Source organism: Jaculus jaculus, chromosome 1 (genome assembly GCF_020740685.1).
Source record: "Jaculus jaculus isolate mJacJac1 chromosome 1, mJacJac1.mat.Y.cur, whole genome shotgun sequence".
Classification (NCBI taxonomy): domain Eukaryota; kingdom Metazoa; phylum Chordata; class Mammalia; order Rodentia; family Dipodidae; genus Jaculus; species Jaculus jaculus.
This window is the reverse complement of record NC_059102.1, coordinates 256,188,716-256,332,894: the sequence shown is the minus strand read 5'-3', so window position 1 is coordinate 256,332,894 and position 144,179 is coordinate 256,188,716.

Here is a 144,179-nt window from a genome sequence, read left to right as displayed (position 1 = left end):
GAGACTTTTTTTTTTGTTTTAACATGTAGTTGTTTTTGAAAATGGGCATTTGGTTAATGGGATAGAAATCTGCATTTCGGGCTGGAGAGATTGCCTAATCGTTAAGACATTTGTCTATGAAGCCAAAGGACCCAGGTTCTATTCTCCAGTACCCACAAAAGCTAGATGCACAAGGGGGCACATTCATCTGGAGTTCATTTTCAGTGGCTGGAAGCCGTAGAGTGCCCATTCTCTCTCTGTCTATCTCTCTTCTCTCTCTCTCTCTATTTGCAGATAAATAAATAAAATGAAATGAAAAAGAAATCTGCATCTCTAGAGAGCTGAATAAAAAGAGGCATGGGCATAATGTGTTGATGTAGTGCTTATTCATTGAAACTCAGTTTCAGTGAGTTACCCCAATAAAAACCTGTAGCATTAAAAAAAAAATTTGTAGCGTCATAGATTTTTTTTTAAATTGTATTCCTTCCTTTGATGTTTCACATATGTTCTGGATTATAACTTGATTCTATTCAATTGCTTTATATTTCTCTTTTTGTCATTTTCCATAGTGGAGGCTGACTCATTGTCTTCAATTCATGCATAACAGAAGCACTGATTTCCAGCAAACACTGTTTCTTTATGTACTACCACCCTTGTATAATAGAAAAGTCCACATATCTGGTTCTGGTCAAGGGCTTCTGAGTTAGCATGAAATAGGGCACTTCAATGGTTTTCCTTGCAGAAAAAGAAAATCTTCAAGATGGGGTCTGTTTCTTGAGTGACCTTGCTTAGGACATGAGGACGTATGATGCATAACTAAAACACACAAGCATCATGCTTAGAGTTCATTTTCTCCAGTAGCATGTAATAGATTATCTTTACTAATAAACAAGTTACAGGGCCTTAGAGTCATATAGTAAGCTATTCAAAAGTTTTAACTCAACTTTCTAAGCCTTTCAAAATAAAATTCTAGTTTACTAACTTTATTCCAGGTAGTTTATTCAGTTTTCTGCATTTGGCTCTGTTACTTAGTTTTACTTTACTTGAATTTTATTATTATTGGACTATTCTTTTGCTCACAATCTTTCTTTTTTATATTGAAGATCTCTATAATTTTTTATTTATTTTTAATATTTTTATATTTTAATATTATTTTATATTATATCTTCTTTTATATTACATATAATATATCTTTTGTATTATGTAATATACAATATATATTATATTTTTATTTTTAATAAACTTTTAATTTTAAACTAATTAATAGTTTTGTACTCAGTGAATACATTCAAGTTGGTACCACTGTAAGCCTCATTCATGTCCTACCCCTCCCCCTGGCCCCTCCTTGTTGAGGTATATGGGTCATGCATTGTGGAGTTAGCCCACAGTTATGGGTAGGATAAATGTCTGCGTATCATGACCCAATGAGTGGCTCTGACATTCTTTCTGTACCCTCTTCTGCAAAATTTCCCTGAGCCATGTTGGGTTCATTTTGGGTCTGCATCAGTGATGAGGTGTTGGGGGCCTCTGTGTCTCTGGATATCTAATTTGGTACCAGTTGATTTTTCTCTGTGTCAATCTCCTTCACTCTTGTGCTAGTACCAGATCCACCAAGAAAGCAGCAACATTGCTTGTTTTGCCAGTTATTCTTAGTTTCAGCTGGGGCCCTTTTGAGGTATGATGGAGTGGTTCTCTCCTTAGGATCTGCATCTATCTGAAAAAGAGAAGCAGATTCTCCAACGGAGAGTAAAGTTAGCACCAAACAAATGGAATAATCCTTATTATTATTTTTTAATAGAGAATTTAGTAGGCATAGGCCCTCTTGTAGCCCACAATTGGTGGTAGCTTGATAATGAAGAGCAGGTTCATGTTTGGATATGGTTCTGACTTGTTTCCAAGCTCCAGCTATGGGTCCCATTCCACTGAGAGCAATTGGTTTCAACACTGCATAGCTAAGATAGAACTAATGAGCAAATAATATGTGGTCTTCAAGCCACCAAAAATATTTAAAAATTGAGACCATTTCATTTGACAGGCTCTAATTAAAGAAAACCCGATTTTCTATCTTGAATATTCACCCTCTCATCTTATTTTACACATGTAAAATTACTCATAGTTGTATTTATTTATTCCTCACTTTGTTCTAAAAAAGATTTAAAGTCGCTTATGAGGCTATTTAAAACATATCAAAGCAACATAATTAAAAAATGGTGAGAAAGTGAAAAAATAGCATGACTAGGAATCTAAAATAGAACTGAAAACAGGGCAAAATATAAGTAAACTGTCATGAAAGTTTCATATACTTGTTATTGTTTTAAGATTTTCAGCAACCTCTGTTGAAGAAATTCAATCATTTATGACATTCATGATATTCAGCCCATCAAAACAAATGAACTGTTGAGGAAGAGATTCTGAGAAGAGTAGGGGTATTCTCTGGAGAGGTCGCAGGACAGACTATATAATATAATGAGCAACATTCTTCACAGTATCTTCACCATGCTTGCAGTAACTATGGTATGTTTCATAAAGCTGCTCCCTGTAGCATTTCCTGTTCAGACTGATGGCCTCACATTGAAATACAAGCCAGTTTAAGACACTATTATGCTAGTCTGTAGGGGATGCAAAAGTGGAAGAGCCATGCAACTGCCCATGTGCTGGTTCCTGACTTATTTGTTGGTTACATTGTAGGACATTCTGTATGATGTATTATTTCAATGCTCCTCACTAGAGTCATGATAAATGTTACTATAAATAATTTGGCTGAGTTTCTTTGCCCAAGAAATCAAGATCTACCTTACTTAACCAGTATCTTAATTCTTAAGTTACTTTCCTGCTTGTTGAAAAACATGCCAAGGCTATTGAAATTTAGTTAAAAAAAAAAAAAAAAACAGAGAACAAATGTGTTTGATGACAATAGGGGAAAGTTCATACTGCTATAAAGAAAAAAATGGCATGCTCTTAAAAACATAAGTATAAGGTAACACACATTTTTAAAAAAGAAATGTAAGGGCTGGAGAGATGGCTTAGCGGTTAAGCGCTTGCCTGTGAAGCCTAAGGACCCCGGTTCAAGGCTCGGTTCCCCAGGTCCCACGTTAGCCAGATGCACAAGGGGGCGCACGCGTCTGGAGTTCGTTTGCAGAGGCTGGAAGCCCTGGCGCGCCCATTCTCTCTCTTTCCCTCTATCTGTCTTTCTCTCTGTGTCTGTCGCTCTCTAATAAATAAATAAATAAAAATTAAAAAAAAAGAAATGTAAGCAAAATGCCTTTAAGTTTTATTTTTTGTTTATTATTTTATTTTTATTTATATTAATGTCTAGCTGTGGTCCTATGAAAGTTGGGATATGAAGTTTGAATGGGAGTTTTCCAATTTAGAAACAAAGCAACTGAGTTTCACTTCTAGCCTTGGAACTAGTTCATTAGTTGTATTGTTTCTCAGTTCTGTTATGTGATAATCTTGCCACTATTTAGACCCTCTGAACACCTTCTGACTATAATGTCAAGTTGATGCTGATAGTGGCATTACAAAAGATTTTCACCAGTCCCAGGCTTCCAATTGCATAATCAAGTGAAGGAATTAAATCATGGTATAAATGGCACTGTAAAGATATCAGTCTTGTTATTGAATTGTCTATCAATATTCCACAATGGCTACATTATGCACAGGAAGGGGCAGAGACACTTTCTCTGATGTGCCAATCAGACTTCCATGTTTAAACAAGGCTTTGCCATTCTTTACACATTTTCTTTCTGAAAAGTCATTCCATCCCTGTCAGGACTATCAGTGCTCAAAGATGATTTGAAATGAACAGCTTTACTGAACCACTGAAAGGTCGAACAAGACAACTTTGATGTCTATTTTCCAACATTAATTTGGCTGCTCAGAATAGCACCCCTTTCACAAGTGTCCCTTTGCAAAAAGTTATTATTGTGAGCTGAAGTTATCAGAGAAAAAGCCACACCTATCTTAAAGGTTCTATAAGGCTGATTAGAACCATATGACTATCAAGAGTTGGAATGTTTGCATATCTACAGCCAAACTATCTTTGAGTGACTTTAGTCTTCTTAATAGCCATTTGTTGCCCACCTCTGTGTCTGACTTAACACCCTTGAGACTAACACATGAAATAATTTGGGACATATTAACTTAACAGATTGCTAGCTGCCACCAATCTAAGAGTAAAATTGTTATCAGAAAGTTTCTTAGATAATTAGCAAAGATGTTCCTTATTTGCCACCTATCTTATGTTTCTACTAATATATTTGAAACATGGTTTAATTTATGAATTTCTTTAGTTCTGTGACTAGATAGACTTCATGAAACTGTTACCACATTGGAACATTTTATCTGGGGTAACCTGAATCCATATTCCTGGCTTTGGTTCCTCATATTTAATATCTCTTAGTCCCTTTGAGTTGCAAGCTGTCCTTTCTGTTGATATTTTCATACCTGGAAAATCACAAATTGAATTGAATATTTGCTTTTTAAATTTTTTTTATTTATTTATTGAGAGAGAGAGAGAAAGAAAGAGGCAGACAGAGAGAGATTAGGCATGCCAGGAACTTCAGCCATATCAAACAAACTCCAGAAGCATGAGCTACCTTGTGCATATGTCTTATATGGGTCCTGGAGAATTGAATCTGGGTCATTTGACTTTACAGGAAAGCACCTTAACCACTAAGCTGTCTCCCCAGCACTGAATATTTGTTTTCATTGATGTAATGAATTAATTGCATGATATTAATTATAAAGTGCATTATTGGAAAAGTTCCTAAAGAAAACAATCATTAAATGAAATATTTATTTTGTACTTGGCATGTCAATAATTATCTACTGCTAATCACAGCCACTAAATAGAGCAGAAATTCAGGTATGTCATAAGGAGTGAAAGACATATTTACTATCTTTGAGTATTAAAGTTATGCTGCTAATAAGTAGTAAAGGTAGGATTTCAATCCAGCAGTCCTGTCCAAAGCCCCCTACCCTTTAAGTGCTGTGGAGTGCCATTCATTTTATTTCTATCACAACCAACAGCTCACACATCTAAGATACCCAATCATCTTCAATTTCATTTCCATTTCTAATTTTAGGTATTTGTCTGCTTAGTAAAGGAGAGTTGACTATTAAAATTCTAATGATCAAGAAATGATAGTTATTAGATAAGGATATATTATAATGTCATTCTAAATTGTGTTTGCTACATTTTGATAATAGATAATGAATTGTAATCTTGCTAGGAAAGAATTCAATGCAACTCCTCATTTAATGAAATGGCCATTTCTCTGTGTGACATTTCATTACAATACCAGAACCAAGGACTTGAGAAATTTTTCCCCTCCTATTATTCAAGAAATATTACAAAATGCAGTTTCATTGTCATTAGGATGTACTTAAACTACCGGGTCTTACAAGATCTAATCTCAGGGATAATGTCTGCATTACAGAATCTGTGTCAGCCCAGTTCTTTCTCTTCCCTGTGAATAATCACAGAAAGCATAACTAAATGATATCTAAGGTAGCAATAAAGACTTTCCCTTTTTTCACAATTGCTTCTTTTCTGATGAGTCTCCAAATTCCAAAGCCAAACCATTACTTTGGAGAAATGAGAGAAGTACTCTGCCTCACATGATCAAACTTATCTCAACAGCATTGATTTCCTTCCTAGTAAAAGTACAGAGGATAGTAGACTTGAAAGATGCATTCATTTGAATCTCTGTCCAGTCAAAGCAGGTCAAAGTCTTTATCTCAAATACTCTTAGTTCAAGGAATACGAGTGATCATTGGAGGACAACATTTTATTAAGAGCCCTGTTTGTGCAGTGCATAACTATCTTTCAGGGACAGAAATTTAATTGTATATAATAAGCTCCTTTGAAGGTCAAAGGCCTATTGCATTAATTTATTTCCTGTAGTTTTGAAGAGGACCTATTTAGTTGTAGGCAGAAGGACAAAAAGGCTGCACAAATGCAGAACTTGGTAATTACCAGTACATCTACACCTCTGTGCTTAGATGTAAAAAAAAAAAAAAATTGCTGAAAAATTTATAGATGAGTGGCACAATTCACTTCTGACTAATCTCCAAGTGCAAAACTTGCCAAGTGAGCCAAACTATTCCACTGTGCACCAACCCCTCTCTTGATCATACTTCATATTTCTGTTAAGCTTGCCAAGTAGTTATTACAACATGGGAGTACTACAAATAAACACACTTTACTCTCTAAAATGAAAAATCCTAAACAGAGATTTTATTGTCTTTTATAGCTAGCAAGAAATCCTTATTTCATTTTTTAAATAAAGTACCATGAACCATAAATGCAGCAGAAAATATTTTAAAATTGTATCAAGATGCAAAATATTAAGCCTATTATCCATCATATCATATCAATCTATTGTCTTTCTACCTATCATTTATTAATCTATCTATCTCTCTAATCTATCTACCATCTATCAATCAATCAATCTATCATCTATTTATCTATTATCTATCTATCTATCTATCTATCTATCTATCTATCTATCATCTATCTTGCTAGCACCAACCTATCTCTATCATATATATTAAGTAAATCTCAAGTGGCATGGATATTTTATTATAGCAACTTTTAATGTATTTTGTGCACAACAAACACACACACACCAGCCTATTCAGGCATCAGACAAATCAGACTAAGATCATATGACTTGAAAATAACCACCATCATATTTTTTTCCAACAGATTTTTATTGAACTTTTACTGTGGGCCATGAACTCTACAAAACGTGGTGGGGGTTGAAGCAATATTTATGAACTGGATTCTGCTTCTATCTGAGAAGCATTCATAGTTCATATGTCTAAGCCATGATGTTGTAAGACAGAAATTCCCATCAATATTTAGAGAAGAGTTTGGGAAGAAATTTATAGAAAAGATATTACAAGAAAAATATTAAAGATCTGATGGAATAGGAAAGTTAGATAACTCACTTATTGGGTAAAATAAATTAGAAATGAACCAGCAGGAAGATAAATATGCCTTTAAGCCAGATAGGAACTCTGCTTGTAAGGTCACTCTTTGTATATGATTTTGAATGTTCACATGTAGTGTGGCTTACAGCTTTTGATCCTAATTTTGTTTACTATTTAGATTAGAATCTTAATCTCTTTTGAGAAGGGCAGTTAGCTGATAGCTTCTAGCTGTGGCACTTGCAGACTTCTTTCTACCAAGACCATATTCTGTGAGCAGGTCCCATCCAGAGCTGCACACATCAATACTGTAGTCTAGTTCTTTCTGCTGTTCAATGGTGAGCTCCTCTGGGCTATCCTGGTGCCAGTGTTCCCCAGGGAGTACACAAAATGTTCAGTGAGCTTATGTTAGCTTTCACTCACCTGAACAAACAAACTTAAGGGAAAATGGTTTATTTTTGGGAGGGAGTGAAAAGGCCTAAGTGAGGTAAGGGGAAGAGATTGAGTAAAGGAAAGGTAAAGGGAGGGCTAACAATAATCTAAGAAGATATAAATAAGTTATATGGAAACCTACTTTTTTGGACAATGGAACACACAGGAGCCATAGATTGATACTAGAAAATTTTCAGTGCCAGAGATAGGATGCCTTCCAGTGAGTTGTTGGCCAGGGAGTTCCTGGATGCCCCCAAAACATTGCAGGCCATTGCAAAGGCCCTTGGATTCCCACCAGTAATAGATGGTAAGACCCTATTTCTGAAGAATCCACATACTTGGGCTGCAAGGTCACTGAAAATGCCTGCTGGAGCTGAGCTGAAAGCCTCCATGTAGACCAGCTGACAGAAAGCTGGAAAAGCCACATTGCATGCAGTTCAATGGGAGAGAGAGAAATCACCAGTGAAGATACTCAGTAGTGGACACTGCAAGCTCACAGCCAGTTGACTGGCTCCATTGTTTGGGGGCCTGGTGAGGCAGTAGTATCATGGGAGGTCATGCTAGAGCAAAGCTGCTCACCTCATGGTGGTCAGGAAGGAGAAAAAGACAGGAAGAGTACAAATGCAAGATATACCTAGGAAAGTACACATCCATCCAATGGTACATTCCTCACCAGCCCTCCATGAAAGTTAATCCTTTCATGACGCAATCACCTTTTATTAGCACCACCCATTGGATGCCAAGCTTGCAACACCCAAGTCTCTGCTGGGAGACACTTCATGTCTAAACCCCAACAGAGCTACACTACCACCTGCCTGTTCTAGGTCTCTCCTTTTGTCTTTAAGAAACATCTACCCAGTGACTTTTCTGGTATCTGTTTTCTGGAAGACCCAAATTAACACTGTGACTATCATGTATTTAGTCCACAAAACATTTACTAAATAGGAATTCTCATAGCCACATTTTACTACATTTTATTGATGAAGGAACAGGCAGGGAGTTCAAGTAAGCTGTCCATTTCCACAAAGCTGGTGAACGTGATAATTGATAATTTTTTTCATTTTGAATAGAATATGTAAGGCTTTAAGTATATTTTGGTGCTTAAAGGAGCCTGCTGTGATGCATTTTGTACAGTGAGTTATTGATTTACTTGGAGTACAAATAGTACCTTTGTGATCTTTCTCTTCTCCTAATTTCTATGTTTGAGTTAGCAAAACATATTTTTGTTTGATTTTGATGATTTTATTTTTACAGAAGGGTCAGCATCCATCTTTCTTCAAGGGCTGCTTTTGGCTTGACTCCATGGATTCCTTTCAGTAGCATTCTAGCCCCCAAGTTAGAAGAAATGTATGTGGACTCAAGATAGTGCATTGGCTCTGCTGCCCCATCACTTCTGTTCTTAAGACACAGTCATTGTTTTACTTCTGCAGGCTCTTCAATCATGGCTCTTTAGCTTGACATTCAAAGCCTCTTCTAGCACCATTTCCAGTTCTACCTCTAACCTATGTTCCTACAATAGATTTTTGGTTATTCTGCAAAACACTTGTAACACCTGAGCATTTTAAATCTTTTGACCTAATGCATTCTTTCTTGCCCTATCAAATGAAGACTTTTTCATTGAAAATACTCTCTATCTAGACATTTTGAGCTGGGTGAATATAAGAAAAAAAAGGTCATATATCTGCTTTCAGGCCCTACTAAATGTCACTTCTATTTCTGAGACCTATATTGACTCAGTGAAATTGCTTTGATATTCCCACTACTAGTGGCATAGCCAAAGGCTTGGGCTTATACTAGGGGAGATACTTAAGAGCAGAGCTGAGTCTAATAAAGCACCTGACAAACAGCATAGTTGCTATTAAAATGTTGTTCACTGAAAAAAAGTCTACTTATGTCACTAGATTTTGAGTCACTAGGAAATTGCAAGTCTATCTTTTTTATCTTTGAATCATTCTCCCAAGAAGAATCTAGCACATAATGCTTGCTAAATAGATGAATAATCAGAATTTTGAAAACAAAATTAGATCTTGGTAAAAGTGGTTATCAGTTATCTAGACAGTGAAGTGTAACTTTGAGGATATATATAGGAGCATTATCATCATATTGTTTCAAAGAATCACACTTTCTTAGAGATTCTTAACCTTCAGTGGAGAAAAGTGGCATAAACTTTGAGTTGTCATGAATTGCCATTCTTCTTTAGTTGCTAGATGTTAATAGTGTTTCAAAAGTTTTATAGTCATGCTATTAATTGCCATTGAGTGAGGGAATTCACCCACAGTAGCTTCACTTCTTGGACATCTTTCAGTATATCTGCCCTTAGGGGCAAATGAATTCCCTGGAGAAGTCATTTGTAACTGCCAAATTCTCCAAGAACTGTTAAATTCTCCGAACAACATCGTTAGTGTAAACTTTTCACTAAATAATAATTTTTTTTGCCCACTAACAAACTAGACAATGCTGAATGGCATTACACCTTTATGTGTCTACATAGTGTGCTCAGCCTTTGGAAACATGTTTGGTGTAATATAATTTTCTTTTTAAAAATTTAAAATATCACCACACTATTTTTAAAAGAGAAATATTTATAATAGCTGGAAGTCATGCTTAAGATGATAACATTTTGGGATATGGCATGTTTGCAGTCAGATGTGAAATCAATGTACAACAGGTCAAGAAAAAGACTATTTCTCCTCTAGGCATTTCTAAAAAAGAGGGAAAAAAGACAACTGTATAGCCTCAATGTCTCCAATGACCTAAATTCTTCGGGCAGTTAATAGAAGATGAAAATTTAAAAAGAACATGAGAACGAAAAGTCTTTCATGATTCAGTGATGTTTCTTAGGGGAATAAGGCTATAGAAATGGAATATGAACTTCATTTGAAGCTTGCTGCTTCTAACCATTATGTCTCTCTTGCCTCTGCACATTAACTTGTAGTACAATGCAACATAAATGCAGTGACTTCCAAGGAGAAAAGTGACACATTCTTTTTTTTAAAAAGAGGGAAATTGGTAAATCCAGAGCTGTGAATATAAAACCAAAGCCCTCAGCAGATAAACTCCAACTCATTTATCACATCTCCTGCACTTTGTACACAGCGAGGCTCTAGAGCTCACGAAGTTGGCTTGACAATTCTAGTGATCTATGGGATCAGATGAATGCCTCTTTGAACTCCAAGGATCATAAGTCAGAAGAACAAACAGTATGGAATCTCTAAATCTGACACTTGGAAAAATATAGATAAAGCAAAATTAAACTATGATTGTGATGGTGGTAAAATATTGTTCATCAGAGATCACTAGAATTCGATGACATTATCAGCCTAGAGTGAGACCCTACTTCAAAAAAAACAAAGAAAAAAGAAAGAAAGAAAGAAAGAAAGAAAGAAAGAAAGAAAGAAAGAAAGAAAAGAAAAGAAATAGAGGAAACTTTACTGGAGTGGCAATGCTTTTCATATTTGAAGAGACATGAAGTTGACAGTATGACTTTGAGTTTGTTTGAACTTGATTTTATTTTATTTAATCATATTCTACATGTTTATAATCTTTCTTAGTTTTAGTTATTGGCAAGAATAGTGGACTTGGAAATACTTGATAGTTAAGAAATGTAGAAATTATAGTGATATTAAATAGAAATACACCATCACAAACTGGAGAGTTCAATATTTCCTCTCCAAAGCATTACAATGAATATATGGTTAGTTTATCATCTTTGTTCCACAACTAGAAAGAGAGGACTAGCTAGGTTTCTAAATCTTCAGCTAAAACAAAACAACTAAAAGGCTTCTTTTCATTGATAGTATATTAAGGCTCAGATAACAAATGCAAAATGTTGGAAAATGCACATACCAGGAAGATATTCCAGATGTTCCTGTGTCAATATCATAAATAGATATACAAGGTTATCTGTTAATATTATTTTCTTCAAAAGAAAAGTCAATGTGAACTACAAACTTTCTGAATGTTCATCAGAATATGATGTTTGCACTTTTTTTTAGAATAAATGAAATTCTTCATCTCTCTAAACAAGTATTTCCAAGTGTCATGTAGGAAAAATGATGGTTCAAGCTATTCATTCTGTGAATGAATACTTTAGAAGATTACAGAGAAATTCTTTAACAATATTAACCAGAAAGTTGGGTGTAGTGGCACATGCCTTCAATCTCAGCACTTGACAGACTGAAGTCGAAGAATTGCTGTGAGTTCAAGGCCAGCCTGAGACTAATTCCAGGTCATCCTGGGCTAGAGCAAGACCCTACCTCAAAAAAATTAGCCAATATAAAGACCATTTTTTAAAAACTCCATTAGTGTGTTTGATTTCTTGCCATCCTAAAATCTCATGGGCTGTAGCACTTATTGACATTGGCTAAATGGGATATTTTTAGATTTCTGGCTTCTTGGTGATGGCCAAAATCATGTCAGTACTCTCTGGGGAGTTTCATGCATGCCCATGCAAAGGGTGACCCTTGTTTAAATATACAAGATGGCACATTTTTGGAATAAAATGAATAAAATGTTCTGATATTTATTTGTCTCTGATAAACTATATGATTATGAGGAAGTGGTATTTTCTCCCTGAATAGTTTTATCAAGCAATACTCTTCATCTCTTTTTAAATCTAAAATGTAGTTGGTGAATTTAATGTCGAGTTGACTGTAAGAGAAGAATTATATCCAAAGAAATTGTGCTGATGAATTTTATAAGTTTAATTATTATCATTTTGACTATAATAGTAGTTGAAAGTTCTTGAAATAAAAGAGCATCTTACTGAGTAATTGTTCATTATATCATGACTTTAATGGACATCAAGGCCACAGACTTCATTTCATTGGTCACACAGGTGATGTTTCTCAGTTATTTCCCAGCATTACTTTAATGAAAATGATGGTCCTATTCCATTGCCCCACAGAGGACACAATTTAAAACTTGTGAGAGTTCCCTAAACTGAAAAGAAAGACCACTGAATTTGGGGTGCTAATCCTATTGCTTTTAAAAGCTTGTAAGAAATACCTAAAGTCATTGTACCCTACTTTTACCACTATAAAATAAAGTGATTGTGATAGATTTATTTCAACACCACTTTTCATAGCTAGTGGAACATACTGTATTTGTTCCCATGGTCAGCTGGGGAGGCTGTGGAGTGGCATAAACTTGTATTTCATCCCCTTATGCCCATTAGATCATTAACATCTAGGAAACTGTGTGGAGGAGTATTTGAGAACTCATTTTATCTTGAAGGACACTTGCTGTTATTTGTGATGGCTGTTAGTATAACAGTGATCATTTATCAGTTTGATGACTACTAGAATTTTTCCAACATGTCAAATGTATTATCATAATGAGGAAAATGGCTAATTCTCATTAAAGTATAGGGAAAGAACAAGGATATAGGAGAAGTCTAGGGACAATATCTGCCCTATTTTGTCATGGGATTCATTACATGTGTAAGTTATTGACTGTGAGCCAAACTACTGTACTATGCTGTATTCTTTTTTGTGAACACTGTACATAATATGCCTACTAAACAGTAATGAGATATCATTTCAACTATATCAAGCAGAAATCACAAATTAAGAGAAGTGAAGTACTGAAGTTCATAGATGTTAACTAATTTGCAAAATATAATTTATTGTTAATAACCATTCCATAATATGAACATGCAGCTGAGTCTTAAGACTATCATGGAATATACAGAAGTAATGTTCCATACTAATATTAAAATAAGGAAATTCAATTTCAGATAATATCTTGTCAAATACCTTAATTTTACCAAGACAGTTATATTGATTCAAAGATATTGAAGGTTTATCTGCCCAAGTCCAGCAAATATTAGTCTTGGAAATGGATAAGCATAGATATTAATCTTATAGTCTCCTCATAAGAGAATTATTTTTCTCTTGGAGATACATGATAATTTTCCTTTTCCCCTAAACATGGAAAGTCTTACCGTATCTAGATTTGCAGATTATTACATCTCAAAGGAAGGAGAAGTGTATTGATTGAACATCTCTTTTAAGTGAGGCTTAGTCACTTTTGCCCTATAATTCCCAAAAGTCATGAAACATCAGAGGCAGACAGGAAAGGAACAGTCAGAGGTGACACACTATCACAAGGGCAAGAGAAGACATTGGCTCAGATTTCTTACTGATTTGATTCAAAGGCTATTTAGGTAAAGCAAAGAGATAAAACACTTTAGAATTTAAAATCTTAACTTTAATTTCTAATTTTAAATTCTATTGTTACTTTATTTCATATCTAATTTTATAATGTTCATCACATTTTTCTTATTTTTCCCCAGATGGTAAGAATAATCTCTTTAAACTAGGTCATATACTGAGTCATTTAGGATATTGAGTTGTACATGTCATCATAGTTTGTAAACTTCTTTAATGTAGATTGGGGCATTTCAACCTTGCCATAGTTCCAACACAAAAAACAATACCAAGACCTAAACTTGCCTTGAATTTCTCTCCTTCTTAAATTAAGACCAATTATTAACAGAATAGTGATAACCTGTTGAACAAATAACTGAAAGTAGTATTATAAGCTTCATTTCATCCTAAAATATATATATTTTGGTAATTTTATTATTAGTTTTAAGATAAGCCAAGATCTATATAAAAATGTGTTTTATGGATTTATGGTAAGGAAGCTCAAATTATTTTTTTTATTCAAGCTAGAAATAAACATAGGAGGAAGTGATATTTATGTTTAAAGGATGATTGATTGATCATACTAATTTTGTTAGCTCTTAGTAAGGATTGAGGTAGTCTCATCAGATACTGAATCAAAGAAGGAGAGACAGAGAGCAAAGAGAAGGAAAGATATAGCTTTTCTAATCTGGACAAGAGGATTGAACTTCATTTTGTCAAAAAATTATTTTTGGTCTGAGTTCCTTACACAGTCATTGTGTGGACAGTTGTGGTGGTCTGGAGTGTGTAGGCCAGACCCATATCTAGGATGCTCCCACCTCCTTCTGAGTCTGAGTTGTTTGTATAGTCAATGTATGTGCAGGCACAGAGGTCTGGAGTGAGTAGGCCAGACCCATACTGGACTCCTCCCACTGCCCTGGTCTGAGTTCCTTGCCCAGTCAGTGTGTGGGAGGGTACGGCCATTTGGAGTGAGTAGGACAGACCCCTGTATCTGGGCTCCTCTCACCTCCCCAGTCTAGGCTCCCTGCACAGAAAGAAGTAGGCCAGATCCTTGTTCCATTATTCCTCCTAGTCCTCTGGTCTTGGTAGATCCCATTGTGCCTTGCTTGGGGAGGCCTGGCCCCTGTGTAAGCTTTGTGGAATCAGGCCTTTTACTCTGGTATCTTGATTGGCCACTAAGTACCATAATCTCTGCTCACCTGAGTCAGAGGGTGAATGGGCAAAAGAACACAAACTTACTTTCTCCTCACTAAAATAAAGAGGCTTCCTAAAATGTGTAGACAATAATGCAAAAAAGCCAATGAAAGTCAGAAAACTGTGAGACCTCCATCAAGGATGCCTAGTCCTACTATGGAAGCCGCTAATGAAATCATAGAGAAATAAACAGAAATTCATTCCCAAAATGAAAACACAACAACCAATGAGACCCTGATTAAAAAAAAAAATCACTGAACTTGAAGCAACCTGATAAAGAACCAACAATTGTATTGATGAAATTGAACAGAATCATCTCCTAGAGCACTCAGCCTTTGACAGTAGGCTTAACTTGATTGAAGAAAACATTAGAACCTTCCAAAGAGATATGGATAAATTGAAGGTAAGTCAAGAAATGGAAGACTACAACAACAGGTTGATTGAGCTTAATGAAGACTTGATCAAGGATGAACTACAAGAAGCATCAAGAAAATCAGAATTCGAATTGAAATCATACTTCAAAAAAGAGATGGACATGATACAAAAAACATGACAGAAAACAAAAATCAAATAGAATTTATAAAGACCTCTCTAGAACCACTCACCAACAAAGTTACTCATGTGGAAGACAGAACCTCTAACCTGGAATATAAGACAGAAGAAATTGATTTGGAGGCCAAAAACATTGCTAACTTAAAAAAAAATCAAGTGAACAGAATATAAGGGAACTGTGGGACACTCTAAAACAACCAAACATATAGATAGATCATGGGTATACCAGAAGGAGAGGAAAGCCAGTCCAGAGGCTGTTCTTGGGCTGGAGAGATTGCTTAGTGGTTAAGGTGCTTGCCTGCAAAGCCATAGGACCCAGGTTAGAGTCCCCAGGAGCTATGTAGGCCAGATGCACAAGGTGGTGCACACATCTGGAATTCATTTTTGCCAGGGAATATCTTAATACATGTTTCAGTCAACTGGCTATTATGACGTTTCAAAACTATCACTTATACTTTGCTTGACATATAGTATCAGTGTTATTTTTGGTGACATTTTAATGTATTTGTATTGACAGTTCTAATACAGAAACACACTATATAATTTAATCACAATCTCTTCCCGTTACCTTATTTAGTTCATCTCCCCCACCTCCATACCCTAGAACCACATTTAACTTTCCACATTTCTATTTCTATGTCTTGTATTATGGGGTCTCATGTTTTGTTTTGTTTTCCCCTCCTACATTATCTATGGTAAAACTTTTAAATTGTAGAACTTCTAAAGGTTCCAGGATTACTTTTAGGGGATTTTTATTAGTTTCAATATAAATAAAGTCAGATGAATCTACATGTCTCTTGTTTTCTATCTCTCTAAACTTGAAAACAATATGTCTGCAGATACTGTGAGGCACAAGTTATATTGTCAACCTACTGTTGCTATGTTAAAGACTCCCACTTCATACGTTACTGAGAGTCGATCACTGATTTAAAAGTTTTAATTTCTATAGTTAAGATTTATGACATAATATAGAGTATAAAGTTAACTTAACATACTAACATTTCTCCTTTGGAGGCAGTTTTATCCACTTCAAGATGTGTAGTATGGAGATACTTTCATATACAGGATAGCCTAATTTTGTTTGTTTAAATATGCCTAATATGCCCAAGATTGCAAATGCATTCAGCCAGTAATATTGCTGTCTGTATGTGGAAGACATGTTCCCATGGATTATGTGAAGATGTCAATAAGCTTACATTAAGCCACCTGCTTTGTAAGTGGATTGATTAATAAATAACTTATATTTCTATTGTCAAAAAAAGAAAAGAAATGTGTAACAACATGATAAAAACCATGCATGTGCTCCGGTAAATAACCCACTCCCCAACCTCATGCAAACAACCATAATTAAAGTTAATTGGACACATACATGTGTGTGTGTGTGTGTGTGTGTGTGTATGTGTGTGTGTGAATTGTCAAAATGAAAGAAATAAAAAAATGTACTGAAAAGAATAATGTGTTTTTAATAAAAATAAAATATTGCTTATTCATGGAAGGAAAGATATAAATACATAAATTATTAAAATATGAGATAATGACAATTCAAATTAAATCTTTATATTTCTCTAAATATAATTCCTATGAAACGGATGGACTAATGTAATAGTGTGAAGAATAAAGAGAGAAAATACATCAGAAAATATATTAAATTATATGAGACTAGAAAAGTGGCTCAGCAATTAAATGTATTTGCATGCAAATCTCAATAGCTCTGGTTTGATTCTGAGCACCCATATGTTGCAGTCAGGTTCACATTGCTGGCAGAAATCGCCTGACTAAGAGAAGCTTTTGGCAAAAAGAGGTTTATTTTGTTTACAGGCTCACGGGGAAGCTCCATGATGGCAGGGGGAAATGATGGCATGAGCAGAGGGTGGACATTAACCCCTGGCCAACATAAGGTAGACAACAGCAACAGGAGAGTGTGCCAAACACTGGCATGGGGAAACTGGCTATGACACCCATAAACCCGCCCCCAACAATACACTCCATCTAGGAAGCATTAATTCCCAAATCTCCATCAGATTGGAACCTAGCATTCAGATCACCTAAGTTCTGGGGGACACCTGAATCAAACCACCACATCACAGAAAGCAAGTCATAAAGAACTGGCACATGTTTCCAGTGTTCTTTTGCAGTATTAAGAGGCCTTGACACTCCAATACATACATTCTCATGTTCTTGCAAATAAACATATAAATAAAATTAATTATTTAAAAAATATATAAAATATCACTTTAAACAAGTAATTAAACAATATTTATTTGTACAAGAAGGAGCAAATAAATGATAAACACAGATGCAGATCTACAATGTAAGTATAAAATCTTGACTACTGATTAACGAGACTATGCAGCAATTATCTTTCTGTGATTGGGTAAGTTCACTGAGAATGATTTGTTCCAGGTTCAACCATTTTTTTTTCAAATTTCATTGTGTCATTTTTTTCTAACTGCTGTGTAGATTTACATTGTGTAGATATACCACATCTTAGGTATCCATTTTTCTAATGATGGACATCTGCGTTGATTTCAGCTCTTAGATATTATGAATTGAGCCACTATAAACATGGTTGAGCAAATCTGTCTGGACTGAGGTTTAAAGGTTTTAGGGTAGTTGCCCAGTAAGGGAATAACTGGGTCTTTTGTTAACTATAGTCAACTTTTTTAGGAGTCTCCATATTGCTTTCCAAAGTGGTTGTCACAGAAAGATAATTACCACATAGTATCACTCATCTACAGCACCTAACCTGAATCTACCCAAGGTGCTGACATACCCAGCAAGCATCTCAAGGACTGGACAATAGGGTGGGTGGAGAGGGAGGGGAGGAGGGCAAGGGAGGAGGTGAGGCACACAAATCTAGATCCAAATGGCAATGGTACATAAAATTCTACATCCTAAAAGACCAAATGGTTGAAACTTCACCAGGCCCATAGAGGGCACATCTGAGCCACAAGGCACTGGAGAGAGTATGATGAAGACTGACCTTAATATTCTACCATCTCTCTCTCTTTCTCTCTCTCTCTCTCTCTCTCTCTGTCTTTCTGGCTTCTAACTCTTTTATATTAGTTATCTTTTTCTTCCTTCTCTTAGTGGGCACTGACCTGTAACTCTCTCAGTACCAGCATGTGGCTATCATCTACAGTGAGCTTTTGATCAGAGAGACTTACAAGGTTTCCTAAAAGAAAGACAGCTTTCTGTCAGAGTACTTGATGACACACCAAAGGTGAGTGGTAAGACCCTACTGCTGAAGATGCCATAAAATAGAATAACATGGCTAGAAACTGGAAGAGAGTCAGTCCCCAGACAGTCAGTGTATCTAGTACCAGAAGGTGCTACATGGGCCACTGGGGAAAAATGATCAATGTCTGTCCAAGAAACTCATGCTCTAACCTACTTAGCAGCAAATAACCTGTCATGATGCTCACACAAGTGCAATAGTGGCACACAGCCATGGTGGAAATCAGTTGCTCTTGATTTGGCTAACTGATCAACTCCATGGAACGGGACCCATAGCTGGAGCTGGGAAACAAGTCAGAACCATATCCAAACATGAAGCTGCTCTTCATTATCAAGCTACCACCAATCATGGGCTACAAAAGGGCCTACTACTATTAAATTCCCTATAAAAAATAAGGGTTACCTCATTTGTCTGGTGCTAACTTTGCTCTCTGTTGGAAAATCTGCTTCTCTTTTTCAGATAGACACAGATCCTAAGGAGAGAACCACCCCATCATATCTCAAAAGGGCCCTAAGTGAAACTAAGAATAATTTGTGAAACAAGCAAGGGTGCTATTTTCTTGGTGAACCTGGTACCAGCACAAGGTGAAGGAGATCAACACAGAGAACAATCAACTCCTACCAAATCAGATATCCAGAGACACAGAGGCCCCCAACACTTTATCACTAAAGTAGATCCAAAACAAACCCAACATGGTTCATAGAAATTTTGCAGAAAAGGGGGTGGAAAGAATGTCAGAGCCACATGTTTGGTCATGATATGCAGAGACATTTCTCCTATCCATAACCATGGGCTAACTCTAGAATGCATGACCCACATACCTCAACAAGGAGAGACCAGAGGGAGTGGGTAGGACATGGATGAGCCTAACAATGGTACCAACTTGACTGTATTCACTGAGTACAAAACTATTTAAAAAAACAATAAATTAAAAAAAAAATCTTGGCTATTCAGACAACTGGTGCTGGGAGAATTTATATTCCTAAGGAAGATGGATGATAATGTCTTATCTCTAGAGTAGTTATACTGAAGTTCTTAGAATGAAAAACATTTTAAAATAGAACATACTTCTAAAGGTTTGATACAGATGTTTTGTGTGTATGTGTGTGTTTACTATGTGTGGTGTATATGCATGTGTGGGGAGGCCAGAAGAGGATGTTGGGTGTCTTCCTCTATCAGTGATCTTCCTTGACACAATGTCTGCTCCTAAACCTGAAGCCTGTGATCCCTTTGTCTCTTCTCACTGGCTAGCACTGTGATTACAATTTTTCATGGTAATAACAAGCTACTTTTATTTAGATAGGGTCTCATGTAACCTATGTTTGCCTGAAACTCACTATGTAGCTTAGGGTGACTTGGGCTTCAAATTCTGCTGCTTATACTTCCCCAATGCTAGGATTAAAGGCATGTAGTAATAGGCTAGGTTTATTCAATGCTAGGGATTGAGCTCAAGGCTTTGTGCATGATGGGCAAGTAGTCTACCTACTGAGTCTTGTATCCTTCCCCATACCCAGCTTTTTAAGTGATTGCTGAGCATGAAGTTCCAGTCCTCATGCTCTTATTCAGAGTTCCTATTTTATTAAGAGTGAAAAAAAGCACAAGACATTAAAGCCATATTGTTTATAGTCATATTTTTTACAATGACATGAAATGTCATTAAATCTGTCAAACAAATCTTAGATTTGCATGTATATATTCATGTATGTACTTATAAAGTCTGCTTTATAAGGCTTGACTCTACATGTAGCCCTGTCTCTATTCTACTTAAAATGGTGCTTCTGTGTGTTGCTGACTGAAGATAACTGAACAAAGTAGTCTCTTAGGGCTTCACAAGAGTAGTACACCATAGCTGTGAAAATTTTAAGCATAATATCCTATAATGTATAGTATTGTTATCAAATTATGACCTGAAAAGACATATGCTCTAATATTGATGCAGGCCATTACCTCACATGTACACGTATGGATATAAATGTAGTTATTTATGTAGAGGAATGTAAAGGTGAGTGATCAATTAGAGTGCATTGTATGGCTTAAAACCTTAAAATTCTGGCGACAAGAATCTTGCTTGAAGGGACTGCAGATTTAGATGGGGCCAGCCACCCATAGTTAATGGCAAGAGGACAGTTAAACAGCCATAAGTGCTATTAGACACCATGTTATTAGGAATAATCCCATAAAATACATGGGCAAAGTGTGAGGACAGAGGCAGATCAGAAAAGCAAAGGGCAAGTTAATATCACTTGGAGGAAACTTTCCTTAAATTCTCATTCTCCTCATTCTCTTAATGTAATCATCCTCTACATTTTGGTATTTCTATGATAACTATTCCCCAAAATATGAAGTTGTACACTGGATATTGTGACAAAAGTAAATTTAAGAGATATTATAATTCAGAAAACTTAGTTCTTATTTCAGATGAAATATAGAAATACTTGAGATGGAAAAGGCTGTCCATGATGGCAATTAGGCTCTGAGATGACAATGAAATCTAGGCATTACTACAGTGTGATTGAAAAATGAAGATGTAAAAAAAAAAACCCCAGGCTTATTAACACATAAGTTATAAGGGACCGTGCTAATATATTCTTAATCCCTTATTGTACACTGATCATTGAATATGATTCTTCACATATTAGGCACTGCCAAAAATTCTGAAATAAACACATGCATAAACTAGCTAATGTAAAATGCATTTTCTAAGTTGTGTCAGTAGGGTCATAGTGACACAGGCTGGTAAATATTAATCATGAATTAAAATAAGAGACAAGGAGTAACAATCCATTAACCACTTCTTATTTTGATTTCACTATTCAGATATTTCTAACTTTTTATAGGCATTTGGATTTTGTAAGCAAGAAAATTATGCTGATTTGTGTAGCTACCACTACAATTTTTCACTTGGATATGTTTTCCAAAGGAAAATCTATTTATTTTGCAAAATGAGATATTAGAAGTTCTTCATTAGTTGCCTATTTTTGATGTTTGTGGTGTGTGTGTGTGTGTGTGTGTGTGTGTGTGTGTGTGTGTGTAGAAGGATGTTAGATATCCTCCTCTATGTCTTCCTTCCTTGAAACAAGGCCTTTAACTGAATCTGGGATTCTCTATTTTTTCAGCTAGACTGGTTGACCAGCAAGCCCTACCTCTCCTCCTGTCTCTGTCCTGCTCAGTTTTGAGGTTACAGGTGTACATGGCCCCACTAAACATTTTTCGTGGATCCTAGCGACTGATTTCAGGTCTTCATGCTTTGTGCCAAATATACTGTTGTGCATTAAGCAGTCTTCCTAGCCCTTGTTAGTCAGTCTTGATTAAATGGTTTTCAGGAGGCTTACAATTTGATTAAGTATTGATTTGCAAAATATTTTCCCATAGAAATCTATTTTTCTTTTCCCTTAAATAGTTTTGTAGATAGAATAGTCTCCCTAGGATTTGATAACATGGTGATGATACCTTGCCAGTTGCTTCCCTCTGTTTTTTCTTAATTCCATTATATGAATTTTTTGTGACTTTTGTCTATAATAGATATACTTTGATGTTACTATTTAATACATTTTGTTTTTGAGATGACTGGACTCTTTCAATAGTCACTGGTCCAAATAATCAATATAAACACACACAAAAAACACCTAAAAACTTAGCAACACATGCAGTCATACCAATTTATTGCACATATAATCTCACTTATCCATATTGTCATCTCTGTAGACATAATTTGCCATTTTACAGGTGTTCACACTGAGGCTAAGGGACATTTGGTAAGCCATCAGAGCTAGCAAGTACTTAATTTAACGACAACCCATTCAGTTATCCCAGAGCACTTGTTTCTACTACTTTTGTTCTTCATATCATGTATCCAAGGAAATCTCAAATCGTTTTTGTTACTCAGTAGACCAAGAATGAATGAAAAAAATTAGATTGCCATCAAACTAGGACATAAGGCATTGTTTTCTGAAAAAAAAAAAAAAAAAACTGAGCAGAAGGTTTTCATGCCTTAGAATCCACTCCTGCGGTTTGTATTAGCCTCATGAAATCAGCAGAATAAGCCAGTGATGTTTACTCTTCATGTCATCTGTCCTAGAATCACTTAGGAGAAAAATCTCTGAGTGAGTGTGTGAGGGTATTCCAGATAGGATTAACAGAGGCAGGAACACTTTCTCTGAATGTGGAAAGGTCCAACTGTGGGCTGGAATACCAGATAGAATAAAGAAGGGATAGGAGCTTAATATCAGCATTCCCCTCCTTCTACTTCTTGGTCTGTTAAAATGTGAGCAAGCTGCCAGTGAAGTACCCAACACTGCCTTCTCCACCATGAAGGAGTGCATCTACCTAAATTAAGAGCCAAAATGAATTTTTACTCCCTTAATTTTCTTCTTGTCATCTATTTAGCGTCAACAATATGTTATCCTTGTCACCAAAGAGAGCTTTGGGCAACATGTCTTTTAGAGAATTATTTAACAGAATTTATGTCTGATGATTTAAAACTACTTACTCCTATATATATATTTTTTTAACAAACTGTTTTTCTAACCAGTTTAACTATTAAAGGAGAATGAGTTCAATGCTGGAGTTCAAATCTTAAATAACTCTGAAATACCCATACGTTGGAGGCTTTGAACCTAGAAAGTCAGTGTCCCTGGGTATGGTTGTTACAGAGAAAAAGGCTGAGGGCAGAGGATTGTGAGTTCAAGACTAGGTTCAGTTACATAGTGAGTCCAAGACCAGCCTAAGTAATGTAGCAAGACCCCATCTCCAAAGAAATCTTAAAAGTTTAAAAAGAGAGGAAAACAAAACAGAGAGGTTATGGGGCTATAGCTCCATGGTAGAGTATTTGCCTAGTATGTACAACTATGTACTCTATCCCTAGTACTATTAAAAACAAATAAGAAAAAAACAGGCCCTTAGAGGGAATACCTGAGCCACAAGACTCTGGAGAGGGTATGATGAAGACTGACCTTAATCTTCTAGAGCTTTTCTTTCTCTCTCTCTCTCTCTCTCTCTCTCTCTCTTTTCTCTCTAACTCTTTTATATGTTATCTTTTTCTTCCTTCTCTTAGTGGGCACTGACCTATAACTCCCAGTACCAGCATGTGGCTATCATCCACAATGAGTTTTTTATCAGAGAGACTTACAGGGTTTCCTAAAAGAAAGACAGACTTCTGTCAGAGTATTTGATGACCCACCAAAGGTTAGTAATAAGACCCTATTGCTGAAAATACCTTATGTGGTTGACATGTAAAATGGAATGGCATGGCTGGAACCTGGAAGAGAGTCAGTCCCCAGACAGTCAGCGAGTCTAGTGCCAGAAGGTGCTACATGGGCCACTGGGGAAAAATGATCAATATCTGTCCAAGCAACTCATGATCTAACCTACTTAGCAGCAAATAACCTGTTGTGATGCTCACACAAGTGCAATAGTGGTGCACAGCCATGGTGGGAAACCAACTGCTCTTGATTTGGCTAACTGATCCCCTCAGTGATACGGGACCCATACATAGCTGGAGCTGGGAAACAAGTCAGAACCCTATCCAAACATAAGCTCACTCTCCATTATCAAGCTACCACCAATCACAGGCTACAAGAAGGCCTACACCTATTAAATTCTCTATAAAAAAGTAAGGGTTATCTCATTTGTCCTGGTGTTAACTTACTCTCTGTTGGAGAATCTGCTTCTCTTTTTCAGATAGATGTAGATCCTAAGGAGAGAGGCACCCCATCATACCTCAAAAGGGCCCTGGCTGAAACCATGAAAAATTGGCGAAACAAGCAAGGGTGTTGTTTTCTTGGTGAACTGGGTACCAGCATGTTGGGCCCTGAAAGGCCTAGGCGTGAGGCCTAGTGAAACTTCCTGAGCCTAGCTAAAGTTTGGAGACCTGTCTGTGGCCAGCTATGACTTAGCAAGATGCCTAATGGCTTCTGGCCTGCTACCTCTGCGTGGCAATTGTAATTACCATTTCAATAGTTAAAGTTTACTATTGGCCCTTACCTCTTCCCCCATCCTAAAATCCCTGCCTTTATCCCCAACATGATATAGGCAACTGCTCAGAGTAATAAAGCAAGTTGTTTCTGCGAGTTCCTGCATTGAAAAGACTCCAGACTCAGTGTGTTTTTTCTCCGGTGGCCAGGAGAGGTTTCTGAGTCATCGACGTTCATCATCCCCTCAACCCCTAGGGAGGAAACAGCAGGCTTGGTTCTTCCCTTGGCACTACCTGACCAGGAAGGAGCCTGGCACCAGCACAAGGGTGAAGGAGATGCCCCAGAGAACAATCAACTCCTACCCAATCAGAGATCCAGAGACCCAAAGAACAATCAACTCCTACCAAATCAGAGATCCAGAGACCCAGAGGCCTCAAACACCTCATCACTGAATCAGACCAAAAATGAACCCAACATGGCTCAGGGAAATTTTGCGGAAGAGGGGGCCGAAAGAATGTCAGAGCCACAAGTTGGGTCATGATATGCAGAGACATTTATCTTACCCATAACAGTGGGCTAACTCCACAATGCATGACCTATATACCTTAACCAGGAGGGGCCAGGGGGAGGGGGTAGGTCATGGATGAGCCTAACAATGGTACCAAATTGACTGTATTAGCTGAGTACAAAACTAATTAAAAAAAAATAGAAAGCAAACTAAGGTGGCAGTATTTAGAGAGAGAGGGTGGAACCCTTAGGATGTGGACCTGATGGTAGACTTTAGCTCAAAAATTAGGACATAGTTTCAAAGGAGATAGTGGGACCTACCTCATCTGCTTGTTTTCCATGCCTTTTTGCACTGGACCTGAGATAGGCAGCTTTGCTCTGTTGTGTGCTTCCGAATAATGTTTTGCTACAAGCCCAAAGCCACAGAACACTGGTTTAGCATCTCTGAAACAATGAGCCAATATAAACCTCTTCTGTCTGCACATTGACTACCTGAGGTGTTTGCCACAGTAATGGAAAGCCATGTAACACAGGTGAGGATTCACCTAAGTGGCTCAAAAGAAAGAAATCCACACCTTTTTGACTTTTTGAGATCATGCCTTCAAAATGTGTTGGTTTGTATTCTGACTTGAGAAATAAAATACAGCCAGCACTTTGAAGTAGCTAATAGCCTCACAAGCAAACTCTTTCTATTACCGGTTAAATAACCAAAGGGTCACAGTATGTATGACATAGAATAGTTAAGTTTTGTTTCAGAATAACTTTCCAAATAAGTCAAAACTTTGGTGTCAAGGGCTGGAGTTTAGTAGTAGAGTGTCATGCTAGCATAAATAAAGTCTCAGGTTCTATCCCCAGTACTACAAAGAAAAATAAAAGTTTTCTGGGGCTGTAGCTCAGTAGTTGATTATCTGCCAGTACCCATAAGTTCTTTGGTTCAAACACATGCTTATAAAGGCTAGGGGTGTGTGTGTGTGTGTGTGTGCGCGCGCTTGGAGACAGAGGCAGAAGGATCCCAAGATCATGTTCATGCCAGGCTACATGGAAAGACTCTGTTTCAGATAAAACTACAAAAAAAGCATAACAACACAAAGAATAATTGCAAAAAAAAGTTTCAGAAAGGTTGCTTCAAATATCAATAATATCTTTTATGTGGTTAAAATTCTCATGCTCTATTATTTACAATAATGAACAGAGGGTATTTTTAACCACTGTGTGTACACTTCAATCTCAATGAAATTAAGAAACCCATAATGAGAGAGTCTTTGGAAATGATAACCATAACTTCTATAAGCAAATTATGTTGAATTATCTCAACATAAGAGCAGATGATGTTCATTGAGCACCTATTACTGGGTAGCTACCATGCCAAACTCTTAGTAAGCAGTGACCCATTCTATGTTCTCACCCCACACATAGAAAGATGCTGTACTTACTTCTTGTTGATGGGATAAAGCACTTGACCAAAAAACAGCTGAAGAGAGCAAAGGATTTATTTTGGTTTCCAGTCTCAAGGGGAAGCTTCATGAAGCAGGAGAAATCATGACATGAAATAAAGCTCTACAATCCGCCTTCCATAGCAAGTGGAAACAGCAACAAGAGAGTGAGCCCAACTCTGACAAAGGGGAGCTGGCTATAACACCGCTAGGCTGCAGAAGCACACCTCCTCTAGAATGCTTCCACATGCCAAATTATCACCAGGTGGGGACTAAACATTATCGAGGACATCTCATTGAAGCCTCCACAAAAGAGGTCTTGTAATTATCGCTGAAATAACTGGAGCTTAGAGAAATTAAGTGATTTTTTTTTTCTAGGTTGATAGATTTGAAACATAGAAAATAAATTATATTATTTTTTTTTTTAGTTTTTTGTTTTTTTGAGGTAGGGTCTCACTCTATCTAATCTGTAATTCACTATGTAGCCTCAGGGTGTCCATGAACTCTCCATAATCCTCCTACCTCTGCCTCTCGAGTGCTGGGATTAAAGGTGTGTGCTATGATGCCTAGCTTTATATTAGAATTTTTTAATCAGACAGCTTGGTTCTCAACAACTATGCTGTAATGCCCATGAATAAAAGTGATTTATAAGTAAACCATTAAAGGATTTTTTTTAAATCATGTAAATTAGTTCTCCATTCTTGTAGGTTTCATGTATTTATATTTTTTTCTTGTTATTTCCACTTATGTGGAAAAATATATTGGTACAAATAACTTTTGTAGTTTATTTCACTTAGACAAATTACAGTATTTATGATATCATACTACTTTGGAAGCCACAATTGTCATGCTTAAAATATTATCATATAAAGGAACAATTTAGTTGACCACTACCCCATATTTGAATTTACAGTGTATTGACAATTTGATATTTTCATAGTTGATGCTTTGCTTTCTATTATTACCTTACAACACACTATCAGAGAGGTGACTACTGGATCATGTTATATTTGTTTAATTTTTTAAATAATTAATTTATTAATTTATTTCAGAGAGAGAGGGAGAGAGAGAGAGGGAGGGAGGGAGAGAGAATGGGTGTGCCAGGGCTTCAGCCACTGAAGATGAGCTCCAGACACATGCACCATTTTGCACCTTGTGCATATGGCTTACATGGGTTCTGGGGAATCAAATCTGGGTCCTTTGGCTTTGCGGACAAGTGCCTTAACTGCCAAGCCATCTCTCCAACACTCTTGTTCTCCTTTTCTGTGTAGCTATGAAAAATGGACATTTGTATATGGATTACAGATACCCTTTATGATTTGTTTTTAATTTCTGTGGAATATTGATAATCTGTTTTAGGAATATTTGCTCTTGGGATAAAGCTGATGTGGTTGAAGAATTTATTTGGTTGGATGGGTCAGTGAAAAGGTTCTCTTTTCCTTCTCACTACTGTTTTTAATTTGCCACTGATAGTGAAGCCCTTCTGAACCTGTCTAATGGGAGCTAACTTTTTCTTTGCTAATATGCAGCAGAAACTATGTTTAGCTACAGGAACATCTTTAATAATTATCATCTGTCATGCTGAAGAATATGCAAATTAACAACATAAGGGAATGCTTGTGAAACATGATGCAGTTCTTTTATAAAACTCAGTAGAAGTTTACAACATCCCACACATTCAGATAAGGAAAATAACATCATGATAGTCATTTCTAAACAAACAAACAAAGCAGAAATAATTAAATAGACCAAAATTTACACAGGTAGTAATAGTAATTAACTGGAAGAATCCTTCAAAAGAATCTTAAAACTTCTGGTCTAGATGGCATCTGCCTAACCATGCCTCACCTCCTAGGGAAGGAAAGGCAAGACCTTTAGGGTCCATTGTTTTTTTGAGGGGTTTGCAGATTCTAGTAGATCTCCAGTGGGAGGGCACAGAGGAGCAAAGCAATGAATCTACTCATTCCCATGCTCTTGGGTAGCCCACCAACCCCCCAATTTCCTCAAGCTGTCCTAGACTTAGGCTCAGATGCAGGTTCCTCCTGCACAAACCACAGGCTAAGTGAACCCAGACCAGCAGGCCAGCATAGCTCCATGGGTGACTGCCATTCCACTTTCTGACCCCCCCCCCCCCGCAGATCCTGGACCCAGGCCAGCCATCTAGCATCCCCCCAGGCATTCCAGACATCACAGAGCTTCACATGTGAACAATGCCCCAGTTGCTACCCCCAACTCCCTTGCATGGACCCAGGCCAGTAGGGTACCATTCCCCCAGGGGATCTCCATGTGTGAAAGCCTTCCCACTTGCCACAGCCCCCACCCTCATGTGTGGACCCAGGTCAGCAGGATGGCATTCCCACAGAGGACCTCCACTCTCCTGATAGCTCTATATTGCCACCATGTCTTTCACAAGACCCAGAAGTCCCTTCCACGCCCTGGTACATGGTCCCAAGGGGCCCACTGTACCATCCTCTCACCCCTCAGCATCTCAGAAGTACCACAAATTCCCATCCTCCCTCCCCCATAGCCCAGCCCCAACACCAGTCTTTGTCCCATTCCCTTATCTCCTCCGCCACCTGACCAGACAGTTCCATACCCCAAACCATGGAAAAACAAGCTCCTTCATCAGGACCCCAGGCCCCTGCCAGAGCCTCACTGCTCCTTTTCTTTGAGCAGACAGAGCCCATTGCCATCAGAAGCCTAGTGGAAGTGAACATAAAAGGGAATACTCACTGAAGACACTCCAAGGGTAGACTATAGCTTTCTCCTAAATTAACTAAGATTTCTAATGTGAGGGGCAGATCACACTGCAAAAGGAATATCATGAAATATTAAATGCAAGTAAATCCAACAAGATTACCCAGTCACACAATAGATGTCTCTAATCAAAATATAGAAGAGACAATCAAAATATAGAAGAGACAATCAAAATATAGAAGAGACTCTAGGATTAAAACCCCCAAATGAAGATACAAGCTATGCAACCATGACCAACAAAATAGCAAAACTTTCAGAAAATCAAGAAAGGGCCAATAAAGGTACAAATGCTATCCTTGCTAGATTATACTGAATAGAAAAGAAACAGGAAGTGTTTCAAAGACAGTTAAGTGATCTGAAGGAGAGCAAATAAAAAAGAGGACCAAAACAACAAGCTGGCTAAATTCAATGAAGACATAAAGAAATGCAAGGATGAATTCTGAGAAGCAGTAAAAATGAGAAAATGATGTGAAAAGGGAACTCGATAGAGGGATGGAAACTATACATAAAAAAGCAGTAGAAAAGGTCAATGAAATTGAACAAGCCCCAATCTCTATAGAAGTTGTCAAGAACAGAGTCAGCCATATGGAGGATAGAAACTCAGAACTGAAAGACAAAACAGAAGAAACAGTTAGTGAGTCCAAGAGTTTCAATAAGTTCAAAAACTTTTGTGAACATAACATGAGGGAAGAAATTCAGACCAAAGATATAGAGAACTTATTTAACAAAATCCCAGCACTCGGGAGGCAGAGGTAGGAGGATTGCCGTGAGTTCGAGGCCACCCTGAGACTACATAGTGAATTCCAGGTCAGCCTGAGCCAGAGTGAGACCCTGCCTCAAAAAACAAAAACAAAAAACAAAAAATTATCGAAGAAAACTTTCCCATCCTCTCCAAAGAAAGTCCCATCAAGTTACAAGAAGCTAGTAGAATTCCAAGCAGACTGGACCAAAGAGAAATTCTCCAAGACATTTTACGATTAAGACTCTAAACATCAATACCAGCATGTATTATAATAAAAGCAGCCAGGGAGAAACAACACATTACATATAAAGGCAACCCATTCAGAATTACTTCAGACTTCTCAATGGAAAAGCTGAAAGCCAAAAGGGCCTGGAATGGAACACTGCAAAGTCTAAGAGCCTATGGCTTTCAACCCAAACTGCTCTACCCAGCAATAGGATACCTCATAATAGATGGTAAAAGAAAAACTTTCCACAATAAAACTCAGCTTTACAACTATGTACACATAAAGCCAAACCTTTAGAAAGTACTTCAGGGAATTCTTCATATAGAAGAATCAATTAACCAACTTCAAGTGCCTACAAGAAGCAGATCGCAATAACCAAACTCAGAGAAGGCACAAAAACACCCTACAAAGTCCAAGAAAACACTAAACCACACAAACCACTATAATATGGCAGGGATTAAATCAAACCTCACAGTAGTTACACTAAATATTAATGGCCTCAATTCACCATCAAGAGACATAAACTAACAGGATGGATCAGAAAATTAGACCCCTCAATCTGCTGTCTTCAATAAACCCACCTCACCCCTAAAGACAGACACCTCCTCAGGTTGAAAGGGTGGAAAAGATATCTCAAGCAAACAGAATTAAGAAACAAGCAGGCTTAGTTATACTAATATCAAATAAAATAGACTTTAAACCAAAAGTAATCAAAAGGACAAAGAAAGCCACTTCCTACATATCAAGAGGATATCACAATCATCAATCTTAATGTACCAAACACAGGTGCACCACAATTCATAAAACTAAATGTACTTGACAAAAAAACAGAAATAACCACCCAAACCATCACAGCTGGGGACTTCATACTCCACTCTCATCAATAAATAGATCATGAAAACAGAAAATAACAAGGAAAGTGAGAGATCTCAAAAAGACCATAGATCAATTAGACCTAACAGACATCTCCAGCAAATTCTACCCAAACCCCATAAACTGCACATTCTTCTCAGCAACCCATGGAATTTTCTCTAAAATAGATAACATACTGCGTCATAAAGCCTGCCTCCATATACTTAGGAAGATCAACATAATTTCCTGTATGATATCAGATCACAATGCTGTGTTGTGAGAAATGAACAACAAAATATGTGCCAGGAATCCCATTAGCTCCTGGGAATTGGACAACACACTTTTAAACAATAAATAGGTAGTGGACAAAATAAAAAATAAAATTTTGAAATTTCTAGGAATGAATGACAATGAGAACACATCATACCAAAATTTATGGGACCCAATGAAGGCGGTTATAAGCAGAAAATTCATAGCACTAAATGCCCTCATAAAAGACAAAGACAAAGAGATCCCAAATCCATAACCTAACCATCCACCTAAAAGCACTGGAAAAGCAAGAAGAATCCAACCCAAAAAGCTCCAGATGGAAAGAAAGAATTAAGATCCTAACCGCAATTAATGAATTGAAAATGAAGATAAGAAGAAAATTGATGAAACTAGGAGCTGGTTCTTTGAAAAGAGTCAACAAAATTGATAAACCCCTGGCCAATTTCATCAAGTGAAAAAAAGAAATGCTTCAAATTAACAAAATTAGAAATGAAAAAGAAGTGATCACAACAGACAAGTGAAATTGGGAGAATCATCAGGACTTATTTCAAAAACATCTACTCCACCAAACTGGATAATATGGAGGAAATGGATAAATTCCTGGACACATACCATCTACCAAAGCTAAACTCAGAGCAGATTAATCTCCTAAACAAACCAATCACACACATTGAGATTGAAAAGGTAAGCAAAAACCTTCCCCAAAAGAAGAGTCTAGGACAAGAAAGCTTCTCAGCTGAATTCTACCAAACCTTTATGGAAGAATTGAAACCAAATTTTCTCAAATTGTGCCACACAAAGGGAGAGCAGAGAAAGCTCCCCAACTCCTTCTATGAAGCTAGTAGCACCCTAATACCCAAACAGAGATGCCACAGGAATAGAAAACTATAGGCCTATTTCCTGGATGAACTTAAACACAAAATCCTTAACAAAATCCTTGCAAACCAAATTCAACTACAAATCAAAAGCATTATCCACTTTGAACAAGGAGGCTTCATCCCAGGAATGCTGGGGGTGGGGGGAGGGTGGTTCAACATATGGAAATCTGTCCATGTAATACACCACATAAATAAGCTTAAACACAAAATCCATATGATAATTTCTATAGATGCATAAAAGGCTTTTGACAAAATGCAACAACACTTCATGATCAAAACACTGGGGAGAATAGGCATGGGCAGTTTATATCTCAACATAATAAAGACTATATATAAAGCTCCTAAACTCAAAATAATACTTAATGGGGAGAGACTGAAGGAATTCCTACTGAGATCAGGAACAAGACAGGGGTGTCCACTCTTGCCTCTGCTCTTCAATATAGTAATGGAAGTACTACCTCAAGAAATAAGGCAGGAGAAAGAAATAAAAGGGATACAAATTGGATAGATGAAATAAAATTAAACTTATTTGCAGATGACATGAATCTATACATAAGAGACCTGAGAACCTAGATCTCAAAATTCTTAAAGGTGATTAACTCCTTCAGCAAAGTGGCAGAATAGAAAAGCAATGCACAAAAATCAGTAGCCTTTCCATATACAAAAGACAAAGATACAGAGAAAGAAATAAGTGACATTGTCCCATTATCAATAGCAACAACAAAATACCTTGGAATACCACTAACCAAGGATGTGAAAGACCTATACAATAAAAACATAAAAACACTCAAGAAAGAAACTGAGTAGGACTTGAGAAATTGGAAAGACCTCCCATGCTCCTGGATAGGCAGAATTAACATTATGAAAATGGCAAATTACCAAAGGCAATATACAGATTTAATGCAATACCAATAAAAAATCACATTTTTCTTCACAGAGATAGAAAAATGATTTCACAATTCTTATGGAATGGCAGTAGGCCTCAGATATCCAAGCATATCCTCAGCAAAAGAAAAATCTCTGGAGGCATCACCATACCTGATCTAAACCTATATTACAAAGCCATAGTAATAAAAACAACATGGTACTGACATAAAAACAGGATTATAGACCAGTAGAACAAAATAGAAGACTTGGACTTTGGGTCAAGTAACTACAGCTACTTTATATTTGACAAAGGTCCTAATTGGAGGCTGGAAAAAAGACAGTATCTTCAACAAATAGTGGTGGACAAACTGGATAACAATGTGCAGGAAAATGAAAATCGATCCACACATCTTGCCAGGCACAAAAATCAAGTCCGAATGATCAAAGACTTCAATATAAGACTAGAAACTTGGCTAATCCTGGAAGAAAAAAATAGAAGCAACTTTCCATGATATAGGAATGGGAAAAGACTTCCTGAACAAAACCCCAGTAACCCGGGAACTAAAAAATCATCCAGCCATTGGGATCTCATGATAGTGAGAAGTTTCTTCACAGACAAATATACAATAAGCAGAGCCAATAGATTACTCACAGAATGGGAGAAAACTTTTGTCAGCTATACAACGGACAGAGGCCTACTTTCTAGCATCTACAAAGAACTCAAAAACCTAAACAATAAAAAAATCAAACAACCACTTACAAAGTGGGGCACAGAACTGAATAGGGAGTTCTCAGAAGAAGAAATACCAATGGAAAACATACACTAATAAAAATTTTCATCATCCCTAATCATCAGGGAAATGCAAATTAAAATAACTATGAGGTTTTCTATCCTAGTAAGGATAGAAAACATTAAGAAATCAAATGAAAACAAATGCTGGTGAAGACGTGGAGAAATAGGAACACTCATTCACTGTTGGAGGGAATGGACACTATTTAAAGCAATATGGAGACTCCTAAAAAGGTTGACTGTAGAGTTACCAACAGACCTAGTTATTCCCTTACTATGCATTTACCCTACAAGCTCTATGCCTCAATTCAGAGAGATTTGTTCAACCACGTTTATAGCTGCTCAATTCATAATAGCTAAGAGCTGGAATCAACTCGTATGTCCATCATTAGACAAATGGAGAACCAAGATATGGTATATCTACATGATTGAATTTTATACAGCAGTAAGGAAAAAAAAAAAAACCACAATGAATTTTGAAGAAACATGGTTGAACCTGGAAAAGGTCATTCTCAGAAAACTCACCCAATCATAGAAAGTTAATTGTCACATGCTGTCACTCATCTATGGCTCCTAAACTGAATCTACCTGAGATGCTGATATGCCTAATAAGCATCTTGAGGACTGGGTAGGAGGGGAGGGTAAGGGTGAGGCTCAGGGCACAAAGCTGGACCCAAATATCAATGGCACCATAAAATTCTACATCCTAAAAGACAATAAATGTTTGAACCTTCATCAGGTCCTTAGAGGCAACACCTGAATCACAGGGCCCTGGAGACAATATGATGAAGACTAAACTTAATCTCCTCCCTCTTTCTCTCTCTCTCTCTGTATCTCCTTCTTCTCTCTTTCTCTTTTATATTACCAGTCTTTTTCTTCTTTCTTTTTCTTGGCACTGGCCTGTAACTCCTAGCACTAACATGCACTTAAAATCCCATTGATCAGAGAGACCTACAAGTTTTCCCAAAAGAAGACAGATTTCTGTCAGAGTACTTAATGACACACCAAAGGTTAGTGTTACAACCCTATTGCCAAAGACACCATATCAACATATGGGACAGAACATGGAGTGACATGCTGGAATCTGGAAGAGAGTCTGTCCCTAGACAGCTAGCTCATCTAGTGCCAGAAGGTGCGACATGAGTGACCAGGGTAAAATGACCAACATCTGTCCAAAAAACTCATTGTCTAAGCTACTCGGCAGCAAACAAACTGATGTGACGCTCATATAGGTGCTAGAGTGGCACATAGCCATGGAGGGTAACCGGCTGGTCTTGACTTGGCTCACATATCTGCTCAGTAGAACAGAACCCATTGCTGGTTCTGGGAAACATGTCAGAACCATATCCAAAAAAAAAAAAAAAAAAAAAAAAAAAATGAGCCTGCTCTCCATCATCAAACTGCCACCAATTGTGGGCTACAAGAAGACCTACACATATTAAATTCTCTCTAAATAATAACGGTTATCCCATTTATCTGGTGTTGACTTCACTCTCCAATGGAGAATTTGCTTCTCTTTTTCAGATGTACATAGATCCTAAGGAGACAGTCTGTCCATCACACCTCACCAAGGCCCCAGCTGAAACCATAGAGTAATTAGGGAAATTAGCAAGAGTGCTGCTGCCTTGGTGAAACTGGAACCAGACCAAAGTTGAAGGAGATAGACACAGAAAACACTCAGCTCCTACCGAACCAGATATCCAGAGACACAGAGGCTCCCAAGACCTCATCACTGAAGTAGACCTAAAATGAACGTAACACAGCTCAGGGAAATTCCTGAAAGAGGGGGCAGAAAGATTGTTAGAGCCACACATTAGAACATTATGCACATAGACATTGCCTCTTACTCATAACTGATGGCTAACCCCACAATGCATGATCCACACTCCCAGGCAAGGAGGGTCCCTGTGGAGGGAGGAGAACAGGGAGGAGGCTAATGATGGTACCAATGTGGCTGTATACACACTGTGTACATAACTAATAATAATTAAAAAAGAATATTAAATTCAAACTCATATTTTCTTGGAGCACTTTTTTCTAATTGCTGCTATAGGTAACAGTTTCACCCAGAAACTATGCTATATATGGAAACCTGGATATAAGAGAATTAATGCTTAGTCCCCAACACCTGACTTGGAGCTTCAATATAAATCGTCTGCCCATCCTTTCTTCCTGTGGAGGTCTTAGAGGTATATTCCACATGGTTCCTCAGAGGGAAACAATAAGGGACCCAAACCCCCTTGTTCATACTGGTGACTAGGTCTACTTTGGAATTTATTTCCCTTATATCAATTTCCCTCTTTAAATTTTTTGAAACTTGTTTCCTGGGATGCTTTCCAACATAAAATTACTTGCATTGAAAACCTTTGTTTCATTTGAAATTTGGAAAAATATGTACTAAACATGAAAACTTTGTGCATATATTTCAAGTGGATACAACACATCCACAGAAAAATCTTTAGATGAAAATTCCAAGACTTTGGAGAAATCAGAAATGTGTTCTGTGTAGGGGTGCTCATGGATTTTTGTTTTTAACATGTCTTCATTTTAAAACACAAGGATCTAAACCTTTTAGAACAAAGGGAATGGTTTTAATCTCCCTAGCCAATAGAAATTGACATCATCTATTTTTTTGTTTGCATTACTATATGGATTATACAAGCTTAATCTTGCTAATAAAGATGGTTAATACACATCATATGTACATGTTAAACTTGGCTTTATATTTGTGGTGCTGTGGTATACCATACCATACTGATTTGATTGACTCATTTTACTACTTCCGTACAAGGGGCATTATCTATAAGCGTCATCATTGAATTTAGCTTTTACATAATTTTATAAAAATAAAATAATAACAATCAAGCCACATTTCAGCTGGAAATTTGTTTTACGTTTTATCAGTCAGTGATGTGTGTCTTAGTCATTCTGTGAGTATACGCATAGGACTGGAAGGGAAACTTGCATTGATATTTATTTTCTGGCATTTACATTATTGTTAGTAAAGGTAGAAATGGTCTCAAGGTTTTCATATGTTGTTGCTGATCTGTACTTTTTACCACTTTGAATTACCTTAAATATTAAAATAGCAACTTATGGGCTAGAGAGATTGCTTAGCAATTAAGATGCTTGCCTGTGAAGCCTAAGTAGCCGGGTTCAATTCTCCAGTACCCATATAGGCTAGATGCACATGGTGGCACATGTGTCTTGAGTTCATTAGCAGTGGCTAGAGGCTGTGGTACACCTGTTCTCTCTCTCTTTCACTCTCATATATAAATAAAAATAAAATATAAAAGTATTTTTAAAATATAGCAATTATATCTAAAACATAGACCAAAGTTGTCTAAAGAGAAGAGAGGAAATTATAAAAAAAAAAAAGACAAGATTTGTGCTTTCAATAAAAGTTTTGTTTGTTTTTGTTTTGTTTTTCAAGGTAGGGTCTCACTCTGGCTCAGGCTGACCTGAAATTCACTCTGTAGTCTCAGGGTGGGCTCGAACTCTCAGCAATCCTCCTACCTCTGCCTCCCAAGTGCTGGGATTAAAGGAGTGCGCCACCACGCCCGGCTCAATAAAAGTTATATATATATATATATATATATATATATATATATATATATATATATATATATTGTGGAAGAAAGTATTTTACTATTTTGTTTAGCTGATGTTAGCCAAAGCATGTCCTGTAGCAAATAAAGATGACATTCTAGAGCCGTCTGGGTGTGCTGGAGGAAGGGATCCAAAGGATTGAGCAAATTGGAATGGCAGAGCTGGCTTCATCATTTTAGACCCACTGCAGGAGGCTTTGCAAGATTTACCTTTGCATGTCTGTGAGAAATAAATTTGGGAGTTGAGTCCCAGATTCACTGGAAAGCTCTGTGGTCATTCTTCTCTGTAGGTTGAAAGTACAGTGGGAATTGCTATCATTGAACTAGGATCCTTTACTGTATTGGGGATAATTAGATTCCTTGGTGGCAGGGGCCAGATGGCAGCACTTAATCACCAAAGACAAGGTGTGGTTACCACAAAGGACAGCAGAGTCAAAGCAATAATCAGGATAGTGTGACTGGCAGAGACCTATGGCATTGGCTAGTTTGTCACAATGTCCCTAGAAGAGAAATAGATGGGCATTCTCCTGAATTCTTGCTTGATCTGTATAAGCAGGGGAATGCCAGGTCACGTGAAGTAAAGTATAACTTGAATCACAAAGACAGTGTCATGATCCCCCAATCAATTCTGAGGCTGAGCCAGTTTATGAGCACAGAATCCTTTGAATGAAGGAAAGTCTGGGTCACTTTTAGGAAGGACCCAGCTACACTGCCAAATTTTTAATGGCTGCCAGCTCTAAACTGACACTATTTCCAGGAGACCCAAGGCCTCACTGTGGTATACCACTCAGTTAAGGCTTATGAAGGTTAGATGATCAATGAAATGTTACTTTATGTCTATGTCCCAGTGAGCTCAGTAGCACTCTTAATGGTGGCTGTTTCCTGAGTTCTGGATTGCAAAATTGGAATAGAGTACTCAACAGTTGGAATAATTCCCATGTACTAATGTTTTATCTTAACATGTGACTCTATCACATGATTTTGAAAATATAGGTCTCTCCCCCAAGCCAGTGCCAGGCTTAGTTACTGGCTCCAGCATGAAGCCCTCAGTGTCTGGAGGATGTTCATTTACTGCTCATTCTTGTATGCCTCAGCAAAAAAATCAGCAATTCTATGAATCTTTAATGGGATCACTGAATAAAACAGTGTATGCACAATTTTCTGTATAATGCCTGTAATAATGACTGCTTGCCAGCACCTTCTATCATCATTGTGAACATCATTATTCAAGAACAGCAGAGTTTCACATAGGAAGAAGAGAGACGAACTCCATTCATGAGAAACATTGTTTTGGTTTGAGCCTTTTTTTTTTATTTTTTACATTCTTGGGGACGAATGTTTATTATTTACCACAATATAATAGCTACTGTATATTCCAGCTCATACTGAGAGAAGAGTTAAAATGTAATCTCCTCTAAAGCTTGGCGTTCAAGTCACTCTTCGGCAAAAAAAAAAAAAAAAAAAAAAAGAGATTCAAGTAGTTCAGTTACATTTCTAAACACCCCATTTAGTACCAATCTTACCGAAAACTACACTTTTAAAATGTTTAAATTGTATTTTCACCCACTGGTGTGAAACACTCCCCTTTCACAAATGGACTATGCTGTAGTTGAGTTCATCAACCAATTTATTTCAATCTTGTGAGTTTAGCATTTTTAGAAGTGTTGAAAGCACGTGACCAGAGTAATCTCTAGGAAATTAATATGAAAACCATGATCTTCTTACCAGGTGTCCTCAGAGCATTTCTACAAGGCAGACATTTTTCAGGAAATGGCCCAAGATTTCAATAGTGTCATGATGTCTAATGAGGATGAGGAAGATAGCATCACTAATGAAGAGAAAATGAAATATGCAAAGAAAGGCCAGCCTGCTGTGTAGGTGATATGATAGACTGACAACTCGGAACAAAAGAGAGGAAGCGCACGCAGTAAGTAAACCACAGAATCACTTCCTAACACTACATTTTGACTGCTCTGAAATACAAGTGGTGGCATGCTTGCTTGTTTTATATAGAGGCGTACGTGGGAGGAAAGGCAAAAATTATGGCTTATAGAAGGCTTTAGCTATCTAGGGAAATTTCTGTGGCAAAGGCAGAAGAACTGAGTTGAGGAAATACAGAATTTATTGTCCCCTAACTTACACTTTCCCTTTGGAAAGGAACTCCAATAGCTAGAAACCGCTTCGTGGAATGGAAAAAAAAACCAGACAAGAATAGTGTGCCTCTTTGTTTTAGGACTTGGTTTTTATCTTTTTCATATTTCTTTTATTTTAAGAAGAAAAACCAGAGTGATACATTATTATTTTGTAATGTGGTTTATGAGTTTTTCCATTAAGAGGAAAGAAAGACATCCAGTGATCAATTCTGGGAATTAGTCCATAGAAGGAGAGGATTTACAACTGTGGCCACAGGTATTCTGGTAACTGTGTATCCTTATTTTCCTGCATGAAGTAGATGGACTCAGAGATCTGTTCACTTTGGTCATAGTGCTGCCCAGTTCAACAAAGTATATATTTTTCTTTCTAATCAGTAGTAACTTTGCTAAGTGACTCTGTATGCTCATGAGTATATCTTCCATGATATGAAAATTAGGTTACAATGAGAATATGTATATTCTCCCACACACATTTGATGAGTTTTGTTTTTCTATGTTTCTGTTTTAAAAATATAAGAAATGTAGACTATTACAGTGTTATTGATTTAAGAGATAGCATGGATACATAAAGTATTCAGAGTTTAAGCTGTGGCAAAATCCAGAACTTATTGCTGTTATGATTAAATTATATTACAATAAAGTAGAAGTGATAGAAGACAAATAAAATAAACCTGGATAGAATATGTAAAGTAAAAAGCTCCATCATAATTAACACAAATCAGGCTGGAGAGATGGCTTAGCGGTTAAGCGCTTGCCTGTGAAGCCTAAGGACCCCGGTTCGAGGCTGGAATCCCCAGGACCCGCATTAGCCAGATGCACAAGGGAGCACACGTATCTGGAGTTTGTTTGCAGTGGCTGGAGACCCTGGCACACCCATTCTCTCTCTCCCTCTCTCTATCTGCCTCTTTCTCTTGCTGTTTGTTACTCTCAAATAAGTAAATAAAAATAAATGAAAAGATATTTAAAAAAACCCAAAAAAACATAATTAACACAAATCATCATGACATACAGGAAAAGTAATCAGAATTTACTCAATGTGGACTTTTCTGCTGAAAGTTGTGTGTTCTTCTATTTTTAGTGATTTTCTATGAACAGCATACTGATTTTCAGTAATAAAGATAGAGATAATATTCTTTTGGACAAGGATATAATGAAGTCACATAAAACATGCTAAAAGCTGGAGAGATGGCTTGGTGGTTAAGGTGCTTGCCTGCAAAGCCAAAGGACCTCGGTTTGATTCCCCAGTACCCACATAAGCCAGATGCACAAGGTGGCACATGCATCTGAAGTTTGTTTGCAGTGGCTGGAAGCCCTGGCATTCCCATTATCTCTCTATCTCTCCCTCTCTTTCTCCCTGTCTTTCTACCTGTCTGCCTCTTGCTCTCTCTCAAATAAACAAAGATAAAATATTTAAAAAATCATGCTAAAGTAAAAATGCATTTTAAATAAGCATTGTTAAAGAGTTATGGATGCAAAAATGACTTAGACATGCATAACTAAAGGAATAGGAAGAGTGTGGGTTTCATATGAAAACATCTCAGTAACAGCAAACATTCACTATGGAATGGATTAAGAGCACTTGGCCACAATTCATTCTGATGGCCACTGGGGGAATCTGTGCATGCTTTTCTTTTACTTCATAGAGACCATCTCCTGAAACCTTGTTTTGCACTCTTTATTGAGATCCACCCTGATTATTTGTTAGCTTGAAGAAAAAAAAAAGCACCTTTTTTTCTTCTATTTTATATAGTGTTTTGTATGATGAACAAATGCCTTTGGATTGAATGGAAGAATATGCCCATGTACTTATACAATGACTTTCCATTTTCTTCATTAGTTTCATCTGCAGAATTAAGACTGGAACTTCTTTTTGCAAAATAATAAACAGCAAAAAAGTGGAATCTTCCTTTCCTTATGAAGATGGTTAGTGAGAATTTTCTTTTCTATCTACACAAATTTATTGGAGATTAGGGCAGCATCTTTTGTTACCATTTACCTCTTCATTTGCTCTTTCCTGACAGTGACTAATTCCCTTCTTGGCAGATCAGGAGCTGATAGTTGTCCAAGGATACATTATAGCAATACAAAATGAGTCTCATGCTCTTCTCAACATAAAATGATAAATCTAATTTTTTTTTTAAATAGGGAAGTAATCTGATTCCTTAAAGGTTTTCTCAATAATTGATCTATTTATATACCTAACAATGTTGTTTAGGTATCTATTCTTTGCCAAAAGAAACTGAAGGCAGTGGGGAGAGGAAACAGATTCCGATACTGTAGCACCTCAAAATTATCAGGGGAAGGAATATGTGATTTAGTGTCTCACCCAGATCAGACATATCTTAGTTCCAGACAAGTATATGAAGTCTTTCTTCAGAAGGTTGCAAATGTCTTTCCAAAGAATGAAGTCAAATTTGGTGGTGAAGGAGAGGATTTCAACAGTAGGAATAAGAGTGATGACCTAAGAAGCACCAAATAAATTAAAAAGAAGAGCAAGGAACAAATAGAAAACAGTGGAAGTTGAAACTGTATGGGAAGGTTTGTATCTCTTCAAGGGGGATCTTTAATATCAAGTTAATTAAATAGGAGCATATTCACTAGACATTGGGAAACTATCAATGCTTTTCAAGCTAACAGTAAGAAAAAATATGAGGTAATATATGTAGGCATGGAATTGAGAGATAATAATGGAGAATAGTCATGTTAGAAGGCCAGCAAGGGGTGATGGAGTTGGAATCAATACGTGTCAGTGCGAACAACTTTGTGATAATGTGAGCCTTTCAAACCCATTTCCTGTGATTAGATTATACTCCAAATATTCAGAATTTAAATGACCTATCAAATTTTATGTAGTCATCCTTATGTAATGCTCTCCATATTAACCTATATCTACTGGGTCAGTTACTTATTTTTTATTAACTTGAGGCGCTAGAGTCTGATAAATTCAACACTGTTAAGAAAAAAAAAAAAATAAAAACCTCCACAGCCCTGATACTGAGCAGGGTCTACTACCTATGACTTCAATAAATAGGATAATTTACATTCCTGTTGGAAATTCAATGTCAATAGATATCAACTCTAAGAAACATATATTATTAAAGTAACAGTGCATAAACTCATGAATGCCTAAAGGAGAGCACAGACCTTGATATAAAATTGAAGACACAAAAAGGACACAATTATTATTGATGTCATTTGTTTAAATTTCTCACCCTAAAAAAGCACTTTAATTACCATATGCTTATCATGTTGGTTGAATTCATTTATAGAGGAAATACAATCATTAATTATCATAATTAAGACACCTGAATTCAAAATGAATGGCATTCATTCTAACCTCTGTTGTAGTTATGTTTTATCTCTGACAGTTGAGTTTCCAGTCAAATGTTATCTGATTTTTCCTCTTAATCATTAAGAAATGCTTTACTAATTAGCACATGAAATTCATGCCACATCAGACTGAATTGAATCAAGGCCTATTATCTTGAGCAGTGAGACACTTTGAAATTCTCAGTAATAGGGCATGAATATGTTATACAGTTCATACACATTTCATGAACTTCCACATTAGCACTATTTTTTTTTCCAAGACAGTGTCATTAGTTATGCCATTTTCAAGACCTTTAATTCTATCATGCTGTTTAACAGCCTGTTAGATTGTGGTGTATAAAGTCATACACTGATTTATCTTTGGTTACAATTTGGCAAAGTGATTGTATTTGGTTGTAAATATCCTGAGTAGAATGAGAAGCAGCAGGTAACTGAAAAGCACAAAGCACCTTTGAGTTACACTCTGGGCACAATGCTTTACATACAGCAACATAGGATTTGTGTCAGATATGCTCATTCAGCCTTCCTGTATCCTGTCCTACCTCCTTCCCTTACTCTCCACACAGGCCTGATTTATCTGACCATATCACCAGGTGCCCAGTCTGGCTTGGCTAAGGGGGAGCTCAGGCCACAGGTAGGAGAGACACTGCTAGTTGCTTGTGATGTGGCTATGCCTTTAGATGAAGGTCCCGCGTTGGTCAAAGCAACCTTGTTTTCAGAACCATCCATTTCCAGTCTTGGTAACCCATCCTATTTGTTAATCCAGTCTGTGCTTCTGCTATGACTTGCCCTAGATTATTGCATTCTTTCAGACCCTGCATGCTGGGCCTCAACTTCTGTCATTGAATCTGCCCCAGCTATCCTGAGCCCACTACACTGCATTTTGTCTTTTGGGACTACAGTCCATGCTTTCTGCCACAATTACCTTGGAGACTGAAAGTAGATAAGGAAAGAATAGTTTCTGGTCTATTTGACGCGCACAGGTATGATATACAAATACAGCTTTCAGGGTGCAAAAAATAGTGATAAAGACAAAGGTGTATGGTGCTCAAGGTCAGCACTAAAAGTCTATCAAACTGTTTGTATTGCTTTACAGTGTCAAAGGTTTAGCAAAACAGACTCTGTATTCTCACATGGCAACAGTCAAAGGCTCAGGGGTCTGTAATCTCTGGACCCTTTGCAAGGTATGTTTTCCAATCTGCTGTGTTTCCCATCAGTACCTGAAACTTCTGTTTTGCTTTATTACTAGCTTCAATCCTCATTATTCTTTGAAATACATCACACTCTTTGTGGTAAATATTTTTAAAAATTTTTGTACAAAAGGGACTCTCAATGATTGCATGGTAATACCTATGTAGTTCAAACAGAACACTGTTTCCTAGACCTCCAGTGGATAGAGTCTAAGACCCTCAGGGGATGCCTGAAACCTCAAATAGTAATACTCCTCTTTTCACTGTTTTAAATATATGCTTACCTAAAATAGTTTAAATATTAGCCATGATTACTAGTAATAAACTAGGGTAGATGCAACAATGTACTGCAATAAATATAGTGTGAATAAGACTCTCTTTATCAAAATGTCAACTGTTCTGTACTTAGACTTCAGATGACATAAGATTATAAATGTCTACATGATGAAGTGAGGAGAATGATGTAGGCATTGCTCCATACTCTATCATTAGGTGACTGCTAACTTTCCCCATTTTCCCTAGGCAAGCTGTTCTGAGCAGTGTGATGAAATCTAGAACCATTCTGCTCCCCTTGGCCCAGAATAGGAAGCATCCATTTCTGCAGTGTAACAGTGCATATATGCCATCCACCTATTAGTCACTTAGTGGCTGTGTCAAATATCTCACATGATCAATTGTCCCAATATTCCTATTCAAATAATTTTCAGAATAGTGTGCAACTTAAACTCATGATTTGTTTACAACTGAGAATTTTTATTTAATATTTTTGCACTATAGTTGACCATGAATAATGAAACCAGAGCAATGGTACAGGACTCTATCTGCCTTAGGAACTAATGTACTTTTTCAGTTTATGTTATTAAGTAATGGTGGGGTCATATACTTGCCCCTCATGGTTTGCATGTTTCTTTGATCAAGTTATTGATTCAAATCATTTTCAGTTGTCTCTTCTTACATTGTATAGAAGAAAGGGAAGAAAATGTGGTTGTTTATGCTTTACTTTTCTATGTATGTGCTATGCATGGACGTGTACTTGTATGTGTGTATGGGAAAATATTAATGCAGGTGTGTGTGTAGATTCATATGGTGGCCAGAGGTGGATGTCAGGAGAGGTTGACATCAAGTGTCTTAGTCAGCTGTTCTCCATGTTATTTTTTGGGACAGGGTCTCTCAATGAAGCTAGAGCTGACTGACTGGGCCAGAAAAACTAGCCATCAAGGCCCAGGGACTCTCCTTTCTTTGTCTCCCCAGCACTGGGATTATAGGTATGCATCGCCATGCAAAGCATTTGATGTGGGTACTAGGAATCCTAATTTTGGTTCTCATGCTTGTGCATCAAGCATTGCACCTAACAATTCATCTCCTCAGCCCCAGTCCTTTTTTAATGTTTATGCAAATAAATTTGTAATAAGTGATAATGATTAATATAACCATAATTTCAAGACTTAAAACATTAAGTGTCAACAGCAAAGTATATTAACATAGTACACATTATTGTATTTTGTGTCATTCATGTTATGCAATATATTATCTAAATTTTGGTGAAAAGATATATCATCAATTACACGATGAAAATTACCTATTTTACTACCCTTAAATTCTTTATTTGTATTAGCAGAATATATCACATTTTAACAAATAAGCTTATACCGGTTTTATAGAACTTTATACTACCTATTTATTTTTTAACTTAATAAAAATTGTACAAGTCTAGCACAGTGATAGTGGAAGTGGGCTGGACCCATAAAAATTGCATTATTGGTTTTTCTAAGTATTCTATAATTGCCTATGATTACCTTAATCAGTTCAGTCTTTTAAATTTACTTATTTATTAGGGTGTGTGCATATTCTTGTGTGTCTGTGAGTGTACCATGTCATACATGTGGAGATTAGAGAAAAATTTTGGTCTGGTTTTCACCTTCTGCCTCATTGGAGGCAGGGTCTTTCATTGTTGTTCACTGTTCCTTTTGTGAGAGTCTGGGAAACTCTCCTGTTTCTGCCTTTTCTCACTCTAAGAGCACTGGGACTATAGAAGCTTTATGTAGAAACTTTTTATTCAAGCTCATGTACTCAGAGTTACTCAGCAAGTGATACATCTCCCCAGCTCCAAGTGATTCAGTTTTTAAGATTACATCAAGTACATTGCTATTATAAATCCTTATGTTAATCATCCTTATATATGTATGTCATATATATGTATGCAGTATTTTTAGAATGTTCATGATACAAAAATCTCGTCCATTTACATAAATATTTTGAACATATTTCCTTTATCCTTATAAGGAGATTAATTGGTTGATAGTTGAATCTTGTTGTGTATAGAAACACTGAGCAGACTTCACTCTTTTAATAGGAATTGAATAACCTCTACTCTTCAAATACTTATAATCGTGGAGTCATAAAATACTAAAGACCAGCAAATATTTTTTATTATCTATTGTATACAAGGTAAAGCTGTAAGCTCTTTTAAGGAAGAAAGCTGAATTAGCTAGATTTCATTCATTTTAAGGTTCTTTAATGTAGTTAAGTTTAGTTGTTGTTGAGTTAATAAAGTCTTATGCTCCATCCTGTCAAATAGCATTTGTATAATGGCAACACACATCTAGGATTTTTTGGGTATATGTGCATATGTTGTGTGCCTGTGTGTACATATCTGCATGTGTGGGGGTGCGCTGTGTATGCATGCATGTGTGTGCATGCATGTGGTATCCTGAGGTCAGCCTCAGTTATTTCCCTCTGTCAAGTCTTCCCCTTATTTACTGAGACAGGGTCTTTCACTAAATCTCATCAATTTGGCTAGTCAATCAAGACAGCTTAACTTGGAACACCCACTGACTGTTTCCTGAGCATAGGATTGTAAGTGTGTGCCACTGCCCCTGGCATTTACGTGGATTCTAGGGATCAGAACTCTAGTCCTCATGATTTTGCATCAAGTGTTTTACTGACTGGGCAATCTCAGCATGCCTTAGAGACTTTTTAAACAATGAATTAGAACATTTGTGGTCAATCTTTCCACTACAACATAGTTTTATTAACTGAGGAGATCAATCCAGGAATTAACTATGATTGCGGTTGCCTTCTTGTTGCTAGGACAAAGCATCCAACCAAAAGTAGCTTATGAAAGAAAGGGATTTATTTATGCTTATAGTTTCGAGAGAAGGTTGCATCATGGTGGGGAAAGCGTGGTAGGTGCAAATAACTGGGTGCCATGTCTCCACAGCAACAGGAAGGAAGTAGTATCAGTACTGGGCTTATGGCTGGCATATATTATTCCAAAGCCTGCCTCCAGCAACTTACCACCTCCAGCAAGGTTCCACTTCACAAACAACCCACAAATTTCCCAAGTTTCTATCAGCTGTGGGCCAAGTATTTAAAACACATAGCCCTGTGGGGGGAAATTTCATTCAAACCACCACAACTAGTGGGCAAATATTCCATTACATGATTATGTTAAAACCTTGATTTAATAGAGTATCTCCTTCTCTCTCTCTCTCTCTCGTGTGTGTGTGTGTAGACAGAGAAAGAAAAAAGATTTCTCTGGATGTCTAGATGAAATTTTACCATATAGAATGTTACAATTCAAACTCTAGTCCATACTATTAGGTCTAGGAAGTCCTTGAATTTTCACCTAGTTTTATAAAAGTCATAAAACTTAAAATCTTTTGATACAGTAACATACCTGATTTGCAACTAATTAGTTGAGACTTAATTCTTAGTACTCATTCATCCAGAGGCTGAGATCCAAAGGAAGTTTGAAAACATACTGGGATTGCATAGTTGACTTTGTTTTCTTTCTTTCATAAGCACTGTGAGATTTGCAGTCATACTGTGTGGGGTCTTAAACACTGTCCCAGTAGATTGCATGAAAGAATGTCAATTGCATGCAATGTTATTTCAAGATCATAAGATGTTTTAAAAACAGATGGCAGTATACATGAAAGATCACAGGAGAGAGAGGTTCACAACAGTAATTAAAAAGATCCGGCACAATAGAAAGGCTTTTAAATTAAGCAGTAAACTTTACATAATTAGGCATTCTTTTTGTGTTCATATCTGATACATATTTTAGGCAGAAAGATTTTTTTTATTCTTGTCAACAGTATCTTTTTTCTCAATTTTACAAAGCAAAGGCATTTTAACATTTTTTTCCCAGTCAGAAATCAGAATTGGAAACAGAAATAAGTACCAGCAAAATCACTGAAACAGAATAGTTCCTAAGTTTTCCTAAGGCTCTAGAGTGAACTTATTCCATCATCAGAAAAAAAATGGCCACTATATATACCACAGAACAGAATTGTTTTGATGAGGGAATGTCATAATGTGGAACTTCTTTGAATCATTGAACATGTCCATTCATAGGCATTAGAGTAATGTCACACTGATTTGCTGATTTAAAAAATGTGCCTTGTTTCTAAAATAAAACCTAAGTGAAAATAGGAAAAACAAAACAAAAGATCTGGCATAAATTCCATTGATTAATTTGCTATATTACATAAATAGAAATACAGATAACAAAAAATGATCAGAATATTCACAATCATCTACCCCAAACACTCATTTGTCTTTGTTTTAACATTGAAGGGCTTTCTTCCAACAAGAGCTACAACAGCTCATGTAAACAGTGAAAGCCACACAGAGACTTTGGTTTATCACTTCTGGCATGGGATCTTGGGCTCATCTTTAGCTTCTTACTTTCATGTTCACATGATCCTGACCTTTATAGTCTAGAATCTTACAAAATTGTGACGTTTCTCCCCCACCATTAAAATCCTACCTCTTTATCCACATTTGGACTTCATTGAATGGAAAAATCTCTCCAGTACAGACAATGAGACTTGCACAACCTCAGGTAAGAGACAGCAATATGACATGGCCTCTCTGAATGTTAGGCTGACTTCTGTCTTTTACTCTTCTGAAAGGTAGATGCAAGTTTTTCTCCTTAGAAGATCAAATCAGACCTTAATATTATGTGGAGCATGGGTGCTATTCTTTTCTGGCACATGAATGTATTCTAAAATTTTGCACCCATATGAAGTGGTTCTAGGTGGATTACACAAACCTTTTTCCTTTTGAGGACTTGCCTTCATTCCACATAGTGGTACTATGCTTTCAGGCCTGTGCTTGAGTCATTAGGGGTTTTAACGTGGTAATCGGGTAGAAGGAGGGAGTGAACTTGTTAGTGTCAGACAGACTAAGCCTAGCATTGGCAATACCATCAGTTCTGACTACATGGAAGAAGCACTCGAAATAACTGAATTCACACATAGCGGAAAGCAGAGCTGACAGCTGAGTGCTGCAGCACCTTATTGCCCTCACGGCAGTGCCTGGTACATTTCATCTGAATGTATCTTTCTATTTATTCTCTTAGCAAGGTTAAGAACTCATGAAGATAAGTTTTTGGAGTGAGTTAGTGACTACTACCTAAGGTCCTAGCATAATGTGGTGGCTTGAATGTAAAATGTTCCCATAGACTCATTGTTTGAGTGCTTAGTCCCCACTTAGTTGTCCTGGTTGGACCGTGTCTCTGAGAGATGTGCCTCAACTCGTGGCTTCGTTGTCCAGCCCCATTTCGTGCCCTTCAGCTTTTCTATCTTGTCCTGATGATGCGAAGATGCAATGCCATCTGTCTGCTCCTACCATGCTTTGCCTACCACTATGGACAATTCACCTTAAAGATGTAAGATAAAATAAACCCTTTTCTTCCATAAGCTTATACTGTTCAGTTCTTTTGTCCCAAAATGAGAAGGTAACTGGTGTACACATTGTTTATGTAAAGAATTTCTTTGAGTTATAACAGAGAAACAAATCAAGGAGTTAGAAATGTTATCTCAATGGAATTATGAGCTAAGTACAAAATTATACTCCTATTTATTTAGCAAAATATCATGAAGAATAGTTTTTATACCCTCTGGCAAAAGGGTATTCATAGAAATATTTCTTGCTAATAGTCATACTTAACTGACTCAGTCAAGAGTTATTTGGTTGTAGAGAATAGAATTTTAGGACTTGATGGCATGGTGCAGCACACCTTAATCCCAGTTCTCAGGAGGCAGAGGTAGGAGGACTGTTAAGAGTTTGAGGCCACCCTGAGACTACATAGTGAATTCCAGGTCAGCCTGAGCTAGAGTGAGATCCTACCTCAGAAAAAAAAAAAAAAAAGTAACGCAATTTCTATTGATAAAAAAATCACAATCTAATTGTTCATCTTTGGGATTATCTAACAAGTTGCATTCTTAGAGAAAAATATGATCTTATTATGGATGATCCTCAAACTTATGGCTGTATCACCTTACAATGTAGAATTAGCAGGTGAAATTCAGACACTAGATGTGAAATGCTAACTCCAGGATTTCTTGAAAGTGAAGATGAAATAATGGCATTCAATGACAGTAAGCTGTGGATTTATTCCTGTTTAAACAAAAGATATGATCCCATGTGTACAGGGATCTTTTGAAGAACCAATGTCACTTTCATGATTCTGGGAGGAAAGGAGCAGGTTTGTTTCAATTTGTAAGGGTAATATATCAGAGAGAGGATGTCATACAGCTTAGCTCACATATGGGTGACTTGTCAACAGTAAGTGCAGGACATTCAGAAAACAAAATAAATTGAATAAAATCACGCCACTGGATCTGGTGGTGCTATGAGGCTTGTAATCATATGTATTAACAATATCAGACAATGTCTACCCTAAAAAGAGATAATTTTACCGACATCCTAAAGTCATTGAAAATGGAAAAGGTGAAAAAAAAGTGTTCATCATGAAAAGTCTTGCCAGATAAAAGAACAGAAGGAACAAGTTAGGATATCACTGACAATCAAGGCAATAGAAATTCAGAAAATAAACTAATACTAATGAAAAATTGGAGAATAATATGTACTGATGAGCAGAATGTCAATAAAGAGAATAACATTTTCTTTTGGAAACATGTTATATTTTATTTATAACATCAAATAATTTAACATGCACATATTTATATGTATATATACTTACAAATATGGAAACACATATATTCACACACCAAATGCATATTTATTTGCCTTATAGAGCATGATATACTTAACACAGAATCTTATTTGTGATCTAAAGTCAACAGATATTTGTTAAATAAATTAACTAACAACTGCTTGTTATCTTGTAGGCTGGGATTACAATGCAGCAATACCAGGAAATGAATCCTGGTTAAGATCAAGTTGCTCAAGGATTGAAGTCAACAGTGTTATCAATTCTACTTCTATAATTCAGGACACCTGCAGGGCTTATTGCTAGGTGGATCAATTTGCCCCTGCCCTAAATGACTTCAGCATGTAGGGTACTGTTAGTGTCCTGGAGTTCTCAATTGCCAATATCCTCAGCCAGAAGTGCACCACTGCTGCCCCAGTGGATGTTTGAAACACATCGTGTGCCTCTGCAGGGATAACACCATAATCTGTGGGTGTGGACCTTCATACAACTATTTTCACCATTCAGCTTGTTTATCTCCTTTTAATGTACCCTTAGCTATGAAACTGTGAGATGCTTACTTTTGGTGTAAGCAAGTAATTACAATAAATAAAATATGTAAAAATTAAGCACCAACTTGTGATAAGAAAGTTAATGTTTAGTAAGAAAATTGGAGATACAGGTTTACTTTGTCCTAGAATGATTTTTATGGAAGGCATATGTTTTCTTTGGGGAGAAAAGAACATAGTTTAACCTTGGAAACTTTCATTAGAAAGCTACCAAGTAAGGAATTGGGGAGCAAACTAAGATATCAATGTTATTGATTAAACATACTGTTTTTTTTTTTCAAAGATCCATCATTCACCTTAACTTGACCTATAGGAAGTACATTGTTCTCTCTCCTATATGACTACTTAATGTATAGAATACTTGAAATATTTTATATAGGGCCAACTGATTGAAAAGAATCCTTAATTTTTCTGTATTTATAAAATAATGAATTTATTATATCCATTACTTATATAAATTAATAAAAATATAGCATATCTCCTCTTAAGGAGGTCATTAGAAACACCTAAACAGATGCTCAAACACACTGTGTACTCTTGTACCTATATTTTTATTTTTCTCTTAGCTTTATGCTTGGTATAATTGAATGGGGAATAATATATGATGGATACATACTTTTTTATAAACTTTCTGAATCCTATAAAACAATTAAGATAGTATTTAACTTATTATAAGGTAAACAAGTGTCGAAAATAGATTTTAGGCCATAGCTAAACATATATGAAGCAATTATGGATGAATATGATACTATTAAATTACTCTACTTAACTCTGACATTCTTGCAGTGGCTGATAGGTAATAGATTTCAGATGGAACATTCTTTCCATAGTGGTTGTACCAACTTGCATGCCCACCAACAGTGAATGAGGATTCCTATTTTTCCACAACTTCGCCAGCATTTGTTGTCATTTGATTCGATTTTTTAATGTTTGCTATCCTTACTGGGGTAAGGTGGAATCTTATAGTTGTTTTAATTTGCATTTCCCTGATGATTAGGGATGTTGAGCATTTTCTTAAGTGTGTGCTTGCCATTTGTATTTCTACTTCTGAGAAGCCCTGGGCAATTCTCTGCCCCATTTTGTGAGTGGGTTGTTTGACTTTCTATTGTTTAGCATTTTGAGTTCTGTGTAGATTCTAGAAATTAGGCCTCTGTCCAATGTGTATCTGGCAAATACTTTTCTCCCATTCTGTGGGAAATCTATTGGCTCTGTTTATTGTTTGGTTGTCTGTGAAAAAGCTTTTCAGCTTCCTGAGATCCCAGTGGTTGAGTGGTTCTTTAATTTTCTGAGCTACTGTGCTTTTTTTCAAGAAGTCTTTTCCCACTCCTATATCATGGAAAGTTCCTCCTATTTTTTTCTTCCAGTAGTAGCAGTTTCCAGTCCTATAATGAGGGGTTTGATCCATTTGGCCTTGATTTTTGTACATGGTGAAATGTGTGGGTCGAGTTTCATTTTTCTGCATATGGTTATCCAGTTTGTCCAGCACAATTTGCTGAAGATGCTGTCTTTCCTTGAGAGGGACTGGTCAGGTAGCTTGGATATAGGGAACTGGATCACAAAGAGAGAAACCTTACAGCATTCCCTTACCCCTCTTAACTCAGCTCACCTGGCCTACCTCAATTGCAGGATGCAGAGTCTGCTCTCATCCAACCAGATCCTCTATGGACCTTGCCCCCAACCCAGCTGTGGGTGGACCAGTTCTCTTAACTCAGGCCAACTGGCTTTTCAGACCCAAAGCAGGTATTCCAACCCCTTCTGAAGCTTGGACTCCAAGTCTATTACCTGGGCTCAGGGAAGGACGACTTTCTTTCTGGCTCTTTGGCTGTCCTCACTCAGGCAGCTTGACTGAAAGAATTTGTGATATCTATCCACTAATTTACTGCCAGAGTTGGGAAGGGGATATTTCTTTGTTAATATTTTTATGGTCTCTTAATTTCTCTGAAAGTACATGTCTTAAGAGAACCTCTTTTCATATTTTTTTTTGTTTCTAGGACCCATGTTTATTCTCCCATAGTGGCTCATGAACCATGGAGGTGTACCTATTTTGCATTCCTCAGTTTGAAGGCCCTACTCTCTCACATAAATGCCTAAATAAATTATAAATTGTCCTTATAAGTCTGGTTTATTCAGTTCTTTGTTTAAAAACAGATATGAATTCAGGGTTTGGAGTTCAAGATCTATTTCTGAGCCCCAAAACTCAGTTATACTCCCTTTTACTATACTCCTTTCTCCGTACCTCAAAGTCATTTGGTTTGATTCATGAAGGATATATAAAGCTTCATGGACATTTACATGAGAATTTGAGTTCTATCCAATGTCCTTCGTGTACATCTCCAACTCTTTGAATGTTTTAAGTAAATACTATTTTGCAACAGGCTGCAAAATCATTTCTCTGCAGCTTACCTGAAGTAGTTTTTGACCTCAGTGTGATTTTTTTTGACTTGAATCTTAGAATGTCTGGAATTTGTGGCTAAGCTTTTATTTTTTCTTTTTAAATATTACTAATTCTTAAGATAGATTGTTAAGTTTTTGTCTATTAGATAATTTTATTACATCATCTAATAGATGGAACAAGTTGGGATGATAAGTTGAACCCATGTTTCTAAACCTCTACCAAAGTAGAGACCATTTGTGGGTTTTGTTCTTCTTAAGACAATTTCTAGCACCAAGAAGCCTAGCCAGAAGGGAGCTAGTTTCCCTTGAAGTTACACAGCATGGTATTCTGATGTCCTGTGATGGAACCTGTGGTGCCTTCGGCAATAGGTAGTTACCATTTATACCTGGAAGGAAATCAAGCATTTTGACAATGGTCTACATTGTTTTGGGGCCTGCAAGACAAGAAGAATACACTTGTGCAATAATAGTGGCACAGAGCCACTGTGGGGAAACAACTGTTTTCTGATTTGACATGAAGCCTCCTCAGTGGGAGAGAACCAAGTCAGAATCCCTTGGTCAGGAAACTCATTCTTTGGAGATATGTCCCCACTGCTTTCTTGGTAAGAAGAGTTGGCTTGCACACACTCTCAAATAACTCTTAACATGAAATTCTCTCAAATAATATTGCGTGCCTCTTTAACCCAAGCTGCTCTTACTGTTGATTGGAAAACCTGCTTTATTTTACAGATGGCAGAGAAAATAGAGGAGAGTCGAGATCTATTGATAAGACAAGGAGATAACTGACTGTCCATCATAAGACTTTCCACCCCGTCACATCTTCCAGGCCCCAGGAGAACTTGCAGTTGAAGTGGTGCCATGAACTCTGCTCTTACTGCTAACCTGACAACCAGCTCCAGGGTGATGGTGACAGATACAGTGATCAAGCAAAACCTACCAAAGCAGAAGTCCAGAGGTTACAAAGAACTCAAAACTAAATCAGACTACCAATAGGCTTTCCATGGCTCAGTAATCATTGAAGAAGAGAGGGTACAAAGATTGCAAGAGCCACAGAATAGGTAGGAATTCCATAACACATGCCCACCCCTGCTACCATATAGAGTCTGACTGAGGCCTTCATGACCCCACAGTGAATACCATAACCCCCTGAAGAGGGCCCCTAATATAACAAGAGTTTAGTAGAGGGCGTATAAGAGTGTATCCTGTTCATCTATCTATCTAGCTATCTATGAAAATTTCAAAAAGCAACATTATTTCTTTTGTAGTTCATATATAGATGTGTGTATATATATGCATATGCATCAGGAAAAATAATGCATAAATGTGAGAGAAGTCTTCCATAACTGATATATCTTGAAGAGATTTCTCTCTCCCATGTTGGTTGTGGCATTAGTCCTAGTAATAAAAGCATAGGAATGACATGCATGTACATCAAGAGATGCATGGTAAAGGAAATGCAAGGCACATACATAAACATTATAGGCTAGTATACAGATACACAAACAGATGGAATAGTATTCAGGATTTTTAAGAAAAATATCTTGTTTATCACATGGATGAAGTAGGAGACATGTTTCTTTCATGGACAATAAGCTGGTCAAGGGTTAAAACTGCATAATTCAGTCAGGTGTGGTGGTGCACGCCTTTAATCCCAGTACTTGGGAGGCAGAGGTTGGAGGATTGCTGTGAGTTTGAGGCCACCCTGAGACAATAGAGTAAATTCCAGGTTAGAGTGAGACCCTTCCTCAAAAAACAAGCAAACAAACAAACATTAAAATGCATAATTCAGTGTTTCTGAGGTACAATCAAAATTTTTAGGACCTGAGGGGAGGGGGGAATGAAGAACTGTTTCCCCCCCTCCTTCAAATATATAATCTGTGAGGAAGATAAATATATTGTTGGCATCCATTCTGCAATATAATATCTAATAGTGAATGGAACAGTGTTAGTCATAAAAAGTATTTTAGGAAGGTAGATCTCATATTAGGTGTTTCTACCAAAAATTAAAATACACACCAAAGATCACAGGAAAAAATTTAGACATGGATGCACATATTCACTAATTTTGTTGGGATTCTTGTAGCCTGGGTGTGCACATGTGACTAAAGTCATGTATTCATAAAATATGTGCAATTTTTGTATGGGGCTATAGGCTTGTCTGGCCATAACCTGCTGTTTTACATGGGGCATGAAGAGTTGAACTAAAAAAGTCTCAGCCCACTCAGATCCTTATGCTTGCATTTTACCAACTATCCATCTCTTCAGCATGATTTCATTTTTCTATCTTTCATGAATAAATATTTGCTGAATTAATTGATTTTTTTTTTCAGTGAGGTTTACAAAGATGATGAGCTGTCAGTAGTGTTGCTCTCCACTGATAAAATGGATGTTACCATGCATGGAGCTGTCCAAAATTAGATTCCTTGTGAGATAGTGAAATTTTTACCATCAAGTTTGAAGTTTGGATCTGTCCATCCTTAAGCTAGTATATATACCATAATAAAAATCATTTGCTGCAGAATAACATATTCAGCTCTGTGAAGATGATGGTAGATTTTTTAAAGAACAATATTTTTCATTTAAAAATTGTCCTTGGAATAACTAGGTACAATGTGGGGTTAATGGCAGAGGTTTTTGAGTTAAAAAGGCTAGATTTTTCATTTTGGCTCTATTTGATAATCTATGACCTTGTGAACTTTACATAAAATGATGATTATAAAAATACCTATTTAGGGTTGCTTAGAAGACTAAATCAAAAAGCTATCTTTCTCAGTACTTCATAATCAATCCATAAATGTTAGTACAATTTTTATTAGTTTATTTTCTTTCATAATCATAAAGGTACACAATTCAATCACAGTCCACATACGTGTTAGTGCTGTCTACTTTTACCTCCTAGGTTAGTTACACTCTTGCTTATATTGGCTACTTTTTTATGGTTAGGTTTATTTCTGTACTACTGATAGCTTAAGGTTAAAGGACTTGCAGGGACCCTCTATTCATCAGAAATTGCATTTATTTTTCAGTATTCAAAGAAACACTTCATAAGTGCAATCTCAAGCATAATTGCATTTTTTGGATAATATATTAAACATATACATGTCACAGAAGTATAATCTCTGAGATTTAATGCTCAAGTCAAAATTAAAAGTTGAATTAAATATAAAAATGCCATTTATTTTTTAAGGAGAGCATAAGGTGATAAAAATAGTCTTTCAATTAATGTTCATGCCCTCAGAGTCATACTTTAGAATTAATGCAAATCAGTCCCCAGAAATATATTTCAATAAGTCATTTGAGGAGAGAGAAAAATGATATAATCACATCCCCTGAGAAATAAATAACTTTTCTTCAGGTTGAACTTGAGCTTCTGGACCAAAAATGACTGGATCAAGAAATTCAGGTTAAAACAGAAGTTGAAAAAAATGTTATTCTTGAGTAGAATGGTCTATATCTGATAAGATTTGCATGAATCCCAAATTTTGTTAAAGAAAAGTGGACATAAAGGAAAAGACAAGTAAGATAAAAATTACTTAACAGGATTCAGAACTCTGAGAATCAACAAGGTGATAGCAAAAGACTGCAAAGCTGTTTCTGTGTCCTTAAGAGATATTTCAAAGCTATCTGAAATCGACAAAAACAGAGCCTCCTCTAAGTCTATCCCTTGCACAAAAATGAGATGAAATCTGAGTCCAATTTATATAGAAATTTTTCTTAAGAATAAGTTGGTTTAAAATAATATATAAATTCACTTTTGTAGGAAGGTGTCAGATTATAAAAAGATTTACTATTATTTATTAATCCTTTCCAATTATTTTATTTTACTCTTGCAGTGCTGGGAATTGAACCTCAGAACTAGGTGAACACATTAAGCAAATACCCTACTGCCAAGGATACCTCCCAGAGGATGAGAAGTGCTTCAGAATTTCATCTTTAAGTCATGACATGGCCATTCCATTTATGTCCTCACAGCTGCTGTGTTTACTTGCACAAAACCTGCACAACGTTGGGCCCAAGAATATTCAATTATGCATGATGGAAGGGAGTAAAAAAGACATTGAATGAGGAGAGAGAAGCTTGAAAGTTGGAAATAAGGGATTCAGGAAAAGTGATTGGGGAAGGGGCTCAAAAGGCCATAATGGGAGGAAATCATGATCAAAGTACATGTATGTACATGTATAAAAGTTGACAATAAACTTCTCTCACACAGCCATGGTGAAAAACCAACTGCTCTCGATTTGGCTAATTTATCTGTTCAGTGGAACGGAATCCATAGCTGGAGGTGGGAAACAAGTCAGAACCATATCCAAAAATGAGTCCACTCTCCATTATCAAGCTCCCACAATTGTGGGCTGCAAGTGGTCCTACATCTCTTAAATTCTCTCTAAAAAATATTGGTTATCACATTTATTTCGTGCTAACTTTACTCTCTGTTGGAGAATCTGCTTCTCTTTTACAGATAGATGCAGATCCTAAGGAAAGAACCATCCCATCATACCTCAAAAGGACCCCAGCTAAAACTAAGAATAATTGGGGAAACATGCAAGAATGCTGTTTTCTTGGCAAACTGGGAACCAGCACAATGGTGAAGGAGATAGACACAGAGAACAATCAACCCTTACCAAACCAGATATCCAGAGACACAGAGGCTCCCAAGATCTCAACAATGAAGCAGACCTAAAATGAACCCAACACAGCTCAGGGAAATTTGCAGAAGAGGGGGTGAAAAGAATGTCTGAGCCACACATTGGGTCATGACCTACAGAGACATTTCTTCCTACCCAAAACTGAAGGCAACCCAAACAATGCATGACCCATATTCCCCACAAAGGAGGGTCCCTGTGGATGGGGGAGGACAGGGAGGAGGCTAATAATGGTACCAACATGACTGATTTCACTGAGCACAAAAATAATTAACAATAAAAGGATGAAAATATATATAATATACTACCTACTTGATAACTTCACTCATCTATAAAACTTGACATTTGCAGTATTAAGTCGCATGTTGAATTAGTATACACACACACACACACACACACATACACACATGCATAGGGAGACATACATTGTAAACACATGCAAACAAGGTCACACCCCTGAATGCACCTTTGTTTCTAACATAAAGTTAGAACAAGAGAATAGTCTCATGCTTGCACTTGTTGTACATTGGCTTTTGTCTCAAGCACAGAGAAACCAATATCATCCATTCCAAAAATTTCATTTTATATTCTTTTATAATTGATGTTTATCTAGTTAACATTATTGATTGATCTTTCAGCCAGTAGGACATTTCCAGGAATAAACTGCATTACTTTCAAGAGATGGACATAACAAAACAGTAATTAAAATATTTCCATAATTAAATGTTATTTCCTTATTTTATTAACTGGAAGCCTTTGGAGTTCTCATCTTAGATGAGCCAGAAATAAAGATCCTATCTATTTTCTAACACAGATGGTCCTTAACAATAAAGAATGAAGACATGAATAATACCTAGAGTATGATAGCAAGCATTAATTTGGCCAGGCAATGGGTGACAGTCCCCTCTTCCTTAAGCTTTCACAAGGTAGTAAAGATAAAGATAACAATGATGTGAAAGAACACATAGTAAAATCTTGAGATATACAGCTCTGCTTCTTAAGTTTGATGAATATGAGAGTTGATAAGATAGAAAAACAGATTAATGGAGGTGAAAAGGCATAAGTGAGGTCAGGGGAAGACAAATAAAGGAAATATGGAGGGAAGGCTAATCAAAATCTAAGAGGATATAAATAAGTCATATGGAAACCCACATTTTTGGACAATGGAACACACAGGAGCCATAGATTGTTACTAGAAAATTTTTAGTTCCAGGGATGGGATATCGTCCAGTGAGTTGTTAGCCAGGGAGTTGCCCCCAAAACATTACTGGCTATTGCTGAGGCCCTTGGTTTCCCACCAAGAATAAATAGATGGTAAAACCCTATTGCTGAAGAGTCCACATACTTGGGCTGCATGGTCACTGAGAAATCCTGCTGGCACTCAGCTGAAAACCTCCTCCATGTAAACCTGCTGGCAGAAAGCTGGAAAAAGCCATACTGCATGAAGTTCAATGGGAGAGAGAAATCACCAGTGAAGATACTCAACTGTGGACATTGCAAGTCTTATATTTGGCCAACCTGGCCAAATGAGCCAGTGGGTGAAATAGTGGCACATCTGTTATGGGTGAAACCAACAACCCTCTAAAATGACTAGAGGCATGCTCCATGGAAGGGAATACAACCTGATATTGAAAACCTGTAACAGGGTAATCATGAGCCCTAGGGGTGTAACGTCTGCTGCTGTCTGGCTAAATATATATACTATGCTCACCAAACTACCCAGTAAGCACTTCTATTAATGTTCATACCCATATATCAATGCTACCCTCACTTTTGTTTAGAGATACTTCTCTTTTCAGATGGCAGTGACTTTGGGATGACTCAGAAGGCACCATGGTGCTGAGAAGAAATGAAAGAGGAGTGCTCAGCACTGAAATATCTCATTGACACCTTTCAAGGCTCAGGGTCCATTATGAAAGAGGAGACAGAAAGAATGTAGGAGCCAAAGGGAAGGGTAGCACTGCTTAAAACATGATCCTCCAGACACAAAATGGCCTGGATATCCATGGCCTCACAGTGCCTGACACTACCTACACAAGTCCATCATAATAGGAGCAAAAGATCATGACATCAAAATAAAAGAGAGACTGACTGAGAGGGGAAGGGGATATGATGGAGAGTGAAGTTTCCAAGGGGAAAGTGGGCAGGGGAGGGAATTACCATGGGATGTTGCTTATAATCATGGAAGTTGTCAATGAAAAAGAAAAAGAAAAAGAAGTCTCATCAACCTTGCTAATTCTCAGGTTTTCATTTTGAATTTACATTCCAAAGTGCTTGGCTTAGATCATGAGGAATGACATATCTACATTGACTCCCAGGTAGATCTATGAAGATGGGTGCTTGACATGCCTTGAACTATAAAAATGGAGTTGGTGAAGCACAAAGATTTTTTTCTTGCTTGTGTTACCTACTTACTGTTACCTCCCCTCTCCCATACAAAGGATTTCAGCTGCTAGAAGCTTTTCCATTGCTATACTATCTCTTTGTACCTGTAACATTCTCTCCTTCTATCTTAGTTTGCTTTACTGAAATATCACTAATGATTTCATTCCATAGGCTTTCATACAGAGTCCAGAAAACCATAGTTCCCAGGATACATATGGCCACACTATTCATTTCTATATTGTTTTAGTTGCTTCTGGGCTACAATGGTAGAGGCAAACAGTTTCCATAGATACTACATGGTCCAGAAAGCCTAAATATCTATCATTTACTTGTCATGGGAAAGGGTTGCCGAGAACTCATAAATTCATGAAAGATTGCAGCATTCGGCATATTTTAAGGACTTATTCTGTGAAATCTCAAATACATGTAAAGGCAATAGTTTAATTGTAGGCCACTGCCTGAGAAGGTTTCTGCTAAGTCCATATATTGGGCAATCATAAAGGGTTGCCTACAGTATTAGGAAAACTGATGGATAAAGTTTCAGGAATTTGACATGATATGTCAGACTTTCAGGATGGACAATGTCAGTCAGGGAGACCAGTTCCTGCTATACCACACACCTAGTAGGGAGCTAGCTAATCAATCATTCATTTGTCTAAAATTCTTTTGCATCATCTTGAGTCTCATAACAGACCCCCTGGCCTAGAGCAGCCAGTGCTTACACTGATACAAATCAGGCTGATAAGGCATTAGAAAGGGATTATGAGAGCAGCTTAATTAAAGAAACTTCAATGGGATCATAAATAATCAGTCCAAGTTATTAACTTTTGACAACTGCTCATCTGTATTGAGTTCGAATGACTTCTGCCCCACAAAGTCCTTAATCTAATTCTGAGTGAATACAGTTCATAAGGGAAAATACCCTTTATAATACATTGACTATAATCAACAAATCTCTGAAGCAAAAATTTCCCCAAATGTACCTAAACCGACTCTATATTTTTTTATATTCATAACTTTAGTCCTATTATTTCTTTCAACTTCGAGAAGTCCACTGGTTAAACTTCAATATCTTTTATAAAAGGAAGACCAAATGTCACTTTCTTTATGAAGTCTACCACAGATCCTGTTGGAATTCTTTATTATTTCATTTCTTTTCATTCAGCATACTTTAATATTTGTCATAATAGAACTAATCTGACTTGGCAACAGCCATGCATTCTCACTAGAGTATTAACTCTAGAGCTCATTCTGCTCCACATGTTTTAAATAGTGCCTGGCATACAATGACTAATGGCTGATCAACTAAGCGGCAGAATTGATCATAGTTTAGTCCCCCGTCTCTAATAAGTACTTGCTAGTTTCTTTTGCATTAGTTAACATTTTGTGACCTTAACAGACTTACTTGACAGAAAGAACTTAAGGGTATGAAGGCTTGTTTTGCTCACAGTTTCACAGGATTCAGTCCACAGTGGCTATAACAGTGACCTTCTTGTTGCTGGTACCAAACACCCAACCAGAAGCAGCCTATGCAAGGAAAGGATTTATTTCTGGTGTACAATCTTGAGGGGACGTATCATCATCACATGGAAAGGATAGAAGGGACAGGAAGCTGGTTTAAATCTTCACATACCAGGAGGGGGCAAACTGCAAGAGTAAGCAACTAGCACTGGGAAGGGGCTAGAATGTAAGACACCAAAGCCCATCCCCAGTGACCCAACGTTTCCAGTAAGGCTTTACATCCTAAAGGCTCCGCCAGCTGGGGGTCAGATATGAGTTTTAATCACAAACACATGAAGCTAAAGGGGACATTTTACATTCAAACCACAACAATCGCAGGGGACTATGGTAGAATATTTCACATCAAGGCATTCTCCTTATATTTCATCTTGGGATAGCACCAACTACATTTAGAGTAGATATCCACCCCCCACCCCAGGCAATCTTTTCTGGAAAACCCTCACTGATGCATCTAGATTTGTGCTTCACCTTCTCAGTGATTCTGTATCTGATTATGTTGATAGTGCACATTAGCATCAGAATTTTTCATTGTCTCTCTCTCTCTCCCTCTGTCTGTCTCAATTAAATAAATAGCATAGATAAATTAAAAAAATGTTTAAGATACCTGAGTATATGGGGAACATACATTTACATTCAAACCACCACAAGTATATCTAATAAACTAGGATACATTATCAAAGCCACTATCATATCCTTAAATATCTTTGGCAGCGTCCTTGGAAAATGTTTTCTGGGCTATATTTACAAAACCTCCAAGAATCCACTACTGACATCGTGATGCTCCCAACTTAATTATATTAATAAAACTCACCTATCCATCTGGATTCCATATTTCAACATTTTATAAACAATATAGCAATCTTATGGTTGCATTCGGTAAAAAAATTCATATATAAAAATACAAAACACACAGCAGGTTATTTTTCTCACAAACTACTACATTAAATCAAGCAGTTTACTAATCATTCCCCAAATGACCACAGTTAATTATCCTCGGTCTCTGGTGACAGAGTTAAACAATAAATAGATACATATTAATAAATTTTCAAAGATTGTTCAATTCTCAAAAGTATATATAAAAATATGTAGAGACAAGCTGCAACACTGATTCTATAGTAGACTCCACCTCACTAGAAGATGGAGAGAAGAGGATCAGCTATACTACTCACTAGTTAAGGACAAAGAGAAGCCACCCATGAAATAGTGATAAATGTAATATATAAGTTACCTTTTCACTGCTGTAACAAAATATCAAATGCAAGCAACTTATAGAAGGAAAGATTTATTTTGAGTCTCTCATGGTTTCAGAAGTTTCTGTCCACTGCAGTCAGAAGAAGGTGTGGCAATGGGAGCATGAGGCAGCCACATGTTCTCGTGGTGATGAGGTAGCAAATCGAGTTCTGCATAACAGAGGCATGTATCACTTTCTAAGGCTTTCCTACTAGTGCCCCAGATCTAACCACCAGATCCTACCTCCCAAAGACTCCACAGTCTTAAAAATAGTGCCCCAAGCTGTGGACCTAGTACTCCTAAACTGAGCCTGTGTGGAGACATTCCAGTTTCATACTGTAATGGGAAAATATACTTTTGTGAAGATTTTGAAATTCAAGCCTAATATTATATGTTCTCAGGTTAATAACCTTTAATCCCAATGAATTTAATAATAGCAGCATTAAAGAATTTTGAACATGTTTTCTTAGTTCATCTGTTTTTGAAACAGAAATCCTCAGATGTATTATTGCACCTCTAGTTATCACTGAGCAAAGGTTCCTGAAAAGTGGGCTGAGTCTGCCTGGAGTTTCCTGAGACCTTTCCAGGAAGTGAGTGAGGCCCTTCCATTTCCAACAATATACCTGTGTGGCTCAATTGTCCAAATTTATTTCAACCTGAATGAATGTAAAAGCAAGTAGACAAACCAGCTGCATTTTATTGAAACATGGCAGGGATTAAAAAATAGAAAATGATGTTTCATTTCTCATTCTTCTTTCCAAAAATGTAATTAACATTAATATGTGCTATATCCTGAATGTTTGTGTTCTGTTCAAAGTCATAAATTGAAATATTTATCCCATGGGCTGGCAAGGTGGTGCAGTGGTTAAAAGTACTTGCTTGCTAACCCTGATGGCCCAGGTTTAATCCCTCAGTGCAGGAACTCTCCTTCAGCTTTACTCATTCAGATCACCTCCCTTCAGAAGATTCAGTATTCCTCCTATTGTCCCAAAGCAACACAGCTGGCCCAATCTCAATGGTGGCAGTGTCTCACAAACAATTACAGTCAATTTTTATGCTCTGGCCAGAAACTTTCATTTCTTCCTGTGCAAACACATTTTTACATATACTTCTGCTCTATATTCAATCCATCACAGCACTTCATTGCTTTTAAACTCAAGCTCTCAGAACATGGGCAGAACTCAGCAAGCCTCTCACACATACTGCTTACAGCCTAGTCCCAACAAAAATTCCCCCCTACACACACACCCATAAACCAAGCTTCTATAGTACACACTTCTTTATGCATTTAGATGTTTCCAACTATCAGTGGAATAGGCCATCAAACTCTGATTACAGCACTGCAAGGTATCTCTTAGTTCAAAGTTTCAAATCCTTCCATATTCCTCCCAGAAATCAGTTTCCAAAGACCAAAAGCAAAATATCCAGGTTTACAGTATCAAAAATCCCACTCCTGAGCACACAGTGAGACTTCCGGTTAATATGGCGGCGTAGGTACCACGCCAAAGCAGCCTAGGGGGGGAAAAGACCAAAAAAACTCAGCAAAATACGCACTTTTACTAAAAAGTGAGGTGTATAGGAAATTGAGGCGGCAGCGGAGAAGTAGAAGAGTTCCAGAGCATCCAGAGCCTGCACAGGCGGGAACAGCGGCTCCGGGGCGGCTCGGCCACCCGCCGCAGCCGCGGAGCGGCAGAAAGCCGCCGGACTCTCGGCTCGAGCCGCAGGACAAGCCAGGTGCGGGATTTTCCCCTCACACCGCGCTCTCCGCAACTCGGGAAATGTGAGGGGAGAGCGGCAGCGAGCAACGGAGGGAAGAGCAGACCGCGAGGTAGAAGCACACGTGGAACAGCGATACAACCAGAGCAGCCGCGGCTCCCTCCCCTCCCCCACCACCTGAACCCAGCTCCAGCGAACACAGCAGCGGCCCGGGACCCGGCCACGCCAACTTGGGCTGACAGCAGGACCCAAGCAGGAGCAGAGTTCGGCAGCAACTTCAGCGGCTCCAGCACCGGTACCAGTGGCCCCAGCAGCAGTGGACCCAGGAGCGGCAGCGGCGGCAGATCCCGCAGCAGCGGCTTCGGGGGGAGCAGCAGCGGTGGACACGGCAGCGGCAGCTTCAGCAGCGGTGGTGGCTCCGGTTGTGGCAGCTACAACAGCAGCAGAGGCAGCAGCAGCGGCTCAGTTTGCCCCGTAGGAAAAGCAAGTGCCCAGCTCCAGAAATCAGAACAGCAGCCCGACGACCCAGGCAGCAACTTGACTGAGACCACAATCACCCAAGGTAACTGGGATTGCACCAGGGAAGGGTCTCACTTGGTCACAAGCTGACTTGGATACCTCAACAGACCAGAAATCTAAACCTCTTTGTTGATAGAGGATCTGGTCATTATAATAACTACTCTTGCATACATACTCGGGGCTGTTTTTGATTGAATGTGTACAGTGTTTAGTTAAATTTTAGAATCTACCAGTTTTTTATTCCACTAAGCCTGCTTGAATACTCCTATAGCAGGGAAACTCAACCCCTAAGAACATCTTTGTAGATACTCTGAGAGTCTTAAGAGCCACACCTAATACCTTAAGGTCCTACCCTGAAAATATATTACATCAAATCAATTGATACAGCTAAGAATACACAGCTAGCTAGAAAATCCAAGCATTAACTTAATCCAAGATGCAAAAATATATACATTATAACACAAGAAACATTAAAAAGCAAGATGATATAAATCCACCGAAAAGTATTAATGCATCAGAAATGTCCTCCAGTGAGAAAGAGTTAGAGGAAATGCCTGAGAAAGAGTTCAAAAGAATAATTATAAATATGTTCAAAGAGGTCAAAGAACACATGAAAACAATCAAAGAAGAAATCAAAGAGGAAATCAAAAAGGAAATCAAAGGAATCAAAGAAGAGGCAGGACACCAATTTAATGAAATAAAGAAGGCAATACAAGACATAAATAGGGAAATAGAAATAATAAAGAAAAACCAGTCAGAATTACTAGCAATGAAGAACACAGTTAATGAAATAAAAAACTCTGTAGAAAATGTCACCAGTAGGATGGATGAGGGAGAGGACAGAATATCTAAGCTAGAAGATCAGGTGGCAGACCTAATGCAGTCCAACAAAGAGAAAGACAAACTTATAGAAAAGTATGAGTGGGAATTTCAAGATATTCGGGACACTATGAAAAGATCCAATATAAGAATTCAGGGCATAGTAGAAGGAGAAGAACTCCACTCCAGAGGCATAGTAGGCATCTTCAACAAAATCATAGAGGAAAATTTTCCCCAAATTGGGAAAGAGGTGCCAATACAGATACAGGAAGCCTTTAGAACCCCAGCCAGACAAAACCCAGAAAGAAACTCTCCTCGCCACATTATACTCAAACTTCCAAACAGACAAACCAAAGAAAAAATATTGAAAGCAGTTAGAGAGAAAAATCAAGTTACCTACAAAAGCAAGCCCATCAGGATTACAGCAGATTATTCAACACAAACTTTTAAAGCCAGAAGGGCTTGGAGTGATATATTCCAAGTTCTGAAAGATAACAACTGTCAACCAAGGTTACTTTATCCTGCAAAGTTATCCATCCAAATAGATGGAGAAATAAAGACATTCCATGACAAAAGCAGGTTAAAGGAGTATCTGAAGACAAAACCAGCTCTACAGAAAATACTTGATAGAATCCTCCATGCTGAACAAAAGGAAAAGCACACATATAAGGAACCTAGAAAAAACCAGCTATACTCAAATACCAGTTAACAGAAGAGAGCACAGGTAGAACAAGTAACACACACACACACACACAAATGGCAAACATAAATACACACCTTTCAATAATATCTCTTAATATCAACGGTCTCAATGCCCCAACGAAAAGACATAGATTTGCAGACTGGGTTAAAAAGCAGGATCCTACAATTTGTTGTCTCCAAGAAACTCACCTTTCTACAAAGGATAGACATTATCTTAGGGTGAAAGGTTGGAAGACGGTGTTTCAAGCAAATGGGCCTAGAAAACAAGCAGGGGTTGCTATCCTAATATCAGACAGGGTAGACTTTAGTCCGACGTTAGTCAAGAAAGATAAGGAAGGTCACTTTATATTGATTAAGGGCACACTCCAACAGGAGGACATTACAATCCTAAACATATATGCACCTAACATGGGGGCTCCCAAATTCGTCAAACAAACACTATTAGAACTAAGGTCACAGATAACACCAAACACAGTGGTGGTGGGTGACTTTAACACCCCACTCTCATCAATTGACAGGTCATCCAGGGAAAGAATAAACAGAGAGGCATCTGGACTAAATGAGGTCATAGAAGGAATGGACCTAACAGATATATACAGGACATTTCATCCAAAGGCTGCAGAATATACATTCTTTTCAGCAGCACATGGAACATTCTCTAAAATAGACCATATATTAGGACACAAAACAAATCTTAACAAATTCAGGAAAATTGAAATAATTCCTTGCATTCTATCTGACCACAATGGAATTAAACTACAAATCAGTAGCAAGAAAGGCTATAGAGCATACACAAAATCATGGAAACTAAACAATACACTACTAAATGATGAGTGGGTCAATGAAGAAATCAAAAAGGAAATCAAAAAATTTATAGAGTCAAATGATAATGAGAACACAACATACCAAAATCTCTGGGACACAATGAAGGCAGTTCTAAGAGGTAAATTTATAGCCTTAAGTGCCTATATTAAGAAATTAGAAAGGTCGCAAGTAAACGACCTAATGCTTCGCCTTAAAGACTTGGAAAAAGAAGAACAAGGCAAACCAAAAATTAGTAGACGGGAAGAAATAATAAAGATTAGGGCAGAAATTAATGAAATAGAAACAAAAAGAACAATCCAAAGAATTAATGAAACAAAGAGTTGGTTCTTTGAAAGGATAAACAAGATTGATAAACCCTTAGCAAATCTGACCAAAAGAAAGAGAGAAGAGACACAAATTAATAAAATCAGAGATGAACAAGGTAACATCACAACAGATTCCAGAGAAATTCAAAAAATTATAGGGACATACTATAAAAGCATATACTCCACAAAGTATGAAAATCTGAAAGAAATGGATGATTTCCTCGATCTATATGACCTACCTAAATTAAATCAAAATGAGATTAATCACTTAAATAGACCTATAACAAACATGGAGATCCGAGCAGTTATCAATAATCTCCCAACTAAAAAAAGCCCAGGCCCGGATGGATTCACTGCTGAATTTTACCAGACTTATAATGAAGAGCTAACACCATTGCTTCTTAAGCTTTTCCAGGAAATAGAAAAAGAAGGAATTCTACCAAACTCCTTCTATGAGGCCAGCATCACCCTGATACCAAAACCAGGCAAAGATAGAACAAAAAAAGAAAATTACAGACCAATCTCCCTCATGAACATAGATGCAAAAATTCTCAACAAAATATTGGCAAACAGAATACAAGAGTATATCAAAAAGATCATTCACCCTGACCAAGTAGGCTTTATCCCAGAGATGCAGGGATGGTTCAACATACGCAAATCTATAAATGTAATACATTACATAAATGGGTTGAAGGACAAAAATCACATGATCATCTCATTAGATGCAGAGAAAGCATTTGACAAAATCCAACATCCCTTCATGATAAAAGTCCTACAGAGACTGGGAATAGAAGGAACATATCTCAATATAATAAAGGCTATTTATGACAAGCCTACAGCCAACATATTACTAAATGGGGAAAAACTGGAAGCTTTTCCACTAAAATCAGGAACAAGACAAGGGTGTCCACTGTCTCCACTTCTATTTAATATAGTTTTGGAAGTCTTAGCCATAGCAATAAGGCAAGAGACACACATAAAAGGGATACAAATTGGAAAGGAAGAAATCAAGTTATCATTATTTGCAGATGACATGATTCTATACATAAAGGACCCTAAAGACTCTACTAGCAAGCTGTTAGAGCTGATCAAAACCTACAGCAATGTAGCAGGATACAAAATAAATACACAGAAATCAGTAGCCTTCATATATGCTAACAACAAACACACAGAGGATGAAATCAGAGAATCACTCCCATTCACAATTACATCAAAAAAAAAATAAAATACCTTGGAATAAACCTAACCAAGGAAGTAAAGAATCTATACAATGAGAACTTTAAAACACTCAAGCGAGAAATTGCAGAAGACACTAGAAAGTGGAGAAACATCCCTTGTTCCTGGCTTGGAAGAATCAATATCGTGAAAATGGCAATCTTACCTAAAGCAATCTACACATTTAATGCAATCCCTATCAAAATTCCAAAGGCTTTCTTCATGGAAATAGAAAAAACAATCCAAAAATTCATTTGGAATCACAAAAAACCTCGAATATCTAAAATAATACTGAGCAACAAAAAAGAGGCTGGTGGTATCACCATACCTGATTTTAACCTATACTACAGAGCCATAGTAACAAAAACAGCATGGTACTGGCACAAAAACAGACATGTAGATCAGTGGAACAGAATAGAGGACCCAGATGTAAGCCCAAGTAGCTATAGCCACCTGATATTTGATAAAAATGCCAAAAATACTCATTGGAGAAGAGACAGCCTCTTCAGCAAATGGTGTTTTGAAAACTGGATAAATATCTACAGAAGGATGAAAATAGATTCTTCTCTCTCGCCACGCACAAGAATTAAGTCCAAATGGATTAAAGACCTTAACATCAGACCGGAAACTTTGAAACTGCTAGAGGAAAAAGTAGGGGAAACCCTTCAACATATTGGTCTTGGCAAAGACTTTCTGAATACAACCCCAATTGCTCAGGCAATAAAACCACAGATTAACCACTGGGACCTAATGAAATTACAAAGATTTTGCACCGCAAAGGACACAGTGAAAAAAGCAAAGAGGCAACCTACAGAATGGGAAAAAATCTTCGCCAGCTATATATCTGATAGAGGATTAATATCTAGGATATACAAAGAACTCAAAAAGTTAACCAATAAGGAATCAAACAAGCCAATCAAAAAATGGTCTAAGGAGCTAAATAGAGAGTTCTCAAAGGAAGAAATACGAATGGCATATAAGCACCTAAAAAAATGTTCTACGTCACTAGTCATCAGGGAAATGCAGATTAAAACTACATTGAGATTCCATCTCACTCCTGTCAGATTGGCCACCATCATGAAAACAAATGATCATAAATGTTGGCGGGGATGTGGAAAAAAAGGAACCCTTCTGCACTGCTGGTGGGAATGCAATCTGGTCCAGCCATTGTGGAAAACAGTGTGGAGGTTCCTAAAGCAGCTAGAGATTGATCTACCATATGACCCAGCTATAGCACTCCTAGGCATATATCCAAAGGACTCATCTCATTTCCTTAGAAGTACATGCTCAACCATGTTTATTGCTGCTCAATTTATAATAGCTGGGAAATGGAACCAGCCTAGATGTCCCTCAACAGATGAGTGGATAATGAAGATGTGGTACATTTATACAATGGAGTTCTACTCAGCGGTAAAGAAAACTGAAGTTATGAAATTTGCAGAAAAATGGATGGACCTGGAAAGTATTATACTAAGTCAGGTAACCCAGGCCCAGAAAGCTAAGCACCACATGTTCTCTCTCATATGGGGATCCTAGCTACAGATGACTGGGCTTCTGTGTGAGAATGAAAATACTTAGTAGCAGAGGCCAGTAAGTTGAAAAGGAGACATAAAGGGTGGAGAAAGGAAGGGAGGAGGATACTTAATAGGTTGATATTGTATATATGTAATTACAATGATTGTAATGGGGAGGTAATATGATTGAGAATGGAATTTCAAACGGGAAAGTGTGGGGGTGGGGAGGGAGGGAATTACCATGGGATATATTTTATAATCATGGAAAATGTTAATAAAAATTAAAAAAAAAATCCCACTCCTCTTTTGCCAGGTTTCTCTTGTAGTTACTTTCTTGTTACTGGAATAAAACACCTAACCAAAGGCAACTGTATTGAAGAAAAGATTTGTTTTGGCTTACAGTCTTGAAAGATAGCTTCATGATGGCAGGAGAAAGCATGGCATGACCACAGGCTGGAAACCATAATCTTGCCATAGCAGGTGGAGGGTAGTTCCAAGAGAGTGACCTCTGGCCAGGGGGAAGCTGGGCTATAACACTCCAAAGCCTGCCCCTAGCAACCCCCTCCAGCAAAGCTACAACTTCAAATTGCCACCAGCTGTGGATCAAGCATTCTAAACATACATATGAGCTTATCAGAGACACCTGATTGAAACTGCCATATACCCTGACCTTGGACTTCTAGCCCATGAAACTGTGAGAAGTAAATTTTCATTGTCTAAAAGCTAACCAATCTATAGAATTTTATTGTAGCAGTCAGAATGGACTAGGGCAATGCATGGTAAGTTTAATGCTATTTTAAAATGAATTTATAAGGTTTAACAAGCTCACCATTTTATAATATATACTAAATATTAAGTGATATATAGAAATAAACAAAACATCTTTGGATTCCTAAGTGATTCTTTAGTTTTAAGAGTATTCTGTGACGAAAGGAATTGAAAACAGCTGTCTCAGAGGGAAGTCGAGTATGATACATTTTCCAAAATTATTTGAATGGTAATAAGCAGCAAGAACACTTTTGTTGAAATGAATAATGTCTTAACTATGACAGAACAAGGAAAGAGTCCTGGACTCATAATGGGAACAAATGCTGCTTTGAAAGGAAGAAACTGTACCTTATTTATCTATCAATCTCCACACCTAGAATTCATTAGTGGAAAAAATCCTCTTCCTACAGGGAAAGTCCTTTCTTCCAACGAGATTATATCATCTTCTGTGCATAGGGAAAATACAAGTTAAATCTTTGGAGAAGTGTAGAATTCAAAGGACAAGGAATGAATTCCACTTCAAGTTATTAAGGAAAGATAACAGTCATGAATGGTGACTCTCAAATACAATGTCTCTGTGTTAATTAATTTTGATTCATTTGATCAATGAATCAATACCTGACAGAAACAACTTATGGAAGCAAAGGTTTATTTTGGCTCAATATCCAAGAAGGCTGTAGTTCTTCACAGGTGGGAAAGTATGACAGAGTGGCTGAGGCCATGGCAGCTGGAGAATGCAGTGGTAGATATTCTCATTATGGTAGACAAGCAAACAACTAGAACTAGGGACTGGCAATTCCCTTCACAAGGCTGCCTCTACTTACCTACTTCTTCTAGCTATACCCTGCATTCTTTTTTTTTTTTTTTTAATTTTATTTATTTATTTGAGAGCGACAGACACAGAGAGAAAGACAGATAGAGGGAGAGAGAGAGAATGGGCGCGCCAGGGCTTCCAGCCTCTGCAAACGAACTCCAGACGCGTGCGCCCCCTTGTGCATCTGGCTAACGTGGGACCTGGGGAACCGAGCCTCGAACCGGGGTCCGTAGGCTTCACAGGCAAGCGCTTAACCGCTAAGCCATCTCTCCAGCCCTACCCTGCATTCTTATGGCCTCTCCAAACAGTTTCCCTATCTAGGGAACCAGTATTCATAATATGAATCTTAACAGGACATTTTACATTCAAACCATAACTGTTCCAATGCAGGAATTGGCCAATATACCCAGGCAGAAATAAAAGACTTCACTGAACTTACCAGACCCTCCTGTGGAAAACTGGGGAGAAAACTTGTGAAAATACAAGTACTCTGGATTGTCCTTTAGAGGATGAGTCATTAAGTTGGAAGTGGGCCCTGGAATTTATATTTTGAGCAAACAAAATGCTAAAGTTTGGAGATAAAAAATTTTCCAGACTTTAAGAAGTACTCATGGCACCTAGAACCCCAAGGCCGGTTGTCTGTGAGGACTGAGAGATTTGCCAGTGAATCAGTGTACCACTGTTCATTATTTCTTTGATCAGCCAATACAAGTGTTATGTTTTTAATAGTTTTGTGTTATGATATATACTGTTATGAAAAAAGTATGGATCTGGAGAGAAAAAATCAGATTTACCCTGTGGGGTTGGTAGTAATTGTGGGTGGAAAAAGAAATATGTTTATTATAATGTGGAGAAGAAGACTCACTTTTTAAATATAATTGTGACACTTTTATCTGAAGATATAGTTTTGAACTACTGTTTTTAGCATTTCTTCATCGGAACTGTTGACAGGTGCATACTACCACATGGTAATTAAGTTTGGTGATGCTAGGGAAGGCATTCCATGGCAGAAGAAAGGAATGTATGCCATAGCTTTAGATTCATCACAGAACTCGCTGGGCATCAATTCTGAGAAAATAAAAAAATAAAATATGACTTTGGCTGGCAGTGAACAAGGCCCAATGACATACAGCTCATTGTCTACTCTTCCTTTGCTTTGTGATGAAAAGGACTGCAAAATAAGATTTTAAGTATTTACAATCATCTAATAAAATGCTTCATGTGTATTTATGAGGTACTTCTTAAACAAGATAAATTGTAATATTAATCAAAATCAGGACTACTACTTGGAATTCTTCCAAGAACCCAGATCATACACAAAGCTTTTCAGGTATTTTCCAATTCATTAATTCTCTCAGTGAAGTTGTTTATTCCACTCTCTCTCGGCATGTATGAGAATGGAGCTGTTTGACAGGAAGTCAAACAATCCCAATATGAATTGCTGTTTGCTGGCTTATTACCTAAATCATGATGACTTGAGATATTGTTAATATTAAATAATACCCATTCTAAGTGAATATGCATGAGTGAAATTTCATTATGCTCTGATTTCCTGTCTGTTCTGTGATTGGGACCTCATGGGAGGCAAACTCACACATTAGAGTTAATTCTTTGTTCATCCGTCTTCATAGCTTCTCTCTTTTACCAGTTGGCCCTGATTAGTAGGGAATGGACCAAGGTATATGCTTTACTGGAGTGAGATGGCCCATAGTGGCATTTAATGGGATGGACTGTAGCCTTAAAAACTCAAGGAAATGCTTATTATTGAATCATCTGTGTTAGACTCAGAAAGAATCTCCATAATGTTGCAGGTTGTTTTAACTTCTGAAAGCCAACTCTGATAACATAAACCAGTATCTCACCAGTATTTGAGACAGAGACAACAAATGTTGTATTATGTTTTATTTTAACCTTATAATGTTGGTTCCAGCAAAGTTACTTTTTGCTGTAATGAAATCTCAAAAACAACATTAACAATTTACTCTTGAATCTTATTTTATCTTTTCAAAGCACTGTTAAAAATCTCAAGGACAGAGAAAAAACATTAAAAGGTAGAGTTAGATACATGATCTGCCATGATAAGAATTCTCCTATTCAAAAGGGGTCAGGGGCCATATGGAAGTTGGTCCAAGCCTCCTGTTACTGAAAAACAGAAACTTTCCTGAGGCAGAAACAGGAGTGCAAAGCCATCTCAGCCTACAATAGTGTGTTTGAAACCAGTTTAGATTATACAGGTTAGATTAAACAAACCAACCAACCCAAAGAACCAAAACAAACAAGCAAACAAACAAAACCCAAACTGCAAGACAGAAAACAAAAATCCTAGAATGAAATCTTAATGTTCATTTTGTGGTAATGGAAATAGCTCATTGCAAACAAGCAAACATGCTCCCCTCAAAACAAAAACAAACTATAAAACAAAAAATCTTCTTCATAAGACTTTTCTATGCTTCAGACAAGATTCACAGATAATCCAATGTACTGAGGAAAATGTGGACATTGAGCTCTTTGTTGTGTAGATGATTTACTGAACTGACTTTCTCTACTCATTGATCTACTCCATATGTTTCGTTGCTTTATCTGGATAAGCTTTAATAACAAGGTTTGTCACCTTGATATAGGTCCCTGAATGCAGCCCACCCTTGAGCACTGGGGCAGGGAACAAGCCTCCTCAATGGCTCTAAAAGCTTTGGAGGAACTCATAGAAAAGCGATGTTTCCTATCCCATCCTGTGAAGTACTCCTACCACGCCTTAACTGGCTTGTTCTGCAAGTGTTGCTTTTAAAGGGATTTGCTTCAATCAACTGTGGTGTGATAGCAGAAATGTGGATGACTGCTATGGAAAGGAGTATCTTTTACTCACAGGTCCACTCTGACAAAGGGCACAGAAGGCCCTTCAGGGACACATGGGCAGCACCCATGTGTCAGGCCCATCAGAAGGCAGAAGGAGTGAGGGAGAATATGTGGAAGAGTCTTGTGGTGGTTGTAGGAATGAAAGGGTGAGGTCCAGTGAGTAGGCACAGGGCAGACCATGTTGAATTACTGCAGCAAGCTGTGGACACAGCATCCCTAGAGCATTGTTTCTTGATACAAGATAAATTAGGACAGAGGAAAAACGATGACTCTCACTTTTGCATAAAAGCCCTGTGCAAACCAATAAAGGGAGCACCGTCTCTGGTCCAGGCTATTTGTTTAGCATATTATCGGTACATTTCCTAACAGGTGAGCAGAGTACCATCTCTGGGAATTGGCTAGACCTGAAAGGACCAGATCCACCACGATGGGCAAGGCACTGAGATGTCAAAACATCAAAAGTTCAGAATAAAATACATGCGGCTATACTTGTTTATTCCTTTATGTCTAAGAAAATACCTTTCTGCCTGACTTTCAGAATTCTTTCAGACATGTTCACAGCCATCTCCTTATTCTGACAATCTTCTTTTCCTCTGGCAGTCATCTTTTGTAATGAAGTAACTCCTTACCTATGTCTGGTTTCTTATTATTTGATATAAAGATGACTATTATTTTTAGCGTAGTCACTTCAGCAGGCTTGGGTGTGTTAATGGATTGTGGTAGGTGTGTATAGTGCACATCTGTTTTGGACTAAAACCTGCTGCCTTGTGATCTGCCATCCTGTTTTGGTGGTATTACAGTACCAAAGGTCAGAGATCCTTACTCAGTTTCACTGGGCTTAAAGCAAAGTAGATTAAAAATTTGAAATCAAATGCAAAGGGGAGAATAGGAACTTTATTACAGGTCAGGTTGTAAGGCTGAATTACTTATAAGTCCTTGGCCTCACTTGTCTCTACTGAAATATGGGAACATGATTGTCCATGAAATACTTTGTAGTATTCATGAAGATAAATTTAAACATATTGTTTCATAAAATGTCATCTGAAACCTTAAAAATAATGAATTTCATGTATGGAAAGGATTTTTCCCTTCCTTTGGTTTTTGTCATCTCTGTACTATTACATTTTTCTGATCCTTACTTTCACTGCTCCCTCCCAAACTTTAACCCACTTCAAGGGGATTTAGAGCATAAATCAAAATATAAATCATTCATACATGATTAAATTGTTCAGTACCCTTGCTTTGTACCCAGCATCTTATCTTCAAGGGTAATACAGTCATTTATTAATTCAACTAATATTTACTGTGTATTAAAGACATTTAGGAGGAGTTATGGAGTAAGCTGCAATTCCAAACCTTATGGATTTCAATAAAATGTATCTGTTTTCTCTACTGAGGAGTTGAGTATAATGTAAGATATTATGATGGAAAGGGAAATATAAAGAATTCTGGCATGGGCACCTTGATGATATGTTTTTGATGAAGAGACAAAGAGAACAAGAATGAGAGTGAGTGAGAGTCATAGATAAAAAAATCATGTACTATAGTAGAAAACAGAGAAAGCACCCTAAGGAAAAATAAAGGGTTTGACAAATACATGGACATGGTACAATGCAATTCAAATGACCCTATCTTTAACAGAGCTATAGACCCTGTGTTGGCTGCAAAGTATTTGGATTTAACGATGGTAATATTTCTGTTCATACAAATATTATCTACTCATTGTTTTAAAACATACCAACTCCCTATGACATAATTTTCTTTAGCAATAGTTGTGATATCTGATGAGAAGCATTGATTAATATCACCTTTGTTGCAACTAAAAGATGATAGCAATAAGATGAAGCCAAGTGTCTGGCCACCTTGGACAGAAATTCTTGTTGATTCCACATGATCTTTCTCAAAGGAGCCCTAAAGTAATTTCATACCCATGTAAGAGCAGATGGTAAGGGGGAAAGAAAGTGGACTCTAAGAAGATGAGACTTACATTTTAGCCTTTGGATAAAGTAGCTCTATGGGCTTAGGCAAATAATGGCTGTGCAGAAGCTCTGCTTTGTCGCCTTGTGACAGGTCACAGCTGTGCTAGAGAGTGTTTTGAGACCTTTTAATGTACCCTAGATGTTGTTTGAGAGGTACTCATTCCATTCTCTTCCACTTCTCTTCCTTGCTAGCATTACATGCATGATTTGATAGATGTTGGCCTATATCCAAGATGAAAGGGAATTTACAGAAGTTTGTATATAACTAGAAACTTCTTGGTTATATACCCTAAGAAGGTCAGTATTTAAAAATATTGTTATCTTTCCCCAACAGGTCTTTCAGTACTTAGAACACTAGTTTTAAATTTTAAAAGTGTATAGAGTTAAGAATCATGGCTATTCCCGTTTTTCCCCACTCTAAGTATAATTTCCTAATTCAGGACCTGACACCTTTAAGATACACAACAAATATGTTTTTACTATCAATTCACGATTTTTTAAAACAGTGCTGTTAGCCATCACATACTATGAAGACTGAAGCACATGAGTAACACTCCTGTCTGTACGATGGAAATGCTTAAAATAGATTGCAAGGTCTATATGGTCTTTCCTCACTCGGTAACTATATTATTCATGGCTTTCTTCTAAGAAACAAGACATAATCAGGATTATTCAACCATTTTAACTATGTCATATAAGGAAAATAACTTTAAAATGATTAATATGAATCTCCATTGTCTCCCTCACTACCTGGGACACAATAAGCACTCAATTAACCCCTGCTAAGTGGATCAATCCTGCTCAAAAAAATCAACAAATAAATCTAAAGGAATTATATAAAACACTATAGTAAATGCTGTAAAAGGTTTGTATCACAACTATCATAAAATACACAATGGTGCTTCATCAAAGAGCTATGTTACATTCATTACCCAGGATAACCAGAAAGGTGTTAAAATTGGTTCAAAGGCCAACTTGAAAGACAATAACTAGTCAGGCCATTTAGCAATGCTGAAATGAAAAGATTAGAAGTTGCAAAACTGGCTAAATTCCCATTGGGTAATAAACTATGTAAGTTCAATTTTTCTACAGATTGAAAGCATATTTTTATTGAATGAAAACAATGATTTGCATATTTGACTTCCTACAATTAAACTTTCACTCCCATAGAGATATAATATAGACAAGTGAAGAGAATCATGGCTGACTATGCTCTAGAATTAAACAATCCTCAGAGGCCCCACCCCTCTGAAGGTATGCCTCCCATCCCATTCTATGGTACCTGTTGCATTCAGGTTTGCAGTGCTGGCAGAAATCACCTGACCAAGAGCAGCTTGTGGGAAAACGTTTTATTTTGACTTACAGACTTGAGGGGAAGCTCTATGATGTCAGAAGATAATGATTGCATGAGCAGAGAGAGGGTGGACATCACTCCATGGCCCATAAGATGGACAATAGCAACAGGAGAGTATGCCAAACACTGGTAAGGGGACACTGGCTATAATACCCATAAGTCTGCCCGCAACAATACACTGCCTCCAGGAGGCATTATTTCCCTAATCTCCAGCAACTGAGAACATAGCATCAGGGACACCTAAGTTTATGGGAGACACCTAAACCAAACCACCACAATGCCCCTCCCCACTTTCACTGAACTCCTTATTCATTCCAACTAGTGTCTTTTCTATTTTGACTTCTAGTTTTTTGCCCCTGTCCTTCATTCGTGGTAAAAATGTCTATATGGGTCTAATATTATGCATGTCTTGTACAGGTAATGACAGTCACTTGAAGATCATATATGTAACTGTAACTTCATGTCCTGAAGGCAGAATTTCAAAGCATTCCTCTCTATCCTTTGGCTCTTACATTCTTTCCACCTCTTCTTTTGAGTCTTGGAAGAGATGATAGAGATGTCTTGCTTAGTGATGAGCACTCAGCAGCCACTTATTCTCAGAAACATCTTTGAACAAAAGCTAGAGCATCCATAATTACAGGTTTAACCATATATTTATAGGATAATTTGATGGGTATAGCATATTAATTTAGCTTAATCACAATAGCATACAGTTTAATTTTTGTATCTAAAATCTGAGAATCTTTCTCCAACCAGAACTGCCCAAAATACTTTGGATTTTTTTGTATTAGTGAAGAACTTAGAGCACACAGTAAACAATTCTGTTAGGGAGAAAATGTCAAAATTTCACCATTTCTTTTACAACTCATGTATATTTTGGGGTGATATGGTTGACAGTAGTAAAAGACAGACAAATCAAAATTTCTTACTCCCATAAATGCGTCATTGAGTCTCTAATGATCAAGCAAGACAGATCAAAGAAAGGATTGTGAAAATACATTTTTTTTCTTTTTTAAAAATTTTCATTATTATTAGTCATGTACATGGTGTGTATACAGCCATGTTGCTACCATTGTTAGCCTCCACCCTGTCCTAGCCCTCCTCAGGGGACCTCCTCATTCAGAAATGTGGGTCGTGCATTGTGGGGTTAGTCATCAGTTATGGGTAAGAGGTAATGTCTCTGTGCATAATGTCCCAACATGTGGCTCTAACAATCTTTCCGCCCTCTCTTCTGAGAATTTCCTTGAACCGTGTTGGGTTCATTTTAAGTTTACTTTAGTGATGATGTCGTGGGAGCCTCTGTGTCTCTGGATATCTGATTTGGTAGGAGTTGAGTGTTCTCTGTGTCTGTCTCCTTCACCTTTGTGCTGTTAACAAGTTCACCAAGAAAGCAGCACTCTTGCTTATTTTCTGTTACTCTATGTTTTCAGCTGGGACCCTGGTGAGGTGCAATGGGCTAATTCTCTCCTCAGGATCTGCATCCATTTGAAAAAGAGAAGCAAAATCTCCAACAGAGAGTGAAGTCAGCACCAGATAAATTGGATAACTATTGTTAGTTTAGAGAGAATTTATTATGTATAGGCCCTCTTGTAGCCCACAATGGGTGGGATTTTGATAATGGAGAGCAGGCTTATTTTTTATATATGACTCTGACTTGTTTCCCAGCTCCAGCTATAGGTCCCATTACACTGAGTGGATCCTTTAGCCAAATAAAAAGCAGTTGGTTACCCACCATAGCTGTGTGCCACTGTTGAACTTGTGTGAGCATCATGCCAGCTCTTAGCTATTATGAATAGAGCAGCTATAAACACAAGAGCAAATCTTTCTGAAATGAGGCATGGACCTTTTAGGGTAAATACACAGTAAGGGAATAACTAGGTGTATTGTTAACTCTATAGTTGACTTTTTTAGGAGTCTCCATGTTGCTTTTCACTGTGGTTGTACCATCTTACATTCCCCAAAACAGTGAATGAGTGTTCCTATTTCTCCACATCCTCACCAGCATTTGTTTTCATTTGATTTTTTTAATGTTTGCTATCCTTACTGGAGTAAGGTGGAATCTCATAGTTGTTTTAATTTGTATTTCCCTGATGATTAGGGATGATGGACATTTTCTTAAGTGTGTGTTTGTCATTTGTATTTCTTCCTCTGAGAACTCCCTGTCCAGTTCTCTGCCCCATTTTGTGAGTGGGTTCATTGACTTTTTATTATTTCATTTTCTGAGTTCTTTGTAGATTCTAGAAATTAGGCCACTGTCAGTTGGATATCCAGAAAAAATTTTCTCCTATTCTGTGGGTAATCTATTGGCTCTGCTTGTTGTATGTTTGTCTGTGAAGACAAATTTCAGCTTCATGAGATCCCAATGGTTGAGTGATTGTTTAGGATCCTTAACTACTGGGTTTTTGTTCAGGAAGTCTTTTCCAATTCCAATATCATAGAAAGTTCCTCCTATTTTTTCTTCTACTACTAGCTGAGTTTCCAATCTTATACTGAGGTCTTTGATCCATTTGGACTTGAATTGTGAAAATACATTTTATGAAATAAAATTTAAAGGACAGAGAAGTTATTCTCACAAGTTATCATGTATACCTTGACTTCCCAATGTGGTGAAGCTCTTTTACTCCAGACTTGGCATAGCACAATTTAGGCAACAGAGAATTATGTGATCATAGGCTGATGATGTGTCATCTCTGTACTTCAATATAAGAACTAAGGTTATTGTCTAAGTCCCTAGGTGTCCTTTAGTGCTCTGGGATTATACATCTCACTCTTGGCTAACAGTCTAGGTCTCTCAACCCCATAGATGAACCTTGGGAGGTTGCCATCCACCTGAATTCTTGCTGTTCCCATTAGGTGCTGTGAAACTGTGAAAGAGCTGGTGTGGTACTGTGAAAGAGCTGGTAGGGTCCACTATACTGTCTTTCTTCTCAGTTTGTTCTGTATTCCCTGTTCTTTCTTCCTGCCTGAGGCAGAGATAACTACTTCTTGGTCCTGCACATCAATTTCCACCCTGGTTTTCCTGCTCTGTGTATGAACTGTATTATCTTATTTTTCCCTTGAATTTTTCTCCTTTTTCTTCTTCTTCTTTTTTTTTTTTTTTTTTTTTGCTAAGTTTAGGTATTTTTGATATTTTCCCCCTTCCTATGGCAGATGATCATCTCATGTCTCGTTTCTCTTTATCTCTTACCCTGGTCCTTGGTAGTTTCTTTAATACATGTTCTATGCTTTCATTGCCACATGCCATACCTTGTTGGGTGGTTAAAGGTATGTTTGCCTTTAAGACATTATCAAATGTAGTATTCACTAAAAGTAGTAAGAAGAGCTTTACAATGTTCTGAACTTTTAGTCTGTTTCTATGCAAACAGACACACACACACACACACAGAGATGATGATGATGATGATGATGATATAGATAGGTAGATAGATGGTCAATAGATATTCATTTTATTTTTCATAGCTATCCTATTGAGGAGGAATTCACATAGCCAGCACAGGCAGATAGGTGAATTGGGTGCAGATGACTGGACAAAGGTGATGTTTTAAAATAACAATTGAATCTGAACTCATGTGTTTGCCTTCATTGCCAATCTCTTATTTACTTTACTGACAGAAATATCTATAAAGAAGCATCATGACATTGGCAAACAGAGTAGAATTTGTAGAAAGAACTCTCTTGTACTCTCGTCCTGCTTGCTTTCTTAGCTGGCAGTAGGATGTCAGGAATGCTATATAAGCCAACTGTGCCTTTGGTTTCTCATCATCAGAAGGGCGAGGGTGGTATAATCATCCCTCTGTGTTTGGGGTCTATTGGTTCTAGAACCTACCATACATACAAAAACCCACTAATTCCAAAACCTTTCAACAAAATGGCAGAGTATCTGAGGATAACCTATGTACACTCTACTGAATGTTACTTAGACAGTGGATGCAATGAGTATGTACTAGTAATATATGAGCAGTAGTCTTATTGTATTGTTTAGTAAGTAATAAGAAAAAGCCTGTAACTTCAGCACAGATGCCATTTATCATTGAGTGTTTTGCATTCATGGTGGGTTGAGTGTTTGGATGAGGCACTGATGTATGCAGTGGGCTGACTGTACTTATAATTGTATCTTATGTTTATGGCTAGGTGTAAGCACATCAGTATGTACAGGACCCACAAAGTAATCTTTTAGTAAATATTGTTAGTGTTATACTATTATTTTGACATATTCCTAGTAATGATATTATTTCAAGAATAAATTCAGTTCGTTTGCCTTAGGAAACACCAGGAACTAGAAAATTTTCATGGTTATTGTAAACAAGATTCTTTGTATGAGAAACAATTTAGTGACCATTAGAGGAGAGTTTTGAACATTTTAAATATAAATAATTAAATAGACACTACCTTCTCTGTGAAGATCATCATAGAGCTTGTTGTACTCGTGGGGTTTTTATCACTATGATATCCAAAGTCCTTCATTCTCAGTAAGTAGGCCATGCTGGCCTCAAACTCATGATCCTTCTGCATTAGTACTGGATTACAGGCCATGTCTCCATGCAGCTTGTAGCTTTTTACTGTGGTTGTTGTTGCATCTGTAGAGTGGAGACTTTATCAGAAGACCTTACCAAAGTATCTTACAGTGCTGGGGAGATTGCTCAGATTATAAAGTATTTTCCTTGCTAGCATTAGGGCCTATGTTCAATCTCCAGAACACACATTAAAAAGCCAAAAAAAAAAAAAAAAAAAAACAAGGTCAAGTTTGGTGGAACATGCTTTTAATTCTGTCTCTGTGAATCAGGGACAGATGAATCCCCGGGACTTGCTGGCCAGCCACTTTAGCCCACTTAATCAGATTCAGGATAATGAAAACACACTTTCTCAAAAACTGAGGGAAGTACCTGAAAAATGAGACCTGAGGTTGTCCTCTGCCCTTCACACACTCACACACACACTTGCACATATATATACACATTCACACCCAAGATACCTTATAGACCTGGAACTCTTTGTACAGAAACTTAGTTTTATTTTTTTAATCTTATATTTGAGTATGCTCATTCCAATAATGGCCGGTGATTGCTGAGATTGATATATGAGTATCTAAAGGTAATGTTACCTAGCAGACCTCAAAAATGAATGTAATTACTATTATTGTTTAGGCTAAAACACAAACATTTTCTACCTATACTGTCTTGAATTTGTATAGCTTAACATTATGGGTTTTTTTTTTTTTTTTGGAATAACACAGTGATTTTTTTCTGTTTTTTTTTTTTGAAAGTATAATGCAATTTTTATTAATATATTCTGGCATTCAAAGGATAAGTACATGCTAAATCTTTTCACAGAAAAAATATACTGAGCATATGAAAAGAAAAATTAATCAAAGGATAAGAGAACAATTGAATTAAAAAATAAATTAATTAAACTAATCAAATGACCTATTTTTTTTAAGCAAATATAAGCCCTTTAGTAAGTCATGTACCTCCCTAGACCTCATGTTGAGGAAGATTAAATTACATATTGCCTTGAGCTCCTTGAAGTTCCATAATTTGTCATTTTATGAAATACAGTCTCCCAAAGATTTCTTCTGCACACATATATCCACTTCCTTTCTTAACCTTAATGCCAGCAAGCAGGTTTCCCTGCTTTTGCTCTCTGAGAAGTGCTTCTGGCTCCTATCTAAAAAGGATGTCTTACTGCTTCGTAGAAAAGGAGAAGAAAGTATCCAGTGTTGTACATTGCTTTTTTACCTAAAGAGTATACCCATATGCAACTCCAAATGAGTCTAATCATGGTGAGTTTCAGTCCCAACCAGTAAGTAATCTCATTTCCTTTCCTTTACAACTATCAGTAAAATATGAATCAAATCACATGAGTGCATTGTTTAAACATACAGAAAGTTATTGAAGCCTCAGAAAGCTGTGGTCCATCTATGGTCATATTTATGAGGTTCCAGACAATAAAAGTACCCTTTTCAATTGATGGAAATATATATCAGTTTTGATTGACTGCATGAGTATTATTGTTCTTTTAGGTTTTGAGAAATATATAAAAGGAAATGCTGACCCAAATGCTACTCAGGAGAAGTTATTTGGCACATTTTCATGAAGACACTTTTCAGAGTAAATTTTAAACATATGTTTGCATATATGTGCATGTATATGCATCTGAGTATATATAAATACAAAATGTATGACATCATTACATATACAACTATAAAACCTGCATTTTAGATAGCATTTCTTACTTTTGATGCTGAAATCACTCACAGAATTTTCATGCAGTACCTGCCCCTAGCTTTTTTCAGACAGCTTTCTTTGATTATGTTGGTGGCGCCTTGCATTTCTGCTATTACAAAGTCAAATGATTTGCTATTGATTTCACTTTGAACCTGAAGTAATAATATGGTGTTGGCACAGACTATAATGAAGGTGGATCCAAGTTGCCCCAGGGTTTATTCTCAGCTAAGCCTTTTTCCCATGTAACCAATGTGAGTTATTTTAAAAAATTAAATAAATTTGAAAGGATTCATGTTATCTTCTTGTTCCCAGTAAGCCTAGAATTTTCAAGGTGCTATCTTAAGATGAGAAAAAAAAAAAAACCCTCAGACGTAAGTAATCCTACTGGAAAGATTATATAGGATTTGGTCTAATCCTTATTTTTTTTCCACATTTTTATCTTTGACTTTCATCAAACTAAATCAATGAATATGACTACTATCGGGGCTTGTCTTACCTTAATGGACTTTTAAAGCATCAGCTAAAGCTTGTTATGTTTCTAATTTAGAATCTTAACTCCCCTTAATGAAATGTATTCCTAAATTCTCATCAGATATTTACTTTGAAAGGATTTATATAACCTCAGAAATGTTGAGCTAGAATGAGAAATAAGCCTGGGTCTAATTTATTTGATTGAAATTTCCTTTATATTTGTGTTCATATTTATATGTTTACTTCTGATATAATTATTTTTTATATTTTTGTTTTTTTTTTCCATTTATCCTTTTAGGTAAAGCATGAGATGCTGTTGGTTTAGGTTGAAAAAGAATGACAATAATTATAGCTCAATTCCATCAGATATTTACTATGTACCAGGCTCTTGGTTTGGTTAAATAATTCACATACATATATAATCAACACTTGTAACTCCTACAGGAGTGAAGTACTTTTATTACCCATTACCAAATGAGAAAAGTTAGGCTCAGAGATATAAACTCCCAAGACCACCAACCAACCACATGGAAAAAAGGAGATTCAAACCAGCTTTTTTTTTTTTTAACTCAGCATAGGAGCTGGGCTAAATAACTTTGTACAAAGAAAACAACAATCTAACCAACAATTTTGTAATGAAAATACAATATGGTTTACTTTTAACTCACACGAGTTCAATTTTTTTTATTGCTTTCCTTGCTTTGGAGATAAAGGATCCTGTTTTTTGATTTAAATGGAATTATAGGGGTAAAACTGACATGTAATAATATTTATATTTGAAGTACACAACCAAGTAAGCTTTGATGTATGTCTTCACTTGTGAAACTATCACTAACTTCAGGAAAATAAGCTTCCATATGATCACAAAAAAAGATTCCTTGTGTCCTGGTAATTGTTCCTCACAAGCGCTTTTCACTTTCCCATTCTGCTGGCTATCAACCACTGTTTTGCCTTGTATTACTATATATTAGCTTGCATTTTCTAGAATTTTATCAGTAAGGGAGAATATTTACTCTTGTCTGATTTCTTTCCATCACAATTATTTGAGATGAATCCATACAGTTGCATGTATTTGTAGTAAATTTTAACTGGGAACTTTTTTTTATTTTGAGAGAAAGAGAGGGAATTGGCTCCAGGACCTCAGCCAATGCAACTGAACTCCAGATGCTTTTGCCACCTACTGGGAATGTGAAACTTTGAGCTTCCCTCACCTTTGTGTGTCTGGCTAATGTAGGATCTGGAGAGTAGAACAGTGGTCTGTAGATTACACAGGCAAGCGCCTTAACTGCTAAGCGCCTTAACTGCTAAGCCATGTCTCCACCCCCTACCATTTACAAGGGAGGGCAAGATCTAAGGCAATCACTAGAGATAGTGTGGATCCCTGGAGCATACAAGAGCAAAACATTAATTTTTTTTTAAATGAGGGTGTGAAAGTTCAACAGCAAGAATTGCTTTTGTCCAGCCTACATTGTTAGGGCCTTTGTCAAATATCTAGTAGCTGTAGTTATTTGAGCCAAAGTTTGGGTCCTTGATTCTGTTCCATTGGTCTATCCTCCTGATTTTATGCCAGAGCCATGCTGTTTTTATTGCTATGGTCTTGTAATATAGCTTTAGACCAGGTATGGTGATGCCTGCAGAGGTGTTTCTTTTGCTGAGGATATTCTTGGATATCCAAGGCCTTCTGCCATTGCATATGAATTTCGAGATCATTTTTTTTCTATCTCTGTGAAGAAAAATCTTGGGATTTTTATTGGCATTGCATTAAATCTGTATATTGCCTTGGTAAGATTTCCATTTTTACAATGTTAATTCTGCCACTTAAACAAAAGGTGCTGGACAATCTGGATAACCATATGCAGGAAATTGAAACTCGATCCACACATCTTGCCATGCATAAAAATCAAGCCCAAATGGATCAAAGAACTCAATATAAGATTGGAAACTCAACTACTATGGGAAGAAAATATAGGAGGAACTTTCCATGATATGGGAATTGGAAAAGACTTCCTGAACAAAAACCCTATGGCTTAGGATCTTAAACAATCACTCAACCATTGGGATCTCATGAAGCTGAAAATTGTTTTCACAGACAAACATATAATAAACAGAGCCAATAGATTACCCACAAAATGGGAGAAAAGTTTTGCAGGCTATCCAACTGACAGAGGCATAATTTCTAGAATCTACAAAGAACTCAGAAAACTAAATAATAAAAAGTCAATGAACCCACTCACAAAATGGGGTGAGGAACTGGATAGGGAGTTCTCAGAGGAAGAAATACAAATGGCAAACACACACTTAAGAAAATGTCCATTATCCCTAATCATCAGGGAAATGCAAATTAAAACAACCATGAGATTCTACCTTACTCCAGTAAGGATAGCAAACATTAAAAAAAATCAACTAAAAACAAATGCTGGTGAGGATGTGGAGAAACAGGAGCACTTATTCACTGTTCTTGGGAGTGTAAGATGATACAACCACTTTGGAAAGCAATATAAAGACTCCTCAAAAGGTTTCCTATAGAGTTACCAGCAGACCTAGTTATTCCCTTACTGAGCATTTATCCTAAATGCTCCATACCTCAGTTCAGGGAGATTTGCTCAACTATGCTTATAGCTGCTCAATTCATAATAGCTAAAAACTGGAATCCACCCAAATGTCCATCATTAGACGAATAGACAACAAGTTGTGGCATATCTATGTGATAGAATTCTACATAGTAGTAAGAAAAAATGACACAATGAAATTTGAAGAAAAATGGTCAAACTGAGAACAGATCATTCTCAGTGAACTCACCCAAACACAGAAAGATAATCATAGCATAGTCTCATTCATCTGTGGCTCCTAACCTGAATCTACCCAAATTGCTGACATACCTTATAAGCATCTTGAGGACCAGACAATAGGGAGGGTTAGGTGAGAGAAGAAGATAAGTGTAGAGCTGGGGGACACAAAACTAAACCCAAATGGCAATGATACCATAAAATTCTACATCCTAAAAGACAGACTAAATGGTTGAAACTTCATTGGTCCTTGGAGGAAACTCCTGAACAACAGGGCCCTGGATTTGGTATGATGAAGAGTAACCTTATTCTTCTGTTTCTCTCTGTGTGTCTCTTTCTCCCTTTTCTCTCTATCTCTTTTATATTACCTATCTTTTCTTCCTTCTTTTCCTTGGCATTTGTCTGTCACTCCCAGTGCCAGCACGTGACTAACATCCACAGTGAGCTGTTCATTACAGAGACCTACAAGTTTTCCCCAAAGAAGACAGATTTCTGTCAGAGTACTTGATAACCCACCAAAGATTAGCGGTAAGACCCTCCAGCTGAAGACACCATATGCCTTTGGTACAGAACATAAAATTACCTGGCTGAAATCTGGAAGAGAGTCAGTTCCCAAACCGCTAGCTCATCTAGTGCCAGAAGGTGCTACATGAGTGACTGGGGGAAAATCAACAACATCTGTCCAAGCCACTTGTCTAAGCTACTCAGTAGCAAACCACCTGATGTGATGCTCACACAAGTGCAATAGTGGCACACAGTCATGGTGGCTAATCAACTGCCCTTGATTTGGCTAATGTATCTGCTCAGGGGAGTGGGACCCATAGCTGGAGCTGGGAAACAAGTCAGAACCATATCGAAGAATGAGCCCACTTTACATTATCAAGCTCCCACCAATCATGGGTTACAAAAAGACCTACATCAATTAAATGCTCTTTAAAATAACAAAGGTTATCCCATTTATCTGGTGCTAACTTCACTCTCTGTTTGAGACTTTGCTTCTCTTTTTCAGATCCTGAGGAGAGAATCAGCCCATCACACCTCAACAGGTACCCAGCTGAATCCAAGACTAGTTGGGGGAATTGAGCAAGAGTACTTCTTTCTTGGTCAACCTGGTCTCTTCTTTGATCTCTACTGGTAGTCCAGTCATTTGATCCTGAAAGGATGCCAAAGTGTAATTGATATACCTCATCTTCATTCTCCAAGAACATGGGGTAAGATGGAGAAGTAGGTAGAGTAAGGCTACAGAAATAATGCCCAAGAACCTAGTTCTTTTATAGTCTTATCTTTGGACAACTTACATCAGGACTCCTAGATTATGTGTAAATGATCAGATTTCTGAATGTAAGCAGCATTGCTCTCGAGAGTGCATATTTACATAAAAAAATTAAGACAATTTCCATTATTCTATGTAGTTTCCTAGAGAAGAGTGGAAAGATGTATCAACAATTGCCTTTAGATTTCAAAGAAATTATTATGAAAAAAAGAAGATTTCAGGTAAAAAATGTTGACAGTCAAGGACAAATGAGTGAAATTTACAAGGTGGGGCATAGACTTTCTGTGCAAGGAAAAACTGTTTTAAAATACCAGCTATTGATCTAGAGGTGAGATTGTCTTAGGTGTTTTTGTTATTCAAAGTATTTAAGCAGTAAATATTTGATGAGATAATAAATGTAAAATGCCTGGGAAAATGCAAATTTAGGTGATGATAATTGTGACAACAGTGATGAGGATTAGAGTTGAGATAGCTTCCTTGTATTAAAAACTAAACTGTCAAATGACAAAGATGTTGATAGTGAAGAAAAGGAACACATATAATTATAATGCTGGGGTCCTACAATGAATCAAAGAAGCATATTAACACTTCATTTAATGGAATCTATAACAACCTTGGAAAACTTATGTGAGTATTCTTATTCACAGATGAGGAAAGAGAGACAAATAAATTATACAGAAAGTATCATAGTCACATACATTTGGTTGCATATTCTTGTTCACCGTCCTGCATTTCATATTTAAAATCAGTAGATTGTATTAGTGAATCTCTCACATAGGAGAATCAGAGTATAACTCTCTATTTATCCTATTCCAGTCCCAAACCACAGGTACTTAACTAATCACAAACAGTAGCTCTTAGTTGATACCAGTGAGTCAAACCCAAGATGGTGACCATCATTCTTGCTGAGTTAAGAAATAACCAGATACAAGCCTTCAGGTTATTAAGCTAACTCCCTCTGTGCCATAGTCAGCAGTCAGACAAAGATGTCATAGTATAGCCCTGGATCATATTGTTTGGTAATGTACAATTCTGATGTGTTATGTGGAGCATTATAAGATTTCTCCTGAGACTTTGGAAGCTTTGAGACTAGTACTCTTCTTAAATTTAGTTGACAAACTCTTCTCTTAGTATTGATACTTGGACTTTTAAAAGATTATTTCTGAGCAGTCTAGTTGGCAGTTCTAGGATGAGTTCAGGTCTTTGTAGAATATGAATTGGGAGGTGTTTTTTTTTTTGTTTTGTTTTTGCTTTGCATTTTTGCACAATCACTAGTGAGTGCTTCATTTGTATAATGAAAGAGCAACTTGAGAGGAAAATGGTCAGATTTTTAAAGGGAAAGCTCATTTTAGCCTTGTGCTACACTGTATCAGGAATGAAGGACTTTTAAATTATGACAACTGCCTGCCTCTTTCAATAGTCATACTGGCCATTATCACCTTCAGACAAGTCTTGGGGTACAAATAGAGAGGCAACTGTGAGATATTTCACAAATTAACTGGAATATTTAATATTCAATTAGACACATCATTCTGTTTGCATAGCTGTTGAAGTGTGTGCTCTGTGACTGAATTTCAGTTATCAGGTGCAAGAAAGAGAGGAGAATGCATGTGATGCTTTATGGCCTTTCAAAATCATAGCTTCATAGCTTCATCATAAAATTGTTTCTTTTAAGGCAGGATTTCTTACACATAAATAATTATCTGGATGTATACTTTCAGGAAATGAGTTTAGCTTTTTTAATATTTTACCTTTGATTATTCATTACTGAGATCAGTTTCTCTCTAATTTCCAAACACTTGTTTAACATCCTTTTGTTATGTGGCATAGGTTCCGTTGGGCCTTTAGAGGCCCCGAGGGACGCGAGGCCTAGTGGAACTTCCTGAGCCTAGCTAAAGTTTGGCGACCTGTCTCTGGATAGCTATGAGTCAGCAGGGTGCCAAATTGCCTCTGGCCTGCTACTTCTGCAAAAAAAAAAGTTAGAGTTCCTGCACGCGCTTAGAACCAATCATTTCAAAAGTCGGGATATGCTATTGGCCCTTACACCTCATCCTTTCCTGAGATCCCCACCTTCGTTCTCAACGCTATATAAACACCTGCCTGTTACAATAAAGTGAGATCCTGCTTCGACAAGTCTCCCGACTCAGAGTGGTTTTTCTCTGGTGCCTAGGAGAGGTTCTGAGTCGTTGGCACTCACCATCCTGCTCAACCCCAAGGAGAGACTGGTGGGACCTGCTCTCCTACAGCCCTACCTGCCGGTGAGCCCAGCAAGGTTCCATTTATTATGGTGAATATTCTGTTAGCTACACTGTGAAGTACATGCTGTAAGAGTAGGAATGTTCCATCTCGTTTTTTTAAAATTCATTTTGCCTAGTATAGTGCTAAGAGTAGAGTAAGGACTCTAGACTTGTCATTGAAACGTGTCAGTCAAAGGGTAAGACTATGCTACCGAAACTCAATAGAAATCAGAATGTGGCTTGATGCTGTTCATCCAGCTTGAGGAAGCAATTCTGTTTAAAACAAAGTCCTCATGGCTCTAATAGTATCCTTAAGTTCATTGCCCAGGAGTTTATACTCTTACTTTCATTCAAGGAAAGAGTGACTGTATGATCACTTGTGAACAAACAATGGCAAAGTTAGAGAAGAACATTGATCACACAGAATGGCCTTTTATTTTTTATTTTTTTATTTTTATTTATTTATTTGAGAGCGACAGACACAGAGAGAAAGACAGATAGGGGGAGAGAGAGAGAATGGGCGCGCCAGGGTTTCCAGCCACTGCAAACGAACTCCAGACACGTGCGCCCCCTTGTGCATCTGGCTAATGTGGGACCTGGGGAACCGAGCCTCGAACCGGGGTCCTTAGGCTTCACAGGCAAGCGCTTAACCGCTAAGCCATTTCTCCAGCCCCAGAATGGCCTTTTAACTTCCCTAAGAAGAAGAATGAAGAATTTGCTGTTCACTGAGTCTGACTTTTCTCAACTTGAAACTGTCAAACTGGCATCCAGCTGTTAGCTAAATCATATCTGATACCTAGCCCTACTGCTGTTAAAACCAACACTCTCCTCCTTCATCTTCACATGCTCCAATTACCCACATTTTACCCACTCTTAAAATATGGCTTGAATGTCAACTACAAAGTCTAGTTTTTCTGTCCTTAGAAGATAACATAAGCATAAGCAGTAGCTAAAGTCTTTCTTCTCTTACTATAATTATTTTGTTCCCAAAATTCTTCATATATGGTCAGTTGGATGGGATTACCATTCACAGACTCCACCACCCATACACTGGAAACTTACTCTGCTGATGATGTGCACCGAGGACACTGTCTGCATTGTTACACCCCCACCAAGCTGGACAGATGGTTTTTATGTCATTTTTCTCTAAACACTCTGTAACTATTTATATTACATTAGTGCTATTAATAATTAAGTGATAAAGAATAAAGGACAATTTGCCTATTTTTATGCAGCTACCTCATTTTATATCAGAAATTCGAAAATCTGGGTACTGACTCTCTCCTGGCTTCCAGCCGTGCCATTCCATTTTACGTGTCAGCTGCGTATGGAATCTTCAGCAATAGGGTCTTACCACTGGCCTTTGGTGGGTCATCAAGTACTCTGACAGAAGTCTGTCATTGTTTTGGGAAACCTTGTAGGTTTCTTTGATCAAAAGCTCATTGTGGATGGTAGCCCCAAGCTGGTAGTAGGGGTTACAGGTCAGTGCCCACTAAGAAATTGAGGAAAATCATAACTAATATACACGAGTTAGAGAGGAGGGTGGGGAGAGGGGGAGAGGGAGGGAGGGAAGATGTAGAAGATTTAGGTTAGTCTTGATCCTACCGTCTCCAGTGTCTTGTGGTTCAGGTGTTTCCTATAAGGGTCTAGTGAAGGTTCAGCCATTTGGTCTGTCTTTTAGGAAGTAGAATTTTATGGTATCATTGCCGTTTGGGTCCAGATTACTGTTTTCCACTCTTCGATGCCCTCCTCGCCCTCCCCATCCATCCTATTGTCTAGTCCATGAGGTGCTTGCTGGGTATGTAAGGTATCTTGGATATATTCAGGTTAGGTGTTGTAGATGAGTGAGACTATGTGTCTACTTTTTTTTCTGTGATTGGGTAAGTTCACTGAGAATGATCTGTTCCATGGGTGACTGGGAGAAATGACCAATATCTTTCCAAGCAATTCATGGTCTAACCTAATTAGCAACAAATAACCTGATGCAATGGCCACACAAGTGCATGGTGGGGAACCAACTGCTCTTGATTTGGCTAACTGATCCCCTCAGTGGTATGAGACCCATAGCTGGAGCTGGGAAACAAGTCAGAATCATACCCAAACATAAGCCCACTCTCCAATATAAAGCTACCATCAATCATGGGCTACAAGAGAGCCTACACCTATCAAACTCTCTATCAAATAAGTAAGTGTTATCTCAATTTTCTGGGTGCTAACTTACTCTCCGTTGGAGAATCTGCTTCTGTTTATCAGATAGATGCAGATCCTAAGGAGAGAGCTGCCCCAACATACCTCAAAAGGGGCCCGACTGGACAATTGGTAAAACAAGCAAGGGTGATGTTTTCCTGATGAATAGGATACCAGCACAAAGGGGAAGGAGACCAACACAAAGAAAAAGCAACTCAGAGAGCCAGAGCCTCAAAGGCCCCCAACACCACAGCACTGAAGCAGACCAAAAATGAACCCAACATGGCTCAGGGAAATTTTGTGGAAGAGGGAGCGGAAAGAATGTCAGAGTCACATGTTGGGTCATGATATGCAGAGACATTTATTGTACCAATAACTGTGGGCTAACTCCACAATGCACAACCCATTTACATCAACAAGGAGGGTCAAATGGGAGGGGGTAGATCATGGATGAGCCTAAACAATGGTACCAAACTGCCTGTATTTGATGAAAAGAAAACTAATAAATTAAATTTAAAAAAAAAGAAATTTGAAAATCCATGCATTAGGTATCTGCAGGGGCACTGGAACTAATACCTCTCAGATACTGAGAGATGAATAGGTGGAAAATCATTTACAAATGCATGCATTTCTCTTGGAATCTTAGAAAGGCACATTATGGTAAGGGACATGTGATCATCCTCAAAATATATACTTTCCCTTGATTTAGTATTTACACACTGTATGTATGCAAGCATGTATGTATATATGTATTTCTATTCAGGGATGTGATGGTGTCTACCATTCGTCTTCATTAGGAAAGCAGACAGTCTATTGTTTTTTAAAAATCTCAGTTCTTCCAGTATACTTCTCAGAGGGAAGAACATTCCAAAAAAGGACTTGCTTTGGGTAGAAATCTTGTTCATATAATTTAGCTATGGCTTGGAACTAGGAAGGAATGTCAACCTGAAAGGACTATAAATGGACAAACTAAAAAGTTCAAAAGATCAAGTGGTCAAAGGGTGAATGGCACAATGACAGACTATTTTCCTCAAGGAATTGAGAACGAGACATTTGACCTCTGCCCTTGTGGAGACATGAAGTTACTCAGAAAGTCCTGGCTAAGCGAATAACCTACCAGGCACTATGAATACAATGTACTGAGGAAGATTGATATATAACTATAATCCTGGAGTTACTGAGGATGAGGCAGTTCTTTCAATCTTCTTTCAAATTACCAAGTCTGGATCCTTGTTGTTTTTATTAACTTCCTCTACCTCATCCATAGATATCTCAGGAAGCCTATATTATGACTTTCAGTTTCTACCTTCTTGTAAACTGTATATACAAAACCACTAGAGTCTAGTAAAATTATAGCCTCTTTCTGAAGTGTTCCATAATGACCTGCAATGTGTACGAAATGATTTATACTACTGAGTCTCTATGGAAACACATCACATCTCATAAGGTATTTTTAAATTTTTTAAGGAAGAAGCATAAGTTGTGAATCCCAGGGCAGCAACATGTGGTGATTGGAAGGAAATGCTGTGGGTCTGCAGTAACTGTAAATTGTGTTTTAGGGATCCTGATGGAGCAAGTAAGAAATGAGGAAAAGCTAGTGTTAAAAATAAGGGAAAATAAAATAAAAAGGCAGGTGTGTGATGTACCCACTTTCAAGTCTAGCACTTTTTAAATGAGCAAAAATTATTGTAGTTATAAAGAGGTAACAAGAAGAGTCTTGGCAAATGCCACTGTAAATTCTTTATAAAATTAATTCAGTAATAGACAATGGACTAGGTCTGTGGAAGGAATTTAAATTACTCCTGATCAAACGTTAGATTACCTTTTAGATAGAAAATAATAATTGACCTTATTTAGAGGATCAAAAGTAATTCCAAACTGATAATTATTTCATTGAGATAAGAGCTTCTGGAGATTATATTCTTAGATGACTGAAGAGGTCCATGATAACATAATATATTTTAGAATATTAATTTTTCTATCAATGTTCTTGCAGCTCATTGATTTGTATTAGTGAGGCTACACACTTTATTAGGATAGATCCAAATGCAAGTGAATAAATTACTTTACTGTTACCATTAGAAAGTTTTCTTTTTTTATATTATACCATCTTCATGACTATTTTCTTTCGATGAATAAAAAATGACCAAGAGAAACCAACATGTTCAAGTACTTAGGTTACACATTGGAACTTTTGTTATGCAACTTTAATAATATAGTCTTCCTTTAATCATTCACTCATGACGGAATCCAATGTGCCATTTGGTGAACTTAATTATCCCCTCTGGTGTGTTCCATAGTCTATGCTAAATATTAAGCTATGATGTTATATCATTGAGTGGAATTCTTAGGCCATAAAAATATTGTAAGCCTTTCAGAAGTACAATTTCCAAAAGAAAATGACTAATAATAAGGGCATCTCATTGAAGACACTTGGTATTAACCTGGGGGCAAAAATGAAAGGGTAGCTTCATGAACTTTAAATTTCACTGAGTGATTTATGCAACATCCTTGTGCCTAAGTAAACTTTCTTTCATGAGCCATTTTATTGGTGAGAAAAAGACTGTTATCTGGAAAGAGAATGTTTATATATTAATTTCAATTTCTAGCTTTGCAAACATAATCAATGAGAAAATGTAGAAACTTTTGTAACTGTTCATCAATAACCAGATCTATGAATAATTATGTATTCAGAGATGCAATGAGATTTATAATTATGACATGCACTTGTGTGATCTGAATCAGAGCCTCTAAAGAAGACTATGAAACCATGATTTTATTTAACAATAGAAAATCTATTAAAAGGGCTGGGCTGGGGAAATGCCTTAGTGGTTAAAGTGCTTGCCCATAAAGAAATGCCCTTCTGGGTTTAATTTCCTTTTACCCAAATAAAGCCAGCTGTACAATGTAGCTCGTGCATCTGGACTTCATTGACAGTGGCAAGAGGCCCTAGTGCAACCAAATGCACTATTTAATTATCTCTCTTTCTGTCTTGCAAATAAATGAACAAATAAATAAATAATATTTTAAACAGAAAATTTCACTGGCACAAGTCCATTCCTCTGATTTTTAATGATAATCCTGCAAGATTCTGAGTAGCACTGAGAATGATTTAGTCACAATAACATATTCAAAAAAGAAAATAAAAACAATCCAAGAAGGAAGAATTAAAGAGATGGGGGTTTGGGAAGGCTCAAATGGGTCAAATATCACTGAGATGACTCCATGCTTTACTTATATATGTAATAGTTTAGTAATAAAACATCTAACTAGACCACTTGGTATCAAATGGGGTAATAAATGGAAAGGTGGCATCATGAACCTTACATTTCCCAGTGTGATCTATGGAATATTCACTGTATTAGGGAGATGGCACAATTGATTAAGGTAGGTGCAAACATGAATGGATGCTAATTACTTACATTATTGAAAGTTTTCTTTTTGATATTATGCAAACCTCATGACTATTTCCTTTCAAAGAACAAAAATGGCAATACAAAACAAACATGTTCAATTGGTCAGATAGACACCAGAAGGGATGAATGAGCATGAATCTTCAAAGGAGAGGTAGTATCCCCTTAAAACTCTGTGTGTACTTGACAATATTAAACATAAAAATCCTGCAGAACAGCCTCTTTGTTAAATCTTGATGGTTTCTTTCAGGTTAAGCAATATGGCAGGATCAGAAATGTGGGAAAGTGATAAGGCACCAAGGGTGAGGTTTGGGATGCATTCAGTCTCAGGTTTGTGCACATAAGAAACCATTGCTTTGGTGAGCTTGAGTGTATCCTTGAGTTTTGTACCCCATCTGCCTCACTTGCTTCATCTTAAGTTTGACCCTGAATTGTGAAGCCTGATTATTTTATTATTAGTTACATTTTTGTCAGTTAGTAAATTATGCAAACGATTTTGTAGATCCTGAAGAACTTTTTCTTGGGCTGTCAGTCACATATCCTCTCTTTGGCTAGAGAACTAAGCAGCACATTTCACAACTATGAAAGCATTGATTATTGTAAGTCACTATTCTTTCTTAGTCAATATGAGTTGAGTGATGCTTCTGAAATCCCAAATTCTTTTTGTTTTATCTGAACTAATCTCTGTTTAGAATCAGGATCATAGACAAGCAGAGTCAGAGAACACAGACATTAGAATTCTGGGAAAGGCTTAGGAAGTCCCTCTGTGTACACTGGGAAGATGGAGGAGTGGTAGAAGAAGGGGAAGTCAGTATACTTTAGAAATAAGAATGCTGATTCAAGAGTAAAACGGTCTCTTTTGAAGGTCTATTTCTACCAGTTGTGCAAATAGTTGAGAACATCTCAGCATCAATATCATTACTTACAAAATAGGGGAAATGACTTTCACAGCAAATTGACAGGGATTAAGGAGATAGGGTTTTAAAAGTATGTAAGTAATTGTATCTTGGAACTGTAACTTGGTACAGTGAAAGTATCCCAAAGCAGCTGAGCATCTGTCACCTATATGACAAACTTGGGCTAGAATTTAGTAAGAAATACAACTTCAACAAGACAGGACAACACAAAAACAAGGAGAGTGCAGAGTGGAAAGAGAAAAGGAGGTAGAATTGAAAATCGATTTTGGAGGCAACACCTAAGGACCTTAATAATCGATTGGATGATGCTGTTGTAGGAAAGGGAGCACAGCTTTCTTTTTTCTTTCATTAGCAACAATGAATGATGCAGACAATGAGATGAAAACAATAAAGGTAAATTTGAGGCAAGAAGACTAAATTCTATTCAAAGTCATTCCTACCTTGAGCAAATTAGAAATTATAGGATCCAATTATTATGCCTAGCTTACATTATCTAAAGTTTCTTCGTGAATTAGTGCTCCCCTCCTCGAACCACATAATGTAAACATAGCTCTCAAATTCAACTTCTTGTCTCTATTCTCACTTATCCCTGTACCAGAAGTACTTTTGTGGTTCTACTTATCTGTTCACTACCATCTACAGCTACTTATAACAGGGATATTTCACATTGCTGATTTGCTTTTGCAGTTGTTTATAGGATATAGAAAAAATAGTTCACACTCAAATTCAGGATTTGCTGTTTGCACGTTGTGTCATCTAGGGAGAGTTACTTGAACATTAAGAGCTTATTTTCTTATTCCAAAAGTTAGCCAAGTTACCACCCAGAATAGCTGTAAAAATCATTTGCAGGAATTTTGCATAAAGTGGCTAGTCATGACAAGGATGTATCTCTGGCCCTCATGACTGTAGCATGGACTTCAGTGACCAGTGTCTATAAGTAAAATTCAAGCTACTTTGCAGGGCTGATAATAGCACTGACTATGCAGAATTACTATACAGACTATAAACAACAATACATGTCAATCATACATCATGTCATTACCCCATACTAAGCTCTAGTTTGAGGCTAGCTATTCATGTTCCTTTTTCTGGGCAACACATTAAGTTCTTCTACTCTACCTACCACTGAATATTCAAAAACTACCTGTTGATTTAATTTCTCCCACATCCAGCATTTTCTTAGCTACGGTCAATGGGAGAAACTCTGGCAGAGTTTGGCTGTAGGAGCCATTGTGATTTAATGAGTAGTTCCTACTTGTTCAAAGACCTCCATTGTTCTTATTTTTCCTATGGTATAGGTATTTTGCTTAATTTAAAATAAAACTTTATTGTGCATACTTAAGGAATACAACAGAACGTTCTCAGACATACATATAGCACCCCCATATACATGCATCTAAAAATATAGTAAGATGGTTATTATAGTGAATCCAATTAACACATTATATTCATCATGTCATATAGCTACCCATTTTCTCCCCTGTGGCAAAACAGCTATAATCTGATCATTTAATAAAAGTCCTGAATATAATACATTATTATTCTCTAATGTTCTCACATCATATTGAGATTTCCATTATAGTTATTTGAAATCTAAATCTCAAGAAATAACTCACAGTTCGCAGGTTAGGTTGACAGAATGTCTGGCAGGTCTGATTTTCTTCATGTGTATTTAAAAACACTGAGATACAAACTCACATAATATATTTCTTTCCATCTAGGTCAATGTAAATAAAGATTGTGTTGCTTCTACAGCCTTGGAAGTAAAATCAGACAAAAATACTACAAGAGAAGAGTTTCTCCTCATTTTTACTGTTTTTTTATTTGGTGTAAAAGACACTTCCAAGTAAGAATCACAACTGTGATATTTTCAAGGACAATTTTAGAACTCACTTTGAGTTCAGCAAGTCTGGGGTAGAGTTTTAAAGAGATATTGCAACTATTCAGTCTAGAAACATGTTTCTACCTCAGGGAAAAATGGAACATTACCCAAGGCTCAGCTTTCTCTGCCTACAAACCTAGGAATTACCCTGAGAGATTTTATTTCATGTATGTATATAATGCATTTTCATCTTGCTCCCTCCATTTTGTCCCCTTTCATCCTTCCCGTCCCTACATATCTCTTCTTCCCATTAGATTCCCATCTTATTTCTATGGCCTACTTCCAGCCCACTGATTTAAATTAAGATTACTTGAGTACTCATGGGAGGAAATTTATTTACTGGAGATGGCTTAGCTGTTAAAGCTCTTGCCTGTGAAGGCTAAGAACCCATGTTCAATTCTCCAGGTCCCACATCAGCCAGACACACAAGGTGACACAAGTGAACATGGTTGCACATGAACACAAGATGGTGTACACATCTGGAGATTGATTGCAGTGGCTGAAGGCCTTTTTCTCTCTCTCCTCTTTCTCTGTCATAAAAAAAGGCCAGTCTGTTGGGCTTGCTTCATAAAAATGTTATTTTCTAGCATCAAGCGAGTTAATACACTAAATTATGGTAGGTGGTTGATTATTTAAATAAAATTTCTAAACAGATAATAATCCAATGGAATTCACAAATTATACTTGAATGTGTTCATTTGCCATACATATATGAATATTATACTGTCCCAATGAAAATAATTTATCCTGACTCTGCAAATAAATATCTGAGTTGAATACTCACAAAATTATTGTCTTATAGACTCTTAGTGTTGACTGTCTGGAATGTCAGAGGACTTTTAGTCAATATACTAACCTCCTCTACAGCATCATTGATTTCTGATAACCTGGAATCTTCTCAAATATTTCAGATTAGAATTTTCATTGTTTTCATTTTCAATTAGTTGTAGAATACCATGAAATTTTAAGAAACAAAGCAGAGACTTTCTGTATGTTTTACTCAATTCTGCCAATGGTAATACCTTGCAACCAAATAGTATAGTATCATCACCAATATATTAGCAGATCTGTAGGCCAAGACACAAAACGAGACTTCCTCTTGGTGCCACACCTGACTCCCTCTCAAACTCATCCTCTTCCCCTCACCTACAACTACTAATCCACTCTTGTTTGAAAAATTCAAAATGTCAAGAACATTAGACCAATGTAGGCAGATCGTCTGCTTTCACTTTATATGATTCTGTAGAAGTAAACTGAAGCAAGCATATATCTCAGTAATCAAAAGAATAGTTTGCTTATTTTTATTGCAGAGGTTATGTGCTGGTTCTTTAATATTAACCTGCTGAAAGATAACTGACTCTTTCAGGTTTAGAATAGTAAAACAAACCCCCTATAAACAGATGTCTACACGCTTTTATTAAAGTGAGCATGCATTCTCACTTCCCTGGAATAAAATCTCTGAAATGCAGTCGTTTAGTGTTATGGTAGTACCTGAGTTTGGATTCATAGTACCCATGTACATAGTACCCATGTGCCGGCCACTGTGGTGGGTTTTTAAACTCCAGCACACCTATGGTGAGAAGGGAGGTGGACAAACAGTAATCCACAGGAAGCTCATAGGTCACCCGTGTTTCCTCAAATCAGTGGAAGATGAGGATCAACACCAGAAAGTTTCCCTGTGATCTCCACAAATAGATTGTTTCATTTGCACATCCACACTCATGAAACAAGCACACACACATTCCAAAGAAGAATAAGAATGAAGGATATGCTGAATCACTAGATCGAGTAGCTGCCCCATTTGAGTTTGGGGGCACAAATGGACACCACTAACATGGGAGACTGAGGCAGGAGGATCACAAGAGCCAGGACTGCCAAACCTATAGAGTCAGTTTGAGAAAAACCTAGGCAACTTAGTGAGACCTCTATCAAAATCCATCCTGAAAAAAAAAGTTGGAGATGTATCTCCATGCATAGCACTTTCCTAGCAGCCCATGTGAGGATCTAAGCTTGGTCTGTGGACCACTTTCTTCATATCCTTCCCATAATGTGTTATTATTTTTAAAGACAGGTTCTCAGGTACCTCAGGCTGGCCCCAAACATGCTAGGTAGCTGAGGATGGCATTGAACTTCTAGTCCTCCCGCAAGTACCTCCCTAGTGCTAGGAATACAGGTAAGTGCAACCATATCTGTTATTATGCTGGTGCATGGGTACATGTATGAACCTGCATGTGGAGGCCAGAGGACGACCTTAGGTGTCATTCCTCAGGAACTCTATCCATCCACCTTATTGCTTTTTGAGACTGAGTCTCTCGATGGCCTGAAATTCACCAGTTAGGCTTGGTTGGCTGATCACTGAACCCCAGAAATCTCACTGTCTTTTCTTCTCTAGAGCTGGGATTAAAGTGCTTACCACCATACCTGGAACTTTTACATATGTTTGGGGATTGTACTTGGGTTCTCGTGTTTGTGAGACAAACAATTTATCATCTGAGCTATTTCCCTAGCCTTCAGGATAAAACAGGTTTCTTAACTAAGAACTTTTTACAGGGGTGCATGGGACCTGAACTTAGGTCCTCATTTGTGTGGCAAGCACTTTACCAGCTAAGATGTATTCCCATCCCCATAATATATTTTTATGTGCATATTTTACTTCCATCATGCTCCTTACATTTGAAGTGAATTTTAAAAATTTATTTTCTGTGTGTGTATATGGGTGGGTGTGCCAGGGTCTCTTGCTGCTTGCAAATGAATTTCTGCCCAGCTTTATGTGGGTGGCTGAAGGAATTGAACCTTAGCCAAAGGTCTTTGTAGGCAAGTGCCTCTAGCTTGCTGAGCCATTTCTCAGTCCCTGAAGAGAACTTTTGTGAATAGCACACAGGGAGATTACTTTCCAAATCTGCTCTTCCATCCTCTGACTGATCATAGTGTTGGTCCTTTGTTTCTCATATTCCTTTGTGTTCTTTTATATTTCCACATTCAGAGAACTCTGTTTGCTTGTATTATAATGCCTAGATTTAAAAGAATACATTAAGCAAGAGGAATAAGAGAAAGTACACTTTTCTTACATCTTTTCAGAAGGGAAGTATGTATTTTAAAATAGATGACTGTCTGTGCTTCACTAAATAATTCATTTCATTGTTAGCATTTCTAATTTCAGCATATTATTCTTTATATTCGATTTTATATATGACAACTAGTTATTTCTCTTGTCTTTTCCAGATGCCAGATCTCCTCTCTTTGACTTTCTCTGATTTTTTTTTGCAATTGTTCAAAACATACTGTAAATCTTAAGTTTCTTAGACTAGCCTGGGTGTAGGTTCACATTAAAAACTTATTCCTTCTTAAATTCTAAACTATGTTGCCCAAGTTATCTTTATTAACCATTCTTAGTTAAATAAGCTCATATTTCTTGAACCAAATAACATTGGTTTTAATTGGTTGATTTTGTTTAGTTTTTATTATCCGTCAGCTCCCAGAGATACCCATGATACCGAGATGACCTGCAATGTGGTTATTCATCCATTTAACATCAAGTATATATGTCAAGAAGACAGGAGGATCTACAAATACAGAATAGCTTGGAAAGGAGTTGTTAAATTTAAAGTTGTCCATACTAACATACTATCTTTAACTGTTACTTATGGTGAAACTATTGATTGATCTGACCATATATAAAACAATCACAGGAGTCCAGAACTGAATATATTTTCTAAGAAATAGAGAAAAGAAAGCAACTAACAGGGCCTGGCCTTTGGTATGTGGTATGAAGGCAAGAAGAGCACAGTTCAGCTTGTTTCTCTTCATTAAGAAGTTTGTTCTGTAGAGTCTAAGTATAAATAGGGTTTAAGGCACCCATGATAAATTTTGGTCCAAGTTACTGTAAGAGACTTGAGATTATGCACACATTATTCTGTTTCCATTGACTGGTATCCTCCACCATTTCTACTGTTATTATAACCAGTTCTAATTTTGTGTATCTTCTGAAATGTTCCACAATTAGCACTACTGCACCTTTTGTATTGTCTCTAAGATTAACACTATAAACATAAAAGAATAATTTCATAAACATTATACATTGGAAGATACTCATCACATCCCTTGTTATATATGAGTCTCCTTATGCCATGCTTGCATGGACTTGTATGGCCTACTGCCTACTGGTATCTGGACCTATAAGAAGTATGAACCTGTGGTTACACTTATGACTGTGAAGGGTGCTGTATAATCTTTCTCACCTCATCTATTAGATATCCTAAACTCAGGGACAGAGAATCTTTTAATAATTAACTATTATAAACTTAATTCTCATAAAGTTGATCCTAAGATGAAAATTATTATAAAAAGTTATTTTTAGAGCACTCACAGGAGGAGGGAGGTGAGAAGCATCATAGGTATGATATGATGGACCATCAATTGTACACAGGACAAGGCATGTTTGCCTTTTTGCCTCCTATGAATCAGTTTTGGTTAACTCATTGGTCCCTATGAATATTTAATCCCAAGGAAAGGAAGTTCCCATTAATCCAATTATGTATTGTATATTATGTAGAATTTTAAATTTGTTGGTAGCTAATCTCATATCACATTCAGGGGAATATGATTGGCCACTGAAGAAACTCTGGGAAAAATATGAAATTTCTAATCTATGGTATAATCCATGAGTTGGTAAAGTATACCTGCTTAACTCCAGTCCACATATCTGGAGTTTCTGGTAATATGATGGACCACATCTCTGATAAAATTATTAGAAAAGCTCCTGGTAAAAACAAGAGATCCAACTATGTGGATATGTCAGGATGTGTGCATTTCTTATACTGAAGTCTAAACCTAATGTAAAACTATTTCTTACATTTGAATTTCTTCAAAACATACAGGCTTTTGTGTCCCCCAGTAAAATTCATCAGATCAGTTTTCTCAAGAGTAGGAGAAAGAAAGGCATTCCTACTTTTGGACCTTTGTGAAAACTGACCCGCATATGCTAGACTTGTAAAAACTGCACCACCACAATAAACTCCTGAAACTTCACAGGTTCTTTCAAACTCTGGAGATCATGTGTCTTACCAAGGTGTCCTACACAAGTGCTTCTCAGTAGCAGTCACCAAATTAACAGACCAAGGTACTATTCTGTGCCTGTCTAGATCAGTGCTGTACAGTAGAAATCTATGTAGGCCACTTACACAATTTAAAAATTGTAGCCATATCATAAAAAGAGAAGCAAGTAAAGTTTACTTTAATATTTTACCTAAAATTAGCCAAAATGTTACCATGTTGTAATTATGGAAAGTGATCAGTATTACAAGATGTTTATAACATAAATAACAATTGATGCCTCTTTGCCTTTGTACTTGGTTAAAGGGGTGATTTGCAGGTGAGGCTAGAGAGCCTACCTTGACCCCTCAGTTCTGTTCAGAGGAATCAAAATATAATGGATTGGCAAAGTCTCCCTTAAAGAAGAAGAGAAGACATAAAAATAGCAGTAGAAACATGTTTTGCTATGTTCTAGAGCTAAAACATGATGTAGGTATGCTATTCATACATTGCCTCATAGTTATGCTGTTATAACAGTATCTACCGTTACATAGGTGGACACGAAATTGCAACCTATAATTTCACCATTTCTTTCCACCTTAAGAAAACAGAAAAAAAAAATCAGGATACATGACATCATTAAGGAGGCAATCCTGAATCTACTTAATTGATAAAAAAATAGACTGTTTGCCAACTTTAATATTTCACTGTGTGTTGTGACAAATAGGTCTTTCCCAAGACCTGAATTTGTAGTTACAGTCATTTATAGGAGAGCTGTAAAGAACATTATAAATTATCTATTCTGATACCCTCGTTTTTCAGATGACCTCCTAGGCAATCCTTGGAAATCTCTGGGTTGGCAATTCTTTTGTGTTTCTTGTTCAATAGTTGCCTCTGTTTGCTCAGCATTTATTTTTATGTTTAACAAAAGGATGTGGATTATGTTATGTTATAATTGAAAGCTACTAGCATAGGCAGCCTAAATCTAATTCCTTTTCATTTCAGTCAAATTTCACATTCCATTACAACAGAATTAATTTGATGGCCAAATCTGGTGTGTTACTGCTTTCTAGCTAGATTTGCTTCCAATTTAACATCCTAACTATGCTTGTAAAATAGACAATAAAACAATCTTTTCTGATTTGGGAAATACTCTTTATTCTTCATGTCTTTCTGCTTCACTGTAACATTTTTGCTGAGTTTTATGGAATAATCACTTTCCTCATCTAATTACTGCAATTCCCTGCTAGATGGCCTTCCTTGCCCTGCAATAGCAAAATTATCATAAGTACACAGTGTTACTGCCAGCGTCTCATCTTGCAATGCTTCAGTGAGCCTAGCATGGTTTTCCCCTCTCTAAATTGTGTTCTTGCTAAATTGACAATTTTCATATGAACCCATCATGTTTTTCCATGATATTCCAGCAAATTCCCAAGACACATCTTACCTCATAGGTGTGCTAAAGGTTGAGCTGCTTATACACGCATGTGATTGAGAAGAGACAAAAACAGACTAAACTCTTCTAATTCAATGCCGAGACATGAAGACACTCTTCCAACACAGAGAAATTTTAGACATGTCTCTAAACAAGACCATATTCAAAAGTTATAGGCACAATTACACCAGACTCATAGAACATCAACTGAAAAATCCTCTTACTTCCAAATTTTCTAACATGGTTTTGATATCAAATGAAAACACTCTTTAGAAATCATTCCTGAGAAGCCTTGAATGAAGATTTAGCTTCACAATAAAGTGAGGAACCTAGATCAGAAAATTCCAGAACTCAGTGAGGCCCAGTTAAGCCAAGATCGCTTGAATTAGAGATTCAGAGCCCAGAATCCAGATGGTTTTCTGCCATCTATATCTCAGTAACAGTGCACCCACTGAACGTCCTCATTAATGCATTTGGGAACCACTCTTCCTCTGTGATTGATTCCAGACAATACATTGTAAAAAAAATTGGAGTTCTAGAGTCAAGCAAACAAATTTAGTTTTAGAACTTAAAGAACTAGCTGGGCATGATGGCACACACCTTTAATCCCAGCACTCGGGAGGCAGAGTTAGGGGGATCACTATGAGTTTGAGGCCACCCTGAGACTACATAGTAGCCTGGGCCAGAGTGAGACCCTATCTTGAACCCCCCCCCCAACCAATAAAGAAAAACTTAAAGATATAGCTTCTATGTCCAGTGAAAAAGAAAAACTGAAAATGTCCCAAAATAAAAGTAAGAGGAGGAGGCAAAAGGTTACTGGACTAATATAATACAAAACAAGATCCTACATGGGCACACCAATTTATCAAGAAATATCTTGTTTCTCTGGGACATGAACAAGATTCATAGAAAGGAATGTGTTTCCATCAGCAAGGACCCCTTATCTCTGTTTCTCTCCTCTTGGGATGTTTTCTTCAGCTAAGACCAGCCTGAGCCTTCTTCAGATGATGAGCAGTACCCCAGCAGGCAGAATTGGGTACCAGAGGAAGCACACGACTCTACTAGCAACTCAACTCCAGAGCACAATGGACCTTTCAGACAAAGAAAATTAATTTAATGATACCATCTTCTAGTCATTGTAGATACGGTTAATTCAGGAAAAAATTTACTAATGGATAGTAAAACCTTTAAGTAATGTTTGATGAAAACAAGTTTATGATCTCAGAGAATTTCCTCACCAACTACTTATTACATATACAAAGAAAATGCTCAGGTTTTCAGTGTAGAAACCAGGCTGTGTCTTCTTTAACCAAATGACCTAAATGTACTCAACCAGTAATCATGTACACCAACAGGGGTTATCTCAATACCATGCATTTAAGAGTGACATAATATTTTTGTTCTGTTACTACCAAAAAATGTAAGTTTAATCCAATCATGTGCCAAATTAAGTAACAAGCCTTCCAAGTAGTAGCCCTATACTATTCAGTGAAGGATTATATGTATAATTACAGTAGGGGTACAGAAAAAGTAAGTTGCCCTGGAAGATACTATATTTAGCAAGTGTATCTCTTAAGACTTCTATAGGGGCAAGTGCAATGGTTTATGTTGATTTCCAACTTGACAGTACCCAAAGTCAGCTAGAGTGCAAACCCCTCTGCATGCCTATGAGGGATTATCGTGATTATGTTAATTAAAATGGAGAAACCCACTTTACTCATAGGCTGAGATTCTGGACTATGTGTAAAGGAGAAAGATAGCTACACACTAACATTCATCAATCACTGCTTCTTCTCTGGGAACAAAATGTAAGCAGCTGCCTCAGGCTCCTGCTTCCGTGCCTTCTCTGCCATAATGGACTGTAGCCTAGAACTGTAAACTGCAATCGGTTATCCCTTCCTTAATCTGACTTTTGTTAGATATTCTGTCACAGGTAACACAATATGTAACTTATGCCACCATTTGTGTATGGTGGGGAGGGTGGGAAGGTAGCACATGCAAAAGCCTGTTTGTGCCTAACATTTGTCTCAAGAAATGATTAAGAAATTGGTAGTCAGGCCTAGAGAGATGCCTTTATGGTTAAGCAATTGCCTGTGAAGCCTAAGGATCCTGGTTGGAGGCTCAATTCCCCAGTATCCATGTAAGCTAGATGCAGGAGGTGGAGCATGCATCTGGAGTTTGTTTGCAGTAGCTGGAGGCCCTGGTGTGCCCATTCTCTGTTTTGCTCTTTTTTTTCTCTCTCTCTTTCTCTTTCTCTCTCTCTATTTCTCTCAAATAAATAAATAAAATAAAAATAAAACAATTTAAAAAAAAAGAAATTGGTAAGATTGGTTAATTCTAGGGAAAATCATTAGTGAACTGGATTAGGGGACAGAACTCTTTTTTTATTTTTAATGTTTTCATCTTATCTTAATTAAAAATCATTTAAACATATTTTATATTTAGAGTTAATTTTTAACTTAACTTTCAAAGGAGATTTTCAAGCATGATATTAAGGAATGCAGACATAAAAGGGATAGATAATACAGATTATTTCATTCACATACATTTCAAAAATAAGCAAAACTCCCATCAGGCTTTGGATTAGTTTCATGCTGGGGTGAAGAGTGGTTGGGAGGCACACGGGGAACAACACCATTCTTTTTTGTTTGCTCAGATAAAATCTACCGTTTTCACATATTGTGGGTTACATAAACTTTCAATTTGCCTGCTAAGAAATTAAGTTCTGCTGAACACTATTTCAAATGACTACTTGAAAATAAACTTTCTCAACCTGTTCTGTTCGCATTGAGTACATATGTCATCAGTGGAAACACACATGCGTGATGAGAGGGAATTTTAAAACCTGATGAGCTTTGCTAAGAAGACACTGTAGAATGAGTCCTCTAAATTTTTCTTTATGATTTTTTGTCTGCATTTAAACTGAGACAAATCCTTATTAAGAAAAGGATGAAAATGTTTTCTATGGAACATTTGCCTGTCTGCATCAAAAGCATTTTATTTCCCCAGCTGCTATTAGTTTATATTGAATGCACCATCAGATGGGATCCATACACTCAGTCATCTCTGGTTTTTTTTTTTAATGCACATTGAGCTATGTTTGAAACAGGATTAGTTCTCAGCTTAACTGAATGCGGCATTGTGATAAATTCAACTGAATGGCTAATTCAAGTATATTCAGGATGTATTATTTACAAAACTGAAATGAGTTTTTCAATCCTTTTTATCTCTTTTTCTTTTCATTCCTTATATCACCTTGCATGGTGAATAGAAAGAATTTCAATAAGGACCCAAAATGTCAGTTTTAAGGTAGCAGATATAAATGGGAATTAATATTAATAAGTTTTGTTACTTTTCATTACATTTTGAATTTTTGAGAACCCTGTTTGCTATTGGGAGTTATTTATGAGTCACCAGTATGGTATCTTCATGCAATCCTGGTAAAATATGAGTGATCTCACTTAAATTAGATTCATTAGAAAATTTCTTTTGATGAATATTTCTCCTAAGAAGGAATGTTTTATCTTTGTTTTCTTGTCTTATGTTTTCTCACATTGTAGGGAGGGTTGTGGATGTGGCTCTGCAGTTGAAAGTACATGTTGCAAGGCCTGCCAGTCTTGGTTTAGTTCAACAACTACCCATGTACAGTGTGATGCAAAACATGGCCCAAAAATCTCATTTTCATTTGCAGTGGGGAAAGAGTTTGGAATGCCAATAAACACATGCACAAATACATAAATAACTTGTTAAAAAACAAGCAGACATTGGAAATGTTATGAACTGATTTAAAAAGATTGTGGGTGAGAGAAAACCAAGAGGAAACAAGTATCATTAATTACTGAAATGGTGTTGAACAGAAAATGTATAAAAGGTGTAAAAAGGCGAGGGAGGACTATCAAACAAGTAAGGTGACATTAACGAGGTTTTCTAACATTGCTGAAAGAGAAGACAGATGAAGAGAGATAGGAAAACATAGAAGCAAGGAGGAGAGTTTGTGTTTGGGCACAATACCATCATAACCTGGTAAGTTCATTGGACACTGTTAGTTTCCTATTACTACTGAAATGAAACCATGAACCTGATTCTGTAAAACAGCACACATTTATTATTATATTATTCTGGAAGCTAAAAACGTTAAAGTCAGTCAGAAAGTCAGGGTTAGAACAGAGTTGCATGCCTTCTGCAGCTTTAGAATAATACAAGTTCCTTACCTGCCGCCCCTTGGAGAAGCTGCCTGCAGTCATATGCTCATGGCCCATTCTAATTTCAAGGTCAGTAGTAATGGTTTAATGTTGAACCATTTTGACATTGGCTCTTGTTTTCACTGCCACATTTAACAATTAGGTCCACTATATGTGAATTGGGAGTAGATGCTTGGGCCACCCTTATATATATGTGGATAATCTCATTACTTTAAGTCTATCCCATAACAACTTTAATTTTATTTGCAACATTAGTTCCAAATACCTATATTCACAGGTCCAAGAGGCCCTGGTAAGAATATCTATTGGGGTTATGTTTCTGCCTGCAACAGGCACCAAGAATATTGTCTTTATTTCTTACTGGACACAAATCTTCCCTGATAAATGGAATGATGACTCTAAGATGAAAATTTATAATCAATACTGTTGGCAAAGTATCCACTGCATGAATCATGAGAGGCATCCAGAGACTTTCGAAATCCAATTGTTTTTGAAGGTTCTGCATCATGCTAAATGATAGTAAGTGCTTTTGTAATTAATGCTGGGCATTTGTATTTTTTTATGACTCCTGGTTATAACTAGGATCTCTGGCTACTATTTGGGGAATATTTTTTTTTTAGTAGAGTTATAGTAAGAAATAAGTGATTTACTATGGCTTTGTGCACCTGGCATAGTATAAGTGTTATTTCATGTCCTAAATTAAAGACTGAACTTTAGTAGAAAACAGTTTTTCCCTTCTTGTTCCTTATGCATTCATCCCTCTCTATCATGTTATATTGTGCATAGTGTAGTCACTTAAATATCCTTTAAATAGAAGGACTAAAGCACTTGAAGACTGTAAACACACTAAAAACGGATAAAGGTATAAGTAGATAGAAATGTTCATTAATCTGACACGATGATTATACATTATCTGCATTTATTAGATAATCTCACAATATCCCCCAAAAAGATAGAATTATGTGTGGATTAATGAAAACGAAAGTAAAAATGAACCTGGAACATCAGCTGGGGCCCAGATGAAACCACAGAGGAACTGGTGAGATAAGCAAGAGTGCTGCTTCCAGGTCAAGTCTGATAACCTGCACCAGGATGATAGAGACAGACACAGAAAATACTCAAAATGCACAAAAGTGAAAATCTAGAAGCTGTTGAGAGCTCAACACTGGAGGAGAGTTAAAAGACAACTACCAAGCCTCAGGGAATTTTGTGGAAGAGGGGAGAGACAAAATGTAAGAGCTATAGGGTAGGAGGGAATATCCAGTAGCATTGCCCCCACCAATGACTGACTGCTGCTCTCTCAACTCATAACCCCAACTCCATGGTGAATACCAGCAATCCCACTGAGGAGTGCCCTCAGTGGAATAGGATCATGAAAGAGGGAAAATAAGGGATGAATAAGACAGAGGTAATAGATTTTGTGTGTCCCGTATTTTTTCCTGTCATTGTTTTTACATGCTTTCTATTAATAACCTATCTGAAACAATATGGCACACCCAACCCTTTTCAAGGTTTTTTCTAAATCTAATGTCCTGTAATTATAATGTTTTGGAAATATTTTTTTTTTAAATCTAGCTGGGGGTTCTAGGTGCATTGATGTGGATTTTAATCATTCTAGGCTTTGAACACATCATCCATGAATGCTAAAGCTGAATAAACTACTGGGAAGAGAGCTTTTCTCTAGATCAGGAGACCAGAAAACCAGATAGAACATGGAGGAAGAACAAAAGGGATTTTTCAGCAGTGGCACTTTTTCTTACTTTTTACTTGTATTTTTTTTTTTTCTTTAATGAAGAGTATGGAATTTGGACTGAAGAGATGGTTCAGCATTTAAGATGTTTGTCTGCAAAGCCAGGATTTGACTCCCCAGTATCCACATAATGAAGATGCACAAAGTAATATATGCATGTGGAATTTATTTGCTGTGGCTGAAGGTCCTGGTACACCTATGCTCTCTTTGTCTCTCTTCTCTCTCTCTCTGCTTGCAAATAAATTTTTTTTAAAAAATGTATGGAATGTATATACCATAATTTTGAATCATTCTTTTTTTGAGAAATTGGATTAAAATAAGGGTATTACTGTGTATCCTTCATAATATGTGGGCTTGAGTTGTACTTATTAGATCTGAATTCCTGGATTTGGAAGCTGGATTAATAGAAGTTGCAGCTTGCATTGTGACTTGAGGTAGGAGAAGAACAAATACACCTTTGTAGAATGTTGTTTAGAAGTGGCTCATTTTAATGGAACAAAGGCCTGAGTATCTTGGATGTTCTATTTATAGCATTTGAACTATCTTATCTCCCACTGAATACCTACATGCTCAAATATATACTCAAATGTACACTGACAGGCCTCATAGACATGCACATTTGCACACATATAAATAGGCACAGTAAAACAAAAAGAGGGAAATGAAAGCTCATCCTTTTTGGAAGACTGTGAAAAATAAGGCCACATCTTTGAAAAGAGAGGTGAAAATATGAGGTAGTCTCTCAGTGACTACAGTCTATACTCCCCCAGTGAACCCATTGCCTTGTAGACACTATGTATATTGGCAATTACACGTCAATCTTGAATAAATTCCATTCTATAATATTATCCTCTTTAGAATTACTATAATTGTTTCTAATTAGTAGCACCTAATAATGGATCATGTTACCTGTTATTTTCATTTTGGGGATTAAAATGTTGACTTGACTGTCCATTTTACAAGTATATTTGTCCATTTGTATATATATGTTAGTTCCTGGGGTAAAAAAAAAATCATTTTGGCAAACTCTTCTTTTCATAGATGACTATTAATTTTCCTGACACATATATCTGATTTACTTTACTTTTGTCAATGTCTTAATTTCTTCCCAACAAGAAGGTCCTATTGCCTTTAATTGTAAGAAAAGTGAGATGTGTCCTTTTATTGATTTTAACAGCAATTGGACCTGTCATCTGTCATAGCCCCATTTTATATGCTCAAGACAGTAAGCCCAGTTTATCAGATCAAGCCTCTGGCTACTTCCCATGTGTCCAAGGAATCAAGCCAACACTGGGCCCTGGTGATTATGAAGCTATTGGCTTGCAGGTTTTGAGCTGGAAGGGCTGGTTATGACTAGGCTGGTGTATTCAGTCTTTCTGGCTACAGGGTCAGAATTAACAATGCTTAGGATTGCCACTCTCTGAGTGTGTCCCAAGGGACTTGTTTTCCTGACCATAAATCACCCATTATTCTTTTGTATGAGTAGAGACCACTGGAAAAGTTAAGATTCTCTGTGTGCACTAGGACTTGGGCTGTAAAATAAAGAATAATGATAAAATGAATAAAATTTATTATGGTTATATTATCAAAATTTCCTCTGGTTTCCTCCAATGGAATCTTTATTGACATGTGTTTTGAATAATTCTAAATTGGAAAAATGTGTTGCAATTGCTGTCACTCTGATTTACACCACAGCACTGGCTCTAAAGTGTTCTGCCCATTTATGCTGCTTTGCTGCCATGCTGCTATTGTTTCTGGGGTCTCTTCCTGCCTGATAAAGGCTTGGTCACTGGGGTGACTATTAAAAGAGGGTGGAGAAGTGGGGACATGGCTCAGTATGTAAAAGCACTTTCCCTACAGACTCAGGTCAGATTCACAATACCTATCTAAAATGCTAAATCTAGCATCTCATATCTCTATTTCAAGCACCAGGGAGACAGAAACAGGATGATCTCTGGGGTGGCCAGGTTAGCTTGTGTTACTGAATTGGTGAGCTCTGGGTTTTATGAGAGATTCTGCCTCTAAATCAAGATGGAGAGCAATAAAGGCATATCTTCAATATTGATCTCTGACCTCCAAATGCATCCGTGTGAACTCACATGCATAAGCATTTGCACCCATGCTACATACACGTGTAAAAAAAAAGAAAAAAAGGATGTTAGAACTTTAGAAGGTGGGGCCTGCTGGAACATCTGTAGGTCACTTAAAATGAGACCTTGAAGGGGATTGTGTCCCCCTGGTCCCCTTCTATTTCTGTTTCTGATTCCTGACTCAGGAGATGAATGGTTTGCTCCTCTAAGCACTTCTGCTACACTGAGCCATCCTCACAAGAGGCTCAAAGCTATGGAGACAGTAAATCTTGAAATAAAAACTCCAGAGACATGAGATAGCATAAATCTTTCTTCATAAAGTTAAGTGCCTCAGATATCTTGTTATAATGATGGAGAGCTGACGAATTCATCTAAATGTGTGAGATGGTGATTTTCTGTTCTTTTCTCCCTAACTTGGTTCCTATCCATTCTTGTTTCTCATGGACAGCAGTTTTAGAACATTGGATATCCAGATTCAGAATGAATTTTAGCAATCTCATTTGTGTATGTGTGTGTGTGTGTGTATATATATATATATATATATATATATATATATATATATATATATATGTATATATATATGTATATATATATACATATATATATATATATACAAATATAGTATATTCCAGATTAATTTGAATCTCTGAGAGAGTGAAGAAAAATGAGAAGACAGCACTTACAGCTTGTCTATGGCTAAAGCTGAAATGATTGACTACAAACCCTGTGGACTCAATATATGACATCAATACCCTCATTTGGAATATGCCTCCATAGCTCTGAGATTATAGTCTATCTCGGTTACATCTTAATCGAGTATCTGTAAGACACCTGAAAACAATATGGGGGGAAAAGCAGGATATTATAGATAGATATGGAAAGAGAAAGATAGATACTGGGTGTGCTTTGTACCTAATAGTGGCCTGACATAAATATTTGACAAATTCGGTGCCTTACAATTCCTGAAAGAACATTACAAACATCATTTCATCCCAAGTTCATCCTCAGTCAAGCGAGCATTACAAAGAGTGGCTTAGTGTAATCCTCTGCTCCAGATCAGCGGAGTCATTATCTCAGCCATGTGGGAAAGAATAAATACAGGAACTGCTAGAGCAGAGGGAAGCCCGCCTCCCTGGTTCCTGCTCAGTGGACTCTAGCCCTGAGTCTCTGTGCAGAGCCTAGGCTTAGGATGGAGCAGCGGCATCTGGAATAGTCCCAACTTGATTGCTGTTGCCTGTGACAAAGTAAACTAAGTGAGGCTCTAGGTTTGGAATGTGATATACATGGTACATTTGACTGTATTTATTTAGAATGAAAACTCTGGCAAAGGTGTGTATAGGATACATACCTCATATGAGGTGAGGTTACCATTGCTTCATTTGGAGATAGCAGTTGACTATTTTTAAAGAGGCATATCTTACAGAAATACTAGCATCAATGCTGTTTGCGTGCACATGGAGGTGCAATTTTGTTTATGGTCCACCTGCTGCCAAGCACATAATTATTGAACTTCTTCATTAGGAAAAATATTAGGAAAAAAGTGAAGACATTGCTGATAAATAGTATTAAGCTGTCAGAAAAAGAGCAATGAATAGTTTTCCCCCTTTTTTTTCTTTTTTTCCAACTTGAGAGAAAACAATCATAAACAACCTATATGCTACAAAATTATGAGATTTCTCACTGAGGTGATGAAATGTTCTAGAATTGTGTTGACAGATGCAACTTTGTAAATATATTGAAAATCATTTAATAATACAATTAAAGCAAGTGAATTGTATGGCATATTCTGCTTATAGATTCATTAAATCTAATGGTTTTGTATATTACTTATATTTTACTTTCCAGCATCCAATTGGTAAGAACTTTATTCCTATTGCTTGTATTATTGCAATGTCTTTTACAATGTTGAATAAAACTTTTAAAACTGAGCATTCCTATTTGTCCTCAATTTTAGAGGGAAGACATTGAGTGATTCTGTGTGCTTTTATCTACAGATTTTCCAGAGATACTGGTGTTAGCTTTAGCCCTGTGGGGAAACATCTGAAATATCAGACAAGTAGGCTTGATTTTGACTCATGATCTTAGAGGTTTCAGTCTGTGGTTGATGAGCTCCATTTGTAATGAGTCACAGATTCACAGTGAGGAAGGTTCTGGAGGAACAAAACTGCTGGCCTCTGTGTCCAGGTGAGCACAAAGAGTGGAGAAGAGACCAATGAACTAGAAACCTCTAGCACAAGCCCCCAGTGACGTCACTTCACTGTCAAATGGTCCACCACCTCCCAATAACACCACAGTATGAGGAGCAACTTTTCACACAGGCTTTTGGTGGACATATAAGATCTAAACCATAACCATCATCTTCTTCAAATTTATGGAGTTGTTTTTTATGTGTTGTATAGCAAGAGGTTTTCTTCACTTATTGAGGGTTGAATTTAATCAAATACTATTTAATTAATACATTCACATAACATTTTTTGTTCTATTCATGTGATGTGGTTTTTGTATTTTTATTTATTAGCTAATAGAGGGGGTGTAGAGAGAGACAAAGATATGATAATGGGCACAGCAGGCCCTGTGGCTGTGCATGGGCACTCTAGAATCAAATCCAGGCTTTACAAGTAAGCACCTTTAACTGCTGAACCATTTTCCCAGCTCCATAATTGCTCTTAAAATACTGAATAAACTTGTAATTTGTCAGATAAATTCTACTAAGGTATATTTTGGGATTTAATATTATCTTATTAAGACTTTTAGAGCTTGATATCTAGAGCACATATATTACACATATCTTCAGCTTTAGCTAATATCATTTAAAAATAAAATTTATGGTGGGATGTTACAGTTACAATGAAGTAAATTTTTTATTCATACATATATATATATATATATATATATATATATATATATATATGCATACATATCTTTGATTCTTTGTACATTAGATTTTTGTTAACTAAGGATATAATGAATGAACTAATTCAAAAATGGGACATGTTTACAAGGATGGATATAGAAATACTGTAACAGGAAAACAAGAGGGTAAGTATCATTTTCTATTATAATAACTATGAAACATTTCACTGAACAACTTACTTCATCTATATGGTACATTGGCTAACCATTAGTATCTAACTTTGAAAATTTAATAGAGACCCAGAATAAATAAAGACCCAGAAAGTTAAGTCAATTATGTCTTTTACATTTCTTTCTCTTTGAATCATGCTCACAGTATTGAATAATGGTCAGAGTTTTGGAAAATTAGTCTGTTAAACAGAGTTAAGTATGAATTTTTTTTCAATAATTCTACAATAGGGAATATTTGTGTGCTGCAACTATAAAGTATGAATACAGGACTTAATGGGCATTACCCGTTCCATTGTGTGCATAGGTTTAAAGAAATATTTGTTTCCAAACTGAATGAACTAGATAGTCTTAAATTGGGTGTTGTTGTTTGTGACTGTATTAGTTACTTTTCTTATTGCTATAACAAAATACTAGACAAGACATAATTTAAGGGAGGAAGGGAAGAAAAGGGTTTGGGCTCACATTTTTTTTTTTTTGCTTGCTTGTATGTAATGTGATGTGTATGCATGTGTGTGTGTGTGTGTTTGGTATATGTTTGTCATGTATCCTTGAGTGCTATGTGTTCTCCAGCAGCGGGGGCTCTGTCCTGTGGTGGCTAGAGCCCAAGATACAGTGTCCTGTTCTGTTACTCATCCACCCACTCTTATTTGAGCCAGAGTGCATTTACTACTTGCTGTTTTGTGGAAACTCAGACAATTGCCTGGTCTTTGATCCCCTTTGTGGGACTGAGGTTACAGGTACATTTGGCCCTGCCCAGCTGGGTACCAGGGATCTAGAGATCTGAACTCTGGCAGTTTCAGACCTTTTTAGGAACTCATACTACTGTAGGAAGCACATTGACTATTGAGCCATCTCCCCATCCCTCTGCTCACACTCTGAAGGGTTACAAACTATAGTACATAGGAAGACATGGTGGGAGGTGGCTCCACAGTGGCAGATGTGTACACATGGGACTCCTCACCACCTCATATATTGGTGAAATAGGAAGCAGAAAAGACAACTAGAAATAGGATAATAAAACCTCACAACCTACCCCCAGTTGCACCCTTTTTCCAGCCATGCTCTGCATCCTAAGATTTTGGAGATAGACACAGAAACAGTCAACCCCTACCAAACAAGATTCTATAATTTTCTAAAATGGCACCATCAGGTGAGGACAAATGGTTCTCTTACATGAGCCTATAAAGGACATTTTGTATTCAAACCATAATAGGGATTAACTAGCCTTTTCACTTCCTTCCTTCCTTCCTTCATTAATTTCCCCCCTTCCTCCCTCCCTTTTCTTCCTTTCTTCCTTCCTCTCTCCCTCTCTTTCTTCTTCCTTTCCTCTCTTCTACCCTTCATTACTCCCTCCTTTCCTTCCTTTCTTCCTTTCTCCCTCTTTTCCTTCTTCCTATTCTCTCTTCTTCCCTTCAGTCCTCCCTCCTTCCCTTCCTTCTTCCCTTCCTTCTTACCTTTCCTTTCCTTTCCTTTCCTTTCCTTTCCTTTCCTTTCCTTTCCTTTCCTTTCCTTTCCTTTCCTTTCCTTTCCTTTCCTTTCCTTTCCTTTCCTTTCCTTTCCTTTCCTTTCCTTTCCCTTCCTTTCCTTTCCTTTCCTTTCCTTTCCTTTCCTTTCCTTTCCTTTCCTTTCCTTTCCTTTCCTTTCCTTTCCTTTCCTTTCCTTTCCTTTCCTTTCCTTTCCTTTCCTTTCCTTTCCTTTCCTTTCCTTCCCTTTCCTTCCCTTCCCTTCCCTTCCCTTCCCTTCCCTTCCCTTCCCTTCCCTTCCCTTCCCTTCCCTTCCCTTCCCTTCCCTTCCCTTCCCTTCCCTTCCCTTCCCTTCCCTTCCCTTTCTTCCTCTCCCTTCCTTTTGTTTATAATACACAGTGTCTTTTTGGCCATAACTTCTTCCCTGTTTTGTATTTGAGACTGGAAACCCTTGGGTTTTAGTCTGCTTCTAGGCTGGCACGATGTTAGAAGCCTGAATAATTACACTACCTGTTCTAGCCTTCCCTTGTCCATGATTTGGGGCAGAGTTATCATGTAAAAAGCATTACTTTCTAGTAATGGGCCTTGGTGTTTCCAACATTTTAAAATTATGTATATATACATAATATATATTTGTACTCTCCCCTGCTCAACTTTCTTGTTTCTTTGGGGGCCTCCTCAATAGTGTTATGGTATTCACTGTGGGGTCATGATGACCTCAGTCAGTCTCTATGGGGTAACCAGCTGACCATGCCTCAGGGTATTTCTACTTACTCTGTGGTTTTTACAATCTTCCCACCCCCTCTTCTGCAATGTTGTGTGAGCCATGGCAGGCCTGTTGGCAATCTGATTCCAAGCAAGACTGAATGAACTAGATATTATTAAATTGGACATTGTCTTCGGAACTTTATTAGTTACTTTTCTCATTGCTATAACAAAATACCAGATCAGAAATCATTTAAAGGAGTTCTCTTAGCCTCTGTGTCTGCTTTGATCAGTTTTGATGGATTACCATGCCTGTCCCCATTGCCCTGGAGCTGGTTGTCAGGCCAGCAGTAAGTATAGTATTCATGTGGCCACTTCCTCTGCAATCCCCCTTGGGCTCTGGCATATGTGATAGATATTACATGTCTCATGGTGGACAGTCAGCTATCTTGTCTTATAGATGGATATTGGTGCTCCTCCATTTTCTTTGCTATCTGTAAAATACAACAGGTTGTCCAGTGAAGAATGAAAGCAGCTTGGGTAAAAGGGGATATGCAAAGTTACTTGAGATGACAGCCACTCTTCTTTAGAGAGCAGTGGGGCTTCTCCTTGAAGTCTAAGTTCCCTGACCATGGGATTCTAACTTGATTTCCAGTACTAGATATGATTTATTTTCATGTCCAATCAAATAACAGTTTGTTACCTGCAAAAGCCTCATATCACTATTGGACAAGGGTGTACTTCTCATCCCACTATTTGATTTTGTAGTATTCAGAGCGCCCTGCTTATTCAGGATGTTGGTGACCGTTATCCTCCAGTGGCTCCCATAGGGCTTTCCAACACTGTGAGAGCTAGCCAGGAGGGAGCTAGTTTCCCCTTTGGGTTCGGCATTATATTCTGATGTCCTGTGACTGCAAGCAGCCTGTGGTGTCTTTAGCAGTAGAGTCTTACTTTTTAGCTCTGGCAGGTAATCAAGTGTTTCTGCAATAACCTCCATTACTTTGAGGACCTCATGGATGTTGCTGGCCAACAATGCAGTGCTGGGGGTGCAACCCAATTCTGGGCCTGGCATTTATTGGCCAAAGTGCATGGTGTTAAAATTAAGCTTTTGCTACATTGTGTCTGTCCTGTCCCCCCCGCCCTTTATTGGTGGTTATATTTTGTAGACGGCTAGACAAGGGAGGGTTTCTATGGAACTGATTGATATTATATTAATTTTTATGTAATTCACTCCCTGCTAGCCCTACGTATCCCCTTTCCCTGAAAGACCCCACCCCCAATATTCTGTACCTCTCTTAACCTGTCAAGTAGCTCCTCTTCTCCTTTTGCCCTATTTCTTTTCCCTCCTATTCTCACTCTGATTTTATGCCCACATTCCTGGTTCTGACTACCATTGCACTCACCTCCAATTGATCCCAAATAGGAATTGCAGACGAGAGCACGCATGTGCCTTTTGTCTTTCTGTGCCTGCATTACCATCACTTAGAATGACTTTTTCCAAGTGCATCCATTTTCCTGCAAAGTTCCTTATTTCATTTTTCCTTATCAACAACCTCATTGTGTATACTGCCACAGCTTCATTATCTATTCATCAGTTGATGGGATTTTTTATTCATAAGCAATTTGGATGCATTTTATCTACCTGGCACTTGACATGTGACCGTCTCCCTCCTAGAAGGTAGATTTCTGAGGATCACATCAGTGTTTTAGCTTTATTTTTTTTTCAGTCCACAGTAGAGTTTTGAGGATATAGCAAACTCTTAGTAAAAGCCAACACGTCAGGAGTTTATTGTAAAATATATACATCTATCTATCCATCTATCTATCTATCTATCTATCTTTGGAACAAGTAAGCACCCCAACACTTACTCATCCTATCCTACTCTTGTCCCAGTATATCCCACCCATACAATACCTGAATAACATAATAGGGCCTGAAATCCTAATTTACTTTCCCCCAAATTAAGATAGAAAAGATTTTTCATTAATTTTGATCAAGAAATGAAAATATTGCTTCTTGTCAGAGAAAATGATCATTTTTTTCCTCAATATAACTATTTTAATAGTAGACTACCAAGAAGGATATCTAAACTACAATGGGTATTAAGTAATGACTAGGTGTGTTCTTTACATTTCTAATGTGTTTTCATCACAGAGCGGGGAAGGAAAGGTGTAATCCAGCTCTGAATATTTTAGGATTCATGTACAAATGTCTTTATTGTGGGAACATTGCTGCTGTTCCTGTGTAATGTCATAACTTTTGGTACAATTCAGCTTCTAAAGGCTCTGTAGGAAAGGTGGTATCTTGGAACAAACTGCCTTTAATATTTAACACACATGCACACACCAAAAATATTAGCCCCTTAAGCTTTTATGACGTCTTTATGAAAAAAGAAAAAGACAAAACTACAAGCAAAGTCATACTTCCAAATAAAAAGCAGCATTATTAACTACAGCCTCTGTGGGGAGAATTAAGACTCAAATTCCAATGTGTAGTTGTTATATCAGCAATAAATAACTATTTAGGTCTTTGGAAAATAGCACAAATCTTTCTTTTGTTTTTTGTTTGTTTGGTTGTTAGTGTAGTTAGAGAACTCCAAAGTGATGATGGTGATGATTGGTAATTGCCCTGAAATATACTCTAGCAACTACTTCACCTCATTGTAAACCATCATATATATATATATATATATACATATACATATATGTATATGTATATATATATATATATGAATCAGCAGTAAGTATACTCCTCATTGTCAACCACTAAATATACTGTACCAACAGCTAGTACTAGTATTTAAGTTAAGAGAGATTGTCAACAGACATTGCAGACAGAATAAACTTTGTATTGATACAAAACACTGAACCAACATGTTTGACAATTTAGGTACCATAAGTGCATGTGTGGCTGCAATATTTTCAATTTATCCTGGGTTAATTGGAGGAAACACCATAACAAATAAGGGGCAATTGTATAAAGTTATATGTTTTTTCTGATGTTAAAATGTCATCTCATATTTTCTGCTCTTTTTGTTGATGAATGGTTCCTATTGCCCCTTGTTGAATTCATCTTTATTTGTCAAGATCAATTATTTCCCTCTTATAATACAGGCAATCATTATCAGAACATAATAAAACCAAAATTGTCATGGAGTGTCTAATAAATACTCATAAGTACTTGACTAAACACTTTAAATTATATAACTTGATCTCCACGAGGGCTTGAAGTGAAGCTACTCAACAGAACTATGAACTTACCCAGGATCTATGGATGCAATTCAGAGGTAGAGTACTTGCAGATAATTTATTCAATACCACTATCACTATAACAATCAATCAATATGAATGCGAAAAATATCATGGGCTGGAGAGATGGCTTAGCAGTTAAGGTGCTTGCCTGCAAAGCCAAAGGACCTACGTTCAATTCCCCAGGACCTACATAAGCCAGATGAACAAGGTGGCACATGCATCTGGAGTTCATTTGCAAAGGTTGGAGACCCTGGAATGACATTCTCACTCTCACTATCTGTCTCTATCTCTCTCTCAAATAAGTAATAAATTTAAATTTAAAAACATTTAAATTAAAAAAAATTAAAAAGCTCTAAAAATTATTACAAGTATCAATCAATAACAATTTTGAAGAAAGAACTTGGGGCTGTGGATGTGACTCAGTCAGGACAGTGCTTGCTATGCAAGCATGAGGACCTGAGTTCAGATCCCTAGCACCCAGGTAAGGGCTGGGTATAGTAATATGCAGCTCTAATCTATCAGTGGGGAGGCTGAGTGAGGTGGACAAGCTGGCTAGCTACCCTAACTACATAAGTGAGTCCTGGACTCAGTAAGAGACCTTGTCTCAATAAATTATGTGCGTAAGATTGAGCAAGACATCTGGCCTCAAACTTTGACTTGGGCGCCTATCTATTCACTCTCCATCAGATATACAAACACATTCCTCTGCATATAAACACATATTCACACAACAAAAGAAAAACACAAGAACATAACCAGTGCCAGCACAGCTATAGATGGGCTAAATTTTAAATGTAGGTCCACTCTCTGAATCCTAACAGTCATGTTCTATGTGAGAGATGACAGCTCCAACTGACATCCTTTCTCTGCTGCATCAAGTATATATGTCCACCACTGTATCGCTCTTATTGTTAGTATTAGTTTCATGTCATACAGGCCAAAATCTCTCTTTTTAAATGTGTATAACCCAAGCCAGAGTGACTGCATTTCTGCAGCTCTTTCCCACCCAATCTTGCTTCTACTCTTGCTCTCATTAAGAATGCTTTCCACACTGCAGAGGGAATCATGTCACTCTCCAAACCTGATCATGTCACTTGCTCCTTTAAACCAACTCATGGCATTCAATGTTCTTAGGAGCAAAATGGAAACCCTTGTCCTGGCATACAGTATAATTTGGTATAGTCTCACACATTCTGTTATCTCCTGCACTGCTTGCTCTCTGCTCCAGCCAGCACACAAACTCCCTTGCAGTGCCTCAGATGAGTCACACTTCCTCAGGTCTAGGTGTTTCTTTTGAGCCACATGCTCTCTCTGTCTGGGATATGCACCCTTACAGAGTTCACTCCCAGCTAAATTTATTGTTAATTTGTATCAATTCATCAGAGAAACTTTCCTTGATATTTTTAAAGATATGAAAAATGTCTCCTTTTAAAAATAATGTTGCTTTGCTTCTCTGTGTCATTTCCAAGGTCATCACTTCATGTCATTAACATGACTGACTCACAAACATAAGTTTGCTTACAGTTGGTTAAGCCACAAGAAGGTAAGGGTAATATCTCTTCTTTCTGCTCCTCCATTGACCACTATGATAGGTGTAGTTGCTGAAAACCACATGGGTGGGTATATGCTACTGAGGTAGGGGGTTGTGGGAAACACAGATACAGAACATGCGGTGGACAGAGGAAGTGTGTGGTGTGACTGATGACTTCTCAAGAGGAGCTCATCTTTCTTTTCTCATCCATTGCATCCATCAAATATGAAAATAATCTTAGTCACAAATCTAGTGTCCCATGACTCTTTGAAGTCAGACACCATTCTAGAACTTTGATTAATGTTGGTAACTTTGATTTCAGTGATGCTGATAATTCAGGGCAAAGGCAGGGTACAGTGTCTTTGACTCTCTGCTATCCTCAGAACTGCAGACCTGGCTATGCTCCCCACATGGGCATTTTTCTTTTCAATTCTTTTAGAGAAGACTGGACTAATGATGGATTTTTACCATTATGAAACTTATAGTAGCATTGTTATAATGGTAGAAATTGTGTTACACACACAGAATGCCATTGAGATTGGGGAACTTACTATCAGCATACATCCAATCCTGTGACAAGACAAAGTTTAATACAATGCTGTCATATTTGCTATTGAACATTTTGGTTAAAGGTTTGTGGATCTTAATTCCGGCAATTTACTTGCTAAGTCTAAAACCTTAGGTCTTCATATCACTTTTATGTGCTTAGTTTCAAAATATTTCTAAATGTCAATAATGCATATATGTGTGTGTATCATAAATATCAAAGCTAGTTTAATATAATTTATAAGTATTCATATTACCATTAATTTTTAATATATTTTTATTGACAACTTCCATAACTGTAAACAATATCCCATGGTAATTCCCTCTCTCTCCCCACTTTCCCTTTGAAACTCTACTTTCCATCATATACCCTTCCCCTCTCAATCAGTCTATCTTTTATTTTGATGTCATGATCTTTTTTTTTTTTTCCTATCATGATGGTCTTGTGTAGGTAGTGCCAGGCACTGTGTGGTCATGGATCTCCAGGCCATTTTTACCTGGAGGAGCACGTGGTAAGGAGTCCTACCCATCCCTTGGCTCTTACATTCTTTCTGCCATCTCTTCTGCAATGGACCCTGAGCCATGGAAGGTGTGATTGAGATATTTCAGTGCTGAGTACTCCTCTGTCACTTCTTCTCAGCACCATGGTACCTTCTGAGTCATTCCAAGGTCACTGCTATCTGAAAAGAGAAGGTTCTCTAACCAAAAGTGAGAGTAGCATAAATAAATATATGAGTATGAACATTAAAAGAAGTGCTTTCTGGGCAGTTTGGTAAGCATATTATATACTTTTAGCAGGATAGCAGCAGGTGTTACACTCCCAGGGCTCATGACTACCTCTGTTGTAGGTTTTCAGTGTCAAGGATTTATTCACTTCCATGGAGCAGGCCTCCAGTCAAAGTAGAGGGAGGTTGGTTTCCCCACAACAGATATGCTACTATTGCACCCATTGGCTCATTTGGCCTGGCAGGCCAAATTTAAGGCTTGCAGTGTTTACTTTTAAGTATCTTCACTGGTGATTTCTCTCTCTCCTATTGAACTGCATGCAGTGTGGCTTTGTCTAGCTTTCTGTCAGCTGGTCTACATGGATGTTATCAGCTCAGTTCCAGCAGAATTTCTCACTGACCTTGTAGCCCAAGTATCGGGAGTCTTTAGCAATAGGGTCTTACTATCTATTCCTGGTGGGAAACCAAGGGCCTAGGCAATTGCCTATAATGTTTTGGGGATATCAGGGACCTCCCTGGCCAACAACTCACTGGAAGGTATCCCATCCCTGGCACTGAAATTTTTCTAGTAACAATCTCTGGCTCCTGTGTGTTCCAATGCCCAAAATGTAGGTTTCCATATGACTTATTTATATCCTCTTACATTTTGATTAGCCTGCTCTCCACCTTTCCTTTACTTAGTCCCTTCCTCTTACCTCACTTAAGCTTTTTAACCCCCATTAATCTTTTCTTCTACTTACATATATACAATACCATTCTATTACATCCCCTCCTCCCTTTCTATTCCCTTTGTATATAAACCAGAAAGGAGACATATTACCATTAATTGTCTTGCAGCTGTCTTCATTGTAAGTACTGTGTAAGCCATGTGGTTGCTTTCATCAATATCTGAGAAGCCCGAATTCCATTTGTACTTCTGAGAACTCCAGGCACCAGTTGTTTAACACTCACCCTGGATTTCTGGTCACAGAGACAATTTGAAACCACCAGCCACAGTTCTGCAGCCTGACTGTGTGGCCTAATCAAATAACTGATCCTCCCAGCTTCTTATCTACAAACTGAAAATTGTATTTATTTCTTATGCTAGGGTAGAATTATATGAAAGATAACATATATTTACACATTTTTGAGCTCTATCACTATGGGGCTTTTGGTTAGAGAATAATGAATTAAAAACAAAAAATGATTATTGTTGTTGTGGTGGTTTGATTCAGTTATCCCCCATAAACTTAGGTGTTCTGAATGCTAGGTTCCCAGCTGATGGAGATTTAGGAATTAACTTCTCCAGGAGGCAGTATATTGGCGGGGGTGAGTATATTGATGGAGGTGAGCTTTGGGGTGTTATAGCCAGTTTCCCCATGCCAGTGTTTGGCACACTCTTCTGTTGCTGTTGTCCACCTTATATGGGTCAGGGGGTGATGTCCACCCTCTCTCTGCTCATGCTATCATTTTCCCTGCCATCATGGAGCTGCCCCTTTCAGCATGTAAGCCAAAACAAACCTCTTTTGCCCACAAGCTGCTCTTGATTGGGTGATTTCTACCAGCAATGTGAACCTGACTGCAACAATTATAAAGTGATATTATTATAAGATTATATCATTCCTCAAAATCAGGCCAAATGTATATGGGTTTGTTTAGCAATGGATTTCTTACACACTTTCTTAGGAGTACTTTTCAATTTAGCATTTGTGGTCTTATATTGATATATTCATTCAAATGGGCATGTGTCTTTACAATACAGAAAGGTAAATTTAGATTGCTGCTAACATAGTTTCCCATGTCATTGCAAGTTTCTATTCCTGGGGAGGAAAATAGATGTGGTTTCAACAGGGCAGGAGAGGTGACTTGAGACCCAGGTTCAATGGACAGGAAAGAATAACTCCACATTCATAGCTCTTTGGTCCCTTTGAGTTTTGTATTTTGTATGACTTCAGGCATTTCTTTTTGATTTTCATTTTCATTTTCATTTCATCAATTTTCTGATTCAACCCTTCCACTCAGCCTAGTGACTTGAACAAAATTTTGCCTTGGTCATTCAAAAGCAAGGGACAAGACCCTTCTTCCAACAGGATTGTGGGAAGGTCACTTTACATTCTGCCTATTTCTAGGAAGGGTTTTATGAGATGAAGAGAGAGTGAACAAGATTTTCATAAACCATTTGCACAGATTATAAGTCAAGATCAAGTAATTAAACAGGTAAGGAGGAAAGATTCACTGGAAAGGAAGTCTGAACAAGCTAGAATGTTCAGAAATAGAACTTTGTATATTGCATGAAGGGAATCACTTTTTGCATGTCGGTAATTGTGTGTGTGTGTGTGTGTGTTTGTGTGTGCATGTGTTTGTGTGTGAGAGAGAGAGAACAGTAAGAAATTGAGCATAAAGTAAGTTAACATTAAGAAATAGTTCTAGGAATGTAGACATCTTGAGGGGAATATTCTTTGCTATATTATGTTTTGTGTCTCTGAGAACATTGTGATAGAAATTTCCTTTAAAATTCAATTATTGAGGAAATCTTAAAGAATTTAACATTTTCTTCTGTGCCAATGAAGACTCCTATCATGAGCAGTCATCTTGCCCTTTTCCTTTGCTTTCCAGGAAGCACAGAATCCAAAAGCTCAGTTGGAGACATTCTCATTTATGCAGTTGGTATATTATATTTTTCCTGTGTCCTTGATTTTCTTATTCTACTTCTGTACTTCCCATCTTTTGTTGCATACTTACAATATTTTACTGATAGTGTATTTCAACAGTTAAGCTGTCTTCCTTGCTAAGAACCCTACAAATAAAAACTCAATCTCTCAGAGGGCCCATATTTTGAAAGAACTCTATGGCTTTCACTTATACTGCTGCTATGACTATTTTAATATCTTAAGCATTAGAGAAGTGGCATTTTTGTTTTTTACCCTATACTGAGAATTTACATCTGCATTTTTATGATAAGAATTTACTGTTATTTTCATTATCATTATTATCTTCAGTGTTGGGTATAAACCTATGGCTTTGCGCATGCTAGGTATTCAGTCTACCAATGACCTGTATTACATCCCTATGTATATGTTATTGAGTAATGCTTTTAACATTTATGTCTTGAGAGCAGTTATACAAAATGTCTGAAGAAGTTCCAGAAACATTGGCTCTCACAGAGGGGCCATAAGGTTGATTTGGAACTTTTCCTTGGAATTCTAATGGGAGTATTTGAGGAGGCAGCATGATCTAGTTCCTGCATTAGTGCAGTAACTGATATATGGTGTTGAAATTAACAACTCTTGGAGAGAATAGTTAACAATCCAATTTTACTGGCTTCTCTCTAATGTGCGGCAGTAGTCTACTGCCTTTTGCTTTGTAAAGAAAAGATGAATAGCTGAATTTTTCCTTTTATCAATTTTCAGTTAGTTTGTATCATCCTTCAGACATAATCGATGATGTTTGTTATCAATAATTATGCATTAAAATGCTTACAAATTATAGCCCATTCCCTATATTAACTTGGTCACCCTTGAATTGTCTTATTTTTGTAGCTGCTATTCCTGTGGGAAATAAACTCTTCATGACCACATTTGCTTGGAAAGCTTCTGCCCTCTACTCCTTATCCATCTTACAGATTTCTTATTCTACAGTTGGAGTGAGCTACTTCTCTAAGTAAAGCTAGTTCATTGTAATAAGAAATGGTCTTTATTGACCAAATGCTAAGGTTTTTGTAGATGCTTATAGTTCCTGGATTGTCCACTATCTCCATGTCTCTCTAGTAAGCAGGGCTATAATGTATGTTTTATTCTGCTTGTATGTTAAAGTCATAGTTATCGTTTACTTAGTCCTATAAAAACTCTTCCCCAAACAATAATGCTATCCTGAAAATACCTACATTAGCACTTATGCAATGATTATTTTTAAAAGAGGACTTCATACTTCATTTTTGTGATATTTGTTTAGTAAATTACTAGATATGCTTGTTCTGATCAAAGTATAAATGCACATTCATTTTGCTAGAAATTGCCAAACTTTTTCCCACTAGGCTTATTTTGTTTTGTATTTCCAGTATGGGTGCATGAGACTCACAGCTCAATTCTTCAATGAGTCTCTGGAGGGCAGATGTACTAAACATTGACTGAAAGAAAATATGACATCTTTTAGATTTAATATTCATGAAACATATCCTCCTGTGTCTACCTCCAATCATTATGCAACTCTACAGCAACAGCCTGTGGCTAGCTCTGGGAGAGCACTTGAAATAACATGCCATTGTTGTATTTCTTTTACTAAACTATGCTGTCCTTGATGGTATGAACTATCTCATGCTTTATCTGACATCAGTGCTCAATAATGAGTCAGGCGCACCATGGGAAGTTAACAAATGGATTGTTTTTGGACTGCACTGATCTTTTGAACTCTCTCTTAGGCTTTTACGTTATATTTGTACATATCCTCCCAGTGGATGTGAAGGATGCTGGGTTATTTACTCCAAGTGGTTACCACATTGAGTGTAGAATCTAGGACAATTCCTAACTTTGTACTTGCATACTCCACCCAGAAACTATATTTGAACTTTTAATTTTTTTCTAGCTAGAACCTCAAATTTCTTATAGATGGAAAAACATATATTGACACCACTTGTTGGTCAGTAATAGGATTTTTTATTTTTCTTAATGTATAATAAGCAAGTTGAATCATATGCAATTCTCAGTCGACTGAGTTCTGGTAGTCTTTCTACACTTTTCACCTTCAGTGAAAGTTCATTCAGTCTTGTTATCAAGGCAGGGCAGCATAAACATTTCCCATGGATTCCTTAAGGCACACTGGATTTATGTAACAGATGGCCCACACACTAGACCCTTCTTAAAATTATATGACTTGGTATATATGTGGGAGTCATTAAGTGACTCAATCGCTGAATCATGGAACAATTACAGAAAGCCAGTACAGTGCTCCCATCCTGTTCTGTAATAGAAATCTGCAAGTGGAACACTGCCTCTGCTGCAGACCAAGCTGCTAAGGAGAAAGTTACAGTGCATGCCATCTGCCTACTTCAGGCATGCAATTCTTAATGGAGCACAGTGCTGACTACGTTCTCACATAGTCCGTGTGGATAATGATGAACCACATCAAACAAAACTTGCATGTGAGAGATTTTGTTGCCTTTTCATGAAATGTTGCATTTCTTTGTGCCTAAGATCATATTTCTCTTTGAATATAAGGAAATAAAACACACATATGCAAGAAGGAAAAGGAAAAAGAATCTAAATGAACTCACCATAGCAAAATCCAAGAGTTACCTAGCAGTGATCGATAGGATGTGTTAGATTTTGGGCTAGGCAGATTTGGTTTGGTCATTGCCATGGGAGGTTTGACAGATCACTAAATTACACTGTTTCTTATTGTTGTTATTTTTAAAAGTATTTAAACTAATTTGTAGTATATTAGGTCATATTAATAATGACCTGCATTTATATGCAAGTAACATCAACAACCATATCTTATCCTTATAATAGTGAAGAATAAAATATATTTGTCATTCATTTAGCAAGATATCATTTGAAAAACTTTTATTGTGTGCATATGGTGTGCATGTGTATGAGTGTGGATGCAGGTGTGTGTTAGTGTGCATGCACATGTGTGCAGAGGCCAGGGGGCAACTTTGGGTGTCATTCCTCAAGACTTCACTTTCAAAGACAGGATGTCTCATTGGACTGGAGCCCACCAAATACTCTAGGTTGGCTGGCCAGTATGCCTGTCTCCACGTCCTCAGCACTGGAATAATAAATGTAGCTGACCATGGTATCATTGTAAGCAATGCTACATGGTGTGATGGGAAGGTTTCAAAGATTGAACTCAGGTCCCCATGCTTGTACTTCACTGATTGAGCTATCTCTCTAGACACTGAGAACATTTTATCTTTTTTTTTTTTCTTGTGACAGAACTTTCCACTTCTGGAATACGCATTACTAAATGACCTTAAATATTCAATTGTGTATTAAGCTAAGCAATGAATTGTACATTTTAAAAATAGATATCATGGTGATTTGAATGTAAATGTTTCATAGCCTCAAGTAGTTTTTAATTATTATTATTTTTTTCATTTTTATTTATTATTTGAGAGTGACAGACCAGAGAGAAAGACAGATGGAGAGAGAGAGAGAATGGGAGTGCCAGGGCCTCCAGCCATTGCTAATGAACTCCAGATGCGCGCGCCCCCTTGTGCATCTGGCTAACGTGGGTCCTGGGTAATCGAGCCTCGAACTGGGGTCCTTAGGCTTCACAGGCAAGTGCTTAACTGCTAAGCCATCTCTCCAGCCCTAATTATTTTTTTAAATTTTTATTTATTTATTTAAAAGCAATGGGGGAGGGGAGAGAGAGAGAGAGAAAAAATGGGCATGCCAGGGCCTCCAGCCACTGCAAACAAACTCCAGATGCATGCGCCCCCTTGTGCATCTGGATAACATGGGTCCTGAGGAATTGAGCGTTGAACCGGGGTCCTTAGGCTTCAAAGGCAAGCGTTTAACCACTAAGCCATCTCTCCAGCCCAGCCTCAAGTAAGCTTTCTACTTAGTCTCCAGGAGGGCAGGTCCCTGCTAGAGGAGGTGGGTCGCAAGGGGTGTGCTCTGAGCCAGTTGGACCCCTTGCTGCTCTCTGTGTCTTGTTATGGATGAATGATGAAGTGAGTCAGCTTATTCCATCATGATGTAGCTTCTCTGGAGTCTATAAGCCTAAAATAAACCCTTCAATCTCATAAACTGCTTCTGGCCAGTTGTTTATCCTAGCAGTGAAAAGGTAACTACAACACACACACACACACACACACACACACACATTATAAATAGATGTATACATATTTGTTTCAATACTTTTTCCAACAATTCTATTTTTTTTTACTTTTAAATGTTATAATATTTAATTTTATTCAACGTTCCCATTTGGATATTATTATGTTCCTGTTTGGAGATTATTTTTTTTCTCGTGGAGAACTAACCCCTTCAATCAAATCTATTTTGTGTCTATTACAAACTACTGCTATTGACATTTTTCCCTTCATCTTAGTTTCTGATATAAATATATAACATCTGATAAAGCATTTGAAAATGTTTAGTTTGTAGAAATGGTTCCAAACCTCCTGATAATATACACATCCACAGGGCTCTTGAGAGAGGTTGGATGGGAGGAAGATCATTTTGTCTAGTCTTTTTCTATTCTTTTAGTATTCCTTACTATTTCTGAGCCTTTTCCTATTGATAATATATGACTCACATTCTCAAGACTTCTGTAGGGCTTTACAAAGCTGTATTCATCTATATAACTTTGGCATGTAATGTACCCTGGGGCAGTTCCTGACACTATTGTTCTGGTTCCTGCCTCCCCTCTGTTTCCTTGTGGTTGGAAGATTGTATGCTTTAATCCATTATTAGATCATGTAGACTGGGGTGTGATGGTCCAATTCACAAGACCAAGAAACACCTAGGATGCCTGTGAGGGATTATTTTGATTTGGTTAAATGCAGTTGGGAGATCCATTTTAATTCTGGACTGCAGCCTGGGATGCTGGACTGTATAAAAAGGGGAGAGATGGTTGAGCACCAGAATTCTGCCTCCTCACTGTGGGGTGGATGTTATCAGCTGCCCCCATTTTCTGTTGCCATGATGAACTGTACCATTGAACTGTGAGCCAAAATAAACTTTTCCTTAAGTTGCTTCCTCTAGGTACTTGGTCATGGCATGAAAAAGTAGCTAATGCATGCTGTAACAAAATATAGAATGGGTGGCTTCAATAAAAATCTGATTCTCAGTGTTGTAAAGATTGGAAGTCTAAGGTCAGAATACCAGTGTGGTTGTTTGATGAGGCTTTCTTCTGACACTCACTCCTCTCCCTTATTGCTTCAGATATTGAGACAGAAAAAGGGAGGGAAAGGGAAGAGAGAAAGAGGAGGAGAAAGAGAAAATTAAAAATGATCACATTAGATATTTTAAATAATCACTTTCATTTTCTTTGTACATTTTATGATGTAAAACTGATTTTTATGGTTGGTGTGTGTGTATGTGTGTGTTTGCTCATATGTGTGTAGGTATAGGCACCTGTATGCACATGCGTGGTGTGTGTTTTCATATATATGTAGGCATAGGCACATTTATGCACATGCGTGGTGTGTGTTCATATGTCTATAGACATAGGCACATGTATGCATATGTGTGTTATCTGTTCATATGTGTAGGCACAGACACATGCATGCTCATGTGTGGTGTGTGTAGGTGTTCATATGTGTATAGGCACACATGTGTGAAATTTTGTAGTAAATGGAGAAACCAGTGCTTGATGTCATTTGTCTTTCTCAATAACTATCCATTTATTTTACTGAGGCAGATGTCTCAGTTGAACCCAGAGCTGATTAATTAGGCTAATCTAGATAGGCAGCTTGTCCAAGCCTGTGTGTGGGATCCTTTATCTCTGCCTCTTAAAAGCTAACATTAATCACAGGTGGGCCACTACATCCACTCTACATTTTTGTGTTTATGAGAGATCTGAACTCCAACTATTTTATTTATTAAGCTATCTCTACAACTCCTAATTTAAAAAAAAAAATTACCAACATGCATTTTTTTCATACAGCAAATTAGTGTGGTTGTTTGGATCATTGCTGAATTGGAGATGGAAACAGCTTTGGTGACTGTAGAAGGTCCTAGACACTGACTGCCACTGTTGTAATTCTGTGAAGACATTTTCTTTATTTACATGATACATATATATGTATATATGTATATGTATATGTATGTATGTATGTATATATATATATGTATGTGTATATATATATGTCTGTGTATATATATGAGATATAGACAGAGAGAAAGAGAGAATGGATGCACCAGGACCTCCAGCCACTGCAAACAAACTCCAGACACATGACCCACCTTGTGCATCTGGCTTACATGGGTCCTGGAGAATTGAACCTTGGTCCTTTGGCTTTGCAGGCAAGTGCCCTAACTGCTAAGTCATGTTTGAGGTCATTTTCTAAGAACATTGTGCTGAGCTTCCTTATTTCTCAAAGGAACTATGTGTAGAGCATCATCTGACCTGTTGTGAGGGTCAGGTGAACTCAGAAGGAATTTAAAACTCTAAATATTTTCCTTAAGTTTATTAATCAATACATATATTCATGGGCTGGAGAGATTTCTCAGTGTGAAGCCTACTGACCCAGGTTTGATTCCCCAGTACCCATATAAGCCAGATGCACAAGGTGGTGCTGGTGTCTGGAGTTGGTTTATAGTGACTAGAGGTCCTGTGCCCATTCTCTCTCTTTCTTTCAAATAAATAAACAAAATTATAAAAAAAAATTCTCATTGATTATGAAGTCTTCAATCCCACTTGAATGAGCAATGTCATCCCTTTGGAGGCAATGTGACTGCTTCTTCCTGTTTATAAGGAAGAAGTTGTGTATTAACTATTCATACAACTAATATATGGAAATTTCTACTTTGTCAAAAAAATTAAACTCATGCTGATAAAAACAATTAAAATCTAATCAAGGGAAAATAGTTCATTTTGGCACACCTGTGAAAATGGAACTTAAATGAAGAATGAATTTGTTAATATTTGAAAAATAAATTAGCAAAATTCAGTTGTAATAATTAAAAATTACCTTTATTTATTTTTACGGCTTCCAAAGTTTTCAAAATCTTCAGTAGCTTAACTGCAAGCTTGCTTTGATTATCCAAATACTTTATAAAATTTATTTTAAACATGTAACAGGCATCCTGCTCTTTCTCATTGCAATGCTTTTCTTTCTTATACAAAACCACTTGTTTAGCATTAGACTTAAACCGATCAGAACAAATAACCATAACAAACAAATATTTGACCCTTTAGCAATTATAGTGATGTATCTATATAAATAATACTTTATTTCCCCACCATAAATGTCTCATTCTATTAGCCATGTTATTTGTACAAAATCTACAAGGAACCAACATGGTAACTTTGGGAAGAGTCTTACATTAAGGTTTCTGAATACAGTGTAAGTTTTGTTTGTTTGTTCCTTGAATGCCAAAGCATAAACTTAAGAAAATGTTCTGCTTAAATCTTTTAGTGGTTACCTTCTAACCATTTCTTTCTTTCAGACTTATATCTCAGCATGGTTTAAATAAGGTGAGTCTTTTCTAATTATTCTTGCAGAGAATCATCACAATGTCTTGGGAAGTGGAAAGCCTGTCTTGTTGCATTTGTGTCTCTTCAATATCCCCTCACTGATGGCCATTTATAACTGATCAGGGACCTGAGAATTTTTTTCTTGGTTACACCTCAATGACTGCTGTTTGATAGGTTTGCTGCCCAACCCTTTCAAAATCTGTTTATGCACAAAATCATCAAATATAAAGTTGCCTTCTGAATGAATTACACTTTTGACTTTGTTTTGGTCAGCTTGCAAATACCTTTCTGGAACTATAATCTTCTCTGTGTAATTTATGTCAGAAAAGATTATATCTTATTTTGCATGCTAGAATTTCTTTAAAATTATTTATTATTCATGTTACATTTTAAACTGGTGCTGGTCTGTGCAGATTTTAAATGTGTTTGTCATATACCATTAGTCACTGTGTGAAATCTCTCAGTAATAGTTAGCCCTTGAATTTTCTGCAGCTAAGGAGAATTTAACACTGATTGATGGCAGATCACTTAGCTGGTTGGCAGACTTTCCAATTTACGGTGGGAAATTGCTCTTTTCTTTTTGTTCATTCCTTCTGCTGCTTGTGTGAAGCAGTAAGACATATGTGGCAGACTGCACAAGAGAAACAGCAATGAATTGGCAATACGGCTTGTCTTTTTACAATTATGATTTTATCAGTTTCTCAAACTGTACAGAGAATGTCAACTATCTTCAATAGCATTCTCTCATTATTGTAGTCAGTTTATTTGTGTATCCCATCTCCACTGGCTCTCCATATGCAATGCTTAACCTATCATCTCTTGCATGGTAAACTGGCCCGGGGCCAGGAAGAAAGACAAGTCTGTGTTTGGCTCAGAAGTCCCAGGTAACTTTGTTCTAAGGCTGTAAAGCATCTGTATGATCAATTTTATCTTCCTTTGCTCCACACATGCTGGGGAACAAAGTGCTCCATCACGTTGTGTGAGGTACATGAGTTAGAAAACATATTGGCTACAAGTAACAAAAATTCAACCTTGAGTAGCTCAAACAAATTGGGAATCATTCCCATAGAGCAGGAAATCACAAAGTAGATGGAATTGTTACTAGTCCCTCCAATTATACTAGCTTTCCTGTTTTTGCTTGTTGCAGGGTATTGAACACTGGTCATGTTCCTTTAAATTTTTAATTTTTAATTTTATTTTGAAGCAGTGTCTCATTCAAGTCCAAGCTGACTTGAAACTCCTTTATAGCTCAGGCTGGTCTTGAACTCATAGTTATCCTTCTATGTTAATCTCCCAAGTGCTGGGATTAAAGGCAACTGCCACCACCAATTCTGGCTTTATCATGATCTTTAATATGTGTGTGTGTGTGTGTGTGTGTGTGTGTGTGTGTGTGTGTGTGTGTGTGTGTGTAGAGAGAGAAAGAGAGGTAGAGAAAGAGAGAGAGACAGAGAAAGAGAGAGAGAGGGAGGAAAATTATTTGTAAGGAGAGAGAAAAAGATAGAGGGACATCACATGGATAGTCCAGAGCATCTGTTTCCCACTGCAAACTAACTCAAGATGCATTCACAACTTTGTATATCTAGATTTATGTGGGCACTTGAAAATTGAACCCAGACTGGCAGACTTTGCAAGTACTTAACCACTGAGTCATTTTCTAAGCTTTTAATCATGGTCTTTATGGCTATAGGAAGACCCTTTCCTTCAGGCTTCATGGGTGTGGGGTGGGGTTAAAAGTTAAAGCTAATTTCTTTAAGAAATTTTGTCAATATTCAGGAGAGGGAGGGAAAAAAAAACTCTTAAGAGAACCACCCTCAATACGTTATTGGCTAGGAAAATAATATATTTCTATGCTTAGTCTAATCAATATCCAACAATGAGGTGGCAGTTTTGTAAGAAACTGAAAAACAATTTTGTATATTTGTGGTACTCTAAACTCATTTTTCCAGAAATAACTCCAAAATTCCTGCCTGCTTTTGGTCTAGGAACTAATCTGCTAAGCATCTCATATTTGACATTTTCTCAAAACCCATTCTAGGTTTTGGGCATAGTCATATGTAGGTATATGGAATTTTCAACATTGTTTCAGTATTTGAAACCCTTGTAGATAGCTGCAAGATCTAATCAAGAAAAAAATAGCTCTTCATGGCACAGCAATGCATATCCTGCCTAGGCATCTATGCTGAATTTCAGGAGTGCACCTTAAACACACTTTATATTATAATTCAAATAGACCACTTCCAGTGGTCTATTAGAACAAATAACAGCAATGTGATAAAAAATGTGATGTGTAGAAATAATTACTACTTCACAATTTCTGTATTATAGGTACTTATGCTAAAGTGAATACTATATAATTTTATATTCCATACAAAAATATGAAGTGGGTATTATCCCCATTTTCTAGATGAGAATCTAAGATCTCATAAGTAACTGAAAGCATAGGCTACCTGTAAAATTTTTTTGACTATCTGCTATACACTTACAATGTCCTCACTTTCCCAGATCCAAATTGTTGTAAAGGACACCTATCACTAAATTGTTTTAGGTCTTATTCAGATATGGTGGGCAATGAATTTAGGTATCTACCATAAACCTGCTTTATTCTTTTCTTTTGCCCTTTAGCAATAGCAATATGAACCATGTGGTGGTTTGATTCAGGTGTCCTCCATAAACTTAGGTCTTCTGAAATCTAGGCTCCTCAGCTGATGGCAATTTAAAATTAAAGCTTCCTGGAGACATTGTATTGTTGTGGGTGGGTTTATTGGTATTATAGCCAGTTTTACCATGCCAGTGTGTGGCATACTCTCCTGTTGCTATTGTCCACCTGATGTTGGTGAGGGGGTGATGTCCACTCTCTGCTCATGCCATCATTTTCCCCTGTCATGATAGAGCTTCCTCTCAAGTCTGTAAGCCAAAATAAACCTCTTTTTTTTTTAACAAGCTGCTCTTGGTTGGGTGATTTCTACAATCAATGTGAACCTGACTTCAACAAACCATTTTTCCCAGATAAAATATTCACTGTGAGTGTTTAGGACATGAGACTATATATATATATATATATATATATATATATATATATATATATATATATATATATATATAGAGAGAGAGAGAGAGAGAGAGAGAGAGAGAGAGAGAGAGAGAGAGAGAGAAGAAAGCCCACAGTGTTTCCACAAACTCCAAAGCTCAAGATGTACAAAAGGTGTCACTGTGTAATACAAGTCAGTATGTCTATTGCCAACTTATAGTCTATTAATATTGCTGCCACTAGAGCCTGGGATATATATATTTCTGTATTATTGCCCCTTTAAATCTACCCTTATGTAGCTCTGTGTCTTACTGGAGGCTCTAAAATGAGTCCTGACTGTCTTGACATCAAGAGATGAACATATACATTGCTTGGATCTCTCTTTGGTGAGACCCTGACTTTTTCTTGCTAGTCTAGCAATTTCCCTTTGCTTTTCCACTGGCCACTCTGGATAACAGAGGTCTTTATTTGGGCAAGATTCCCATAATTATTTTTCATTATATGCAGGATATGACCATTAAATGAATGGACTTTACTGGCTTCCTCTTTCTCTAGATCTCACCAAGGAGACCTCTTTTAGTTGACTTTATATTACATTTAGAAGCATACAAAGTGTATATTCAAAATCCCTCAAATTCACATACTCCCCTGCAACTCAAACTTCTCTCACTCTTGTTTGGAGAATCTGCTTTATTTTGAAGATAGAAGAGAAAACAGAGGAGAATATAGATTCATCAATAAGACACTCAGCCAGGTGACTGCCCACCATGAGATGTGCCACCTCTACCACATCTGCCATGGCCCAGAAGAAATTGCAGGGGAAGTGGAGACATGAACACTGTTCTTACTGCTAATCTGTCAGCCAGCCTCAGGTTGATGGTGATAAACACAGTGACCAATCAAAATCCTATCAAAACAGAAATCCAGAGACTATAGAAAACTTAACACTAAACTAAACTGCCAATAGGCCTGCTATGGATCAGGAGACATTGTGGAAGAGGGGACAGAAAGATTGTAAGAGCCACAGAGTGGGTGGGGATATCCTGAGGCATGGTCCTCCACTACCCCACAGGGACTGACTGAGGCCTATATGATCCCACAGTGAATACCAAAACCCAACTGAAGAGGGTATGTAGGGTAAGGGGAGCTGGGGCAAGTGAATAAAAGATAATAACTTGTTATAACTAACATAAAATAAGAATTAATATAAAAATATGTTTTCTTTTCACTTTTATTCATTTAACAAATAGGTAATGGGCACTAAATATGCGTTTAGCTCTTGTGAGTTAAGCAGATGAAAATTAGTGTCTCTGTGGATTGTATGTCTGTCATTGAAGTAAATTGTCATATTGAAATTATTGCATCCCATGAACACAATAGATGCTACTTTACTATTTTTACCTACCTCTCTTCACAATGCCTTACAGAGCAGTGTGCTGTAACTAGTTCAAATCAACTTGAGAGAGCGAATTGTGAAATTTGAAAACCTATTGTTAAGGTTGGCCATGATTTTAAAACAACTTTAGAAAGCTAGAAATCAAACTCATACAAAACCACTTCTTATTGTTTTCCTATAATCTATCCTTTGGATGAGAAGAGAGACTGCTATATTCTGCTATTGATTCCACCTCTGTGTTCCATTATATTCATGAAAATCCAACATGGCAGCAGATTCTAACCATGAAAACAAGCAAGTGCTATAACCACAGCTTTGAGTACCCTAGGAACCCAATTATTAAGCACAGACCAGCAAAACATTGGTCCCCTCCTAGTATGACCCTTTTCCTTTATCAACTTTTGTACACTTATTTTTGACATAACATAATGATTAATTCTTATAGCTCGTGTTTGCTCAATATGTATTGAACATTAGGTACTGAATACAAAACTGAGGATTCAGAAATGACAAGAGTATTGTCTATGGCCTCATATCATCTAGAATCTGAATACGATAAATGCACAAATAATTATGCTATATGCAATGGATATTAGAACACTACCAAGTAGTAGATAAGAGGAGTTAAAGCAATGAAAATAATTAATATTGAGTGAGACAGATGGTTTGACACTTTAAAGAAGAGGGTGTGTTTGCTAACCAGAAGTGTTAAGAAGGACATTCCATGCAGAGGAACATTTCATTTTTTAAAATATTTTTTATTAATTAGTTTTGTATTCAGCAAATACAGTCAGCTTGGTACCATTATTAGGCTCATCCTTGACCTACCCACTCCCCATTGGCCCCTCCTTGTTGAGGTGTATGGGTAGTACATTGTGGAGGTAGCCCACAGTTATGGGTAAGATAAATGTATCTGCATATTATGACCCAACATGGGGCTCTGACATTCTTTCTGCCCCCTCTTCTGCAAAATTTCCCTGAGCCATGTTGGGTTCACTTTTGGTCTGCTTCAATGATGAGGTGATGGGGGCCTCTGAGGCTCTGGCTCTCTGATTTGGTAGGAGTTGATTTTTCTCTGTGCTGGTCTCCTTCCCCCTTATGCTGGTATCTGGTTCATCAGGAAAACAACACCCTTGCTTGTTTCGCCAGTTTTCCTTAGTTTCAGCCAGCGCCCTTTTGAGGTATGATGGGGTGGCTCTTTCCTTAGGATCTACATCTATCTGAAAAAGAGAAGCAGATTCTCCAACGGAGAGTAAGTTAGCACCAGGACAAATGACATAACCCTTACTTTGTTTTTCATAGAGTATTTAATACATGTAGGCTGTCTTGTAGCCCATGATTGAAGGTAGCTTGATATTGGAGAGTGGGCTAATGTTTGGATATGGTTCTGACTTGTTTCGCAGCTCCAGCTATGGGTTCCCTAGCACTGAGGGGATCAGTTAGCTAAATCAAGAGCAGTTGGTTTCCCACCATGGCTGTGTGCCACTATTGCCCTTGTGTAGGCATCACAACAGGCTATTTGCTGCTAAGCAGGTTATACCATGAGTTGCTTGGACAGATATTGGTCATTTTCCCCCAGTCGCCCATTTAGCACCTTCTGGTACTAGGCACACTTACTGTCTAGGGACTGACTCTCTTTTAGCTTCCAGCCATGAAATATGAGGAACATGTTAAATAGATCCAAGGCCAGAGTAGTCATGTGAGTCTGCACTGTCTTAATTGCTAAAGCACTTGTTGGAGAATGATCAAAGACAAGATGGCAGAACTAATCCAGTATCCAAATGGAAAATATATTATAATTTCATCATGTTTCCATCCTATGTTAGCATAATTCTTGCAGTGTGAGAGTTACTCAGAGGATTAGTATTTGTTGTATGAGTGCTAAGCAATTTGGAATTGGCATTTATTGTAGTGGAGAGTTAGTAGCCATTTTTGCCTGGAATTTGAATAATTATTATATGTGGCAATTTTAACTATAAAAACCAGGCTATGTTATTTGAGTGAGGATTCCATGTTTAATTTTTTTGCTGAACACAGTGTTTGATCCTATCTGGTATGCAGAGAATTTTAACTTTCACCCAACTTCACTTCCTATAACAGTCTTTATTTAAAATGAAAGTTTCTAGTCGGGTGTGGTAGCACACATCTTTAATCCCAGCACTTGGGAGGCAGAGGTAGGAGGATTGCAGTGAGTTCAAGGCTGCCCTGGGACTCCTTAGTGAATTTCAGGTCAGCCTGAGCTAGAGTGAGACCCTACCTCAAAAAAAAAAAAAAAGAAAGTTTCAACAAAGATGGTGCCATAGTTCTGATAGACGTGCTTTGAATGTGTCCCCCAAGGGCTCATGTATCAGAAGTGTGGTACACACTGTGGTAATATGAGAGATAGTAGAATCTTTAAGTGTTGGAACATAATGAGAGCCTTCAGTAGAGATGAAGGTTGTGCTTGCATAGTTATGGCAAGCATTGTAAACAAGCCTGACCCTTCCTTATTCTCTCTAGATTCTTGTCTTGTCATGTGATCTCTTACAAATATATGCCCTTTACCCTTATGATACTATCCATCTTTTGATGCAGCCAAAGGAGCCCTCATGGCAGCTAAATAGATGTCCACTCCATGATCAGTAACCTCCAAACTTATAATCAAAATAAACTTATTTTCCTTGTAATTTATCCAGCCTAAGGCTTTTTTTTTTTTTTGTTTTAGCAATAGAAAACAGACTAACACCATCATATTTCTATGCTGAGCTGCTCAGGTAAAGAAGCCTTGAGGTAATATATCTCTTACATATATGAGGAGCTGAGGAGTGTTTCTATAACTTTCTGTTTGGAAGAAAGATACACTGATATCCTTCTAAAAGAAGGAGTCTCAAACAGAATTCGTCAAAGCAGAAATGTAGTATCTTTTAATAGCTCACATGGTTGTTGATTCTGTGTGACACAGAAAATAGTTGCACATCTGAAGGAAGAACGTGGAAACTCTAAAGCAATGGGGTCAGCCATGGGCGTCCTTGAGAAGGACAGAGAGCACAGGAACCATGTAATGCTATTTGGCACTTGCTGGCTTAGAGACAGCGGGCATAGAGAGAGCAGGAATTCCTGGTCTACAAGCATTAACAATCGTCCAGATACCAATGCTACAGAACTAGATGATTGAGAGTACCTAAGCTTTCCAAAAGAAAACTCTCTTCTTTGCTCTGAGCAATGGTCTCAATGCATCCATGTGATTACCATGCAGCCAATGGCAGAGTCTATTTTCTAACAAGGATACATCCAACTTACCTGATTTTAATCAAGCTCACATTGAATGTCAGATATTGTGCAGGAAGAAATTTCCCCCCTCTCTGTGGTTAACAACATTCTATT